Source organism: Lipophrys pholis (assembly GCF_963383615.2).
Source record: "Lipophrys pholis genome assembly, chromosome: 9".
Classification (NCBI taxonomy): domain Eukaryota; kingdom Metazoa; phylum Chordata; class Actinopteri; order Blenniiformes; family Blenniidae; genus Lipophrys; species Lipophrys pholis.
The window spans coordinates 26,858,199-26,977,712 of NC_137639.1; the positions used below are offsets into that span (position 1 = coordinate 26,858,199).

The following is a 119,514-nucleotide window of genomic DNA, read 5'->3' on the forward strand; positions in this document are numbered from 1 at the left end:
GTTGGTGACATATGAGGTTCAGTCGCCCGAGTGAACCCCAGGCTCTTGAACCTGATAATTAGGCTCTTCGGCGGCGAGCGTGGCGATAAGCTGTGTGGGGGGCCCCTTCTTTTAAAACGCACCTCTAATTTCAGCCGTAGAAGTTATTGGGGGTTATTGCCGCTCGCTTCACCTCCGGCTCTCAGTAGTGCGTGGAGTCTGCACGACGTCTTTAGATCCCGAGTCACACGCATAAACGTGCTCCTCCAGGTGGCCCGAGAGCTGTGCGTATACTTCACACCCACTCTGCTACGATCAATTTCACCCCCTACACCCCCACACCCACCACCAAACCCTCGCATGCGTCCAGTTAAGTGTGCAACTTTTACAAGGGAGTGAGAGGGATCAGTTTCAAACTCCCCCAGAAATCCCAGCTTCTTTCCATTGCTATTAAACAGGGATGAAAATGATCGCCGTGCGCATGGAAGATGCGCCAGGCGTATTTCACGAGAGGGTTTCACTTAAACAAGCAAATCGGACAAACTTAACGTAGTCACCTCACAGGTTTGTGGTTGTCCAGTTTGAGCCCGAAAAAAACTCGGGAGTAAAACTGAGAAAGCAGACAGGTGTGATTGAAAAAACATGAAGAAAATTCATTGTGAGAATATAAGCCCCTCCCCCTCACAGGGCTCAAACACATTTTAGTTCAGGGGCCACATGCAGCCCAAAGTCATCTCGAGCAGGCCAGACTAGTAAAATAGTGCCTTAATAACTTTTAAATGTACACTTTAAAGTTTTTCTTTGTTGTGGTGCCGAGTCACAGAACCAAACAATTACAACCAAAACTTTGTACAATCTTAACATAAAGCCGATTGTAATGAAAACTTCTGGTGCAGAATACAGTGAAATGTCCCCAAAACTTTTCCTACAGCTGTTGCATTCTGCACCTTTTTACAAACTTACCTTTACAGCACGGCTTTGAGACTAGTTTGATACCAAGGAGGTCGCTGGCTGTCACGGCAGCATCACTGATATCTCAGCTCGGGTCTCAGTCTTGTGTTGTGCCCGCTACTCTTCAGAAATTTGTTTAAAAGATCAATTTTCTTAGTGGTCTGGACGCGGAGCTTCTTGTGGGTTTTGTGTGGTTTTGGCCACAGGCTTTATGTTTGACACCCCTGGCTTAAAACATATTTTGTCCCCAAGCCCTGCCGACTCTAATCCTTTATGTTTTGTCACACACCAAGTGGTCATTTTTATATAGATGCTGGATTTTTAAAACAGTGGTTGGGATCCAAAGGGGAAAAAAAGCAGAGCTCTTTATGCGCAGGGCAGAAGCAATTAAATAATAAATAAAATATTTCTTTACAGTCCACAGCTGTTGTAACTGTCATACTTATTATTTGGCACTAAAGCTTGTTTTATGTCAGTTCTCAACATGTCTCTTTTAATAGAGCTATGAACCTCCGCCTTTTTTTAATCCTTATTTGTTCTCAAAAATGAAAAAAATAAATAAATAGGGCTTTGATTTGAACTTGTTAATTTACATTAATTAATTACAGATAAACTACAATGTTAATTAGATCATTTGAAATCTGGGAGGTCTTCATGTGTAGTCTGCAATGGTTGTAATTGACAATTCTTTCTCCATTTCTCTTCGTTCATCTATAAAATTCTGCCACTTTACAATTTTTACAAGTCTATTTCAACAATATAAAATCATTTTTCCCAATGTATGACAATGTCTAAACTGAGGTAATTGTAAAGATGCTGTTTAATAGTAATGTAATCCAAAGAACCTTTGAACTTGGAGGTTAAAAGTAAAAAAAAAAAAATAAATCTAAACCGAATTATACGCAGCATGGTCTGCAGGAGTCAAATATTCCTCCTGCTTTATTAGAAAGAAATACAATTTATCTTTTGTAGTTTTTAAAACCTTTTCAACCAAAAAAGCATCAAATTCATTTAAAATCTAAAGCAGCTCTGTCCCCTGCGTTTACATATAAACTCATACTCTCCATTTGATTCCCACCAAGTTGTACATTTTGGTAAACGTATTGGATTTCCTGTTTATACATCACACCCTATAGATATCCAATGTGGTTTTGTAGTCATGTAGTTTACTTTTGTGGTTGGAATAACTATGCCAGAATTCATTTTAATCAGTTAGACAGTTACTTATGTTTGCATGTTCTTTCACAATTTGCACAATTATGCCCACTGTGGAAATACAGGCATACCACTGAAGTGATTAAAGCGATGAACAGGTTTCTCACAACAAATACCAGAGTCACTTTTATTTTCCCTCTCAGTTGATTAAACACAAATCACACTCAGCACTTTGAGTCTATTTGTACTCGTTCAGTAAAATTTGGCCAGTTTGTTATTTACGGAGCAAATTTACTTCATTATAATTTCATTATGCAGATCACAGGGGAAACACTTTTATTTGTGTGTGTGTGTGTGTGTGTGTGTGTGTGTGATCCAATTTCTCACACAACGCCCGCTCTTCCTCTCTGTGTCTCCCTCACACGCCAAACCTCCCATCTCGCCTCCTCTCCATCTCCCCGACGTTGACTGATTGTGCTTTGTTGTGATTAAAGCCACCAGATGCTCAGGAGAGAACTGGCCAAAAAAACCCTGTAAACTCTCAGGCCTTTTTCTCTGGCTGCTCTTTCTTGTGGAGAGCAGCAGGAATGTCAGCCATCTTCCCATCAGCACGGGACGCCGCAGCGCGCCCGCTTTTTAAGAGCGTGTTTACAGTGAAACGTTCCGCTGATGTGGGATAGATTTATTACTTATTTACTCTCCGGCCTGGCCCGGCTTTTTTGTTGGTCTCGTTTCTGATCACTTTCGATGCCTCACGCCAGACCACGAAGTGATGGCGGCGTGTAAACACAACCGGCGAGAGCTGGAGTCCAGGAATGTGTGTGTTAGTGTTTGTGTGGGTGTGAGAAAGAGGCAGCTCTGCCCACACTTAAGCCACGTTTACACGTACCAGGGTTTTTTTTTTTTTAAAAACAACAAGTATTTCCTTCTCTTTTGTTTACAAAAAAAATCTTAATTTACACCTGATCGTTTACAAAAAAAAAAAATAATTTACACGGACCCCATATACATTTGGATCAGGGCTACTGTGAGTGCGCCAAACCTGTAGGGGGCAGTGTAACGAGAAGCATGAAGCCATGCTAGCCAATCAAGAGTCCTGGAAAAGAAATGGAGACCCAGAGTTTTTCTAAATCTCCACTGTGGCCGGAGTTTTCAGAAATCATCGTTGTGGTGAGTCGTAGCTTTGTTTCTGTGTAAATGCGAGGCCCAAACTCAGAGAAATATCACAGTTTTTGTGCACAGTGGAGAATAAGAAAAACTCGGTGTCTCCGCTTGAATCTAAAGGCGGGTAGGCGGGGATTGATGTCACAATTCGTGATGTCATATTTTATTCCAGGACTCTGACTGGCTATCGTGGCTTCATGCTTCCTGTTACACTGCCCCCTACTGGTGTGGCATGTTCACAGTAGCTCTGAACCAGGTGTATACGCGGGTCCGTATCAATGAAGATTTTTTTTATAAAAACCCGGGTACATGTAAATGTGGCATAAAATGTGGCCCCCGAGAAGGCATAAAAAGATAAGTGTGTGTGTGTGTGTGTGCGTGTGTGTGTGTGTGTGTGTGTGTGTGTGTGTACATAAATCATTAAACACACACTCGATTTGAAGACTTGTTTGAGAGGGGAAAGCAAAAATGATTATGTGATTTAAGGTTTGATAAATGTTAGGGTTTAGGTAAAAGAGAGATGAAGCTGAGGCAAATAGAAGTCTTCGGGAGATTCAATATATTTCAATGGAGAGCTCCCACAAGGAAGGCATGACAATTGAGGCTTTTTATCTCCATTTGTCAGCTCTCTGTGTCTGACCTCACGTTTCCAATGATCCTATTGTTTTCTCCCGCTGTGTGCTCAAATCTGTGTTATGAGTTTCACCTGTGTCCTTCACGTTCCCTGTGTATTTAAACCGCTCTCCCTCTATTGTCTGGCTCAGTTCGTTTTGTCCCCGAACCACCAGCCTCATCCATGGTCTCGCTTGTTACCCGTTTCCTGGTTTTTGGAGTCTGCTTTTCTTTTGGGTTTTTAACCTCCTGGACAATTTTGCTTTAAATAAAACCCAAACAAAAATGGGTCCTCAAAACAAGAGTCATTCAAAAAGAGCTAGGTTAAAGGTGTGTTTAGACAAGTACTACCTAAGTTTGAGTACAGTTATCAGAAATAAATGTGCGTCATACGGTGTGAAAACAAAACCATGAGTGTATCACTGTGTGTGTTCAAACAGGATTTTCTTACATTAAAGGTATATTTTGTCTCCTAAACACGTCGTGGTTTGACTAACTCATCTTGATGACTAAAGGTTATATTTTAGTAAAGTTTGATGGTTAAAGTGTGTATGGCCTCCTGATAGCACACTAATCAATAAGAAATAATGCTGGAGGGACAAAAGTTTCATAATCATAAGTAAAATTATAAAATTTCAAATAAAGACAATCTGCGGTGGGATTGAGGTGAAGTTTGAGTTCCGACAAACACAATCCAACGTCTCTAGATGGCATGAAAACTTCTTCTACATCTTCTTTATTTCCATGTTCTCTTATTTTATGATTCCAAATGTGAGCATCCGTGTGTGTGTGTTTGTACACGTTGGTGTTTTCATGTTTCCCTTTGCATTCGCTCGTGTCTCTCGCCTGTGTGTACGTCCTGCCTCCCACTCACAGTTGTGCAATTAGTCGTTTGTAATCAGCCTCTTCTAAAGGATCAATCGGGTGGAAGATAAACACTGTCTGGTTGTGTAACACTTCATTAGGACGGAAAATGGATGGTGTGATTATAGAACATTGTTGCTACACTTTTTTTTTTTTTTAATACACCCAGTCTTCATCATTAGGGTTTAAGGGACTATGTTACCGCCTCCTAACGCTGGAATCTGGAAAATATGAGACGAGACCAGTGATGGATTGTCTCAAGGTGCAACTGCCATTCGCTATGAATTGCAAGTTAACTTTGTTTCTTTTTGTGTCTTGAGTGAAGATTTGTCCTGCAATAAGTGAGGGATCTATTTGTACACACGTAAACACAACAAATGTAAGAAAAACCAGCACAGCAGACACAACAGGCATGTTAGTGGGAAACCAAGACTCCTGTCAGAAGACGACAATTAAGAAAGTAAAAAAATGTTTCAAAACCAGAAATAAAATAAAAAATGAGTCAAAAATTTGTTCACTACACACTTCATGTCTGTCTCCACCAGATATGTCCACTCTGTCTGTGTCCCCCTGCCATGATGACTTCTATTTCCACTAAACTGCCACCTGACAATCAGTTTTTACCATCAACTGAAATAAGTGCTCAAGGGTCATGATGGGCAGCAGGAAAAATTTATATATTTGAAATTGAATTTATTGTAGATCAATGATAATTAGAAGAGGTTTCATGCTCTGAAGGGAGGCTTGTCCTCAATACTTGAAAAATCTCTAAAGCGATAAATTAATGCAACCATCCAGATCTAAAATGTTTGACTCAATACACCATGTAAACATATATAACAGTATGAAGCTATCTCATTGACATCTTTAATTTATGGGGATTTTTCTATATCCCTATCTATATCCAGTGTGTAAAGGGCTGAAGAGTTTTGGTTGATAAAAGAAAAAAAAAAAAAAATGCAGATACATCCAGAGGAATTTATCACATGCAGATGTTGTTTGCATACTTGGGCGGGGGGGGGGGGGGGGGGGGGGGGGGGCTGTGAAGCATGTGGCAGAAAAAAACAAAAACACAAATTGGGATATAAACCAATGTGTTTGTTTATTCAGAGTTTGTTGATTTTACTTACAGACTGCTAATAATAAAGACAAGGCCTCATAAACAGTCATTTACATTTAACATAACGGCACCAAACACAGTTTTTCCATCGGTCTTTTGCACTCGTCGTGGCTCTATTCAGGCTCACAGGAATACTGAACGTGTACCTTCTGATTGGAATGATCCAGGAGCGTCTTTTTAAAAAATAGATGCATTCTTGCCCAGTTGCACGGATCAGCAAAAAAAATGCAGCTATAACTCATTGTTATGGAAAGTTATCTGCAATCCAAGTGGCTGACTTCCCACACTCCTTCCTGAGTGAGTTTGAGGATTCAGAACTGACAGCATCCCCATTGTTTCCTGCTGGAAGGTGAACAACAGCAACGCATCAGTGTTCTGCTGTTTTTCCATCCTTGGTGTCTTGATGTGAACTCTTATTGTGGAGGTTTCTCCTCGGAGCAGCGCAGCCTTTTGTGTAGGAAACAACTTGGATCAGGAGGCTTTTCGCTCACAAAAACAAAACAAAACACTACAATAAAATCTTTAGGGAGCTGATATCCATGTTTATATTCATGACTGAGTCATTAATTACTTTTCGGTGTTGATGTTTCTGGCTCTCACGTTCTAGGTGTGTTCTGTAACAAAACAGGTTTAAGATGCTCCAGCTGCTTCTGATACGATTGTCTGGCTTCTCACAACTGGCTGAACGTTTATGAGGACAGATTTTATATTTAAGGTGCTTAGTAAATTAGCAAGCGCTGATTTTGTGTTGTTAAAATCTTTTCTGTCTCTCAAAATCACCGCTAAAAGTTTCATTTTTGTTCGAAGAAACGTCTGCAGAATATGAAGATTGAATGCCGCATTTTGCACCAATCCATCCTCCTTTATAGACTGGTAACTATCAGACTATCACACACACTCCTAGAATGATTTAAATCATCAACCTCTCTTTTCGCACTCAGTTTCATTCAATATAAATCTGTCAGATCCCAGCCATCTCCCTTCTCCTCCGGTATTCCCCAGGGCTCTGTCCTTGGCCCCATCCTCTTCATTATCTATCTCCTCCCCCTTATATCTCACATATTTTTCATAGCTATATTCAATGTCACTGTTATGTTGATGACTCCCAGACTACCTTCTATAAGGGTCTCTTTATGATTCTCCCAGGCAGCAGTTTATTTAAAAAAATGCATTAACTAATAAATGTAAATTAAAAAAAAAAAAACAAGATGTGCAAACAATAAAGACAAATTAAAAAAAAATCGAGTCATCATGGCTTTTCTTTAAGGACCTTATAATACAGTGACAATTTAACCCTGGTTTGCTTTTCCTCGTAATTCCACTCTGAACCACAAGATGGTGCAGTGAGCCTCATCATCCTTTAACGCCTTGCCGGGCCCAAATTCACTTTTCACCTACTCATACACACTGGCACTGTTTGGAGATAGGTTGAGGACAGATTGGATGACTCAGTGCTGCCACCAAACTGCACAAGGTGGAATTACAGTAAATCTTAAAATTGTACAATTGGGAGACAATAATGCACTGCATGTTTGTGTCAGTCACAAGGTATTGCCGGCCAATGGATGGTGTGATTGGTGTGCTCCAAACAGTCAGACTGATAAATGAATGAAACAAGGTTTTGTGTTCAAATCCAACATGGTGACAGATCCATCCATCCATCTTCTTCACCACGTCATCCTGCGCAGCCTCGCAGGGATCGTGACAGATGTCAACATTTATTTTCAACTCGCCTGCGAAACGTAACAAACCTGATTGTTTTAGCCCGCACCTAACTCAATTTGTTTTTGTGGCAAACCCTAACCAGACTGCTACCATTTGAGAGAAATACCGACGTGTTTATTCTCGTTACCATGACGATCCCACACTGCCGTTTCTGCTGCTCTTTAATTTTCACATTGGCTGTGTCTAAATTCAGGGGCTGCAGCCTTCTCAGTCGTCACAGGACGGGTCCTCTGAAGGCTGGGCGGTCTGCAGGGGAACAGTAACGAAACCAGACCGTCTGTGGGGCATTTCCTGCCTCATGGTTTCATCACGAGGCGGTGCACCAGCCCCTTCGCCGACCGAGCCATCAGTCCTGTAATAGAGAGGAAAACTGAGTATGCAGCAGGACACAGTTTTTGCTTTTCTTTCGGGTTTTTGCACGAGCAGCTCAAGATCCGTTACTCATCTTTGTTTGTAATTTGATTTGAGTGAAAAACTGAGCTAATACTTGTATTTGATGGTGTTTGATTGAGAAGCGCACAGCTCTCCCCACTACCGAGAAGCCAGTTCACCTAAAGCTTCTGACGTGAGCAATGCCTAAATTAATTTACGATCATCTGTAACTATTTCTAATCTAAGGGTCCAAAGTACCTTGATTTACTCAAAGTAAAAATGCCTATCGAGGAAGTTTTTAATATGTAGTCACCCTACAGAATGTGTTGCATCAACACCGCTGTGGTTTCTTGTGTTCATCACTGGCGGTCAAAGCTTCCTGAACTTACTTGGTATGTAGAGTTTGTTTTTCACAATAGACACCACGGGCTGTTGCGTGATGGACGGCGTCTGGAGAGATGGCCTCCATATTATTGCAGCGTGTTCGAAACTGTTCACATTAAAAGCTGCAGTTCCGATGCCGTCATGGTCGGTTTGTTACATTCCTACAGGAAGTCCCTCCTCCTCCTCCCCCTCCCTGTCCACCGCCTCCTCCTTTTGTTTTAATGAAGCCCCCGGGAGGCTCTGGAAAGCCCTGGAACCGAATGCCGTCCATCCCGTCCAAACCGCCGCCTCCTCTTCAGTCCCAGCGAGCTTGGACCAAACCCTGCTCTGCCTCCTGCACACTGCCCTGTTGCTACAGGGTCTTGCTGGAAAACAGAGGACTATGATTTCAACAGATGTCACGACAACACACAGGCAGCGGGGAGATTCTGACTCTGGTCAGTTTATAGCGTGACTCTCCATGGAAATCATCCACAGGCAACACGTTTTATATATTATCAGGGCTCCTTTAATGCAGCGTTGGTCATCCTTTTTTTTTTTTAATAAGCCAAAACATGAGGGGGACCTCAGCTGGCTTAAGGTGTCGCAACATAAAATTCAGGAAATCTACGCGACACTGTATAACAACCTATCGAACCCGGTCTGCGTTCACACCCCTACAGCACGCCTCTGTATCCTCCCATTGTCCCGGCCATGCGTCATGTCCACAGGGCCCGGGCCAGCCGCTCCGGCCTCCTGATTGGGCCTCGACATGGGATTGTTCTGGACCCCTGTCGGGGGAAATGCTTGGGAACTCCACTTCCCAGCGTGAGAGGAGATGGAGAGCAGAACGGCTCCCCGGAGGCCCCTCCAATGACCCCTCGGAGTGCAAACTATGCAGAGGTCACCGGGTTTCTATTGGGCAAGAGCTAAATCTGACTGACACCGAGCGGCAATAACCCTTGACTCCAGACATGCTATTTATTTACAGGCAGATAAATGTCAAGCGAACCGTTTAGGCTTTTTCAACATGCATCGAGTGGAAAACAAACTGTGATGTAAACTAAAGGTTGAGCCAGGAATTTCAGCTCCATCACAACTGTGCTGTGAGGACACGGGGGGAACATTTTGTGGCTCTGCCGGGTCGTATCAGGATAATCTAATTAACGAATACTCTTTTAATTCCACTTTTTGATGATTGGAATTTGCTAAAATAAACAGGACAGGACTTGGGGGGGGTTCCAACAGGGGTGGCATTATTTGAGAAGTCAATACAAAAAGGGAACGAGTGAAGTTTAAAACTGATGTTTATTTCACTGAACCGCACATTTGAGAAGTCGATGGGCAAATTACAAATACAGAAAAGGCTTGAGTACCAATCCATACAGCGGAGCAGTTCCAATGGCAGCAGTGAGGCTACAAATAAAGACATCTGTGACTTTTCACAGCAAAAGCCTGCTGCAGGCTTCCTCTATGCAATTTTAATTCTTCTCCAGACCCCAACAACCATTGAAAGTCATTTCCTCAGCTGGCTCACCACGAGTTTAGTTTGTGGACTTTACTATAAGTTAGTATCATGAGTTGTCGCCATGTTTTCTGAATCACTTCTTTTGCTCTATATTTTCCTACATGCTTTGACTTTATGACAGATCATCTCCCACATAGACTTTCCTTTCATTTTGGCCAAATTTAGATTTATCTGTTGAACGTCCGCCACGAACATGTCCAACTGAAGCATGTTTTATTTCCTCTTTGTGTGTGTGAGGGGATAACTCATGCAATATTGTACACGGAACCCCTCATTTGAACACCCATAGCATTAATTCACGTTGATCACCGGCGAAAAGGCACGCAAACTAAAAGTGTATCTGTCAGCGTGAGCGTGCAATTTAGCACTTTATACAGGATGTTAGTGAATCAGACCCAATCCATCATCCACCTCCTCCACCGTCTGTGCTTATCGAAGCGTGATGCAGTCACCATATGTATACGGACGTCTCAGATTCACATTGTGGACTGAAACATGTCGTACCCATGAATATGACAACCAAGTAATGAATTCACAAGACACACCCACTTAGATTTTGAAAGGTATTTTATCTGACCATGAAAACGTGGTAAAAACAGTTAAGCAGAGGAGTGAGTACGCTGAGTATGTCTTTAGTTTAAGTTCAATGTATATGTGGTAATAATTTAGTACTTTTTATAAGTCAAGTTTTACACACTGTTGTAATGTCTCTTGGGTGTTATCTTGTGTTTTAGTGTGTCTTACTAAATTATACCCAAATTTATATTTATTTTCACATGTACAAGTACAAATGTTTCTACCATAGTTTGTCGGAGTGGAGTTCAGTAATGTGGGACTGATGGATGAATAAATATGATTTGGATAAATTAACAGTCTATTATATAGCACTGTAGATAGATACTTTTTTATTTACATAACATAATGAGTTTGGACATTATCTGCATTAATCGACAGCTATTTATTCTAATTGTATTCTAATTGTATTTCCAGACATCCATTTATCAGTGATGAGAAGAGATTCAGCTAAACTACATTTTAACAAGAGAGTGAATATAATTCAAGGTGAAAATGAAAATAAATGGTCTAAATTATACAGGCAGGATTTTAGATTTCCTTTATTTGTGTTTGCGCATGATAAATTGTGTCATCGGTGTGTGAGATGGAGTTTTATAAATCTACCTGCAGTAACCTGGATGGACGCATCATATGGTCAAAGTTAAAAGGACTGATGATTCAAAACGTCCACCTCATGTTTATGACCCCCTTTTAAGGCTCGTTCATTGTACTTATCACTGTTATACGATGGTTTTATTTCATGATAAGACGACACACCTGTCCTTGCCGTCTGACTCAGTGTTTTATACTGTGAAATACTGTACTTGTTACATCATCATGATAAATGAATAATTAACAGCACTATCTAATGTCTATTTTATTTTTTTTATTTTTTTACAAGAAGACAATCTGGCATGGAGTTGTGATTACCTGTTGTACCAACAACTTTTCTGAATATCTAAATTGAAAGATCAGCCGTTTATTGGGCAATATATGGTTACATCTACAAAAACATGATTAAATTCCATTCAATCAGTCAACTGATGGAAACTCTGACAAGAACACTACGTTTGAGCAAAACACTATTTTTATGAAACAAGTGCAAGTTTTCAAACATATTCCCATTGCTGCTCGTCAGTTCTGTTCTTACACAAGTAATAGGCCAATGGTAACACATCATTTACTTTCAGTCAGTACACTGATTGTCAACAAATTTCTGCCTTTCTTTGACTTGAGTTGAGGTATTTTGATAAATACTTTTTAAAGTTTGAGGCACAATTAACAAGTCACTAATGAACTAAATCTACCATAGGCCGTGAAACGTAATGATAAAAAGACCAGGTTCATTTTGTTGACTTTTTCGAGTCGTGCTTGCTTTAAGCGGTGCGATTAAAAGATTTATTACCATTAGACACGCAGCATAATGTGGGCTTTTGGGAAAACTGGCACGTTAGCGATCCCCTGTTGCATCTTGTTTGAATTGACATCATTTCTTACACCCTGGAGTTCACAAAATCCTCCCCGATCCCGTCGAACAAGCACGCCAGAAAGCGAAAAACAACTGGTTTCTGTCACAGTTAGGTGTGACAAGTTCCTCCATCAAAAAAAAATAAACGGAAATATTGAGCAAAAAAGCTATTTGCTGTATTTATGCTGCAGTGTTAAAAGCCGATAAATACGTATATGTGTAAATACGTTGCTGCACGTAAGTGTTTTGGACATGAAGCCTCACCACAGGTCAGGCACTTACCAGCCTGCACATACACACACACACACACACACACACACACACACACACACACACACACACACACACACACACACACACACACACACACACACATGCACTCACACACCGGCTTTCACCGCCGACCAGACGAGGTCACTGTTCTCTCGCTGCACCTCCGCTCACCTCGGGTCTGGGACGGCACCTTTGGGTCCTCGGGTCACAGCGTGGAGGGACGCCACGCACGAGCTGCAGGGTCAAGAAGCAGATCACACAGCTGGGGTTAAACACGAGCGCGGAAAGTGAGTAAAGAACCGAGTTTCTGCAAGTTCAGGAGATTCCGAGTTGCAAAAGTGTGATTCAATTTTGCTTTTAAGCCCGACGCTAAGATTTAAGCTTCAGTTTCCCGTTCCCAATTGTATTCCAGTCCAGTTGAGAGAGAACAGCTTTTGTCAATGTCAGCTTGAAACTACAGGAAAATGAAGATTACTAATGTGCAGTTTTATGAGTTCAAAGCAGCTTCAAGTGTATTTATTGAAATACCCACATTTAAAGTTGGTGTAAAACATCAATTTCCACATGATGAGGTATCTCAAAAACAATTATAGCGACCAAAAACCATAATTTGTACCGTAAAACTTCTCTAAACTACTCTGAACAAAAATATGGACGCAACACTTTTGTTTTTGCTCCCATTTTTCACGAGCTGGACTCAAAGATCTAAGACTTTTTCTGTGTACACAAAAGGTCTGTGTCGCTCAAACGTTGTTCACCAATTTGTCTAAATCTGTTCGTGAGCGCTTCCATCCATCCACCTCACAGGTGTGGCACGACAACATGCTGATTAGACGGCAGGATTATTGCACGGCGGTGCAATTTTGACAATCTTATCAGTTCACAGCTCGCCGCACTGTACAACGTGTGTGCAGATTGCGCGATAACAACGCAAGTGGATTCGTAGCCATACGACGTACGTGCGGTGACGTGATTGCACAAGAATAAAACGTCTCAAGCGTGCGCTAACCATTCACAAAAAATTTTTATTGTGAAATGTGTGGTATTTACCTATTTGGAGAGAAATCCCCCAAATGTTTTTAGTTACATCCCACATACTTTTTTGGGATCCGTTTAGCCGCAAACACCTACCGTAATTTCCAGACTATTGCGTGCACCTGAATATAAGCCGCACCCATAAAAAAGTTTGGTTAAAAAGAAGAAACGTAAGAGTTACGTGATGCACCTGAACGCATCACCCATCTATTGGCATGAAGCTTGTTAACCCGGAAAAATCCTCAAATTCGCCGCGTCATTGTTTAAGCCACAGGGTTCAAAGTGTGTGAAAAAAATAGCGGCTTCTAGTCCGGAAATTACGGTTTTCGGCTTTAGCTCCAAGTGTTTCATTTCATTCTGCATTTCTATTGGTGAGTTAGTTGACGGTCTGACAGACAGAATTTAATCGCAGCTTGTCTTCGGTTGCAGGACTATGACAATGGCCGTCCTTGGACCTTTGTGCGATTTCGAGCCCAAACCGAAGGCATCACCATGATTCTCTCACGACTCGCACCCTGTGCAGCGGGCATTAGGCTGAGCGCAATGATAGGTCACTCCAAACATGAAGTTTTATCACACAGCACGGCGCCATAGATGTTGACGTTTTGAGGCAGTGTAATTTTCATAAACGTACCGTTACTAGTTTTGAAGAATTGCCAGATAAAGGGTTAAAATAACTTTTAGACCACCAGCAAATTTCTGGCACAGAAATGGAACATTTTATTCCACAAAGTGGAAGTTTTCCAACTAGGTAAAAAAAAAAAACGTCCACCCATTGGGACTTATATTTGATTTTGTTGAAAGGAAATAGGTTTTATAGGAAAAGCAGCTTCATTTGAATCACAGATTTCAGCATCAGGGCAACGCAACGTGCTTTACATTAACATTTAAGAACAAAAGCAACAAGGAAGATGAATGATAACAAAGAAAGATAATAACAGTCAGGCAAAGATAGAAGCAAAAACAATTATAATGACGAAAAGTCAAAATATAAGATTGAAGGTACAACCGTCTGCAGCCTTTATGAAGACTCATTTTTGTCACTTGTAACCTTCATATGTGACACTTTAAGGGCTGTGTTTGCCTCACTCTTGTTTTGATATATGAATATAAACTGTGTCTTATGTTGCACTTATAAAGTTTTGATTACAATTTCGATTGGTAAACATTTCATTACATTTTGAGCAGTTTTTGTATTGAATTGTAGAATTTTCTGCCTTATTTTTCAACACGTTTTTTAACCATTTTAACTCTTTATAAGCTGTTTAGTGTATTTTATTCCCTCCTCGTCATTTTAGTTTTACCCCCCCCCCCCCCCCACATTTTTTAAAAACATTTGAACCATTTTAGATGTGCCTTTTTTAAAAGCCCTTTTTAGCCCAGAGTTAAAATGTTCTTTTGAAAATTACTTTGTGTGCATAAATGAAATTAAAGCAAGATCAAATGTTTATTTTGGTATAATTTAGTGAAACCTTCAGGGAGCCACATGGGGCTCCAGACTCGCAGGTTTTGCAGACTCCTGATCCAGAGTAATAAAACTAAAAGAAATCAAATATGAGGATCAGCACATGGTTAAAACAGTTGAAATCAGCTAGTTAAAAGTGGCAAAATGATAACAGCAGAAATGATGGCAGCATAAAATATTTACGAAAAATGATGAAACATACCTAAAATTAAGTGTTACATTCAGCTTATAACATTATGTATGATGATCATATTCCAGCATATCTGCTGCTATTGCATCAGAGTTTCCACAGTTATTTTAGTTTTTCTTTTTTCTTTTTTTTTAAATCTCCATTATTAGTGGTGACAGTATTACTCAATGTAAAGAGATATAATATAATCCTTGACGCAGGCCTCTATCACATGTGCATCTATTATTATAATCTAAAATAAGCATGAAAGAACTGTTCTTACTATCAGTAATTACAGGCTGGAAACACCACCGGCAAACGCTGGCAGTATCCAAAAGAGGCGACACTGTCATCCTCAATGAAAGTTAATAAAAATTAAATGAAATCTGCTCTGTTGATGCACACAGATGTTCTTACTTATAGCACATCTGGATTAATTGAAACCAGTAAAGTTGAAGAGTTTGTGCGTGCGTGTGTGTGTGTGTGTGTGTGTGTGTGTGTGTGTGTGGTGGTGGTGGTGGTGGGCGGGAAGGATTTGTAATTTGTCCCGCCTTAACAGATGCAACAAAGCTAATGGGAGAATGACAGAGGTGTCAATCAATTATAGCCCCGCCCACAGAAACACTTTCATCAGTTGGCGAAAACACCAGCGCGTGTGTGTGTGTGTTTGTGTGTGTGTGTTTGTGTGTGTGTGTACACACATACTTGTGAATTTCTTCATATATTAGGTGCAATTTGTGTATTTAATTGTTTGATTTAACTGTTTTTAATGATTTATCTTTGCGTTTCTGCGATCCTATATCTGTACAACAGGGCTCTGCAACAGTTTTAATATGGAGTGAAAGTTTTTAATTGTTTTCTCAATGTGTGTCACGATCGCACAAGCTGCCTAAAACTAAAGAAAATTACAAATTGACACAACATCCAGAAATATTTCCAACACACCTGGATCTTCATTGTATAGATAAAAGCCGCATCCCAACACGATTTCAATATGTTTCTCAATCGGTGTAGCACATATTAGACATGAAATGAATATTGAGGAAAGGATTAAACAGCAACACATTCAGACGACCACCACATGTAGGCTGGAAGATTTACATTCTTCAAGTTTTAAGATTAAGTTAGAATAGATTATTAAAGATAGTCAATGTTGTTTGTGTGTCCATGAAGAGCTGCTTCCATACATGACGGCTGATTTTCAACTAAAATCCTTTTCAAGTGTGTTAAATTATTCGACTGAGTTGTGCCATCTGAGGCATTCGTGCCTTATTCTGTCCCTTCCTGGTATATTGTTATTTTTGTCGTTTATTGAATTCTATTCCATTTGTAATTGTTCGTATTTATATGGTGGCACCCTCCTTTCTGTTTCACGGTACTAAAGTAAGTGAGCCGCACAGTGGAGAAGTGGTCGACACTCCTCAGAAATCCTTGAGTCCAAGGTCGAGGCACTTTTTCTCTGTAAAATCTGCATGTTTTCCCTATTTCCTCTCAAAACATAACTCTAAATCCACTGTAGACGTGAGTCTAAGTCTATATTTGTCATATAATACGTCAGATAAATCAGTCCAGACGATGAAACCATGAAGCATCTGTCCGTCTATCTTACCTCTTGTTTTAATTGAAAGACGTATGAAACAAACTGAAACAAGATGAGCCGCCAAACTTGAAAAAACATGTTCTGTTTTGAATCTAAAGCGCACGGTAGTTAAGAGTTTGTGCAAATTTCTGGCTTCCCTTGGAATCAACAACAAAGTTCAACGACACTTGTTGACATTATCAGAAAGTTTATAATGTGATTTACTATTCAGATTTGTTTTAATGAGGCTGATGCAGAAACGGAGCAGCTCACTGTCTCACTACTAAAACAGCAACACTTATTTCACAAATGTAGTGGGTTTGTTTTTTTTGTTTGTTTGTTTGTTTGTTTGCTGAAGGAATAAGGGGTTACGTGTAAAATTTGCCGGGGAGGTGCTGGGTTGTACATGGTTGGCGTGCGGAGTGCAGAAACCGGACGGCACCGAGCAGAGTCAGTGTGATCGGCTCTGTCTGTGGTTCGGTTGAGGCAGTAAAAGAAAATGCTTTGATTAAAGTTCAGAACAGCTCAGAAAGTGTTTTTAGTTAAATGGGAATAAACACATTGTCTTTCATGTCATTGTGGGACTTTTTCTTGACCAAAACATAACCATAAAACCTTGGATAATGATCCAGTGACTGCGTGTGGATTTTTCCCCGCAGAACTCGGGAGGAAAACAAATTAAATGCGCCGTTAAGTCACTATTTTACCGACATATCCAGTATCAAAGTTTGTGCAGCTTAATAAACGTCACTCCCTCATTAGCTCAAGGGGAGATGTTTTCTTCAGTCAGCCGATCCAGATGTGAACGCGTGGCAGTTTGAAATCATTTGCGAAACTCACGGACACGACACTCTGACCCCTGGTGGCCGAAGCGGTTATGACCGGAGCAAAGGAGAAAAGTCGGGTCAGATAGCGGGACGATGCTGTTATCGTGTTGGAAATCGACTGGGACAGAAAGCTGCACATGGACGCTTGCAGGGAAGCTGGATGCAGAGGACTTTTATCTTTGCTTGTGACTGTTTGTGGAGACAGAAGGCAACATTTATTTTTATGTGTCATTTCACATGAAAATGTGCTTGTTTTAACACAAACCACAAGTTGTTTTATTTCTTCTTCTTTTTTCCCCCCCTTGAACCAAACCAAACAGTTTTGATGTCTAAATCTACCAAACTTTTTCACAATGGAAACATTGGGATGTTTATCACGGTTACCGTGGTAACCGAGGTCCGGTATGCCTGGTACTCTCCACTCATTCAGGTCATTCAGCTGGAAAAATGCAGCTTTTTATTCAGGATCTTTTTCTTTTGTTCCTTTATATTTTGCTGTCTCGGATGTCTTCATTAAGCTCTTCTTTACTGTCATTTTACATTCACCTCTATGAACACAGAAAACAGTTACTCGTATTGCAAATCATTATGATGAATGACATTTTGGTACGTAATGTATTTGCTTCTAGTGTATAAGTGGCAATTGCCTAAGGGACCCAATTTACTTGTCACGTATAATGCTATAGTAGTTTAATAGTTTATAGAGGTATTTTGCTGCCATAACAAAGAAATTGAGTGTCGATCACATCACTGTGCACTTCCTCATTAAAAAGTTACACGTGATGTAAATGTAATGCTAAAAAAAGTGTGATGCAATGGTCTGAAAGCCATAAAGAAAGTGGCTTGCTGTACTTTTTCCAGCAGGGAGTGGTATTATTATGTTCTGTCTAAATAAACATTTTGTTTGCTGTTGTTTTTCTTATGTGCATATTAGTTTTTCAAAAATGGTTGAATCTCCTGGCTAAAAACAGCTAAAACAGTCAGAATTACAAAAAATTTGTACAATTTTCTAAAGAAAACTTAAAAAAAAAAAAGTCAGATAAAACAGCTAAAATTATAAAATCACTAATATCTGTAAAAAAAAAAAAAAAAAAAAGGTTAAAATTGCTAATAAAGCTAAAACTGTTCTAACATTAGGAAACAGCTAAAACAGTTCAGAAAATAAAATGGCTAAACTGGCAAAATGAGAAGAAAAAAAAAAAGTATATCTAAATTGTAACTCTTAAATGTCATGAATGCATTTTTCTTTTCTCCGTTTCAGGTCATTAGTTTGTTTTGCGGCTCCAGACAATTTTTATTTGGTGGAAAAATCGCAAAAATTACTCTTTTGGTCATTAAGGTTGCAGAAGTGTCTTAAAGGGTTAAATTTCATCCTGTCATACCCCTGATACTAACTCAGTGCCTGCCATTTTATGGCATCATTTTTATATATTTCATGCTATTATGTATAATTATGAACAGTGAAAATATCTGCCTGCAGCCTTTTATTTTCCCATCATAAACAGCTTGTGACAGCTTCTTTCCAGAGGTCCAAAACAAGACCTCTTATATTGAAATATGTGGATCCAATCGTGGCTGAAGACCTTGTTTTGGGAGTCAACGGTATTGTGTTGCGGAAATTCTGTAAATCTAATTTCTACTGAACGGGAATCACGAGAGAAGCCCCATCAATAAACCACCGTGGATCCGTGCAGATATCAAACTGATGGCACCGAGTCTGAATTAAGTGTTAATGAGATTCACCAGCCCCGACACATCGACTGAACGTAAGTCGAAAAACAGGCCGCCTCTCCTTATAGTCAACTCGACGGAACAAATTCTCTGGGAACCGTCCAGAAAAGCTCCAGGAACCAAAAGAGAGAAGGAAGCCGTTAAATCATAAAAGGTTGACTTCACTCTTCTGAATGATTCGCCTTATTGGAACAGCATGTTGAAGCCGGACCATCAGAGGGGACGCTGGCGGAGTGATGCAATGTGGCCAGAGATTGGAGCGAGCAGGAAGTGCAGTGTGCCGGGTGGTTTTTTTAGCTGGGCGGTGGGTGGGCGGGCAAATCCAATCAAACAAATAATAAAAAATAACAAAAAAAAAACCTCTAATGGCTCCGTTCACAAATCGAGAAGTCTGGAGTTGCCAACCCAACCCAACCCAACCCCCCCCCCCCAGTCTAGCACCCATTCCCACACGCTTGAAGATGGCGAGGAGCGTGAAGGGGGCAAAAAAACCGAAGGAGGGCGTTTACAAATTTAGTCTGGGAGGAAACGAGCTTTGCACTTGCGGCTGGCTGAGGCCGGCGACGCTCGGGGTTTTCTGGCGGTTGTTCCGGGCCCAGATCTAAATGGAGGTTTTGGTGAGGCGACCCCGGGCTGTTTGAGGTGTGGTCTGACTCGGCGCGGGGGCCCTGCACAGCATCACACACGTCTACTCGGGCTCCAATGCCTTCAAGCTGAAGGCGGAGGGGAACCGTCGCACCAGGCAGCCCCCCCCCCCCCCCCCCCCCCCCCCCCCACCACCACCATTATAGAGGATGATCTCACCCTGGCTGTCCGGGGCCATTACAGACAGAAAATGGCCACCTAAGAGCAGCAAGTGTGCTGGAAGAGGCCGTTAGAGGGGGAAACACACTGGAAAGACACTTAATTCTCACACAGGCGTGAGAATACTTATTTCATGTTCATTTAAGTCAACTTTAGGTAACTTTAGTCACATTTTTTTTCTTGTTTCTTCTAAACTCACAATGATAATTTCACGTTAAAATGAGGACCCGAGATAGTAAACATTTCCACGTATTGCAAATGGGACTCACATGCACCATTCATTTAACACATCTGCCTTCATGTACATGAAATACTTGGTAAATATCCCAGATCAATCAAGTCACTGCTACTCAGAATGGTTTGAGTTGTTAATGACTGGGTGAGTTTTAATGTGTTCGTTATCGTGGTGAGATGCATTTTATCAACTGGCTCCCCACGGCTTTTATTTGTGGACTTTAATCAAATATTTTTTCTGTTGTGCCTCTTCTCGCAAAATCTCTTCTAATGTCATTATTAATATATATTATCCAGCAAACATAAAGCATTTGAACATGCAGTTCATGATTTGGTAGATTTATTCTGAAAGAACACCCTATCCCTGGGAATTGTTCAATTTCCAAGTACTTTACCCTTTAAAGGGTTAAAGTAGATGGACAAACCTTCTATTTCTATTTCTAAATAGATGAAATTGCTAAAAAAAAATAATATGTATATATATATATATATATATATATATATATATGGAGGAATTACAATGCATTTCCAAATTTAGTTCAAATTGAAAGCTAAAATTCTAAGCAGCTCAAAGAAGCAACGCGCGCCCCTTTAAATGAACCCAGCTGAAGCTGATCGGCTGAAATTCACTTACAAATCACTGGAGAATTATTTTCTATCTTCCTTTTAAAAGAAACAAATCAAGGCAGGTTGCGGTCATGCGACGCGAGCTGCTGAAGAGTAAATACACATTTTGTTCCGTTTGGAGTCAAAGCGAGCGAGATTAAAAATGACAGATGCTTTCGGAGCTGTCACCATTTTCCCCCTTCTGTGCTTTCCTGCCGTCCGGGGGATTCGCTGTCACTCTGAGCGAGAGAGGGAGAGAGAGAGAGAGAGAGAGAGAGAGAGAGAGAGAGAGAGGAAAGAGAGTGAGAGAGAGAGAGAGAGTGCGGGGCTGCTGTTCTCGTCATGAAACCGAGCTGTAAACGGAGACAACATTTACTGTCTCCCTTTGTCATATATCACTGACATGCCGCTCTCGTCCGTACAGACAATATCCTCTGACAGCGGCAGTAAATCTGCGGCCTGAAGCTTGAAAGGAAATGAGCGGGCGAAGACAGTTTCCACGCCGCGTGCAGATGTTTCGCCTCAATGCCGCAAACATGTCCGCCGTCCCCGCCCTGGTGTCAATCCGAGGGTAGGTGCACGGCCGCCCCCGGATTGAGTCTTTATTGACAAGTCATCACGACGTGTGACGGATTACAGTAAATGAGATCGACGACATGGAAAGAATCTCCTTCTCAGCTGGACTCGATGTGGCGAATACATGAAACCCGATTTATCTCGTATCGCCTGTGGACACACTAGAATTGTTGTCCGCCTTTCTGCCCCACATCAAAAGTTTTAGAACACTGGATAGCACGGAAGGTGTTGCAAGTATAGTTCTCCGTTAGAAAATATGGCTTTTTCTTACGTGTCACTGTAATTCAGGGGTGTCGAACATAAGGCCCAAATCGGCCCAGAAAACCACCAAGCGAATTGAACAAATTTAAAAGAAAATCGAGATTTTTTTTAACACATTTCTCAAGAGAACCGGACAAAACCCGAGCTGAGATGTCGATGATGCTGCCATGACAGATTGCTTGGCATCGGCCTCAATGTCATGCTGTCAGGGTGTGAAAACATCCGTAATGTAACAACGATAGAAGGTTGTTGTGTTTTTTTTGTTTGTTTTTTTTTTGGGCACATTTCACTGTGTTTTGCCCCAAAAGGTTCCAAGGCTTCATGTTCACTCATCATTTTTCATAGCAATTGTTTAGTTTTGTGAAAATGTAAAGATTTTCATCACGTATATATGCCGCGCCGCAACAAAGAAAAAACGTAAACATTTTAATTTAAAGGTTTTCTTGACACTATTTTACCAGTCCGGCTCACTCCAGATGAAATTGAGCTAAAATTTCCTTAATATTTTCTAAATATTATTCATATGACTGTTTAGTGCTTCATTTAAGGCACTCACTATTTGGCGTGAGCATTGGTCATATATTTTGAGCATAAAATCTAATATATTTCTGCACATGTTCACGAAGAATCAGAAACAGAGCTAAAATCTTTTATGCTGAAGACAAACTGAAGCTCCCACACAGCCCTGATAAGCAAAAAACTCCAAGCACTTTGTAATTTTTAACAAATTATCTTGCTGGACAGTTAATTATTAGCTGTTTCATTAGTGTATGATCAATTAAAACTACCCGTTACCTCAACCTTAGTAAGTTTTGTGGTTTCTATAACTTCTCTTAGTTCGTTGTTAAATATTTCGAATATAACTACACCATTTTAGTGCTATTTCATAATTACATTTGCTGCTCTGCATTGGAAAACATTTCCTCTCATATTCAAGAAAAAAAACCAGGAGTTCTTTGAATAAAAGAGCTGACAGGAACTAGCCGGATCTCTAGAAAGGACTTTAGAAAGCTTACATCCCGTCGCTTTCCGTTAATTTACATGGAATCTGATTACTCGGATACTTCGCTTTTACAGCCGCTACCAAACACATCAGCTTCACTCCTCATGTACTTGGCGGCATGTTTTATACACGGAGTGTTAGACGCCATGAAATGTTTCCATATTAGTTTCAGACTTAAGAAGAAGGAAATTCTGTATCTGACACACACACACACACGGTATGTATATATTAATTCAATATTATATTATATTATTGTGTTTTAAAGTCAGTTTTATCAATTTCCCAATGTAATCTTGCTCCATGTTTTCCTGCCGTTTTCACTCCAGTTTGACAGACTTACAATAAGAGACAAAACCAGCATTTCATGGTGGATTATGGACCTTGAATGGAAGAGACGCTGGTTCGAATCCCACCTGCAGCGTGGGGGGAAAAGAAAAATTCACCAATTCTAAAGTCAAAGTTACAAAAGCTTGTTCTTTTAAAAGAAGCAGATGAATCATTTTGCATCATGTGTTGTAAACTTTAGAAACTTTCACATAAGATTTCACATTAATGTTAAACGTTTCGACTCATAAACAAACTTTAATAGATTTTTATTTATGTGTAACATTCTTACTTTTCCATCAAGACGTATTTACACAAATATGATTTGTTCTGAACCAGTTTTACTTAATAAAATCTTGGTTAAAATTCATAATTAAGGGGGTATATATATATATATATATATATTTATTTTTTTAGATATCTAAAGTCATTTTAAGACCACATTTAAACTGAAGTTTTACTGCGATCTTAAGGCAAAAGCAACAGCTCTTGACTTTTAATCACACTTTATTCTAACCCTTCCTATAAAACATGTGAAGGCATTAAACTTGCATAAAACATTATAATGTATGCTGACGTAAAGACATTTTAAATTGTTTAATAAAGACAATTTTTATTAAAAAGATTAGGATTTCTAAATATTCGGTAGATTCCTGTTATAAACAATAGCTTAGACACGTAAATATAATTCATAGATTTTAATATTTGAATTGTGACTTATGCATGTTTAAAGTCATTTTGAGGATACATTTAAGCAAAATCTTCACTTGTTTTTCTATTAAAGCATCTTTTTTCTTCAAACATTCATTCATGCATGTTTCAACTGCTCAAGTAGACCATTTAGAAACAGTAAACACAATGCGACACACTGTAATGTCGATAAAGACTCAAAGATTATTTTACACATTTGCTTGAAATCAATTATTACATCTCTCAATCTGGTGGAATCGAACATTCTTGGACATAACGTGACTTTTATTCAAGGTTCAATTCAACCCTCTTTAATAAACACTCTGTGAACTCACCACAACACAGAGCAACGTTGATGCATGCAGTTATAAATACATTTAAAAATGCTAAATATAGACAATTTTCAATAGGACGTCAAACATTTTTAAAATAATTTCATGTATTTGATGCCCAAATGTGGATATTTTGAATATTGTCACTTCTGATATGTGTTTCAAGTCTTTCTTTCTTCAGTTTTCTAGTAAAAATGAACAAAATAAGTTAAGTTAGTGATTTCTGCACACAATTATGAACTACAAACTGTTTATTAGAAGCCTAGAATTCTGAATCGACAGGATTTCAGTCATTTTTAAACCTCTTAAGTCATTTTAAGGTTAAATTAAAGCTTCTTGTCCAGAACGTCCCACTACTTTGTACCAGGAAGCAATGAAATATAAAATAACTTTGCACCGTCTCAGCTGAGAAAATGTGAAAATGAACAGAAACACTAGACTTTATATATAAATATAGATATATTTCTATACTTTAGGCACAAATCAAGCCTTTCATTACAAATCAAACTTCATCCTGGGGCTAAGTTTGCTTCCTTACACTCAACAAATAATCACGTGAAGTCAAAGTGAATGTGAGAAAAGGAGCGAGGCGTCGCCGGCGTGTTTGCTTTGGTGACTGCAGCTCGGGGCTGTAATCCTTCCTGCCTGAGTGAGTGACAGCCACAGGTTGAGCAGCAGGTCTACCTTCAGTTTCTGTCTACTGAGGAGAAAATGTACCGTCCTCCCCCACCCCCACCCCCGCCCCCTCACCCCCACCCACCCTGACCTCCCACCACCTCGGCCGGTTTCAGGATCATCACAAACACAAGCCCCTGCCAGCCTCTCCTTTTCCTACGTGACGCAGACTCACCTTTACACGCTGCCCTCGTCTTTTTTAGGCTCGGTTTCGGGGTCACGTGCTTTTCGAAAAAGCAAGATAGAAGTTAGTTTAATATTTGTCAGATCACTCGTGCTAATTTTGGACCTTTTTCCTTCAATTCATCCTGGAAAAAGCACCTCCAGGGAGAGAGAATGGATTAAAACGTTGTGAAATATGTGAAGAAAATCAAACGTAATTGATGTTGAAGTGGAAAACTTCACCACCTCTTATATTTCTTTACAATATGAATTCAACGTATCCACTCTTCTGCAAAAGTTTTGCTTCATAAAGCCCACATGGGGCAAAGAGCAGGACTGAAAACACCCACGCCACGGGCCATCAGCACCACCCGGATTGGAAACACGTGTGTATTAATACCTGCCCAGGGCTCCAGAGCAAATATATAGCCTGGAATAACCTGCTAATAGCCCTAATTTGTTAGATAAACAGTGGAAGAGTTTGACACTCACTCACCGAGGGTGCCTTTCCTCCGCCGAGCTGCCTCTGCTGCGTTCAGAGCCGCTGCGAGGGACTAAGTTACAGCCTGCCCCCGCTCCGCTATCTGCTAAAGTCATTTTCTCTCAAAGAGGAATTAATTTCCTTTCTCAGGCGACCCACGCGCTGCCGGTGGCACAGCCCGGATCCCCCGAGTGGGGAGCCATTGTGACCGTCGCTCAGTGAGAGCGCCAAAATCTGGAGGCTTCTATTCATTCTTTACACGCGATATGAGAGACGGTGCGATTCGACTGCTCGCTGATGGCGTCGACGTCGTGGTTCCTGTCATCGTTGTGCTTTGTTTCGTATAATCTCTATGCTGGATGACCTTCCTGATGGAGCTGCGGGTTAGTTAGAGGCCTTTCTCTTGGAGAGGCAGCGGCAGCCGGAATCGAACCGGTGTACTGGTTTAATGGTGGAAACAGGAGGATGGAATGGAAGAGCAGTAAACAAGCCTGAACACATAAACACAACATCACCCGCCGCTGTGAAATATAACATTACTATTATTATAAAATAGAATAAATAAATACTTCTATATACTCACATTCAGATTTCTATTTTTTGTATTTATATTCTTTAGTTATCGTGGGTGGTATTTCAGTACATTAATCTTTGTATTGTTACTGAATTATTCCATTGTGGGAACCAAAAGGTAAAAATGTAGATTTATGAGACTCTGGTCTCATCTCATCTCATCTCATCTCATCTCAATAGTTTACAGAGGTTCATCTAATATAACCTAACCTAAACTAATCTGGTCTTCACATAAATTTATATCAAAACAAATCAAAACAATTTAATTTAATCTAATCTACTGTAATCTGAACTAAATTTGATATGTTGTGTAGTCTTGTCTAAACTACTCAACTTTAATCATGTATAATCCAGTGTAATCTAATCTTGTAATTGAAATGAATAAATAAATAAATAAACTGTTGCAATTGTTCCATTGAAGTTAAAGGTGCAGAAAATATGTGTGTCAGATGATTATTGATCTTATTTCTGTTATACCATAAAGCAGACTCTTCTACTTCATGTATATTTTGTCTCCTCCTCCTCCTTTTCAACAGAAGTAACACAAATGCTCTGAATGTATCTTACCTTCATATGCAACTCCAGAGAGCAATAATTACAAAACGCAGAACACAATCCCAGCTGTTTACCGGATTTTATTCCACTTTACGCCTTGAAAATGACATTTTTATGGCCGGACTGATTTAGTGAGGCTCAGACGACGTGTTGATGTGAGTGTTTGATGCATTTTTAGCTCGTAAGCAGTTCAAATATTTCATCTGTTATACAAACTTTTTCAGGGATTTCTGGGACGTTCTTCTCCGGTCACTGTGGTTTGAACATATAGATTTATAACGGGCTTTATTGTAATAAAGAAAACATTGTGTCACTAATTTGTGGTGGTTTTCTAAAAATTTTTTATTGAAGGCAGCTGTTTGACCTACGTGACCTCAAATCAAACGTGTTTGTGTTTGATGATGTGTTTCATTTCAAATTGATATAAATGACATTAAGGAAAACGAAAGAAAAAAAAAGGCAAAATGTTTGGTCACGTGCCATTAAATTAAGCTCTGGTCATTTCTCATAAAGGTTAGCAGGTAATTGTTGTAAGACGACCAAGAATGAACCCCTGACTTTATATATTCAAAGTAAACGGGAGACGAAACAATGGACGTCGGAAACCATTCATCAAAGCAACAAGCATCCTTCCACAGGAGGAACAGTATTTCAAGGGGTCAAAACTGATAAAAACAGAGTGACAAGCTGAGTTAACCCCTGACACCCCCTCGCCACACTCTCCCACTTCCCCTCATACGACCTCCTCCTCCCCCCTTGGCCCCACCCATCAGCCATTAAGGCTGTTTTCTTGCAAAAAAAAAAAAAAAAAAGAGCGAGAGAAAAGATGGCCACCGGAGGTCAGATCCAAGTCCAAAATAAATTGCCTTCTTTCCTGAGGCTCAGCCATTTTAATAGTACAGATTTATTGAGCTGTGCTTTTTGGAAGGGTGATCGTATGTATGTGGTCAGTAGCGCGTATGCAGTCTGTGACCCAGCCTCCGTCTCACGTTACACCCTATTTATAACATCCCCTCTGCCGGCTCCCCTCGTTCTGCAGTTCCTAGGAACCTCCTCCTGCTCCTGAGGCTCGAGCTCCAGTCCCCTGCTCCTCCTGACATCTGAGAGGCTCCTCTGCAGCCTGTCCTGGGCTAACTGTTTATCCTGTACAGCCTGGCAACTGGCCGCACGCTCCGGATTACCACAGGACACCCCGTTTCCAAACACTTTCTGCTCTGACTATTTTTTTCCAAACTGAGGGGAAAACTTTCGGGATAGCCAAAAAGGAAAAAAAAAAAACAGAGCGAGAAGCATCTCGGATATGCGCTTGTGATTTCTTTTTGTGTGTTTTTTTCGGTAGATACAGCAACTTTATTTTTCTCTTCTCACCTTTTACTGGTGGGCTGGTGTGTGTGTGTGCGCGCGTGTGTGTGTGTGTGTTTGCACACGATGGATCACACACTCTTCGGCTGCCTGCGGAGCCCCCACGCCCCGGCGCAGGCCCTGCATCCCGCCTTCACCCAGTCCCCCCTCACTCTCCACGGACGCTCGGACCACGTCTCCTACCCGGACCTGGCCTCCTCCTCGTCCTCCTCGTCCACCTCCTCGCCGTCGCCCTGCATCATCTCCAGCTACCCGGGCGACGACGGCCTCTTCGCCGGCCAGCACCACCACCACCACCACCATCCCCACCGTGGCCACCTGACCTCCCAGCAGCATCACCACGCGCCGCAGCACCACGCGTCCTGGCATCTCCCGCAGATGCCGTCGCCCGGGAGCGGCGGCGCGCGGCACGGCCTCTGCCACCCGCACTCCCACGCCTCCCACGACAATGGACCCACGGCTCCAGACCTGGGCCACCCGGGCGGGCCCAACATGTGCGCCAGCACCCCGAGTCTGAGCAGCGGCAGCACCCCGACGGGGGCGTCGTGCGTGCCGGCAGACTTTGGCAGGCAGACGCTGTCACCTGCCGAGGCCGAGAAGAGAAACGGCAAGAGGAAAAGTGACAGCTCAGGTAAGCGGAGCCACAGGGAGGGGGTGGGGGTGGGGGACGCGGGGGACGGGGGGGGGGGGGGGGGGGGGACGATTTCTTTAAAAGAAAGCAGATCAATGCTAATGGTGGAGAGTTTAATCTACTGTCCGGCACAAATGAGCTGCTCTCCACGCAGACTGTGGAAATCCTCTGGAGGTCTTTGCACATAAACACGAGCGTTTTTAAAGAAATTCCAGGCTGAACGCAAACACCTGCATCACTCAACAGCGCAAATGTTTGAAAGTCCTGCAGCTCTGACAGAAAAGCAAAGCAAAAATGAAAGAAAGAAAAAAAAAAAAAAAGAGAGAGACCGAAACGCGGCTCGGAGGTGTCGGCTGACACGCAGCGAGCAGACGGGCTGAAGCGAGGAGCAAAAGGCCACATCAGAACCGAGCGGGCTCGTCTGACGGCTGCTATGACTTGTTTTAAAAAAAGACGGAGTGGGACAAAAAAAAAAAGAAAAAAAAAAAAAGAAAAGAAACCTCACATCTGGTTTGTTGCGACACTCTTTAGAGGGCAGAAAAAGAGGCACACAGTAAAGAATTAATGTCGTGGATTGTAAAAGACTGCACCGGCGCCTCGCGGCACACTAAACACCCCGGCAGACGCAGGCTTCCCAGGCTTCGCTCTTCTCCCAATTCTGCAGTAACAAAATAAAAGTTCCAGTGCAGCAAGAAGAGAAACTAAACAAACGTGCCACATGTTTAAGGTGGAAAATCATGTTTGAGTCGTCTGAAAGGCTTGTCATTTTTCATAGTGCCGTTTTTAATGGGCTGTAAATTATTTTGATATTTCATAAATTCTTCCAACGTGTTGCTACTTAAAAGACCAATAAAAAGATTGATTTTTAAAGCCTTAGCGCTGTGAATTTTGAAGCCTCTTCCTCTCGGTTCATTTAAAATTTGTAAAAAATGTTTACTTTGTGGCATAAATCTTAAATTCTAACATTGAAAAAAGCCATTTTCCTCATGAAAGACCTGCTTATCTGTGAAAACGTCAGTGTTGTTCATGAGCAATACTGTCAAATTATTGAAATCTGAACCCACACACATCTAATTCCACATTCCCTCACACATTTTATGACAAAACGCCTCATTCAGGACTACACACACACACACACACACACACACACCTCACAAGATCACACCTCTCTGATGACCTGCAGCACATTTCCAAACCTGCCGTCACCACAATAATCAATCACGGCGTGACAAACAGCCGGGGTCGGGTCGCGGGAGTTCTCGCAGGGAAAGTGATATTAGTGAGAGTTTCCAGGGAAGGCGCGCTCGCGCTCTGAGTCGTCCTTCGGAGTATCGCGGGCCGATCCTGCGCCCGTGTGAAGGCCGCCGTTGGATTTTCTCCCATGATGCCGCCTGTCACTCCAAAGGGGTGTCAGAATCAAACGCTCGGCCGGCTGGAATCAACCACACAGTTAAATGCAACCTAAGGTCATTTATTTCTAAACTTCACTCATATATGCAAATTCCTGCATCGCCAGTGAAGCGAAAACCCGTGAATTTCACAGTAAACGTCGGGTCACATGCAAACCAACGCACAGCTTCTTTCCCTCCAATGTCAAACTGTGGTTAAGTTGCACCTCCGCCTTCCGAATCCCACTCCTCTTGTAACAATAGTTATTGCACACTCATTACATGTGCCCCCCCCCCCCCCCCCCCCCCCCCCCCTCCCCACCCTCCACCCCCCCCTCAACCCCCCAAACACCAATCAGGCTGATTATTGGTGTCTGGGCAGGCTGTTGACTCAATCGGCTGTCTAAATATCAGGCTGCTGCCTGTTGCATGCGATAGAGCTCCGATCCAGTTTCGCCATCTGGACCCCAAACTTGAGTGAAACCTGAATTTAGATACAGAAATAATAACAAAACCTGAGAACTCATTTCCATGCTTGAGTTTTCACCCTCCCCTCCCCACTTTCTTCGTTTCTTTTTCTTTTTTCTTGCTTAAATATGAAGCATCTCGACTTTCTGCGTCTAATACCCAGTTGTGACTGTTTCCTCAAGGACGGCCGCAGGGTAACGAGATGAGTCCGGGGCTCTGCTTTCTTTTCTTTTTTTTCTTTTTTTTTTTTTTAGGTCGTGGGAGTGGTTCTCTTAAAAAAAGACTTAATAGGCTTCGGGACCATAAAAAGGTGCGTGAAGTCTTATTTAGTTGTAAAATAAAAGAGGAGAGAAGAGTCTGATGTCTGGTGCGTTTGATTTTCATTCTTGTGTGCAAGGAACATTTAAAAAAAAAAAAAAAAAATCACAACTTTCACTGAAGGAAAAACAAGCAACACATGTGTTTCCACCTAAAAAAAAAAAAAGAAAAGAAATGACCAGTCGTTTTTGCATTATTTTTCAGCACTCTAAAACGATGTGCCCTGTCTGGTTTGCGTGTATTTTTTCTCGTATTATTCCTCCTTTTTTGTGGAGAGATGAAAGTTACAGCGGGGACCTAATTGCTGTGGTGAAGTGACTGTGTCATAAAAGCCCGCCGCTGGTTTTTTAACTCCAGGCCTGCTGGTTTCTGAGGCAGCTGGCTGTGTTACCCTTTTTTCTTTTTTTTTCTTTTTTATTTCTCTTTTCACAATGTCTGTGTTTACCAGAGAGAGAAAAGGGAGAAAGCCGGGGGGACGGGTACGTCTGAAGGGCCCCGCTTCAATCAGCGACACTCGGGTTGAAATTACAGGGGAAGGGAGAAGGAAGGTCAGAGAGGGGCTGCGGGTCAAGCAATCATCTGTTTCATTGCGTAAAAAAAAAAAAAAAAGAAGAAAATTTAAAGTGGAAAGTTTTTGTGGAGAGTTTGTTTTGTCCTTGCAAGCTAAAACTGTTCTCGAAAAAACAAAACCCTGAATTCGAGAAAGATGAGAGAAAAGCAGAAGCGGCGGAGCTCATCGAAATCTTAAGTTTCTCCTCTCGCGTGGCTCTGCGGCGTTTGTGAGTCTGGCCCCGGCTCTGCGGCGACTATTTACAGTTTGGCTTGATGCAGGACTGCTGGATTAACACGCACTACAGAACAGGACCGCAGATGAATTAGCATGCAACTGGAAGCCGGTGGGGGGAAAAGAAGAAAAAGAAAAAGAAAAACCCCCACAAAGGCTTGCTGACGACGGGAAACTTTCCGAAGGCAAATGATCCATATGTGTTTTCTTCGGAAAGTTTTGTGGGAAGAGGAAAACAAGAAGATAAGTCAGGAGTAAAAGCTTCATCACACAATGAAGGCTGAACTAAAATCACCACTGCTTCCAATCTTATCCCTCTAATTGTCTGATCTACTGTATTTGTTTGAAAAACACAGAAGTGTGTTTCAAATTCTGGTAGCCAACCTTGACTGATTGTTTTGAAAAAAAAAACCTGCCGATTTCTTTAAGACTGAGATAAATTAAACCCATGCCGGCAGTATAAAAGCCAGTCTATTGTAATAGCACAGCTGCCACAGTCAGACCCACATGTGTCGCAGCCCATGAGTCCTTCCAGCCACTTAAAGTATTCATAAACAACGTCTGAACAATAAAGTGTGACTGACAGCTCCCATTGTTTCTCTTACCTTGCCTCTTCTTCCCCCCCCTGCTGACTTGCACCTGCCACATAACATTGAAAAAAAAAAATATATATTTTTTTCAATTTTGCTGGCATATAAATCTGCTCTGAGAGCAACAGAAAAACCGGTGTGGTGTTTGGTTTCAGAGTCCCAGGACGGGAATTACAAGTCAGACGTGAGCAGCAAGCCCAGGAAGGAGCGGACGGCGTTCACCAAGGAGCAAATCCGAGAGCTGGAGGCCGAGTTCGCCCACCACAACTACCTAACCAGACTAAGGCGCTACGAGATCGCAGTCAACCTTGACCTCACTGAAAGACAAGTATGTTCCTGCCCCACCGCTGCATGTTTCCCCCTGGGTTTAGACATTATCGAACCCGCCACCACCATTAGCACATTAATGCCATGTTGTGAAAACAGAGGCGGCCTCGGGACGGCGAGGAGGCTTTTCGGCTCGCTACTGTGTTTTTGTAACTCCGGTGCGAGGGGCTATTGTGCTCCAGATGTGGCTGTGTGACGGGACTATCATATTCCAGATGTTCCTGTCTATTCTTTCAGGCCGGCCACAGCCGAGGCGGGGAGAGGGGTTGAAGGAAATGCTGTCTAGCAAGTCACTTCCTCTCTCCCACTAACCTCTGAAAGCACAAATTGGTCTCCGAGCGTGGGCCGCTCGCTGTAAAACGCAGGCACATGAAATAAATAACAGGAGACAAATGGTTGGTGGAGGGGGGGGGGGGGGACGCAGGAAACGGCGTGGAGTCTGTTCTTCTATGACACCCGTTTGGAAGCTGTAATTCACACTTAGTTGACACCTTGCCAATGATTTCCCGTAGCACGCTACAGTGTGGATCGAATGTAAAGAAAGTGCGAGTGTGAGATATCAGTGTCAGGCGATGCCCCGACGGGAAATTACAACTGAGGATCCTCAAAATGTACATGTTTGGCAAACTTTTATAAATATCAAATGTCATGCCGTATCAGAATAAACTGTAATGAGTGCGTCGGCAAAGTCCTACAAAACCAGCTTGGATCCCCAGGAGGGGAATAACAACTCCCTTCAAACAGCAGGTGTAACCAAAAACAAGAGCAGTGGCTCTATTCCATGGAGGCGCAAGCTGCTTGGACAGAACTGTGAGAAAACTATCATTAATGCTTTTACTTTCAGCTGCTTTGGACTTAAATAGGATCTTTACGCTCATATTTGACCACAGATCAAAAAAAAACCTAAATCCTGTGCAGCCTCACACGTAACACCCTGTCGAAAACAAGTTTTTTTTAAGCCCCCTCCTCACAGAAAACCAGTTTTTCTCTGATGCATATTTCTGCAAACCTGTGAGATGCAACTGGCCTTGCTTGTAATTTGACACCAGAATCAACACCTAAAGGCAGAACATGTGGCGACAAACCTGAATGACTTCAACATACATGCAGTTCATCTTACAAATTTGAAATACAGACATTAATGTCACGATTAAGTAATGCACCCGTATATATGAGAATTCTCTTTTAAACGTTAGACGAGTGTTAATTCAGTAAAAACAACCAAACGCACTCTTTTTAAGCTTCAGACATCAAAATGCTAAAAACCCTTTGCGCAGAAAACTTAAAACTGAAGTTCGCCATAACCGAGGAATAAAAATGTCCACAGGGGTTTGCTTGAAGGGGTTTTCAAAGTATCGCAGTAAAGCTGCACATTTGGCTTCAGACTCCTCGGTCTGAAGGCAAACGTTAACTGCGACAAAAGCACCATAAAGCATGTCGATAGCTTCGTGTTTCAAAAGTGCAAAAAAAAAGAAAGCAAGAAAGAAAGAAAGAAAAAAAAAAAACTCCAAAAAGGCAAAACTCCCGTTAACTCGGCGGGGCCACTGAGCGCAGACTTTGCCACCATAATTCCACTTCAGCCTCCTTCCAGACTGTAACAATTAATCATCCTGCGGCTCCAAGCAGCATAAAATGTGCATGAAATTTCTTTAGCTCATGCCGCATGCGTGTGACCTCAGTTTTTTTGTCAGGGGAAAATATACAGCAGGAGATACTGAGGTAAATATTGGCAATGCAATCAGTCGGCCACGGGGCTCGATTTATGCTGTGTGAGCTGTTTGGAGAAATGTGATGGATGTTATGTCTTTGTAGGCTGTGAAAACTGGAATAGGCTCAAAGGTGGCAGCGGTGGGACTTCAGACCGGGACCCTAGAAAATACTTTTTTCATGCGTGTTTTTAATTTGATTTCAAATAAGTAGTGAAACTGTGATGTGGAGCGCAGCAACGCAATGAGACGGAGTCGATACAGAGCCGTTTTTAGGTCAACTTAGTGCCGCTCAAGCCTCTTTTCCAAATAAATTCAACGAGACCTATATTCAATTAATTGGCCCATACTTTTCTTTATTGGTTTTGCTTGGTGAAAAACTTGGGAGGACATAGTTGCTTCATGCTTACATTTTCATAATGACACTTCTGACGGGATTGAACATGCATGAAATAACTTTCGTCCCATATATTCAATATCAAGAGAGTTTACAGTGACGTTAAGGAGGACTTTTTTAGTGCGACCGTCCTGTTAGAAACCAGACTCATCAGTGTAAAATAAGCTTCTCTGTACTGTAACATTAAAAAAACACAGTAATATGAAATGTTATGTAGTAGAAAGATAGCAGAAACGTCCACTCATTATGCATTTGTACAACTAAATCAATGTTTCTGGGCCATAAAAGGATTAAACGAGCCACTCTGAGTCTCCAGAGAAAGACTTGCCAGTGTAGTTGATATACAAAATATGAGTAATTTGGTGCAAGTGTAAATTTAATCTCTTTTTCCCCTGAGTTACCTGACAAGCGGTGCAGGTAGTCCGGGTTTCATGTGCACGCATGCACCTACAGAGTGAAGTCCCTGAGTTACTGCTGGAGCCATAAATAGAGGAGATATTTTGCTGCCGTTCGGCGGCTCGCAGAAAAAAGGCCCCTCGGCTTGTAAAGAATCCGACGTGATACCCGGCGCAGTGTCCACCCCCGACGTTTAAGACAAACGTTTGTGCTGTCGACTAATGTCCTGGCCCATGTGACCCCCCACCCCCCCACCCTCCCCGGGGACTGACACTCCCCAAAAATAAACCCACCCCACCCTGTGTTCGGCCTTCCAAACTCCCCCCCCCCCCCCATTCTGGCGCATGTGTCGACACTCAGGGAGCCTCTGCTGCTTCTTGACGTGTAAACCGTTTTAAGCAACAGCTTAATCATCAGTCTGGGGGACGTAAATACGGCCGAGGCTGTTGAGTCAGGGAAAAACAGGTAGATGCCAAGTGGCAGATGGAACGGCACAGCGACACATAATTGCTGGCGCTCAGAAAGCTGCCAAACTTTGAGACAAAGTTGCCGCCGAGCGGTAACGCCCCCTAATTTGCGTTTTTAGTTTTTCAACGGCTGTTCGCCCTCTCTTTAGGAGCAGTGAATTTGACGCTTACTGTCTCGCAACCCCTCCCCCCCCTGCAGGTGAAGGTGTGGTTCCAGAACAGGAGGATGAAGTGGAAGCGGGTGAAGGGCGGCCAGCAGGGGGCGGCGGCTCGTGAGAAGGAACTGGTGAACGTGAAAAAGGGGACGCTGCTGCCGTCGGAGTTCTCGGGGATCGCGGCGCTGCACCACTCGACGGACTCCCTAGCCAATGAGGACAGTCACGACAGCGACCAGAGCTCCGAGCACGCTCACTTATGATGCACACGCACACAACCCCCACCCCACCCCACCCCACCCCCCACCCTCACCCCACCCCTTGACTCCCCCTGAAGGGACAGGCCCTGCCCCGGCCTCAGGACCGTCCTTAGAAGGACTGCTGTTTGCTGATTCGCCATCGTCATACAACGATGCTAAATAAGTGTACAAATGTACAGTTAGAAAAAAAAAAAAAGTAAAAAAAAAAAAAATGGAGTCCTCATGCAGGCAAAATGTAAATTTCTCCGCACAAAAGATGATGAAATATTTCAAAGTGCCATTGGTTAAAAGAATGTCCTTAAAAATGGATGTATCACCGTTCGAGATGTGTTTTGGTTGCAGAAATAGTGCAATGCATCTTTTTTTTGGGGGGGGGGAACCACATTTAGGTGAACTGTTGTAACATTCCATGTTATTTGCCCTCGAAGAAAGTCGGATTTGATTTGCACTGTTGAATCACATGCAGTCTGCGCCTCAAACCATCTCCACTGTGTACAATGTAAATTGCGATGTAACTGAATCACTGATCCAATCAAGTGCCAGGAAATCAAATTTGCCGAGCTAATATAAGTGATGTGTAAATATTTCTCAGTACTGCCTTACTTTTAACAATAACTCTATACCCAGACGATTCAGCTCATGCAGTAATAAACACTGACGGTCGTCCAGCTGACACTTTTTCCACCTGGAGATGACATTTTGCAAACAAATCTGAGACCTGAAGTAAGGATTTGATTCACTCTTTTTCAGGGATGGTTGCAAATTGAATAAAAACTTAACCAGTGGTAAATGGAATTTCTTATGAATTAACTTTTTTTTTCCCTCCCCTCTCTCGGTCTATGCAGTCATCCGTTGGTATGAATCCGAAGTGATGAGTGTGTTTGTGTCGCGGCGGGAAGCTGAAACGCATTAAAACTCGGAGTGGAGAAAAGCCGGGGATGTGGGTCACCTTTGCCTTGGGGGCAGGGCCGGTCCGCAGTGCTGCCAAGAGTCGGGAGAAAACCCGCAAAGGATGGGATTCGGTTACGGAATCCAGTTTGAAAATAATTTCTGGACTTGATCTCGTCTTTCACCACACTGTGATTACGCATTTTAATTTGTTTGAGAGACACCTCGCGCTTGAGGTCTGCGCAGCCCGCAGGATGAACGTGATCCAGAAAATAGTGATTCAGTGCAGAATATTCCCAAACATGGTGGACGCTCACCGCAACAAACACGCCCCTTAAATTCTAACATATGGATGACATCAGGTCAGACTGCGGCGGCCTGCAAACACGGTCAAACAAAGCTGCGCCGCTTCATGTCTGCTCGTCCCGCCACCTGCATGACCGGCTCTGATAAATGTGAGTAAACGTTTGCATTTTGAAAGGATTGTCAATGTGCGTAGCAACCAATAACATAATAACTGACAGTTGTGTAATAATTTTGACAATTTTGAATGTTATAAAGCCAATAATGTAAAAAACAAAATTGTAAAATAAAGAGTGTGTATCCTGTATATGTTGACTATCCCACCTGTTATATAGATTTGTGATAGGCAAACTGCAATAAACGTAACAACAGCTTTAATATCCAAGAAATGCAGCCCGATTTATGCATTATCGCAATATTAGTAACAGTTATAACATTTTGGAAAGATTTTTTAATAATGCAAATGTAATAATTTATTAGAATATTGGTTATATGTTATAATAATAATGGCTCACCACCTGCAGGCAGGTTCTTAATCGGTGCATTGTGATCTGGGTGATGGTGCTCAGACTGTCACCCCCGCGACCCGGAAACGGATAAGCGGAAGAAAATGAATGAATGAATGAATGTCGTATTACATTATTGGCTAAAATTACACTTAAAATGGCAAAAATTATTACGTCATTGGTTGTTACAAACATGTTTTACGTAATCTTTCAGCCATTCGCTTGAGCTTTGGCTTCAATACATTGTTCGAGGATACTTCAGCAAGGCGGGGAGTTCAACTCCCAATCTGGTACTGAAAAGTGACCCGCACCAAGCTGATCGGGAAACCGGAAGCAGAATCAGACAAAGCCGTCTCGTGGATCACAGTCATGGCTTTACGTTCACTTAAAGCGTTCATTTCCAAAATGGTGTTTTATCGAATCTTCAGCCTGTTTTCATAATATAACTTGCACACAACTTAAATTAAGAATTTTTGGAATCAAATAACGACTTTTCTTCAAATCCTGAATTGCTCTGAGGCTGGTGTAGGAGGTCATATTTACTGTAAGTTAACAGTAACCAGATCAAAAATGTATTTTAACAATATTATGTAGAACTCATAGAGACCCAAAATCAAATCCATTAAAAAAAAAAAAAAAAAGTTTCTTATACAGCTGTAGCCTTGATGTTAATACATGATATGTTGTAAGTTTTCAAGTCTGCAACAATTACAGGTGATATTTTCAGAAACGAGGTGGAAAATGAGCTTTGCTTTCTACTGAATCAGTTGTAAATATCGAAGCACAAGATTATTATTTTTTTTTTCAAGGTTTTCAAGAACGCAAATGACATTATTCTATGTGAAAAACCAGTTTAAATGTTGGGATTTAAAGAGTTTTGCAGACACTAAAAGTTTCATACATTAATTAACCTTTTTTGGTTCATGTGAAAGTTCTTTTCTTTTTTTAGAATAACTTTTTTAGCTTCCATCTGATCCAAAAATGACCGAATATATAATACGATGTATCATTTGTCCTGTGGGAGGCTTGTCTTGAGTTAAATTTTTGCAGCCCTCCTTGAATAACTGACCTTTAATACAAGTTAAAATGTGTCAAAAGTTGGGTGAGTTTCAGTATTTCAGGCCTTGTCGAACAAGCAGAGCAACAATATCAAGATAAAAATGCAACACAGCTGATAGATAAATATTCTAATCTTGGTTTGTTTTTCTTCAAATCACATTTTTAAGTGACACACGGCAGCTCAGCTCAAACCTTTCGGTCTGATTCAATCCAAATGAGGCAGCCAGAGTTTCCTCTTTGTACAGTTTTCTTTGACCTCGTTCTAATGTGAACAAACGTCAGATCAATTTCTACCTTCCAGACTGGTCACCTAAAAATTGGGTTTTTTTTCTCCTTCAGCCTCAGCAATGCACCACATGATCAGCCCTGATTATTGACACTACTGTTACACTGAGTGAAGTTTACACCCTGACCTGGTCCTCCAGCAGCTGACCTCTTTATCTCACGATCCAAGAAAACACACTTTCCACAAAACTGGGCCTCACAAACAGAGGCTCCTCAAGAGAGGCCCTCATCTGGTTTCACAGGCCGAATTGTCTAGTTACAGAGTTTTTGTCCATAAAAACTAGATAACAAAGAGTCCAAGAGGTTAACCACTACACCTGTGTGAGGATAGATAATGTGGAGTAGTTATGAATCATTTCCTACCCGAACAAGACAAAACTTGTTTTTCGAGATGCAAAACTGCTGCTTAATGACGCCACATTCAACTTTTCATGTCATTTTATAGAAAATGATTGGACTTCACTTATATGGCACATATTTGGTAGTTTCAATGTTCTTCACATTAGGGATGTCCTGGTCACACCTCCTCCTTATAATCAGGAGGAGGTGCAGGTGTGCGTGTGGAAGGAGGAAGGAGTGACAGTTTTTACACCGCAGGCACAGACGCAGACGCAGACGCAGACGCAGGCGCAGACGCAGTATTGGTATTAATTAAGAAAGTCAACCACGGAGAATTTTTTTGTTTGTTTGAATAAATTGTGCATCTTCATCTTGAAACCTGGAAAATCTCTCCGCGAGTGCTTTTTACTCTCTGCGAGTCCAAAATCTCCTCCTCAAAGGGCGACTTAATTCAGACTGACCAATCCGATTGTTCAGATTTCACTATCGGCCGATACCGATATTTTCCTGATCCGATACTTACATTACTATTACGATATTGCAAATATACTTATTGTATATTATAGTAACAACTCCGTTGTCTAAAGATGAAAGCCGTATTGGAACAAACTTTTTTTCTTTGAATTTTTTACCATTGGCTTAGTGGTCAGGTGGGCCGGAATGGAGCCTCTTGCAGGCCGGATTTAGCCCACGGTCCTTATGTTTGAGATTAAAAAATATCTCTAGTGTGCAGAAGTGCAGTTTGTCCTCAACGTGATCAAAAACACTTATGATTACTCTATTAAGTCGAATAAATGTAACCTCATTACTAAAAGTGAATAGCAAATATTGTTGGTTACAACTAAAACTGAACCACTCGGCAGTGTACGGGTCTTTTCTATGTGTAGTTTGCATGTGACTGTCTGTCTCCCTGAGTTTGTCCTGTGACGGACTGGTGACGTGTTCACGCTGTACACCTCCTCCACTGTTTGTTTGCTGGGATCGGCCTCAGCCCGTGACCAATCCAACCCAAATTTTTATTGGATCCTGCTAATGTGATCAGATTGAAGTGTTTATATGGCACAAATTTAATCGGGCCGGCATTCAATTGTATTAATTTGGGAGTTTGAATTTCAAACATTCATTTTATCGTTGTTTGACCAGAATTCCAAAGATTTTCTCGCTCTTTTATCTGACGTCCCTCTTCGTTGCCACAATGAAAATATACCTGGATGCACCATGACAGCAAAGTGATAGTAAATATTGCTGCTTGTCTTGGAGCCACGCTTCACGGCGGTCATCATCAACTCTTCTTTGAGCTGTCCCTCCTCTTCTTCACCAACGTGACAACATCCAGGATGTGCAACCAAACCTGTTTGAAACTCAACCACACCTGATCTCTTCATGTTAAGTTGCACATCCAGGATGTGCAACCAAACCTGTTTGAAACTCAACCACACCTGATCTCTTCATGTTAACACATCCTGGTCACTACCTGAGAAAACTCCTCCGTATTTTGATAAAAATAAATCATGTGCAGTCCTGTGCTTTTGTGCATTTTGTAGATCCTGTTCATGATTTTGCATGGCGGGACGCGAATTTGCACACATACCTGGTAATGTTTTCTATTACTGGAATTCTGCTTCCAAAACAATCCTCACTCAGTTGCTTTTTCCCACTTAAAGTCTTTTCATGAAAAAAAAAAAAAAAAAACCCACACAGAGCGCGTGGCCGTCAGCAGATTAGCCCGTGAAATTCGATTTGTGGGAAAAATAAACTCTCCGCGGGGTCTCGCGAGACGACGTGACGCACGCTGTCCGCTGTGAAACTCACCTGTATGCGCGTGACCAACGAGTCCAACGTCAAGCGGGCAAATGACCGTCAGACCGCCGTAACGCGCTTCACGACTCCCTGCAAGCTTCCACATGCACATTCACGCGCTGCCCCGTTTCATAAGTGACCCAGTTCACTTCCAGGAGGCGAAACGAAAACACGAGCGCTGATAAAAACAAACAAACGGAGGAGTCGCTGCAGGAGCGCGCGTGGAGTCAACGTGCCCGGGACTCTGCGTGTCTACGTGCTCGTTCTCAGCGTGTCTCACCTGCTCAGGTAAGCCGAGCTCAGCGCGACCACAGCGGGGAGGAAGCTGCTGCTGCTGCTGCTGCTGCTGCTGCTGCACCATGGCTGGAGCTTTGGAGCTGCAGTCCGTGTCCAGGGGGTTCCGGTCCATGTTCTTCCTGCTCACCCCGAATGAGACGTACTTCGAGAAAGTGGAAGATGTCCCCCAATATGTGCAACAGGTGAGTCACCCGATAAATATGTTGTTGTTTTGTCTTTACATGTGGAAATCAAATGACTTCACCCCGGCTGACCTCACAGTGTTTACATGCAAGTTAAACGGTACTTAGTACACGCAGGGTGAGATGAACACTTTACCTTCATTTAAGATATAAATTCTTGTGCGTTGCACACTTTCCTGCAGCCCAGGTGTGATGAGCATACAGTGTTCAGTGCTGCAGAGACTAAAATGTAAGTGTTTGTCACAGAAAACCACATGCAGCGGCAGTCCTGCTATATAGGCTATGTTATAATATAATAATATAATATAATAATGTTTGTCCTGTAGGAGATGGTGTGACTCATTCAAGTGTGAGATTCACAGGGACGGATATCATTGGTTTCTTATTCAGGCCTGAACGTTGCAGGCTCATACACATATACGGTGTTGAAATGTGTTTAAAAATAAATAGGAAAAAAGACAAATGTTTGTATATTTACAATAAAACACAACTTTTTTTTTGTTTTGTTTTTTACAGTAAGTTCATAATATTTTATGTTGAATGCAGAGGTACATAGAAACCACTGGAGTGGACGTTTATTAACTTGGTCAACAACAAAAAAACCCTCAACATATGTTTCAGTTTGTTTCATGTCCTGAGAAGAATGAAAACAATTCATGCATCAGAGGGTGACACTGAAAAGGGTTTTCATAGATTTAGTTAATCTGGTCTGACAAACACTGTTGAGTTGGTAACCTTGACCCATTGACTGACCTCAGGGAGCGCCCCCTACGGTTCACCCTGCAGGACTTCACATACCACCCAGTGTTGAGGTTGATGGGCATATTTCTCTCCTTTCCGAATTCTCAGTCTTGCTTTCTGAATGTGTTGAACAACAAACGAACCGCTATCTGCCCTCTTGCGACTCATTCACATATGATAAGAAATGTAAAACACATGAGCTCTGTGAGATCTGGCAAAGTCGACAATGTATATAGAAAGGGAGGGAACTGTCCTCCGCTTTCACTTGAAACAAACAAAGAAAACTGCAAGAAGCAGCCACTCTTCGAGAATCTTTTTATTTAACAAATCTTATTCTCAACTCTTGAAATAATGCTGACACCCCAGAGGAAATCCTGGTGCAAAATTAACGTGAAGTTAATTTCTCTCACGAGTACAAGTCAAGAAAGAAAGGTGATATAATCTCACAAAATGAACTATTTCCATGGAGCAAAGCAAAAATAAATACGATCCATCATGCCCGTGAGAATAAAGTAATCTATTACCCCTTAAAGCATTTTAACGTAACAGAAGACAACCCGTCGCCTCACAATTTAACGAGATGCGGCAGATTTAAACGTTTTAGTGCAACATAAACATTTGAAAATCGGTCAACTTCAAGAAAAGATTAAATAAACTGCTAAATAATGAAGAAAGTGTCCATTTAAATGTGAAATGCTTTGGTTTCATTTGGCAAGCAAACTTTAAACTGCCTTCCTCTTCCTGGAGTTTGAAATGTGCAAAACCGGTGTCTAATATCCTCAAAATGAAGTTTATGTTCAACACAGAAACTCTGAAAGTTTGAGGGATATACTTCAAACTTTCAGTGCTTGCGGTCAGTTTTTGTGGGGTTTTTTTCCCCCTCAGTTTACGCTCACAGGCAGGTCTAAGTACAGCGGCACTGAAGGACGGGTTAATAAAACAATACCCAATCAGATATTTAGCTTTGTGCCCTCCCTGCGGCCCCTCTGAGGCCTCGGGCCAATTGCCCCGGTGCCCCTGTGGTTAATGGGCAGAGTAAAAGTGATGGTCAAGTTCCAACTAGAGAGGTTTAACGGGGGTCAAGCATATCAATAATGATTAATCATGAACTGAATGTCTATTTACAAACTTTAAGAGATGACGAAGAAAACTCTATTGCACTGATTGTTTTAAACACATAAAGCATGAATGTTGTCGTAAATGAGAGATACAACTTTAAATTTTGTGTTCCTTCGCCACTGAAAAGCCAAAGTGGCTTCAAAAATGTACTCAAAGTATTCACACTAGCAATGAATGATTACACTACCTTGTACTCAGCTGCAAGTACACTTTGACTACATTAGCGGTTTAATAATAAACTTTTCATTGAATCAGTGCACCAGTATGAATTCTGCACTTCAAAGTGACAGAAATGAGCAATAAAGTGTTAAAAGAATGAAGTTATTCATAGTTGGACAAAAGTGTTTGGATGTAGTTGTGGTCTGTTTAAAACAGTGAATTTATTGGCCCCAAAGATGCAGATGAAAAGGTTTGAACAGTAATTATGCACTTCCTCAGCTTTTCCCATTGGAATTTGCATGTTTGCCCTGTGCGCACATTCATTTTTTATTTTTTTCCCCAAATTTTTTTTATTTCCAGTCACTTTTCAGCCAAAACACAGACATTCGGGGGTTAATCTAAACTCACATCTTTACAAGTTGGTCATACAGAAGTGTGACTCCACGCACAGACGCCGATTTAAAACCACAAATTGAACCGATAAAGCCGTGAATTCTCCCGGCGGGTTAAGAAGCGAGCGCCGCAGGTCACCCTCCACCAGCAGTCACTGAAAACTGCACTAATTTAGTCGATCTTGCTTAATCCCCCTCCACTTAATACACATTTTAAAACAGTCCCCCCCCCCCACCTCCTTATTGTCCCTTTACAGCGTCTCGATTGACTTTATTTTGCTTTATTGCGGTAGATGTCTGGTGCGGGGTTAAAGCCACATGTTTGTCATGAGGTTTTATGGGAACATCACGGGGAGGAGAACAATTGCCCTCACAGCAGGAGGCCTTTTAATCCACTACCAAGCGTTATTAGGCAAATTTGTTGTTGCCGCGGGGCTTCAGGGTGGTAAAGGGTCGGCGTGGGCGTGCCCGGGCAGCTCAGTGACTCTGCACAGTTTACAGTGTGCGATTGTCATTAACTATCCCTCGCAACTGTTGTTCTTTGATCCCAACAGGCCACATGAATCACCAGAAAGCAAACACAATCTTCTAATTTTGGAGTTGTTTGGAAGTGCGGGCCCGGTGGGTCGCTGCCAGGTCCCGGCGTTTTTTTTTTTTTTTTTTCAGCGACGTGAGCACAAACTTAGATATTTCTCAGCCGGCGGTGATGAAAGTGCATCGTCAGCTTGCGTGTTTTCGGCAGACATCAGCCATCCGTGACCTTATAAATGGGGCTGCTTAGGGAGAATGCACCCATCTGGCCTGCAAATGTCATGTTCCGAGTGAAGCTGGATTCAAAGGAAAATAAAAATTTATATAAAATGCAGTTATTAGACACCACAACAAGCGGTACGCCCAAGCTCCAAGTCGGCTGCGTTGTAAAAAATAATACCGAGGATTTTTAGTTTATTTGCACCAAAGAGAAAAATACAGTTTGAAGTGCCTGAGAGATCTTTACAGTCCCGTTTGGAGAGAATAAGAGGCGGTGTAGCAGTGTTATTTCTCTTTCCCCTTATTTCCATTCAAATATAAATTGTCACCGTTTTGCGCGATGTATGACGCACACCTTGATACTGCGATGATGATAAATGTGCGATACATTGCGCAGCACCTATTGGGATTATTCTATTAGACTATGTTCTATATTGACTATTCTATGAAGAGTTTGCATGTTCTTTCCTGTTTGTGTGTGGATGTTCTCTGGCTTCTTCCCTCAGTCTGAAAACCAGACTAAAGACCCTACTTACACGACAACGTTTCAAGTGAAAACGCAGCGTTTCCTCTTCAGAAAAGTTTTGCGCTTGCAGGGTAACGTTTTGACATGGATGTCTGAGTTTGAGGTTATTTACGGACTTGAAATGCGCCTGTAGTGAGATTGTGTGAGATTGTCTTATGATGGACCGCAGTCGGCTGGGATCGCCTCCAAGCCCCCGCGACATTGTGCCAGATCAAGTGGAGATGGATGGATAGATGGACGGAATAAAGAGAAAGACTTGTCAGGAAAAAAAAGATGTATTCGATTCGGATTTGAAAAAGGCCAAGAAATGCGTGCGTTCGAAAGAAAAGAATAACAAAGACGAGCTTTTTTTCTTCTTCTTTTGCGCAGCAGGAGAATCGGCATGCCCTCCCGGACGATTTTATCCCGGGCTGTCAAGAAGTCGGGGCTGCAGAGGTAAAACTATCTGCGAGGCAGGAGAGGGGTGGAAAAAAAAAAAAAAAAGAAACACAGGAGAGACGGCTTCAGGCTGGAGTCCAGAATGATAATCTCTCTCCCAGCGGGTTCAGAGGAGGTCTGCCTGCGCTGCGAGCCCATTTGTTAGCTGCAGCTCTGCAGTCCGCTGCCAGATGTTGGAGTGTTGCGTGTGATCGCAGGTCCCTGGTGGCCCTCCTGCCTCTGCCTGTACACACACACACACACACACACACACACACACACACACACACACACACACACACACACACACACACACACACACACACACCTGCACGTTAAAGTGGAATCATCCACATGGGGATATGCACACATGCGTGCACACACTCACTCTCACTTCCATCCACTCATGAATATACACACACACTTCCTCCCTCCCCACCTGCAGATGTGCGCTCCTCCGTGGTCTCGTCACGCCCTTCATTCCTCTCTCTTCTCACAGCCATGACACTCACTCACACACACACACACACACACACACACACACACACACACACACACACACACACACACACACACACACACACACACACACACACACACACACACACACACACACACACACACACACACACACCGGCTCCTAGCTGGAGCGACCCGGCGGGGGCCGACACGCTGCCGAAGCTGCAGTTGTGACCTGTTTGCTAACCCCGTCCCTCACTAATTTGTTCCATGTTTGACAGACCCATTAAGAGGTTATTACATGTTTCCAGAACTGTTAGAAATAAAGGCCCGTCACTGACTCCTCAGTTATTGCTCACCATTTGTTTTGTCAGGAGTAGTTACGACGAGTCATTCATTTTTGGCAACTTCTGACTGAGTTTTTTTTTTTCAGCTCAGTTCACTTTCTTTATTCTATTACATGCTCAAGAATGACCTTGTTGTAAGTTTTGCAGCATATATGGGTCATTTTATACTTCTTTATACCAACATCAATCTTCTACACAATCAATAACATGAATGTATTAACAGTTATTATCTCTATGTTTGAGAGGAGTCAGCATCCAATGTAGCTTTTTTTTTTTTTTTTTTTAAATCTCTCCTTGAATTCATATCCCGTCCATTAACTCGGCCTGTCATTAACTGGCCGCCCTGCCAGCATGTCCATGGTGAAATTTCATTTTAAGAACAGTTGAGGAATTTCGAAAGCATCATATTTTGTGGTATAAAAAGCTCGAGTCTCCACACGAAAGAATGACTTTTAATTTCAGATATAAAACATGAAATGTACTACAAATGGCAGCCACTTCTATGTTTTTGACCACTTTTTTAGTAAACTGGCTTGTTTACACGCTATCTACATATTACTGTGAGGAGAGGATCCCCGGTCAAACTATTAAGTTTAAATTCACATTAAATGCATGGATTTCGACAGTTTGGGTTGACTGGCATATTACTGAAATGAAAACATGCTGTTTGTTTTGTCACTTTATTGTCCGCTGTGATCATTTCTGCTTCCAAGTGCTGCTGAAATGTTTGTGTTGTCTGTCCTGCCAAATCATTGTGGCTTGAGACACTGAACGAAGACATGAAAGCCCTGCGAGCTTTCAGCTCGTCTGCCAAAACAAACACTCGTGCTCCGTGCGACTGCTAAAAGCAACAGTGGACTTGAATCCGTCTTGTTTGGACAGTTTTGAAAAAAAGTGCTGAGTCATGCTGTGTGTGTTTGTCTGTGCATGCGTAGGCTTTCCCTTACTTTGTGGGGCTGATGCTGCTGGAGCTGGCGGTGGGGTTGTTGAAGACGGGGGCGACGGTGATCACCGTCAGCGATGGGATCATCTCCATTTCGGCCGGGATGATCTCCAGACTCCCGATGTGAGTGTCCAAGTTTTCCAGTTTCAAGTTTTCAGTAGAATTTCAACAAATGTCTTGTAGCGTTCTGTTGATTTTTACAGTCACGGCCGGGTTAGATAGTCATAACTATAACTTGCAGGCTGTTTATGATCGCTAGAAAATCTCAAAACCTGCGAGGAAGCAGAGAAATTCAACTTTGTGGACTTTGTCAGGACCTTCGAAGTCTGATGGTGAAATCACAGAGTTGACTTGGAACATGGTCTCAACATCTTCAATAAAACACATTATGTTTTTGCACATTTTCTGTCCCCCCACAATCCTACAGTCAAATGGTTAATCTCAGAAATCTCAGATTGTGACGCATTGACTGGTCCTTCAGGCTGCTGATGCGAGGCTGCGAGCTGACGGCCTACATGTACGTGTGGGATCATTTCCGCCTGCTGGAGCTGCCCTGGGACTCTGCCTGGACCTTTTGGTTCACCTTCCTGGGGGTGGATCTGGGCTACTACTGTGTTCATCGCGCCGCTCACGGTACATTCAGGAAACACTGAAGCTGCTTGAGACTCCTATGTACTAATGATGCCTACAAATCTATAATGATGTATATATATATATATATATATATATATAAGCACATTATAGCTTGATTAAGCACATTATTTAAATTTTCAAATAAATGAATGCAATTGGTTACTTATAATTGTGAAAAGCACTAAACATGCGAGTTGGTATTCTACACTATGAAATCATGGTAAACTGGAAAAGTTTCTTCACCATTTTCTAAAAAAACAAAACAAAAAAATATTTTAAAAATTTGTCTAATACCAACGGCTCCTTGTATAGCACAGAAAGCTTGTTTCACGTATATTATAAATAATGATTATATAATAATCCCAGTGGTGAATCAAGGGAAGGCTTCTTCTGGCAGAGTGGATGTTGGTGTGTCTGCACCGTTTAATGCCTGTTGATGAAATTCAGGCTCATCATGACTCGGGTTTTTGCTCACATTGTCCCATTGTGAGAGCGATGAAAATACAATCTTTTTGTGAGAGCAGCTTTCACAGTGTGATCTCAGAACACTCTACATGCCGTGAGACTGGATTTGTGTCGGTTAGTCAGGCGATGAACAGTCACGTGTTGAGCGGCGTGCTTCCAGGAAACGTTTCCTGTGAGCCGAGCACACATGCGCTCTGTGGATTTGGTTTCCTACCTGGGGTCCGGACCCTCAGTCTTTGGCTTCACTGTGATGATCCTGCAAAGAAACGCATCGGAAAAGGGCGTCCACAGCATTTATTCTGGCCTCCGTGGAAATAAAGAGCAGTAAATAAACAAGGCAACGCCATTTATTTAACATATTTCTTACACAAGGGAACAGCTAAATTGGCTTTGCATGATTAAAAAGTGAAATTTAAAAGCATTAATACAAAAATACAGACAAAAATGTGCAGAAAAATATCAGATGATTGTTTTACAAAAGTGTAAAGTGTGTTTTTTTTTGTATATATGAGTATATTGTATAACTTTTATGAGAACTATTAGAAGCCGTTTTATTCATTTATTCAGTTTAAGGATGCAGCGATACCAGTATAGGTATATGTTCAATACTGCACGGAGTACTTGTAAAATATCCCAGATACAAGCCGGCAAATATGTGACGTCATGCATCAGGAAGACGAGGGGATGAGCGACGTCCAATGTCTGGAGATTCTTCAATATTAATGAGAATGACAAATGTAACGCAGACTGTAAATTAGCTTCTGCTAAAACATCAAGAGGAAGTGAGAGATCGTACAACACCAGTAACGGTGAGCTCAGTCTACAGCCCACAGTATTCATAGGGCAGTGCGGAGACGCTTCAAGTGTGAGCTGAGTGAAATTTGAAAGCATCAGATGAAAAGAAAACATTTAGAAATAAAGTGTAATGGCGCATATTTCTAGTATTAATATAACAAACTAAAAGTTAGTACTCATACTTGTTCTTTATATTGGTGCTTCCCATATTCAGTTATTTGAATTGCTGCATTACAATAAAATAAATCTCTCCGGTTCCCTATTGCCTCTGCTCTGTTTATAAAAATTACATTTGCACATGTCTTCATAGAACCAGGAGCAGACCTGTGCAGGCACCTGCTTTCGTATGCACTTGACAGGGTTTATTTATTCACCAGCGTATCACTGTCGTGTTCTTCTGAATCCGTCCGGGGTAAGAAACTGTTTCCCATTGATATACTTGCCTCCAAAATATGGTTAAATCTGACTTCAAAGAGTTTCCAGTGTTCTCTCCTGGACGTTAGATTAATACGCCAATAAAAATCAAGCGCATGCCAGCGTCGGTTTAACTCCCCTCGTCCTTCATGTTGCCATCAGATTGTGCTAACAAAGACTACAAAAGGTGTCTGCTGATGAACGGCTGCAAAATGTTGATTTAGTCGCCGTCCCTGCGGGGAGGAGCAGTGAAGATAGTACACACACACACACACACATACACATCATGCTTTCCTGGACCTCGTAGAGGAAGCAATTATTTCTGAGTTACATCCAGCTGCTCCGGAGCTGTGCAGATGTGAGAGGCCTCAGCCTCCAGAGAGCTGTGGTCTTAACCCGGTGCTGTCACAGCAACAGGCCGTATATAGTCCAGCCTCTGAAGCAGCGACATCCTGCAGCATCACTATAAAAGAAAAACACTCCGATCAAAAAAAAAAAAAAAAAACCCAACTCTTTCCATGTGCTCAGTGATGCACGTGCCAGATGGTGAGCTGCCACTCACTGCACCGGAAGAGAGGTATTTACTTGTGGCCCGCACTCGTGTTTATTTGTGTCAGTGGCACATCAAGCTGCCCGCCGTCCAGTCCGCATAGTTCTGGATGAAAGTGTGTTGATTTTAGGAGCGAGCTCAACAGAAGCCGCGTTTTCCAGGCCGTCCGCCTCGGCTCGGCTCGCCAAAATGCTTCTCATCCACTGAGAACATTTCGTGCCTTTAAGGTCCACTCAAAGGATGTTTTTAACATTTCACCATGGTGGCAGACGGCGTATTCAGCGTGATGGTGTCAGAGTGTGGATGTTGGATCTTTCTTTTGAAATTAAAACATTTTTATAACACATTACTCATAAGAAATTAGTTTGCTTCATATAGGGAAAAAAGGGTTTATCTGGATTTGGGTGGTCTTTACTCGAGATGCGCCAATACCACTTTATTGAAGTAACAGGACAAGTACCAACGTTTAGCTTCTTGCCAATACGGAGTACCGATACAAGTACTTATTAAAAGCCATAAAGTCTAATTGATACTCCATATGCATACGATAGGCTATGTGTTACTGCCAACCACCTCCGCACCTCTGAGCCCTACTTCCACTGCAACAACCTTACAATCTAGAATACGTGTACAGCGGTGCATGGCGTCTATCGACACACCGTGTGTAAGCCCAGAAACTCTAGCATGTAGCTCGGAGTGAAATCGCAGGACGTCACATAGTACCCGCTCTGTGCAGTAACGGACCCGATGATGCTGTCATATCAGAGCATCCTTAGTCTTTGCTGCATTCAATGCACGTTTTTAGGTGGTATTGAAAGTGAGTTTGCATTCAAATTACGCTCGGTGGTATTTTTACCACGTGTCTGATAGAGCAGCTCTTTTACAATACATTCAATTGTTGCACCACTTGCATGGTAGTAATTTTCCTCCTCCAGGAAAGGTCATATGAGTAGACTTGAGTGCTGTTTGTTGTTTTCTTTGCTCGCTGTTAACTATGTCATGCATAACCTGAAACAGTGAGGACGCTCAAGGTCCGAGATCAAGTCGCCGCACCGACTCCCGAGTGTTTAGGGACTTAATTGTGAGTAAATACGACACAAAACCCTCATATGACCGTGGACTCCTGGAGAAATATGGGTCGACATTTGGACGCATGACACATGAAACTCGCCCGACATTCGCCAGATGAAATTACAATTTCCAGACCCTCAATCCCGGATCTGGCAAGTCCACGGCTCAGTTCTTATTTCTGGCACGTTTTGATTTGCAGAAATTTAATTGAAAAGGGTTCAAGACGGTTCCACTATATATGACCATAACGAACCTCCCCCAGCAGAATCTCTTAGAATCACCTTCACACATTCTGTTTGCAAAAGACTGTATCAGTCACTTGCATGTTTCTCTCCTTTTCCCTCTTCTTAACCTCTAAAGTCAACCGGAACAGCAGAAATCCCCAACATCTGAATCAGTTCTGCTTGCTCATGTGGAATAGTTGGACTCTCCTTTTAAAGGTACCCTGAGAATTCAGCTATTTATGTAAATTAACTAGGAATAGGGGAAAAAAAACGTATTTTCTTTTTTAAAGTATGTTTCTGTTGACGAGTCGGTTTGTGGGTTGAGATTCTAATCATGGAGGGCAAGGACACAGAGGTGCAGAGATTTATTTTTTTTTTGATCATGTCCAGAAGAAATAAAATTGTTCAAATTGTAATAAATTTTTTTTAACCATTAAGTTTTGTTAAAGGACCTGTGGAGTTGATGGACTCTAATAAATGGGACTCGTGTGACTCTACAGACGATCATTTCACAAAAACACCACGGCAGTGTCTATGTATTTCTCAGTCGAGGAGCCTGTTGCCTTTTGTAAATAGATTTTAGAGTCGATTTGATGCTTTTATTAGACGTTAATCGGGACATTCTGCGTGAAACAGGAGGGAAGAATAGACGGATTGTATCGGACAGAGGATAGAGCCAGTCGACCTGATTTCCCCCGTCATTTTATGAAGCAACTAAATGATTAGAAACGGATAATCAGTTGTTCTCCTCACAGTCAGATGTGTGGGAGGTTTCTCCCTGTTCTTCAGTCATTCAGTTGCTCATGTGGGAGTCATTGAATTGTGGGATTTCTTAGTTTTTTTGTTTTTCTTTTCTTTTCTCTCTCTAAGGTCTTGACCTCTCAGTGTGAAGTGGCCTGAAATGAATGATGCTATGACTTGGTGCCACATGAAATGAAACTTTATTGAATTCCAGTTAGAGTTTTTTGACTAATGGGAAATGAATCAGAGCAGATTCAGCTCACTGAGCTTACTGGGACATTTCTCTGACTCTACAACTTGATGTGAGCACCATTGGGTGCTTGCGTTTACTGAGAAATTGTCTCAGTTCCTGATGGATGACTAATCCCTGCACAGATTTGTTTTATTGGCCTCTTTTTTTTTTTATATATATATATTTTTTATTCACATTCATGAAGCTCTAGGTGTAATTATATTAACTTGAACTTCTATGTCACCTATCAAAAGACCAATGGATCCTTAACACGTGTGAAAAAAACAAAACATGGAAAGATTAAGAATAAGTTCTATTTGTATATCTGTAATATTATTTTGTTTGACTGCAGACGGAAACGAGCTACGGCTGAAATCTGGTACGAAGCATCTTTTCTTAAAGATGAATGTTTTTGTATATGGTCCCTAAAAAACCCCAAAATAAATTTAAAAAAAAAACAATGACTGTAACAACTGTAAACAACAGCCGTAATGACAAAATCAACAGTAACATTAACAATGTCAACAAACACCATTATTCCAATAACTAAATATATTTCCAACAGTGATATTTGATTTAAGGTTGAATTAAGGTTATTCTTGAGATTTCACACAAAACAGCAGCAATGAGAAAACAGTTATTGTGAGAAAACACAAGAAATCAAACATGTTGGAAGAAAATAATAACTAAATGTAATAAAAAGGATTAAATATTAGTATATAAAATAGCATCTAAATCTATAAAATTGGGTCTTAAGATATGAGAAGCTTTGAATCTCTTTTTCAATAAACAGGCTTGTTTTGATGTCGAGGAGCACTGATGGGAAAAAGCTCAGTAACTTATAGTTTTAGCTTCCCGTCAGGAGAAAGGCCAAAGATTTGCAGGCACGCTCACAAGGGTCAGCATAACTGAAATACATGATGGTACCAAACTCTTCAAATCAGGGAAGCAAATGTAACCCATGGGAATGATCTGAAAACTGGCTTATATCCTCGAGTAAAAACTATGTTTTGTTGGGTTATTCCTTTATGTTTTACGTCATTCTTCTTCTTTTTTTTTTTTAGCTTTGTGCTTCAATAAGATTAATGCAAAAATCAAAAGTCAGTTTAATAATAGGAAAGAAATGTATATCTTGCATTAATGTACAATCTGCAATGAACTGAATCGGATGTAGTGGAATTTGATCGAGTATTAATATCTGTTATTAGTGGCTGGTTGTGGTTTGTGAAGAAAAAAAAAGATGTAAAAAAAGATTTAATAAAAAGTAGGTAGTGGATGGTTCAATTTCAATTTTGCTAAAACTCAAAACTTTACAATTTACACATTGTAGAATTCTTTCTAGGTTGTACTAAACAATGGAAGTGATTAATTACTTATAGATTATTCTGTTTTTTCATTAAGAAAAATTTATAAACTGTGTCAGTTTCGATCTCACTCTGTAAAGAGGTGACGGCTCCAATCCACTTTGATTTTAAAATATATATATATATAATATAATATATTTTATGTTTTTTAGTCTGATCTGCTGTTGTCAACATTCAAATGACGTTTTATCCATCGTTCGGTGAATGTAATGTGGCAGGAAAGGAAATTTGTACATCAGAAAGGAGTGGAGCAGAGTTTATCACACTACTTGTAATATAAGTATCAATTATAAGATTGGGAAGTAATTGAGCAAAATTACTTGACTGTAAACTTGTCATCGTTCTCGTCAGACTGCTCTCAGGTGAGGTTTGTTTGTTTGTTTGTCTTCACGCCTGTCGGTTGTTTTACGACAGAATAAACCAAACCGAAACCTCAGCTGGAGGGAGAGAAAAAAAAACTCGCCGTGTTTCCTTGGCAGCCGTCTGAGTCGGATCTGTTTACCAAGTCTGACAATTATGTCCACAAAACTTCAGACTTCAGACCTGGAAACTCCTTCAAACAACTGGCATTAATGATTCAGTGGTCAATGATGCACGTGTGTGTGACTTATTGGCAGAATTGGCTCATTCACAGTCAATAAAACCTTAAAAAAAAAGAGAGAAAATGGAGAAAAACTCTAATTCTACGTCTGTCCCTTGTCACTGTCTGTGGACTCGGGGCAGAAATGCTTCCTCCAGTGTGCGCTCGGTTTATTCGGTCGGAATTATTTTATTTTTAAACTGCAGAATCATTTTTACCTCCCCCCAAAAAAAGTTTCCACTTACTTTAATTTCCTCTCCCTCCAGCCTGCCGGGGCTGTTATTATGGAACATTGTGGGGTCGCAGATAGTCGTCTGAGCAGCTGAGCGGCCGCAGCGCTCGCTCGGGATATATAAGCTTTTCCTCTTGTTACCAGAGGGAAGTGGCCGTCCCCGACCGCAGGACGGGGCCCGGCACGGTCCTCACTCCTCACTCTGGTCGGCCGAGGTCATCTTGGTCAACCAGACTCTGCTCTCGGGCTCCTTTCAGAGGACGGATCAACCCAAACATCCCGACGTGAGGGACGCATATAAAGAAGCACTGAGGAATGCAGCAAATGTAGGATGCGACTGGTGTTTTTCTGCAGCTTAACGATCGTCAAACTGTCGTGTAACGGCGCTTCGCAAGCTGTTTACTTTCACTGCACTCACTTCTTGGCCACAGCGTTACACTCTTATGCCTCAAAACAAACAGAAACGTCTATAATATTATTAGAAGAAGAGCCATGAACCTTAATATTGCATAAGAAATGAGTGACGTTCACCACTGAGAAGTAAGAACCCGGAGGAGACTCGGCTTGACCAGTCTCATTACCATTTTTCATAGTTTCCATGGCATGACTTCCACTTGAAAGGACAGCTCCAAGATGATTAAGTGGAAAAGTACTTTAAAGAAGGCAGTCGTCTGTCCCGATGCCATCTTCACCGAGGGGACGGGACCGCTCGGCTCAGCTCCTGCCAGACTGTCTGATCTTGTAGATAACAACAGATTGGAAGGAAACTGAACCATCCCCGATCCCCCCCCCCTCCTTTTTTTTTTTCTTTAAATTTAGGCTTGGACCAGACTGTTGATTCTCCATTCAGTATTACTATATGCCTGTGACTAAACGGTATGCATGGCCTCCGTTTGGCACTCGGCCGGTCTCTGCTCAGGCAAACAGCCGTTGTGGTTAAAGTTGAGGCCGATCCCGAATTTAAAACGACCTTTGTGCGCAGACGATATGAGATGAAGTGCTTCTTTATTATAACTGGTGATATCAATATTTGCTTGAACCCATCAATGCTGTACCACAGAATCAGTGCTGCAGCTTCAGTGAGTGCCTCTCCTATATTATTGCTATTTTTTTTATTGTATTTGTCATGGTTAAGCTTTGCCTTTTAAAGCAGCAGTGACGTATGATCTCAGTTGTTGAGAGATTTCCAGACAGATGAACTCCTCTTCCTTCTCAAATGATATGAGCCCTGCTGAGGATTTAACCACGGGTTTATGTATTACCAGCCAACACATCCCTCGTTCTATAAACACGTTGGTTCAATAACCCGAAGACTGACAAGAATCCAGCCATCCATCATCTTCTATACTGCTGTATTTAATTCAGGGCAACAGGTCACATGCACACATACTCTGCTTTTCCAATTACACAACAGCGTTTCAGGTGAAAACGCATTGTTCTTTTGTGTTTTCGTTTCAGAAGCGTTTTCACATTAAACCAGCCAGTCGTGGGTGCTGTGGTTGTTTTTGTATTGAAACCACACAGAGAACAAAATGTCATAAACATCAACAATGGCGAGTGCGTGGACATATGTATGGACAGACGATTAAGTTGGATTGTTATTACGGCGACTGTCAACTCTAAAATGACCAGGAGAATGTGGACTAAGAGTCATGGCGTTCTGGAGGAAAACATTGTTATTGTTCATCTACTGGCACGAAAAACTGTGATGCACATGCGCAATAACAGCATTTCCGCCATTCATATAGAGACTGATCTAACCGTTTTCAAAAAGTAGCATTTTCCCCAAATTGGAGTCGTAGCATTTTCTACAAGTTCCACCTTGGGAGCCGCTTTCAAAAAGTTGCATTTTCAGTGGATCCCTGCAGTATTGTTGCAGAAACAGACACACAAAATGCAACCAGTGTTGTCCATCTTCACTTGTAAACATTGAAATGGGCCCTAAGAGTTACTAAAGTTGCCCATGCAAAGCAACTGGAGGCGCCAAGAAACACAACAGTCAAGCACGCTTCAGGAAAACATGCAAACTCCACAGAGTAAAGTCCTCAACAAGACACTAACCGGGTTGTTTTTCGCTCAAACCGCTAACTCCACCACGCAGCTCTGACGAGAATAAAGAACAAATTTTATCCTACTCCACATTCTTTTAAAAAAAATAATAAAATTCCTGTGCTGCTTTTTCTCAACTGCGTCCGTCCAAAACTCTTCTATTCTGATCCGGACTGAAAGCAGATGACTTTGGGTGAGCAGGAGGCCGGCTCGGTTCGAATGCGGCCATGTTGTTGACAGGCCTGTTGATTCTGTTTATTCTAACCTCATATCGCAGGGGCCACTAATAGCAGCTCAGCACTCGGGCGGCGTCTATATCCAGGCATGGCAGCCAGACTCAGGCTATTAATCAACCAGTCAGCTGTCTGTACTCTGATTATATGTGAGGTAATGGAGTTACACTGGGGTTGTCTCACCACACTAACTGCTCCTGCTCAGTGTTTCACTTATAGCTCAGAAACATGGGAGCATCACTTAAAAGTCGGGCAAATTGGTATCATTACTCCTTCAAAGTGGAGTATTTTCTGTCGAAGCGAAGACGTGAGCTTTGACCTCACGGCCCCTTTTACCGGTTAAAGGCCCGACTCGTCTGCCTGAAGGTTCAGGGGTTCGCATCAGACCGGCAGCAATTAGCACCAATATGCTTGTTTAAAAAGAAGTCCAGCGATCGAATGTTTGCGTTCCAGAGATGTGATAGTCCTGCAGGCCAGAGGGACAGAGAAGCTGAGGGAGGAGGCTGTAGTGGACAGATAGAGCTGAGTGTCGTCTGCATAGCAATGAAGCTGTGTTTATGTACGTTTGGTTAAAAGCGGCCATGTGAAAGGAGATGGATGATGAAGAGGGTGGGACCTAGGACAGATCCTTGGGGGTGACCAGAACAGGCGGGGCATGGCTGAGATGTGATTTTGTCAGTCATTTCTAGGTGCTTGTATTGAAGTTGGTCTCTAAAGTTTGTGTGTGGGATTTCTGAAGCAGTAGGTGAAGAGTTTATCCTCAAAGTAGATGTGTTTGAAGTGGAAAAATGTGCAAAAGATGGTCAATTTGTGAAAGGTTGTAAGGCCGGGTGAAAGCATCTCCGAAGCTGCAGGTTTTGTTGGCGACTTCTCTTTTTCCATCCAAGGAATGAAAAGCAGTGAGTCTGTGAAGGAGTCCTATGGTGGTCCGATCCACTGTGGCTCAAACTGCTGCAGAAGTGAAAATCTGGTTTTGATAGAAAACTGTCAGAACACAGTGATTTGTAGTTTGTTCCTAATATTGTCTAAAACTAAGACAAGGTGGAAAACGCGGACACGGTTTTGAGTTTGAATTATTATTTGGTGCTTGGCACGCTCATCTCACAAGAAGATTTCTGCTGCACGTATTTTTAAAAAAGTTTTTCAGGTACTTTGGTCTCCTCCCACGGTCCCAAAACACGTCTCTTGTCAAGTTATTGTTCAATATGACCAAGCACTGAAAAAAAATCTAAATGTTTCTCTTTTATCTTTATTGAGCCGAAAAAACCCTCATAACTACGGTTCAGCAACCAGCAGTGAAACATTGTCTGGTGAGGGAAGCAAAAAAAAACAAGCGAAGTAAGCGGTACTACCAGAGGGCTTCAAACTTTTTAAAAGTTCATACCACCCGCAAAAACTTCAAGTAGCCCAAATATGACCAACCTGAAATCCCAGTAGGAGGATTATCTGATTATGATGGACATGTTTTCTTCTAATGCAGAGATAAATGGCTTTTTTTCATAGTTTTTTAACCTATTTGTACTAATTTTAAACAGTTAAAATTGAGAGTATTTCATCGTGGGTCGAACAACTTTGTGCTGTTCCAGAAAAATGTTCCCCGTTCACGACTCAGAAGCAACGATGCAAACTGAGCCGGGAGTTCAGCAATGTCCTCCACCATTAAGGAAACTGCAGAGCCTCGGCTGCTGTTAGTTTATGTGTTCAACATGTTGAGGGACCCTCTGCATTTCTGCTTGGCTGGCACCTCGCTACGTCCTCGGTCTGAGCTCTGCTGGTGTGTCCGTCCACGCTCCTCCCTGCACACAGCAGCACATGCGAAGACAAACAGATGTGCTCAGCACTCCGCCGCTGTCCTCCGTCCCCGGGGACGCGCAGGCGATGTGGATGTTATTGTTTAAAGAGGAGCTCCTCCTGGCAGAGGGGCAGGGCGGGGGTTTTGAAATGCCCCCGGGTGGCCGGGTCTCCATAAATCTTCGCTCTGACGGCGAGTTCCTGGCCCGGCGCAGGTTGCAGAGCCGACAAAAGAATCCCCCCCCCACCCCCCCACCCCCACATCCACCCCCCACCCCCGGCGCGGTCTCGCCGGTTCTCCGGGTCTGGTCTGGCCAGGATGTGGGGGTCCTCGCACACGGCAGCAGAGCAGAGAGCAAGTGAAAGGCCTCATGGGAGGTAAAGATAATATCAACAGTGATCTATAGGTCTCTGTGCTCGCACTCGCCGTTTGTGTGTTGAAAGAGGGAGAGAGCGGGAGGATCTGGTCCGATTGAACCTGGACGCCACAGAGCTTGTGTGTGTGTGTGTGTGTGTGTGTGTGTGTGTGTGTGTGTGTGTGTGTGTGTGTGTGTGTGTGTGTGTGTGTGTGTGTGTGTGTGTGTGTGTGTGTGTGTGTGTGTGTGTGTGTGTGTGTGTGTGTGTGTGTGTGTGTGTGTGTGTGTGTGTGTGTGTGTGTGTGTGTGTTGTGAAGGCTGAGAGGGGCGGAGGCCACAGTCCGGCTGTCTGTTGCCCTCGTGCGCTCCGCTCCAGGCACAAACAGACTTCCCTCTGTCAGCTGTGTTGATGGAGGAGGTGACTCGGGCTGCAGATGGAACCGAGGACAAACTCCCAGTGGTTGTCAGGATCAGATGTGGACAGGAAAGTGGATTTTAAGAGGATTTAAGAGAAATTCCTCCCACAGTCTCACTTTTTTTTTTTTTTTTTTCCAACCTTTAGAGTCACAAACAAACCTCAAACACATGTTCTTGGACTTTGTCAGGAAATTGTAGTACAGCCGTTACGTGCAGTAGTTTTTTTCATTTTTGGCCCCACCTGTACATTAGAAATACTCTGTTTTAGAAATTTTAAAGGTGAATGCCAGGATTAAGTGCAGGTTCCTCCATAGATTAAAAAAAACAAAAAAAAACATTTTGACTTAGAGTTTCAGAGATTAGTTCGATTTTAGTTTGTTTTGTTTTTGTCTAACAAATCTGATTTATTTAGTGGGAAAAACTCTTGCATCCACCTTAAAATACACATCCTGCCCAGGATGGATTCCATTTGGTTGCTATATAGAAATCAATATCATAGAGAACGGCATTGTACTCTTCCCGAGCGATAACATTTTGAAATTACAAAAACCAGCGAACTATCTTCAATGATGAGATCTGTGAAAGATATAGAACACATTTGTACTACATATTCATTAAATTGTTAATAATGAAGTTCAAAAGGAAATATTTGCAGTATTGTAAATGTTCTTATTCATTCTTACACAAGCACCATGTCACATTGATCTGGAAACGTCATTTCTCTTATTGAAAAATACACATAATTATTCATTAAGTATGAAAAAACAAGATTTTACAGAGTAGAAACATGTCTGATCTGCTAAGCGTTGTTGAGCTACACTTTAGTCCTTTTCTCTTCAAGTCGTACTGAATTCAACTGACGTCTTTGAATCTTGAATACTTTTTGTAGGCTCCCCGTTTTTGGTCCCATTTTCTCCAAAGCACGAGTTTCAAAATAACTTTATCATCGTTATGATTTATTGTATTTAGTTTTCTTGAGGAACAATATAAATGTCTCAAAATAACAGGCCTAATAAAGGAAACGAATAGAAATATTTCATGTGCTTTTTATGGGTTTTAATTTTATATATCCATTTTTACTGCTTTGTAATAAAAAATTTTGGCAAAGATGTCTCCGTTTTAAAAAAAAAGAAATAAAAGATGCTTACTCATGGGTGGGTTTCAGTTGTCCTCAACTGGAGTAACACTTCAATGCTGCACTGTTTTACACAGTGTCAGTCTCCACAATGAAAATCAACACACAGAAAACTATCAATTCTTAAAAAATAAAGTCCATATGGAAATTGTGTCACATTTGACTAAATTTATTTATCATTTAAAAGATAAATCAAAAGTTTTCCGTGTTGTCCTGTTTTTAAAGCTCAAATACAAAATCTATTATGATCTACAGTATATTAGAATGTATTTGCACTACAATCAGGGTGCAATTTGTAAATCAACTAGAAGTGAGATGATCCTCGAGGGAACTGCTTTAGAAGAAGTAATATTCATAATCATCATTGAGGGGCCACAAACAGCCCAAATACATCCTGAGTGGGCCGCACTGGTAAAATGGTGGCATAATAACCTTTAAATTTAGATTCTAAAATTTTTCTTTGTTGTGGCGCAGATTATACACGATTAAAAAAGGTCAATTTTTATGCACAACCCAACAATTACTGCAGAAAATGAGTACAATCTCATCATGAGGCCAATTTTAATTTCACAAAAAACGTATATAGCTGTTGTTATTTTGTCCAACAGGTTTTGTGTTTAACACGCCTGCTCTCAGCTCTTCTCTGGGCTCAAGTGCAACTAAAAAGTACAAAGCATGCGTCGACTCTCTGATGTGACAGTATATTATTCTGTAACAGAAGCGTTGTGCAACTTCTCATTAAAAAAAAAACATAAAACGCTGACAGTTCGTCTCACTACTGCCACTATTTCATCAAATACGGCATTACACCAAAATATACTGGTATATAATGTTTAGGTCCACTAGATGTACCACTGTGTAATAATGCTACTACAGCACTCCAGAGAACTTTAATTATTTCAGTATTTGACTGTCGAGCAAAAATGTCTCCAAATAAAAAATGCTATGCAGCAAAGTTTACATTTAATAATTATGGTATTTCCTCATCTATAAGTTCCTCGTTACACTTATTTTTATAGTCTGGAAGATACGGTAATACGTTTGATCCCGTGAAGTAGCTTGAATCACTGCAATGAATCACCCACAGCCTCACCCTGCATACAGTGTTTTATAACTAAGATTCAATATATTGAACGATCGGAACTAAAATTAATGCAGTTAATCCAAAGATGACCAAAAATACTTTGAAAAACCACCAGAGGTAACACCAGAGAGTGGTTTTACCTCACCTGTCAGTTTCTATACACAGCTTTCTAGCCGTTTGTGTGAGTCGCAAGTGGGCCTGACCAGCTTTAGTGTGTTTAGTTTTAGAGTGTGTGACTGAGCCGTGTGGACAGCATGAAGTATGGCAGCGCCGGTGGGGAGTTGGCCCACCGTCCCGCTGAGCTCCGCGCTGGCTGTTTGGGTTGGCACCTCATCCAAGAACCCTCCCATCCAAACACTGGAGGGCCGTTCACAGCTCATTACCGCTGTGATTGACAGGGCGACCCACCACTCAGAGGGCCCCCTCGTGCAGGCTGCCAGGAGGGTGACGACTCGGGCAGCTGATTGATGCAACTGTAAAAGTGTTTTATATGGTCTGAGTGGCTGAAAAGTGTCAGTTTGGATCTGATTATTTTCTTTGGTTCAGTCATACTTTCTATTTATAGGAGCATTTAAGGTAGACACTGGCAATCATCGACGCTTACCACATTCGTTTGTGTGACTCCAGGTTACGTAACCGCTGATCCCGACAGGGTGCATGTGGACGTAAACAAGCTAAAGTCAAAGTCAAAATGATTATGACTTATTGGCGTGGATTATGTGTGACTTACCAATTCGGACAAAGTGAAGTATTACATCATCCGGCTGCTCGACGTCATCTGTTGTTCCTCACCAAATCCAGAGACTGGTGGTCACGTACGGCCCAATTTGATCTCTAATGGGCCGGACCAGTATAATGATAGCATAATAATCTGTTAAAAAACAGAAAGTCCAATATATCTTCTCGGTCGTAGCGGGGGGAAAAAGTGCAAGCCGTCATGAAAATGTTGAAGTTTTGTGCACCGAATAGTTTAGGAAATGACATTCAGTGTGATATTCTAACTGCCTCAGTGTTTCTTAATGTTTGCAAATGACCAAGTCGTCTCAATAAGGTCGCTTAAAGGCTGCACAATATATTGCACATTTATCAGCAATATACATATCGCAAAAGACTGAACTGCAATAAATCACATTTCCATGCACTCTGTATTCATTAAAAAGTAAAAAAAAAAGGTCAGGAAATCAAGAGATGTAACGGCACTGTGGACAAGCCACGTGAAGCAGCTGCTGTGTGAAAATCCATCTGTGAATTACACCTCTGAGCATTGTGCTTTTAACATTCAAAAAAAAAAAAAAGAGATCCTTCAGTTAAAGCAAGAGTGGAAAGAAAAGTCTGATACAAACACTAATTTAGAAGCAAATTTCTCTGCCCCTAATTTACATATTTGCTGTGTGTCTCTTTCGTTAAGCTTCCTGACCTCAGTTATGTATACCTGGTGGGTTTGCATCAAGTACCGTAGGGCTCCGACAGATTGGCCACTGTCTCTCTACATTACTGTATTACCACAACTATAAGTTAGTAACTGATTGGTATCATGAAATAAATATTATAATTGATGTTAAACTGGGTTTGTTATCCAATCCATCCAGTTTAACTAAACTCCTGTTTACCAAAGGAAGATTGCATCATTAATCTTAAGCGCCAACATGAAAGATGTCCGATTTCTTGTTTTTAGAATATCAAGCCCTGTTACTTCCTCAGATTTGATGCTTTATAATCTAGATTAACTGTGTTTATCAGGTGAGCTATGGCCATGTGCAGTTCCATATCTCATGTGACTTAATGTAGCGTCAGGGTTAACCACGCTTTTCGGTGCTCTGAACTGAATTGACCTCATGACAAATCACAAACAAGCCCTTTGTTGGCGTGCAGTGAGACGTCATAAATGTCCGTCACCTGATTAGCGTAAACCCGTCCCTCTTATTCCCGAGGAGCGGTGAGTTACGGCTCACTGGAGGCCAGATGGAAGCGCCGTCCTCAGCATTTCTCTGCCTCTTGCTGGGATCGTGGGCTCAGTGGCATTGGTTCTCACCATTAACGGGGCTTCCCTCCTGAATAGGCCCTGCCAAACTATGCAGTGTCCCGCCGAGTCCAGAGATGAGGACATGGGCTTGCAGTGAAGCCTAGCAGTTCCAACTTCCTATCAATGACAACAAGCATCAATCTTAGCCGGCCTTACTCCAGGACCCGGCCAAGCATGACTCCAGTGAGATGAAGAAAAAAAAAAAAAAAAAACAAGCCCCTCAGGCTGCTGGAATTAAACAAAGGCTGGATTATCCTCCCAATATGTCTCTTAGCAGGACAGTCCATCTTTGAAAGCCCCACGGTTCAGACAGGAAGAAACCTCGTAATTTCACTTCTGGCCTGCTGTAGATGCCGTCTGTCCCCTCGCTTCCTCCGCTCTCACACCCTTTCCTTGTCCGCCTACTCATGTCGGCTGCGTTGAGAGGCACAATAAAGCTGGAAATAAAATCCAACCCTTGTTGCTTCTATTTTGACTCCATCCAAAAATACACCATTTAACACCGTGTGTGTGACACTTCCAAAAACATTCCCAGTGACATTTATGCCCTCACACCTGCTGAAATCCTGCAATAACCCCCGTTAAATAAGCGAGGTGTGAGTATTACTTGGAGCAGTAGTTTTCACTCGGGGTTTCCCCAAACACTTGAGGAATTTCTACCTTTAGAAATGTGTCCGGACATCTCGTGGCGCTCTTCTGCTCAGTTCTCAGCCGTGTGTTTGTTCAGGTGCAGGAGACCCTCGACCCCTTCAAGTTTTACTACTGCCCGCCCTGATACCATTCACAACTTTATTAAACAGAGAGAGAGTGAAATAAGTCAGAGATGTGGCTTCTTGATTTTTTTTTTTTTTCTGTAAAGGAAATTGAACGTTCCCACTGCTATTTTTAGTTATATGTTCAACATCATCATCCCCACTTTCGTACTAGAAAGTTAACTTCTGGGAAAAACTAGAATCTCTTCTGGCAACAAAGCCTAAATACAATAAACTACAAAACAAAACTGGATTTTAATACATGTTGAAATCAATCAAAGTCAATGCAAAAGTCCATGGCAGCGAATTTAAGGAAAATGAATAATTGCATCTCTCTGATTTTCATCAACATGCATTCATTCACAATATACCCTATGAAACCAATTTGAACGCGGCCTGCAGGTCAGTAGAAGTCAATGTCTGACAAGCTAGTAGCTTGGAAAAAGCTAGCAAAGATGCTATAATTGGCTAAGTGACACATCATGCGACTCCAGCAACAAACCCAACTTGCAAAAATGTTGGGACGCCGTTATTGTTACCTCCAATACAAAATAAACAGCATTTCAGATGTCGAGATGGAGACATTTCGACAATTCTTGGAAAATATTAGCTGGTTTTCAATTTGATTTCAGCAACACATCCTTAAAAAGTGTGAAACAGATCCATATTTACGATTGTCTAGTATCCTTGCCTTGTTTCCTCGTATTTCCTGTTCCAGCTTTATTGTAATTGAACTATTTCCAACTGTTAATTCAATATGTTTTTCCACTAAAAGCACTAATATTGAGTTTTCAGTCAATGGTGGAGACCAAATACAGAGTTAAAACAGGAATTTTACTCTTTTTTTTAGTTGTTGCTATCCATTGTGTCTATCCATTTTCCATACTGTAGATGTACAGTCTATATTGAGTTATAATGCATGTGGTTGTCTCTATTGTCTTTTGTATGGCGAACGATTCATAGGAAGTGAAAAATTGTTTTTCCAAGACTAACTTAAATTCTTCCTTTCTCGAAGAGTTTGACTATATTAAGGTTTTCGCTCATGTGGCCTCAGCCTGCCTGCAAACTTTAACTGTTTTTTATTATACATGATATTTTATATGCCTTTAATAAAGAAACTAGACATTTCAAGATAAACTTAACCAAACCAAAAGATATTTTTAACAATTACAAAGTTAAAAAATGTGTGTTTTTATTGCGTTTGTGTGTCCTGTGTAATTATAACTGACATCTCAACCAGCCAAACGCATTCACTCGTCATTATTATCATAAAGAACTTAAGTTAACTTGTTCGACAATCATCCCCTAATCTCGGATCTCAACACACATCAACGCTGCCACATAAAAACCTAAAACCTCATTTAATAACTTTGGCTTTTCTTATTATATAGAGTCCATTACTAAACATAGTCTACTGTATATAAGGGCTTTGTGGTTGTGCAATATTTGAAGGTTACTGTTCTCTCTTGTACGGCAGCAGAAGCCAAAGTGGACGGGAGGTGCCAAAAAGCACAGACCAGACGGGGTGGTCCGGAAACTGCCTCGAAATCCAGTGAAACTTAACAAGCATGTTCCCTTTGGATGTTAAAATGAAGTGTAACACAGATATTAATGTAGCAAGTATCACAACACAGCAGAGGAATGTAAACTGGAGCACTGGGACATTGGGCTGGACGCTAACCAGCTGCAGCCGAATACCCTCCGTAGTCTCTGAAATCCACCCTCCCGATGGCCGGCTAGCTTCAAGCCTCGGGTTTTCATCACGGCGGCCCGGGAGCCGGGTTGAAATGGCTCCTTGTGGGGATGAAAGTGTCCAGTTACCCATCTGGGGAAGGAGCAGGATTGATTGGTTGAGATAAATCACTTGTCGCAGTGTTGGGGGTTCAAGGCCTGTGCAGGCAGCTTGTAGCAGGAGGCTACGTAGCCGCCGTTAGCTTCTTAACAATCCTGAGTAGATGAATGGCATGAAAACCTCAAGCCATATTAAGTCTGCTTTGTCTGTGTGTGCGTGTGTTTGTGTGTGTCTTCAGAGGTGGCTGTCCTTTGGGCTGCTCACCAGGTTCACCACAGTTCGGAGTATTACAACCTCAGCACCGCCCTCAGACAGTCCGCCACCCAACAGTTCGCCTCATGGGTAAGATGCAGTTCATCCAAGAGGATAAGTCAACAAACCCACTAACAAGAACTGCTTCTGTCATCAAGGCCTAAAAATTTGTTTTATGTTACTTCTTGCTTTATTTTAAACTCTTGACTTCTCTCTTTTTTCTTTCCAGATTTTTTACCTCCCCTTGGCTCTGGTTGTACCTCCATCCGTCTTTGCCGTTCACATACAGTTAAACCTCCTCTACCAATTCTGGATCCACACTGAGGTAAATATTGAAGCATGCAATCATCAATCTTCTGTAGCCACTTTAACCAACTTGGGAGTCTGGGCCAGTACAGGGCAGAATCAGAAACCACACACACACACATTCATGCCTACAGGCAGGTTAGAGCCGGGGTTGCAGACTTGAGGCCCGTGGGTCAAAACCAGCCAAACCACCAAGTAAATGTCAAAAAATAAATAAATCTAGATTTTCTTAGAAATTTTTACCAAGTTTCTTAATAGTACTGGACAAGACACATTAAATCAAGCAAACGAGGATTAGCCTCAAAGCCATGCTGTCTGGGTGAGTTTGTAAAATGAAGCATAATGCAAGTTATATCGGAGGTTTTTGGACTAGTTCATTGTATATTGCTCCAGAAGGTATCATTAAAATTGGGTTTATGTTGAGATTGTAGTAATTTTTGGTTGAAATTATTTGGTTATGCAAAAATCTAGACATTTTCATCACGTATACTTAATAAAATTTCGTTATTATGGCACTATTTTACCCTTTCAGCCCACTCGAGATGAAATTAGACTGTATTATGCGGCCCCGAGCTAAAATGGAATTGACACCCCGGGGGAGCGTATATATCTGCTCAAGTGTTTCAATGTATTGGCTCGATATCCACACAAATGGATGAAGAAAACAAAAATGCTGACATCATAGCCTTCTCTTCTCCTTTAACTTGCATGCAGTAACCCTGCCAACCAACAAGACAACAATGGAGGACGACAGGTTTGTGTTCTTGCTGCAGAAGCTACTAAACGTATCCATAAACAGCCACATGCTCTTCAGCCATGCCTCCTATCTTCATTTTCTGTTTATTTCCGTGTATTTCTGTATTCACGCAGCGGCCTTCCAGGATCAGTATAAATACTACAGGGCTTTCAGCATTTTTGGTGATTTAGTGTGGTTTCGTGTGTATGGAAAAGATGTTGTAAAGGGAAATGTTTCTTCTTTTTTTTTTTTGTTTCCATGTGGAAGTTGATGTCATAATAAGCACTCCTTCAGACTTTGCGGGGAAGTGAGAAGAAATCGGCAGAAATCCTGCACACACACTAAGGAAAAATGTGCAAAATCTAAACAGACAGGCCTCCGGCCCAGTATCTGACATATTTGCAAATGACTAACATGCACAGACTTTGGATTTGACAGTTTATTGGAGTTGTGCGGGTAAGGTTCAGTAAATAGGTGATTGATCCCTTTAGCAAAGGCACAAGAAGATGAGATACTGAAGCCAGATAGATATCGAAGTGAGCCAAAACCAAACGGATGTGACTCGACAAAACAACGAAAAACAATTGGAAGTGACGAGCAGGAGCTGGACAAGACCTCGGTGGAAACGATGGAGTTGAGAGACACTGGAGAGGCACATTGAAGGCAGGATGACCACACCTGATTGAGCAGAGTGACGATGCATTGACCACAAACACGCACCTGAACTGAGTTTCATGCTGAGCCGGACTCAAACTAAAAGTCATTGTGGGGCATTGGAATACAAATGAATGTCATGGAAAAAAGATGGCACACCCTCTCCAGGCCGAGGAAGAGTATCCACCCTGTTTTGGGAGTGTGTTTACACGACAATGGTGCAAACGACTCTCAAGGTGGAACTTTTTGAAACTCTCCGACTCCATCTCCAGCTGTACTAAATGCTTCTTCTGCACAGTAAATTTCAGTTTTTTTCCCAACATTTGTCCTAAATTGAAAACAAAGCTTTTAAAACGAGTAGTCTTGCAAAAATGAAACAGAACTCATTGTGGAACTATTGTGTGCCGTGCCGCCAGAGCCCCTTTCCTCGCACATCTAAAATAAAAGTGTGCGCTTTAACAGGCCGGGTTTACTGGAGAGACCATGTTGGTCGCCCTGCAATGTTTGCGAGCCCCTCCTACAGGGCGGGACCCCCATTCTAGGAACCACGAGGATAAAATATGACTGACGTGACAAGGTAGACATAAACCAAGTAATAGTCAGATTACAAGAGCTGTAACCACAACACCACAGCTCATATGGAAACAAAAAGATTCTTCAACGACTAGATGAGGAGAAAGGCTTGATATTCATGAGTCAGTCGCGTAGTTTCATTAGACAAATATTACCACCGAGCATGTTTGGATTACCATTGGATTTATTTATATGTACATATATAAGTTGCATGATTATTTCTTCTCAATACAACCAGCTCTCGTGTGGTTTGAGCTCGGTATCCATGTTTTCCTCGGTGTGGCTCTTAGTGGTAAAATGAAAAAAGCCCTGTGAAGTTCTCTGTCTCCCAGTGCCAATACTAATCCCTCTGTTAAGTCTGTACTGCAGCAGAACCTGCGTTCAATAAAAAATAATGAGATTTTATGAAATATTCCAAACAGAAGCAGGACCATTGCGTCTGCCTTTTAAAGTGACTGTTGGTATCACTTTTACAATCCTGCCGATCGTTAGAGGGAATGAATGGATTTGGAACGCCTTCCTTTTTTTTTTTTTAGTGCACTATTAGCGAAAACAGTCGTAATAGTCACAAAACTTTCTGAGGGGATGTAATTTATGCCTCCTTTATAGGCTGCTCTTTTTTTTTTTTTCTTCTTTTTTTGATGTCATGTAATTTACTGGCTCGCCCTTCGCTGCAGCTTCAGAGGTGGAGTGAAGTGGTGGAGACCCCTTTCATTCAAGATAGAAACTCTCACGCTCGGCTGCCAGACGCAGCCATTACATGGAAATAATGAATCACTGAGAGGTTTTTCTTTTTTTTTTTTTTTTACTTTTTTTCACTTTCCTCCATATTGAGAGGTTTGTCTTATTAATGTGAACCATCAAAATATCTGAGCTGCGAGCAAAAAGAAAATCCTGTGAAATATGCCCAGTGTGACTCCTGTAATCTATCACAGCCCAATAATGCATCTGTTTCATATCTTCAAACAAAAGAAAAGATTGTTTTATGTCCAAAAAGCACTCGGCTCTGTTGCTGTTACTACCAGACTCTGTGCAAAACTGGTTTGATGTGTGTGTGTGATATTAGTTGTAGCCATCATCAACAATAATGCTTCTGGCACCTTCTCTCATTTTCAATTCTGCAGTTTTAAACCTTGCTTGTTTCCACTTCGCATTTGGACTTAGAGATTTTTTTTTTTTTAATTATTATTGATTTTCTTGCTCGGTAAGCCAACATGAGGCATTGAGGCAAATTAAAGCAAGTCAATTTGATTTTAAACGAGAGCAGACGATAAAATAAATACTGTACAGTATTTTTTCTTTCAAAAACATGTTAAAAACTTTACAACTAAAGAAAAATTAAGAGAACACAATGCACAAAAATTAAGAGACTGGAGAATAAATATGTAGTACTTTAGTAAATCTCAATCGTGAGCGAGGACATAGAGAAGAGTTGAATAATAATTGTGCTCCGGTTGGAAGCTGCAAGTAACATTTTCTTTGAATTTTAGCAGTCTCATGTTGGTTATTTGCAAATGTTTCAGTGCTCGTATCACTTTTTGTGCGTGTCCGTATCTGCTGCAGCTCCAGTTTATTATTCTCTACTAAAGACAGAAGGAGTGTTTTTGACTCACTGAGCCATCTTGTGGCACTATGTGGTATTACAAGACTAACTGACCTGATCACCTGCTGGTTAACTTGTTTACTCCAGTACAGGGGTGTGACACTCATTCTTGTTCACAGGCCACATAGCCCTGAGTTGACCAGACCAGCAAAATAAAACCTTAACAATCCATAATTAAACGATATGCCAATTTAACTAACCAAAGTGAAAAGTCCCATATATTCCATTTTAATTTATTTGCATCAAAATATGCAAGAATGAACTTTTGAGTTTGACTTTTAGCTGTAAGATGTGAAATCCTCTCGGTGTTTCTCTTCACTCATGTCAGCAGAAGAATCTCTTCTGCTTTGTGCGTGCAAGTTTTCACAAACTCACTCTTGTGTATTACTTAATGCTAATGCTAGTTCACTAGCTTCCACTGACATGCCACTACAAAATACATAACTAATATTTACTGATTATGATTATTGACAAAAGATTCCCTACAAACTTTCCTCAGATGGTCACAGACCTGGGACCTCTGGAGTGGGTCTTCAACACTCCGAAACATCACAGAGTTCATCACGGTGAGCGAAGTCAAACACTCATTAAAGATTGAATCCCTGATGATGAATGTCTGCACTCAGTTTTCATTCATCATTTTTCATTGATAAGATAAACTGTGCGGTTAACTTGCGAATTAACCCCAACAGGAAGAAACGAGTACTGCCTCGATAAGAACTACGGTGGGATTTTGATCATTTGGGACCGATTGTTTGGTAAGAAATAAGTTTGATGGTGGTCGTATTTATTTATTTTTTATTTTCTTTGCCAATGTATCAAGAATTTAGAATAACATGACAAATATGTGAAACTGCACCAAAGTGCACACCGACTTAACCTTGTACTAAACGGGTTTGAGACTCCTGTAGGCCGATGAATTACGGCACATGAGCCACAAGCGTACAATACCTAGTCATTTGCGGGTATCGCCATATGATGAAGATTTATGACAACATATTTTTCTGAAGCTGCAGCCGTTCTTAGTTGTGTGGGGGAGGAGGGAGGAACAAAAAAACGCCTCTTGCATTGAGCAAAACACAAAGTACAGAGCGGATATTTAAAAACTTGTCGTGGTGGTGACCCTGATTCTTGGTATTAATCTTGTGTTTCAGTTTTTTTCAAACTTCTACTCCAGGTAGCCATGGAAACCAGACTGTTCACCGTGTAGTCATGCTCAGTCGTTACGGGAAACTTGGCTGTAACCATGTTGTCAAGCTCGGTCGCCATGGAAACATGACACTTATTAACTCATCGTGCTGAGTCGCCATGGAAATATGAAGCTTCTCACATCATTATGTTCAGTAAAATGAACAAATGACACTGCGAGATGCTCTCGCCACAACGTTAACAAGCTGCAGTGTACAAAATGTATATTTCTTTGGGTCCGCACCGAACGAGCACCCTGGTTTTTGCACCAACAGGCATTAAAGCAGCCTCAGAAGAAGTTAGTCTTTTGCTCTGCTGGTGACTGTCCATCTCCTCCTCAGGTACGTTTGCTCCGGAATCGGATAAAGTGATCTACGGCCTGGTGTTTCCCATCAACACATTCGAGAACCTCTCCGTCCAGGTTGGTCTCATCTGGTGCCATTGATGGTCCAGCCGCTCGCCTCCATCTGAGTGTAAACACTTTCAGCAGAAGAGGTGTGAGCTCGCGTTTCCCTCACTTGCTGAGTGGCCATTTTGTAACCATAACATTATTAGCCTACTCCAAACAAACTGCCCAGCTGGGGGGGGGGGGGAGGCCAGTCGAACAAAATGTTCTGGATGTTTTGATTATTTCTGCTGCCCTCACCATTGGCAGAGCCGCGCACGAGCACTCAGGGGTAATTGTCACACCCATTGCTTTCTTAGCATTTCGAAGTCAAATACAATTTTTGGTGCCACATATGACGTCTGACTTGTTTTTTCCCCCCTCTTTCTGTTTTAGCTACACTATTATTACCATTTGTGCAGAAGGTCCTGGCGGTACAAGAAAGTCAGCAACAAGTTGTTGACTTTCTTGAATGGTCCGAGTTGGAGACCGGGCAAACCTCGGCTGGGCGACCACGACGACAACCCCAAGGTTTGCATCATTCCTGAAGAGAAAACTGCCCTCAGGCTTCATAACCCATCGTTTGGATACAGACACACACACACACACACACACACACACACACACACACACACACACACACACACACACACACACACACACACACACACACACACACACACACACACACACACACACACACACACACACACACACACACACACACACAAAACAGGCCTAAATGAGTCAGAGCATTCCTCGTTGGATTCATATATTCCTCAAGTTTTACGAGGAACTGCCACATCAAATAAAAAACTGCAGAGCCTTTGTAGAGGCAACACAATAAGTTCAGTTTCACTGTCTTTAAACATTCTGCAAGAATGAAACCGCACTCAGTGGTGTGCGCGTTTGCGTGTCCGCCCCCCGGTGGTGAGCTTTGAAATAACGCTGTTGGTGTCACATATTTAGTTCCCTTCATGCTTCACACTTGAAAATAAAACAAAAAAGAACAAGAGAGAAACCCTCTTTTGCCTTTACGGTTGAATTATCCCTTGTAAAATGCAGCGGGGCGATTCTAGACACGGACAGAGCTGGAACTTCACAGGAATATCTTGAAAAGGCTTTACGATGACGGCTGCTTGTTGATATCTGTCTGCGAGGAGACGGAAAGGAAAGAGAGCGAAGTGAAGGAGGGGAAAAGGGTCGAGTGTGTTTCACACAGTAGTATAAAGTAGTATAAGGCCCCGCTGACGGGGCGAAAGTTTCTAAAAATGGCTTCCAAGGTGGATTTTAAATTAAAAAAACAAACAAAAAAAAACGCTCCTTCTCCATCAGGGAAATGCTACTATTTGAAAACTATGACTATATATTCAAAGAGGGGAAGTTGAACTTGTTGGTGGAGGAATTTTAAAATGTCACATAAATAGTGTGTATTGATAAAAGACTCCGAATGACTTCACACCAGCCCAAATGTTTTGTAACGCTAAAATGTAAATAGGCTTCAGTGTGACATCAGTTTTCAACACATTTATACATTATACTTTTAACTCTTCATTCTATTTTTAGTTTATGACTGTAAAAGTCTTTAAAAGGCAGAAGATATACACGGAACACATTAATACAAAATGCATATATTGCTGTGTAATATCTGCTGTGATTTTTAACGACACTGCAAGCAATTTTTTGATGCTATTAAAGATGAATTAATTGTGTAAACTGTTGATTCGCTTGTAAAACACTAAAGAAAATGTGTTATTTGTTTAACCATTTGACAAACAGATATGGTATAAATGTGACTGCGGTCAAAAAGATTTATAGATGCAGCACAACTATGAATAACTAAGAGCCAAACCCAATTTTTGGCAAATAACCCAACAAGAATTCAGTGTTTTCAATGTTCAATGTTTGTCAGAACTTATGTTATACTGCAGCATTAGATGCACGACATTAAAATTCAACAAGGAAAATAAGTTTCCCGAGCTAAATAACTTGAGCAATACAATAGAATTAAAACCAGATACACACATCACAATGCGTTGAACATAATGTGATGGATTTAATTTAATTTAAACAGTTGTATGGAGAGAGAATAAAACCCTCGGGACACATGACATGAAGTGGCAGGAAAAAATTTTATGTTCACTTAAACCAATCTTCTACAGATTTCTTAACTTGGCAGTAATCTTGAAATAATTGCTTGTTGTACATGTACAGGTCCTGTTCACTGAGAATTGTTCCAGAATATTATAGCACCTCCACAAAAAGGTGGAAAAAAAACAAAAAACAAGGGTCTGGGGAGTTGAACATGTTTGTTTTCCATGCGCAGGTTACCGGAAAGGAAGTTCCTCATGATCCCAGTTGGACACTGCCTCTACAAGTTTATGTGGTCATACATTTCCTGCTGGTGCTGAAGACTTACCACGAGGTGTTTGACAACAAACCGGTACGTGTCTGTCGTGATTAACACGCTTTCGCTGAAGAAGCGAAGCCAAGTGTGTTTTGAGGACTCGAACCTTTGACCTTTGACTCCGTCTGACCATCGATATGTTTAGTCGTCTGTAATTCCTCATACGAAGCATGACACTGTGGTTCAGAGCTCTTAATTTAAGACCGCCAGAGACTTGTTTTTTTTTTTTGTTTTGTTTTTTCTGCGCCAACATTATTTTACCCAATTATGCAGTTTGTTGCGGCTGGTCACGGCGGATCAGCGTCCTCTACTTAGCCAGCAGGAAAAGCGCGGGCCGGCCTAACATCATGACAGAATGACGGATGGACGTTCCCCTGGAGTACAACCTCTGTCTATTATTTTCCACTCGACAAGCCAAAAGACCCCCTTGCTCTTTCTTCGGGGGGGAAAAAAAAAGAAGAAGCCGGTCTCCTCAGCAGTTATCTTTGGACGGCCCTTTTCCCCCAGCCATACTTTTGGTTAGCCAGAAAGTGTTGTCACGCCCAGCTTCTTCAAACTGCTAAATAAAATTGCCTGTCTCAGTTTTTTTTTTTTTTTTTTTTTTAAAATTCTCCTCTCCTCCCTCTCTCTGATCACTACCTCCATGGGGCTCGTTCAGTTGTGGTCCCCCGCTCACACACACACACACACACACACACACACACACACACACACACACACACACACACACACACACACACACACACACACACACACACACACTCACCGGTTTGTTCCCCCCCCCCCCCTCCCTCTCGGAGAATGAAACACCAGCTGGTGGTCCTGCAATGAACACAAACGCCTTAATTGTCGAGTCAACCATTTCCCAACCCAAATAGCCTTCAGGATGCAGCAATCAGGACTTGGAGGGAAAATAACAAAGTGCGCTTCCCCCCCCCACCCCAAACCCCCCCACACCCTCGACGATAAATCATGTCACTGTTATGTATTTATACCCAAATGTTCACTAGCTGCTTATTTCGCTTGACACTTGATGATACACTGCCGGACAATTTATGGGCTCAGCGTTAATTCGAAGTCGTGCAAACGTGGCTATTTCAAACCAGTGGCGTTTCACTCTCCGATTGCATCATCGTCAGGCCAACGTATGTTTTATTCTAGGTTTGCTAAACAGTCATTAGGGGCAGCAAGGGAAATTTAGTGTGACAAGGCTTTTTATCTCGCAGCAAACCGCCATTAGAGTTTGAACATCAGTAGCTTCTGGGATGGAAGTCGAACTTTACCACGTTTTCAAGTGAAAGCGGAAAAGTTGTGTTCCGTTTTTTGTGTCCGTTTACATGGCAACGTTGCTCATAGTTATTGAAAATGGCTCCCAAGGTGGAACTTTTTTTGAAAACTCACCATGCGTGCGTAGATGGACAATAACAATCCGTCTTTATCGTCTGTCCATACGAATGTCATTGTTCATGTTTATAGCATATTGTTCTCTGTGTGCATGTGTGTTTGGTTTTATTACAAAAACAATCAACAGCGCCCACTAATGTCCCAACATGTTAACTACATCGTTTCTGCAATTTCCTCGTGAACGGGCATTGTTTTCAAAACGATGCCGTGTGAACGCAAAAAACCTGAAACGTGTGAACGTGTGAACTAAGATTGGAGATATTATTCCATTGTAATCACTTCCGTGTAGAGATTTGTCTGTCTCTCTCTCTCACTATGATCCACGTTGCGAACACATTTACCGCCGCCCACAGAAAATGCTCAGTCAAATATTAATCTGGCTCATGCAGCATTTTAGTGGTTTAAGTTAACAAGAAAACACTGGTAGAACATGCAAACTCCACACAGAATTTGAGTAGTTTTACGCATAACCAATTTTTTTTTTCTGTGATTTATATTTATGGTATTTGTTACTTAGAACTTAACAGTTAATATTACATAAAAGTTTGTCAAAACTTAATTTACTTCAGTGGCCGCTTGAAACCCACTTTTATCAAAGTTGGTCCAGATTATTTATGTAATAGCATATACATTGTTGAATAACAATTTTAGTTGTTTTTATTCAACTATTCTTTTACTATGTTAAACAAAACTTGATATTTCTTTGATTTAAAAAAAGAACGTGACATCTGAAACCATTTTTGACACAATGAAACACAATAGAAATGACTCGTTATCTTCACCGGAGCGTCACACCGCCTGCACATGTTTACTTCTGGACAAATCCATGTCAGTTTCTGGGGATACAATAAACTGAAAAACGATCCCAGAAGAGATTAGTTGAAGCATCCATAGTTACATTTTTGAAGGGGGTTGCACACATTTCTGTTCCCTGTGAATTCTGTCTTTGGAGAGATGAGTTGTGCTGGATGGTTGATTTAAATAAATACTGCAGAATGTCTTCTTCCCGTTTTTAAATCTGCAGGTTGGATTCAACCTCATTTTGGCTCAAATCCTTGTTGTCAATAGTATAAGTATTATTTATATATTCACTTTTATCACATTTTCCTTTTTCTATTAATTAAATAGTGTTTAACAAATGGGTTTGTTCACTGTTTGCACCAAAACGACTGGGATTAATTATAGAGAAATGATGTATGAAAACATCAAGTTGACTTTTAGTTGCGTTTACGTGATTAACTGGCGACTTTCTATTTTTAATCACTTCAAATAACAACTGAAGTTTTTTTACTGTCCCGCCGGCTTTTCATAGGAACGGTTGCTATAATAGTCGGTGTAATGAGTTAATCTGCTCGCTGCCACCAGATGTGAAATTTCTCTCGTGTCCCCGGCTGTTATTGCCGCAGTGTGACACCTGATCTCATTAAAAAATTAGCACGGCGAAGGAGCCGCAACACATTTCCCCCCTCTGGAAATGAAACATGACTCCCATGTGAAGACACACCGAGGGGATCTGTGGAGGATTCAATCTCTCTCTCTCGCTCTCTCTCTCTCGCCCGCGTGCCTCCAGAGTGACAGATACTCCACCAACAACAACGAGCCGGTCTGCTGAGCCTCTCGGCTCATTAAATGCAGATAAGTTCACATAACCTCCGATACCAAAATAAATTCCCTGCTTATTACACCTCTTTACCAGAAATAACTGTGTCTAGCCTCTGAACCCAGTGAGTACTCTGCTCCCGACATAAACTGTGACAGTTCTCGGTGGCTTTTTTTTTTTTTTTTTTTTTTTTTTCCCCTTCCCTTCTTCAGCCTGACAGATGGATCAAGACCAAAATTTCTCCTCATTTGATTCATGGAAAACATAATTGTATCATCCCTCTGTGTTCCCATAAGAGGGCTCGGATAATACCGTTCTTCGGGGGGGCTTATGCCTGGATAAACATGGAGAAATACTGTTTCATTGCATCCTGTTGATGGGTTGATTTTATGTTGACTATATATGGCCTTCTGGGTATGTACAGTATGGGAGCAGTCGGTATGATTTGGCTGTCAGGCTCTGTATTGAGTGTCGGAGAAATATAAACCTAAGCTGACAGCCCGCAGCATCCTCAGGAGACACCGGGTTTCCAGCTGCTGCCCTCAGCCAAGGCCGCAGGTTGGAGAACAGGAACGAGACCGTACATCACGCTCTGTACTTAAGTGTGTTTCTGCGTTTGTGTGCACGTCCCAAATAGCTCAATAAAGGTCAGTGAGAATCTGCACGGGGATTTTCTGTTGGTTGGGTTTGGCTTCCTTCGGGGGATCCAAGCATCCAGTCCCCCCCCCCCCCCCCCCCCCCCCCCCGCCGCTGTGGTCGGGGTCCCCCGTCAAGACCCATCTGGGATGATTAGAGCGTCGGCGTAAACTAAGCATGTCGACGTAAAGTAAGAGGCGGAGTGCGTTCGTCCATGCCAACGCTCTTACTCCGAAGGTCAGGCGTGTTTTGGTTGGCATCGGCAAGTAAACAGTGGAGCAGCACTGCGGTTTATGACCGCTTTCCCTGTAAGGTCTCCCGTGATTGTAACTTGACCAGCCACGATACTGACTTGAGGTTTCAACTGTAATGTATTTTTTCCTGACCACGTTTCTCACGGCATCTCCTTCCTAGATGCTGTCCCAGCTCACCCTTCTGGGTATGTCTGGCTACATCCTGCTCACCCTCACCTCTCTGGGCTATCTCATCGACCAGAGGTATGGCAGGCACGCACTCTCCCGTCTGGGTTATAACATTTCCATATCTGATTGGTTTGTGAATTTGTTGAACGTTCAAAAAATCTAGTCACATGTTGGCAAAGTTCAGCAACTTATACGAGGTCGGCGGTGAAAGTTCTTTGCGAATTCTCTGCAGTTTGTCACAAGGTTGATGCTTAAAGTAGCCACAGTAAAAAACAAATTAAAAAAAATTTGGAATTGAGGTTTTTTATTGAGGGGCAACATTGTTTTTTTTTTATATATTCTTAAGTCGATCATCCTCTGAGTCCTAAACTTTAATTATCTTGCTTATTCTCAGTTAAATACCCCAAGTAATGACGTTATCACGGATCTCAAATCTACAGAGTTGTTTGTACATGTTTAATTTCTCTCAAACTGAAAGGATGATTTCTCCTCGGTGGCGTTTCGTTTGTCTTCGTTTCCATGTGCAGACCGACGGCCGCCGTCCTAGAGATGCTCCGCTGTGTGGTCATGATGACGGTGCAGAGGTACGGCTACATCACGCCCTTCCTGCCTTCGCTCGCCGTGCCCACTGAGGTAAGATCAACTCTTTTGTACTCTTTTCCCCTTGGCACTGGGAATATTCACTGTAAAAAAAAGTGTAGGATTACTTTAAGGGACAAATGTGTTGGTTTTTATGTACTTGCTTGATTGTGAGTTAAGATTTCTGATTGGAAAATAAACGCTCTGACCTTTTAAATGTATGTTTATCAGTGCTGCCTTATGCCAGATTGAATCTACAGGAACGTCAAGAAACGTATTATTACAAACCTCTTGAAGTAAAATCAGTACTTTACGGACATGTTTTACTCCTTAAAAGATGTTTATATAGCTGGCTTGTGCAATACTAGTTAAACATTCGAGTTGTAATAATGTTGAGTATTGTGATGTGACTTCTGATAAATATTTCTTCTCTTCTCGGGCCTGTTTTTTAAAAAAGACCTAAATACACTGCATTTCTTTTTAATTTTAAGTTGATTTAGAAGCTTTTGAGCATCTGACTTCTGGCCTTTGGACCCCTGGTATTCTGTAAGGTTGAAATAATGAGATAATGTGCAATCCATTGTTAATGCAATTGAGTGCAGCAGCTCTCCAACTGATTGCAATGCGTGAATGCTCCCTGCAACAGATTGTTTCAGTTCAGCATTTGTACTTTGAATATGACGATAAGCTGGCCATATATCACGCGGCGCTACTGCATCGCCGCCAATGCAACTGATCTTCTGATAGTTCTGGTGAAGGTTTTTTATGTTGTGTTCAAAGTAGATGAATGTGGCCTTTATCTTTAAAACTGGCATAAGAATCTGAGTTGTCACGGTAAATCTGCCATCAAGTGATGAGGAAGAATGACATGAAAGTTTTTTTTTTTTTTTTTTTTTTTTATTCCCCCATTTGTAACAGAACTCCTGATAAATAGAAATGATGGAGTTCTCCTCTTGGTGTTGATGGATGTGTTGTTTAGCAGTTGGAGCAAATTTAAACTTTGAGATTTGAGTAAGTTTGACTAACTCGTGGCAGATCGTTGACTGTTCCTCCTGCTCAGACGTCATTCCTGACACCAGAGGAATGAAGTCTGGCCCATGTGGTCCGAACCAACTGACGTTCTACTGGAGCGCTAAGTGCTGCAAGAAGTGGACGAGTGGCTGGTTTTGATAGAAAAGTTTCAGAATATGCGGTTTATTCACAAAACAGAAAAAGTTTGGGCAGTTTTGCATGATAATTAAAACACAGACAATAATGAAGAAAATATGTGATGGAAACTACTCATAAGAACATAAGGGAACCCAAAAGGCCATGCCCGAAGCTCTACTTTACCTTTAACAGCTCTCATTGGGATGACAGGACCCATATTCTAAATTCTACTTCTATTTTTATGTTGGTCTGTTTTTTTTCTTGACGCCTCAGTTTCACATTTCCACCTCAAGATCTCAGAGAATCAGTGATCGTCATGTGTGACTTTCAACAGTGATGATAAATACAGACAAATGAACAAAATCAAGGCGATCTATAATAGCGACGACAACAGCCTGATGTAAACAGTCTAGTTTGGTGGCTTGCAAGAGTTCTGTGGATGTAAAGAGGGTTCAGCGTTCTCGGTATTGTATAAATGATGTGCAGGGTTTTGGATGCTGTCAGTTTTTGAAATGATCGGAAAGTAGATTTACCCTTTGAGTTGTGGATATCTTGCCGTTGTATTTCCAATTTAACAACCTCATCTTTCTGGCAATGGTCAGTTTTAGTGCTACAGAAGGTTTTAAATGATGAGGCAGCTGTAATGGCAAAGTGTCACCTCGTAATGCCGTTGATGGGCAGACAAACAAATCCTTCATTTCTGCCACACTGGGTATTTTCTACTTAGTTTGCTGTAAAATGATTGAGAGCCTCTTTTCTATGTGGGAGAAACGAGCAGCGAACATTCTAGATACAATTTAACCCAAAAAATAATAACCAGTATTTTCAAATTACCTTTGACATTTGGGCCCAATGTGTAAGTATTTTTTAAATGGATTTAAAAATGGGAACAATATGATTATCCGTGACTGACTAAATAAACATGGTCGGCTATCACAGAAAACAAAGGCTTTATATTGACTCTACTATTGAGGCAAGGAGCAAATGCGGCTGTACACATTATGAGAAGGTAGGTGGTCTTATTGTTATGGCTGACAAGTGTGTATCACACGTAGTCGGAAAGCAAGCCAATCTTTCAGGTTAGAAGTCCTTCACTTCTGTTTTTATTTTTTTAACGTCGCCGTCCCGTCAGTAACCTTTATCAGCTCACTAACTATCCGCCAAACGCCGCCCTCTTAAAATAATGTGATGTTATTTAGATTTATTTATTTTTTTAGAAATGTTTTTGCTTCGTTCTCGGACTTTGACCGAGCATAAATTCCACAGACGCAGGCCCGGCGAGACCGCGCTCACCAGACAACAGCCAGGAGTTTAATTAATTCTGTAGTTTGGCCAAGTAGCTGGAGCCGGGTTGTTTGTTCAGCTGCAGATACGAGCAGTGGCCAGTTAAAACAAAAAGGCCGGGTTTCTGATGGATGAATGGACTGAACACATGAGCGAAACGACATGGACCTTTTTTCCCTACGAGTGGCGCTGCAGCAACGCAATCATAAAAATGGACACGACACGTTGCGGTCGGAGCCGTAATGGTCACTGGGTGGATTTAAGATCGACCAGAAATATCCAGAAGTTAACTTCAGTTTCATGTTTATGTTGATTTTACTCGTACAAAATAATCTTAATGGAGAAACAGAGTGTGCTCCAAAGTCATGAAACTGTAGATGTTCTGTTTTTTTTTTTGTTGTTTTTTGCTTTCTGCTCTCTGAAGAGTTGAGGTTTAGAGCTCATGGAAAGTGCAGTTGATAAATCAGACGAACAGAGTCTTGTGATTTTATTTGCAAGGTGGATGCTTTATTTTTTCCAGAATCCACTTTGAATCAAAACTGTGTGACAAAACACATAATGAAATACAAGTTCGAGACCCGGGGCCACATGCAGCCTAATTTCATCTTGGATGGCCCGGACCAGAAAAATAATTCACCTTTAAATTTTAAACTCTTAAAGTGTTAATTTGTTGGGGTGCAGATTATTCATGATGAAAATTTCAATATTTTCATAAAACCAAATAATTGCTACTGAAAATGACTACAATCTCCACATAAAGCCAATTTTAATGATACTTTCCGGTGAAACGTACAAAAAAACTGTTGTACTCTGCATGTTTTTACAAATTCACCCCGACAGCATGGCTTTGAGGCTCGTTTGATAGCAGCTCGGTTTCATGGCAGCAACACCGATTCCTCAGCTGGGGTCTCAGTGTTAAAAAAATCTGTGTTTTTTTTTTTTTAAATTGTGGCTATTTGCGAGGTGGTTTGGCCGGATTAGAGTCTCTTGCAGGCTGAGACTCAAGCCTTACATTTGACACCCCTGATCTAAACAGGCGACAAAACCATGAAACATACAGCTTTTTATTTTTAAGACGTATTCATGGGGAGTAAAATTAACTTAAAGCTCCACCCTCCACAGTCGTCCTACGTTTTCATGTGGGAAAATTAATTGCCCACCTTTCGGACTGGGGTATTTAAACACATTAGTCATATCAGACTGTTAAATACCCTCAGACCTCCTGAGACCAACACCTGCCCACAACCTCTTTTATATTCATGAAATATCAGTTTCATGAATTTGAAAAATAAAGTGACTCCTGAATGTCCCAGACATAAAAGTTTCCCAAACTATTAAACATCATATTTCATTACCATGTAATTACACGTCAGCTGATGGAAACTATTGAGTCATTTGGTTTAATCCACAGTGTGGCGTCCTTTGTACACATTAAACTAACAATATTAATGAACGTGTTAAAAGACAGAGTCCAAAGCAAAACACCACCCTATTGGCCTGCAGCTGGGGAATTAACAGGGAAATAGTGCATGTCAATCTCCCAAAATCAAACCATATTTCAACCTTTTACCAATAGAAAAATACTCTGTCGTTGCTGTATTACTAAATATATGTTATGATGAATAATATAATTGGTTAATTTCTAAATTAGTGGATATAATTCTCACTTATTTGAGCCGTTTCATAGAATACAATTTAAGAACATAATAAAAGTATGATGAAGTTTATTTTAAGTGTGGATGAAAATTACATGTGGTCAAACCATCTTTAGTTCTTGCCTGGGAAAACAGTAATTTCAATGCCAGGCGACTTAAATATCAGTTATGCTTGTAAGTGTAGTCCGGCACGAGCCACGAGGATTAGAGACCAGCAGTTGTACCACTGACCAACTTAACGCACATTTTGGGTCAATTTTTGTTTTAATTAAATTTTTAATGATCTGATGGTTTGTACCTTTGCTAGGAGTCTTTATATTGAATACCGGTGGTATGGGGTATCGAACCTGCAACCTTCTAATGAAGAGACGACTCGATCGACCAACTAAACCACAGGATTCCTTAATAGCTTTGTGCTCATTACGTAACCTTGACTGCACGATAAAGGAGTAAAGGCTGCTCTTAAACACACCAAAAGAGTTTAACAAAGTCCAGCAGCCTTTTTTCAAGTGAAAATACACAACTATTGTTGTGTTTTGGGTGTCGGTTTACACGACAACAGTGCTCGGGCCACGGAAAACACAATTTTTGGAAAAAACTCTGTGGAAATGACGGGAAAATGCAACTTTTTGAAGCGCTGCGTGTGCTCACCACCGTCATGATAAATAGCTTTTCTGCACATGTGCGAGTAGATGGACACTAACAACGTTTGCCTCCAGAGTGTCGTGACTCCTCATTCTCCTGCGACTCGGCAGTTTTATAGTTGACTGTCACCCGGTAATAGCAATCCAACTCCTTCGTCTGTCCATACTGTCTGTGCACCTGCCACTGCTAGTGTTTGTTGTTATCTGCACAGTGTCTCTGGTTTCGTTACAAGAAGAACCAACAGCACCTACTTGTGGCCTAACTGGAAAACTGCATCGTTTTCTGTGTAAACGGACATCGGCTGACAGAGTGTGGACCACACGAACCCATTTCCATACTGACCGAATACGATGAAACGTGCATCAATGTGATCCGTTTATTCATCGTTGGAAATGGGACATCCTGATTTCTCAATAAGAAATAATTAAATTGGATAAAAAAGTGACCATGTAAATTCAGCAGAACTCACACACACACACACACACACACACACACACACACACACACACACACACACACACACACACACACATATACAGTATATATAGGAAAGAGAGAAATATAACGTGTTGGATTCATGCTGACACGTCCTCCTGTCGGCACTTTATTGCTAATTGCCTTTTCTATTGTCATAACATGCTCTGTTTTATAGCCACAGCCTTATTGAATATTAGGTTTTATATGATATTTGATCTACTGGATATTGCAATCCCCTTAAAAAAACAACAAAAAAACAACCTAATTCCAGATCTTACAAACTGTGCAAAATGCTGGAAGCAGAAGAAAACGATGAAGAATCATTGTTAATAGAGTGACTGAATGATACCAGTGTAGCCTACAGGAATCCTCAGATCATGAAGTCACGGTGGGGGAAATAAAAACATCAAATCTGCGACAGCCTTCGCTCTGACAGCGTGTGTGTGACTGTGTGTTGTGTGGTCTGCTGTGTGTGTGTGTGTGTGTGTGTGTGTGTGTGTGTGTGTGTGTGTGTGTGTGTGTGTGTGTGTGTGTGTGTGTGTGTGTGTGTGTGTGTGTGTGTGTGTGTGTGTGTGTGTGTGTGTGTGTGTGTGTGTGTGTGTGTGTGTGTGTGTGTGTGTGTGTGTGTGTGTGTGTGTGTGTGTGTGTGTGTGTGTGTGTGTGTGTGTGTGTGTGTGTGTGTGTGTGTGTGTGTGTGTGTGTGTGTGTGTGTGTGAGAGCTGGGTGCTAAGTCCAGGCCCGCAGCCCTGTGATCTACGAGTCCAGATGTGTCGCCCAATTGACCATAAAATTGGCGTGCCTTTCTGGCTCTAGCGAGCCCAACTGTATGGCGGCTGACCTCTCATTACTCGCAATGCCTGTTTCCAACAGCCTCTTTTATTTTTTACCCCCCCCCCCCTACACACACACTTTCTCTCCCTGTCTTTCTCTGCCTGCGTCGTCTCCGTGTGAACGAGAGCAACACTTCTGGAACCAATTAGCGTCGTCTGCCGCTAACTAGCGCCGGCTGATGAGATTTGCAATCGCCGCTTTTATGTCCTCTGACTCCACATCTGCGCGGCTCAGGTGTTCGAAATGACAGCTTTCTCACCTTTCTCACCGTAAAACCGAATAAAAGTGAATGAATTGTAATTTCTGGAGAAAGAAAAAGAAAGAACGAGGCTGATTTATGCCGCACGTGCTGCACGGCTGTGTCACTTTGACGGCGCTGGAAGTTTTATGCAGCCGTTTTCCTGGAGCCAATCATTAGGCCTCATTTCAAGTCGCAGTAGATCAGGTTGACCTGAATAAATGTCTCGCTCGCAGGTGGGGCTCATTGAGGGGGAAAAAAATAAAAAAAATCCTCACGGTTTATTTGGAATGGTTCCTGACATATTTGTGCCCTTTGTTCAGAACTACAGGGGAAAAAAAGAAACCACCCCAAAGCTTAAAGGTACTTTAATGATGTATGGATCTGACGCGTGAGGGGGGGCGGCCAGCTCTTTGTTGCAGTGGGGGGGGTTTGAAGTTGGGCCAATCAATTAACAGGCACTCGAAATGGAGAGTGGGGGAAATTCACATTTAATTGTATTCAGACTCACTGTACGTGCAGGAATAGAGCAACGAAAAAAAAAAAAGTACAAAAACTAGGTCGGTTTGTGGTCCTTGAAAACCAGTGGTGTGATATACTGCACCCTTAAAGCTCACAGTGGTATTTATAGTGGCTCTGGAGATTTCCCTTGTAAAGCTGCAGGCTTGACCTGTAAACCTCCCAGCCGCCCACTCGCCGGCCCCAAAAACCCGCGTCTGCGCCGCTCACGTCAAACACCCCACCCTCACCCCCACCCGCACCGACGACAACCGGGCGGCTGAGCGTGTGTGTGTGAATGAACGGGAGAGTGTGTGTGTGTGTGTGAGGTTATTAATGTTTGAGTGTATTTCTGCGGCTGTGTGATGTCTTAGTTAAGCTTGTTTAGGATTTATGGTCACAGGCAGCATGTAGAAATAAACTAAAGATGGGTAACTGTTGTAATGTTTGTGATCGTTTTAAATCCTCTTTTAATGTACAATGATTTGCTGTTAATGGTCATGTGACTCCGTACGGCCTCAAATCATCCCTTTTCTTTTTGTACTGTGACTGCTTCTGCAAGCTGTAGCTCCTAACAACTATTAAAAATGTAGATTATATAATTTTTTATTGAGAGAGCTAAGTTAAAGTCCAACTCGTGTGTTCGGGGCAGCAGACATGTTCCTCAACGTTAGAAGAGTGTTTCAGGCTTTGATCATGATCGTGACACATGTGCAACGTTTCTCACTGGAATTATGTGAGTCGGGGAATTTTGCTTTTTATCATCCATCTTTCAGATTTTTGATTAAATGATGTTAACTGTGCTAAACATCAAAATAGGGATTCACCCAAAGTGATGAGAAAACTTTATTAGCAAAGGTGAAGTTCGGGTTATATCATGAAAATATATATTATATTAAGGAAATGTGATAAAAATATTAACTTTTATGTTCATTCGAATTGAAAAACTTTTCACATCAGTAACTTCAACCTTTTCATTCACAATGATTCGATATAATTGTGCTTTACTGTGCTGTAGTTTCAAAATGTTCAATCAAAAGCCACTTTGGTTTTAACGGCTTCACCCTTTATTACTCTTTAACCTCAGGGAGAGAATGTAAACAAACTTTGTGGGTCTTTTGCAATGTGAAATGGCTCTTTTAAACTCAAGTTCAAGGCAGAGTTGCCACTTTCTGTTTAGAAGTGCAACCAGACGATGTGACATTGGAGGTTATTCTTTCTTTTCTTCTGGAGGTGGAGCAGTTTTTCTTGTGTTGCGACCCACCAGTTGAGAATCCGACTGCGATCGCCCAATGCTTTTTATTTTACATTCTACATTTGCTGCTCTGCTGTCGGCAGCCCGGCTGACTGGCATCAGCTCGACGATGCACTGAGGAGCTTCCAAAGATAGACCCGATACTTTGCTTCATGCTCAGCTGCCAACTTGGCAGACTTCGTGAACACATTATACAAAGTCCCAGACGTGCGGCCCAATTAAACACATAAAGTCAACACGCAAATGTACCAACACTCGGCAGCTGTTTACGTCCACTGAAAACCAGGCCTGCGTAAAATCCTCTGCTAATGGAAAGACATTTCATGTAAAACCAACTCCACAATAGCCGTCGTTTGTATAGAGACGTGTCAGCTCCTTTAACAAGAGCCTGAAGTGAGGTTTGCATTTTATCCTCAGCCCTCTGGCCTGCTGACTGTGTTAATATGGCCCCTCGACCAAACGTCAACCAGATGTTTTTAGGTAATGAACCTGTTGGTCGGACGGCACTTCGCTGTTCTGCAACGACGGCTCGGACTTCTAAGGGCGTCTGCATTTCCGTGATTGAAGTGATGCTTCTGTTGCCAAACATTCACAAATATTCATTCATGCGTTTGGGAATCCGGCCGGTTTGCGCCGTTTCCCCTTGAGGTCAGTCAGTCAGGCAGGCGAGGCAGCTTTGAGGCTCCGAGGGCTCCATGCAGTTACATGTTGGCTTAAAAACTCTTTTCTAACAGCACATAGAAGTTCTTCGACTATTTATTGACTCGTTGGGACAGCTCTGCCACTATGCTGCATGTGCATATCAAGTGATTTGGTGTAATCTTTAACATGTTCACTCAAAAAAGCACCATATCCCCTATATAGGCAGCTGCCACGCAACGTGCTCAGTCCATCAATTAGGAACAGTTCAGGGTTCAGTGTCTTGCTCAAGGACACTTTGACATGTGGAAGGATGGAGAACCGCACCTGCAACCTTCCCACGGAGAGATGACCGCTCTACCAACTGCCCCATTTTATTTGTTGGTGCTTTTCAGGACCGTGTAAAAACATTATGAAATATAAATACTTGAAAGTGTGCATGAGCACACAGTCCAAAATAGTGCAAATTTCTTTAAATGTTTTTTTTTTTTTTTTTTAAATGGCAGTGCGGTCCAATCTGAAAATGTTAGATGGGAGGGGGTTTCCAGAGGTGGGTGGTAGAGCAACCGAAGGCTACGGATCATCATCGTCACAAAAAAACTGTAGATTCTAAGTTAGTATTATCTAAGCATTGAAGTCTCAACTGTCTCAATGAAACAGCTGATTATGAGAAACTACAATCGGAGAATAATCAACCACATTAAAAATGATCCTATTCTAGTATTTGAGAATCATTTCGGTTCTTAATAGAAGCGTGGCGCCCTTAACCAGATTTGAACTTTTTAACTTGCCACACTGACTGGAGTGCGAGGGATTCATGCGAATTCACAAAACTTAAGAAAACCTTATTAACTAAAACGTTATACGCCGGCCCTTTATTTTTCCAGTGTATGTTTGTGCAGAGGACTGGAGGAACTCGTGCAAAGCAGCAACTTCCGTTTATCTTAACTAGTAACGCATTAACTTCCCTAATAGACATGGTTAAACGTGAGCAGCGTTAAGTAGAATGTGGGGCTTGACTTTTCACAATAGTTTCACTTTTAATGCTCTTTAAAAGTGTATTCCAGCCACCTCGTGTGGGCAAGATTTTTATGAACTTTTCTATTTCTTTAACTTGCACGCCTCAGATAATTTTCTGTGTGTGTGTGTGACTGTCAGAGGGGCGCTGGTGGAGGTACAGTGATGTAACACGTGCCTGCTCACTGTGTGGGGCCCCCTGTTTTTGCCCGGAGGTGCATTGGAAACAAGGTGCAGAGCCGAACGCAGACACTGTATATCCTGGAGTAATTATGCAGCTATTCTCTCGTTTGCCCACAAACTGCTTGTGAAGTAATTTAAGAGGGGAGCTCATAAAAAAAAAAAGTAAAAAATACACCTGTTTGATTCAGCTGCAGTGTGTCTCACAAATTTGTGTTTATTACTGTGAAATCGATTCAGAGTTGAACTTTCAGGGTTAAAAATGTCTTTTTATATTCGGGCTCTTAACATTCAGCTGCCGGTGTTACGCTGAAGGGGCGAATATGTTCTTCATGTAACCTGAACTGACTTGGTGGTGATACCAGGGGGATGAAAAAAAAAAAAGCTCCAGCTGTTGGATGTTGTTAAAAAAAAAAAAAACACTTAAAGGATGACGTGATATTGGAAGAGCGGAGAGCGACAATAGCTGAAGTAAAAGCAGCCATGCTGGTGATCTGAGGACACTGGAGGCTTTATGTGAAACTGTAAAGTTAAAGGTGCAACATGTGTCCGCACTATCACACAACCCATGTCCCATTATTTAAAAAGTCACCAAAAACAGTTTTTATTATTCCTATATCTAAAATCAAATTCATGTCTTTTTCAAAAAAGATAATTGTGCTGGATTCTATCTCGCATTCCCAGACTAATCTACGTTGATACCATTACTTATCACGCTTTCTCCTTATTTTTCCACACGCTAAACCATATATATTCGATACTGCTATCATTTGAAGGTGTGATTGTTTTCTGTATGTTTGATTGAGCTCAGTTCATGTTGTTTTTAATGTTCTGGATGAATAAACTTCAGTTCGGTATAAACCACCAAAAAATTCAAATATCATTTGATAAACGACTTCAAAAGCTGCTCTGTTCAATTCTGTGTTTTCAGTACCTTTATCCCAGAAAATACACTTCAAGTTTCCAATGAAAAACAGGATCTTGAGAAATATGAACCTTGTCAAAGGTCATTTGGCAATCGGGGTCATCTCACATTAAGATCAATTTGGTGTCAAAAGAACGCAACCCAAATAATAAAGAGACGGAGGGTTTTTCATCGTCGCCTGCTTTGCTTATACAACATAACAAATCTTCCCTTGTAATAATACAGTTGAATAAATGGTCTATTAGCTCATGCAATTTTGACACTTGAGAACCAAATCTAAATCTTTGTAATCCTCCTGATTCCAAAATGTAGAAAAACATTGAAATTGTTTTCAAACCCCATTCGGTTTTTCCATCTATTCATCTCTGCGCCGATACTGTTTTCCAATCTCACCGTCCCACTTGTGAGGAAAAGATAAATGCCTGACGGCCAGACGGAGGGGGTCAGAACAATATTATGAAGTTCACGTCGAACACAAAGGCCGGACCGCTGCACTCTGTGGCTTTATCTTCCCACACATCACCTGATGTGTCTGATCTGGTCCCCTCCCCTCCCGGCGGGCGGCGAGAGGTCGCCGTTATCTCACTCCGACGTTTCCACCCACCAAAGCTCAGGTGCAAAGGAGGTTAACGGCCTCTCTCTCTCTCTCTCTCCTTTTTTTATTTTTTATTTTTTTGCTGAGATCCAGGAATGTGTGGTAGCAAAAGGCAGCGCTGAGGTTAACGGGCCTGTTCGGAGCGGTGGAAACTCGGTGAGCATGACATCATGCGAGCGCTCGCAGGAATGGAAAAGGAAAGGAAATCTCCTCCCAGCGAGAAAGTGCAGGGATTTGACAGAGAAACGCTGGGTAGGACTGTTCCGTTGGAGTAAACAAGCGGGGTGGTCGCGCACACACACACACACACACACACACCAGTGTGAAATATTATCACTCAATGTGCAGGGGATCGTGCCCGTCAAAGAGCAACCGCTTGGTTTATGTTGTCAAACCACTTGCCAGGTAAAGCGATGGAAATCCAACGGCAACCGGTCCCCCGGGGAGGGTTCTCGCACTATTTAGTTTGGCCTTTGTGGACTTTAGATTCTTTAGCCAGCACCGACTTTTCTATCAAACTCGTCTTCCTATTTGTGCTTTTAATTCACGGGCGAAACACATCAGTCGTCCAGCATGTGAACCTGATTGAACCTTTTTGGGTTTTTCTTTTTTTTTTTTTTTTTTTACGCACATGGAGCTGATTTCACAGACGTTTCCAACGACGTCTGCTCGCAAATTCAAAACACTGATAAAACTTATAAAGACAAAATCTAAATAAGTCAAAGTTGTTTTTTGTTTTTTTTAATCTGTGCTGAATGAAGCTTTAGCATATTAATTTATCTATCTTTATTGCAGCGCAAGCTTTCATCACTCCCCACGCAGTTTATTAATGCGTCTTTCTCATTGGCTTACTGGCGAACAATCACACATCTGATATTCTAGTAAAATGAAATTCTTCGTGGGGATTTTTATTTAATTTTTTTCACAATGGCTGGAGCTACAGTATCTCGCCTGAAGTGAGCTGGAAAATGTCTCCGACTGCCAGGATTTGTGAGCGGGGTGGGGGTGGGGGGGAGGGTTCGAGTTTGGAAAGGCTTTATATCAAAGGTTGTCAAACTCTCTAGTGGCCACCGCCACACCAAGACGGAACCACAATGAGCACACACACCCGGTTGTATCATCTCAAAGAAATGATTCGGAGAAGCACCGATCAATACCGTCGCCGCTTATTGAAGAAATCTGGAGACGAGCTTTAATGAGAAAATCCAAGATCAATCATATCGGATGTAAGGCTGCACAGTATTGTTAAAGTTAAACGTCACATCCTTCTTGTAGTGGACTTACGTTAAAATGTCCTTTTTTTGTTTTGTTTTATTGATGGCCCAGTGACAGATGTCAGCCATAACATTATGACCACTAGTGTAGGTCAAGGGTGCCAAACATGAGGCGCGTGGGCTAAAACCGCCCCGGAGGAGGCTCTGATCCGGCCAAACCAACAAGTGAATTGTAAAAATTTCAAAGAAAACACTGAATTTCTTAGGAGGAGCACATAATGCGACACTGAGACCTGAGCTGAGGTATCAGTGATGCTGCCATTGAAAGCTAAAACCTGCTGTCAGGGGGAGGTTGTAAAAACATTTCACTCTATTTAGCACCAGAAGGTGTCATTAAAATTGTCTTTATGTTGAGATTGTAGTCATTTTTGTTTGTAATTGGGTTTTTTTTGTTTGTTTTTTGTTTTCCAGCACCAGACTAACATATGTAAGCAGATGGTATGCTACGTACACGTACTTTGCAAAGTTAGTAGTTTGTCTGTGCTGCATTGAATTTGACTCAATTCTTAAATATTTTTATGTGTTGAAATGGTTGATGGCCTCTGAGAATTTAAAATGTCTTGACACTTTTTTGGAACGCTCTTCTGCACCCTTCGGTTATTTAACCCAGATCCTCAAAACATGTGTCAATGTCCACGCCACGGTTTCCATGCTTGGTATTTGGACATTCATTCATGCACCTGCAGCAACAATGGTTTCAGCTCAGTCTTGAGACTTCAAACACACGTGAACACAGCTTTCTTACCAACTGCTCCTGCTCGTAGCATCAATCAAACACTTCTCTGCCTTTCAGTGTGTTGCAGGAAGTAGTGAGCAGACAGTATTAGATATGCTGCATTAAGTTGACACCTAAAGCTCTTCATAAAATGTTCATCTGTATAATAGCAGGGTTATTAAATAGGCATTTCTGGACGTGCAAGCCCGAGTCGCATCGTAGAAAAATAGCCTGTAGTTGATAATTGCATGTTGAAAATAGCAGATGCGGAGATAACAGATGGCGAGGCACAAGGAACATGTTGATCTGTTCAGCCTTTGAATTTATGTGCACAGGCAGCTCGAGATGTTTCTCGCAACTAATTTCTCTGTCAACTATTTAAAAATTTCAATAGAGAGCTGCCAAAAAAAAAATAGCCTCAATTTTTCCTTCCTCAAAATGAAGTTGAAGCATATTTCTGAAGGTCTTTGTCACAGGGTTATCTTCTCAGACTGGATCACAGCGTCTCTGGGTAAATGATATCAAATTGGCCCAAGTGTTATTAGTACTGCTAGTAAATTCCAATTGTTGAATTTAATGAGGTTGTGAATTTCTCCAGTCGAGGGATTATCTGCACACATGATACCTTCTAGTCATTTTGTAAAGAAGTCCCGGTTTACCTGATTTTGCGTTTTCATTTAAAAAAAAGTTTGGCATTTCAACAGTAGCGATTTGAAATGTCTGTTCACACGCTGAAAATGGTGTAGTTTGCATGCCAAGCCATGAGTTGGCACTGTTGGTTGTTTTTGTAATGAAATCACGAACACGACAACTTTAAAACTACCGAGTCCCAGGAGAATATGGGTTGGGAGTCATGACACTCTGGATGAAACATTGTTCTTATTGTCCATCTACTGAGCGTGTATGTGCAGAAGAACTATATACTACAGCCATGGGGCTCATGCACGGAGCAGGATTTCAGAAAAGTTGTTCTCCTCCGACTCCATGGGTTTGGAGTTGGAGCGACTTCAAAAGTTCCACCTTGGGAGCTGTTTTTCAAAACGTGGCGTTTTCAGTGACAGGTACAGGAAATACAACGTTTTCGGTCTTCACTTGAAAGTGTTGTGTAAACGTGGTCCTCAGAAAGCGACTTGCGTTTCAAAATATACTAGTTTATCCCTTGTGGGACCACTAGGTGTCACTGTATGACAAGAGAAAGTTGCTACATTGTCAATGAAAAAACTCCACGATGACTCACAGAAAGTTCTGGAACAGCAGCTGCTGGATGACGGTTATCGATAGTGCAGTCACGCTTGGACATGGGAAAATAAGTGTGACATACGTATGCGTTACATTTTTGACAGATACAACTTCTTATCCAGAAAACAGAGTAGAATATCAGACAGGAAGTCTGCAGCCTTTCTGTAAGAGAGACCACTGGATAATGGAAGTCTACAAACAAGACATAAAGGCCATTTAACATGATATCTTATACATTTTGTATAAGTGGTCTGCACATATAGTATATAACCTCTTGTCCTCTCCACACACTTTTCTTTTCATCTCTTTTTTTTCTCGTGCTTTGGCTGAAGACTTGCTCTCCTCTAACGAGTCTGTGAATACGGCCACCCAGGGACCTGCGGTTAGTGATGAGGTGACGACTCCTCTTATTGAGGCTGACGTGGCGCCAAACTGCTGGGGTCTGAAGTGAATTGAAAAGATGAAAACGGATGTCCCCCGGGTTTTATCGCATGTTCTCAATGAGGCGTGGACGTCTGGATGTGTCGTCTCACATGTGACCCGGTAGAGGACGGCTAATACCAGATGTAGGATGGGACGCCTGTCTGGACAACTCTTATCATTCCTGATTGGCGCATCATCGGACCGCCTTGTGTTTCGCCGCACTTTCACCGCCGCCGCATCTGCTCGTTCACATGTGTTTTGTTTGGCTGCGTCTGCGTGCGTGGGAGTGGAGCGGCGGTATTTCTCATGGCAGCGGGACAGGGTAGGCACTGCAGCGACTCTCTGGTGGGACGTTAACCTGCTCAGCGTGTCCTTCCTGAGTCAGAGACGGCATATCTGCTCATAATGAACAGACAGGAAGTCGTGTGTGTGCATGTGTAAGATCACACATGTTTTTTGTGCAGGTGGACTTGGGGTGGATGTGCAAAAAATAGCTTGTACTTGTGTGTGACGTGTATCTGTGAGGATGTACAGTATGAAGGATGTCTATAACTACTATATTATTACAGAAGCAGATTAAACTGGTCTTCTGATTTTAAAATCAAAAAGACAAAGCTGGATTAGAGGTGTCGAACACATTTTATTTCAGGGTCTAACGTACAACCTATTTTCATCTTGAATCGGCCGGACAGGTAAAATAGTGCCATAATAACCTTTTAATATATACTTTAAATGTTTTCTTTGTTGTTGCGCAGAGTATATGTCATGAAAATGGCTATATTTTTCCAAGACTAAACAATTATTACTGATAATTACTAAGATCACAATTTTCATTTAACCTTCTGGCATAGATGGTGATTTTTTTATTTTTGCCCAGATGATGTGAATTCCCCGCCTTCATACAAAAACCACATATGTCTGACTATATAGGGTTGCTCAACGCTTCTGAACATGTGATTTTACTAATTGTTTCTCAGTTTTTTTTATTGTCCATTATATACTTGAGAGACTAGGATTCCATTCCCGGCCAGTACAAAATGTTTTTAGAATATGTTCAATTTATTTTAAAGACTCAACCTTTTCCAGAGGCTGCTCAAGCGCTGGTGCTTTGGCCGGATTGGCCCCCGAGTCTTATGTTTGACACTCCTGGTGTAGAGCATTTAATAACCAGAACTGTTAAATTAATATGATGTATTCATTGGTACAATAACCCTTTTTTTTCCCAAAAAACATGCAACATGAAGACACATGAAAGAAATAAAAGGAAAACCAAACAGATTAATCTTGTTAAAGAAGATTAAAAAGAAAATATTAATCCACTTAAGGCTTCAATAATGTGTTTGTGTATCAGAACTCATGGGGAAGGGTCAGGGACTATCCATAAATAATCTTTACAGTTTATTTTCACAACACTGCCGACTCCACCCACTCCCGACAAAGCAGAAAAAGCTCTGAATAATTTTTCCGATACAGTTCAGGCCGGGTCTGGTGGACTGTCAGCGGCCATATGGAGCGGGAGCTCTGGAAACATCCCATTACAGGTCATATATCACACGTCTGACAGCAGCCATTCTGCCTGTTTTCCTTTCAATCGCGAGTGCAGCTGCGAGCAGCCGGACGCTGCCAGTGTTAACCCGCTGCAGACCGGACCGGACCAGGACCAGGACTTGGACCCGGGCCAGCAGAAACTGCCCTCTGGGGTGTTTAGTGCTTCTCCTTGAAGTTTCATACCTGTAACCAGCCGCTCAGGATGACTCGTGTTGTAACAGTCTTCTTCTGCGAGGCGATACGGATCTTTTGAGGGGTCAGGACTTCTAGACTTTCCTATAGTCAAGCAATCCCATTAAAATGTATATTTTCACAACCGAATTGTTCCAGTAATACTGACTGTGACCACTAGATGGTGTAGTGAGTCACACAATGACGAACATAAGAAACGGCAGCTGACGCAAATTCCAGTAAAAGCAGAACATTTTACAAACCCTGAAGATTTTTGTAAGAACGAAGTGCTTAAACTACGCCACCTGCTGCACGAATGTTGTACTAGCTAAACGATACTGTGTCTTTTAAAGTTTGCAGTTAAAAAAGTAAATCTTCAGGTATCTGTACTTGAGTGTTTATCATTGAGATGACTTTACTTTGTCTCTCTACGTTAACAGAATAATATATGTACTTTCTCTTCCTTGCATCCATCAAGCTGGTGGTTTCCACACTGAAGCTGCAGAAGGTGACTGATTTAACTTGATTCATCGAGTTATTATGTCAATCACAGCCACTTTGTTTTGGAATATAATTATATTTGTGACTAAATGATGGTGTATGTTCAATTAGTGTCTCCCACCAACTACTCCCAGAAAAAAGAAATGAGGGGGATTGTTTACAAAAGCCTCATTTTTTGGCTTTCAATGAATTAAAGACAGAGAATCTGCATTTTTACGATCATCTTTTTGTTTTTCTACTTAGGATAAAATGTGCGCACTTCTGAAAACTGCTCACTCCGTTATGTTTTATTGATAAATGCAATGTGTTAAGTTGTATATATTTAAAAAGTATTTTCAGAATGAATGTTAATGGAGCTTTAGCTTTCATTCATTTATGTAAAACTTGTATTTCGTGTCTTTTGAGAGGCATGTAGGAATGAATGTTGAAAATATATGAAACTAGAGCTACGCTCGGCAGAGCAATGTCTTTCGCCAACGCCACATTTGTTTGCGGAACAGAGTTAGCATCGCTAGCATGTTAGCAATTAGCTCATATCGATGCTAGCTAGCCTGTCAGGTAGCAATATCACTGTGTGAAACACTGAGTGGGGGAGTGTCTCCATGGCAACAGGCGCTGTTCTCCATGAGGTGCCTCTCTCAACCGCTTTGTATGGAAAATTTGTTCGCAGTTCTTTGGGTTTTACTCGGAAACGGTTAGCCGTTAATGTCTCAAAATCTAATCAATTGGTTCTTGGATGATGTCAAATCATCTCTGAAAATGTTATGCATTTTGGGCGAGCAGTTTTTGCAAAAAGTTTGTAAAGTACATACATGCAAACCAATTAATGAATAGTATTAACATTCTCGGTCACTGAACTTGCGTTGGCGAAATTAACAGTGAATATGTTGCTAGGTTTATAATAGTCACGAATGAATATCAGTGTAACTTCGAGCAGTTTGATAGAGATTTAAAAAAAACTTTTCTCTGGCTTTTTTAAACAAATAATAAACTTTCAAGCTTTATTGAAGTTAATAGTCTCTGCAGTTCTCCTGTTTTGGACTTAATCGTGTTGTAAAGTTGAGCGAACGACTTGAGTTATACTTAATTTCTCGCCTATTATAAGCAGTTTGGTATTGAGGAAGAGCCTCAGCGTCCTCCCCCAAGTAAATAAGGTCAACAAAGAAGCAGGGGAACAAATACAGAAACCACATGCCTGTGTGCTCTTTTCATATTGCTGCCCTTCATAAAGTGCCCTCAGCCCAAAACAAAGTGAGTGTGAGAGGATTTGCTGAGATCTCTCTTTAGTCTGGCCCCCGCGCTTATTTGTAGACGATCCAACCTGCTTCCTTCCACGATGTAATGTGTCCCACATGGATTTCCAACAGAGTCCATTTTAAAAAAAAGAAAAAGGGAGCCGAGAGGAGAAGGTGCCCCGGACGCGCCGCTTTGATAGAAACGTCTTGTCGTGTCCGGGGCCTCGGGTTCGAGTCGGAACGTGATTTGCGAGGTTGTGCCAAAGCCGGCGCTTCGCTCTCGATCCCAATCCGTCACAGAGGAACCTGCACGAAAAACCTTCCATCTGTTACCCCCGTTGGAGAATTTTGACTTTTAACCGCCGTGTTTATCCTGACTTAAGTGGGCTCGCCAGCAGCAGCAGGTCTGTCCAATGGTTGGCAATGGGAGCCATGTGACTGTGACTTCGGGCTCACTCAAAGTTTTCTTTTGTCAGCGACCACACGAGCTCGGCTGAAAACCCGCTGGAATCGTCACCACAACAGAAAATAATCCTCACCCGCTGCCCGTTTTCTTTTCTTTTTTAAGAAATGAGGTTGTCGCTGAAGCCTCACGCGAGGCACACTGTGTACTTTAACATCTTTAACATGCAGGTTTGTTGATGTTTGGATAGAAAGCCTCACAATCCAAGAGCAAGGGAGTCGTGTTGTCCTCGGAACTGCTCGTGGATATTTTTAAAGCCATTTTATAACAGAAACAGGACAAACCACAACAACTTGGAATCGAACAATTGCGGAATTTCCAAATAAATATAAGCAATTTAAAGAAAATCTGGTGAATGAGTGTTTCAATCTCAGTTTGATTTACACTTAAAGGTCCAGAAAACTTCTCTGCCTTCAGCTGGAAGTAAAACAAATCTCTATTTAATCTATAAAAATGTCATTGATCATCTGCTGGTAACTGTCTTCTATGTTATAGGATTATTATTGGATAATATAATAAAAATATTTGGCTATTTCTTCTTGGCATACGTGAAAATGCCACAAAATAGGATTAATTTTAAAAGTATACATTTTTTAAAAATCAGTAAAAAGGAAAATAAATGAATTAAAAAAGTTTTTAATTGATCATGAGTTTATCAAGTATTAAAAAGAATTTAATCCACAGTTGCACAATTTTTTACATTTATTTATTTTTTAATCCTAATCAGTGGTGGAATAAAAACAATATTCGTATTTAATTTATAGTTCTTATACCTCAGTAAATAATCTATATTACTGACATTAAAAACGATGTCTAAATGTTGTATATGTGAAAATAAATCAGTGAGCCCTAAGAAAGTAAACCTGTGCCTTTTAAAATCTGAACTGATGAGATAATAAGCGAGGATCAATAGGGTGCTTCAACGTGCCATTTAATGGGTTTTTTCACAAATTATTTTGCAAATATACATTTACATGCAACTTCACTGCCATAAACTTTGAGCAACTTAATTTTGTGTAATCTACACTTGCAACACAGTCTGTTACGCAGGAACTGAAATTCTTCCATACAACTGAATAAAACACTAAAACCAAGGAATAACTCATTTAGAAGAAAAATAGAGCAATAAAATGGAGTGAGTACCGTGTTATAGTTTGAAAGTTTGTGCAAACATTGGTTATATTGTTTAGAAATTCAAAAGGTGTGTGCATATTTTACTCATTGTTACACACATGTATAGATCTGGATCTGCTGAAACTAATTACTTAATAAAGCATCAATGTTTAGGAATGAAGTTGTACTTCGCAGGGTTGTTGAGCTGGAAGACGCTATCGTCTATAAATCTCAGTCTCATGTTTGTTTCACAAACACTGAATGTCAGTTGTACACAGTTCTCCAAAACACCACCACACACTAGATTACTCTACTAACTACATTATGTGTGTTTTAATATTAAGACATGCTTCTTATAACGGGCTGGTCAGAATATTAGAAACACTTCTACAGCAACAAATAATGTACTGACTGCCAATAATGGAATAAACTACGATAAACTAGGTTCTTTTCAAAAACAATTTTTTTCAACCAAAAATGTGAAAGTGTCGCATTTTATGTATCCCCAGTGAACAAGTATGACAATTATGAAATCCACTATTCTATAAAGAAAACTGCAAAACTGATCTAATACATGTAGATTTAAAGAGTCGTATTCCACCGTAAAGTAACTAAATACAGTTACAGTGAAGTTAAAAATACACGTCCAGTGTAATCCAGTACTAATGGCCATGGGCTTGGATGCAGGTTTTTTTTTTGGTTTGTTTTTTAAACGTTGATGGTTTTAACCTGTGGACACTGTCGCTGTTTGACTTTTATATCTGAAACAACTGAAAGGATTGAAGGAACTTTCTCTCCTTTCTTCTCTTTCATCTTTTGTTTCATATCAGATTCTCAGCAGGTAGAAACCTAGACTGAAAGAAAGGAAATCCCTCTCTCTCTCTCTCTCTCTCCCTCTCTCTCTCACATGTTCCCTCTCTTCCTATCTCACTCTCTCTCTCCCTTTTTCTTGCTTACGCCCCCTCGCTCTGTCTCTCTCTCTCCCTCTCCTCCCCTCTCTGTCTCTCTCTCCCTGTCTCACTCTTTTCCTCTCTTTCTTTCTCTCTGTCTCTCCCTCTCTCTCTCTCTCCCTCTCTCTCTCTCTCCCTGTCTCACTTTTTTCCTATCTCTGTCTTTCTCTCTCTCCCTCTCTCTCTCTCTCTCTCTCTCTCTCTCTCTCTCTCTCTCTCTCTGTCACTCTTTTCCTATCTCTCTCTCCTTCCCTCCTGCTCCCTCTCTCTCTCTCCCTCCCTCTCTCTCTCTCCCTCCCTCTCTCTCTCCCCCTCCCTCCCTCCTTCCCTCTCTCTCTCTCTCCCTCTCCCCCCCTCCCTCTCTCCCTCTCTCTCTATCTCTCTCTCTCCTTCCCTCCCTCCCGCTCCCTCTCTCTCTCCCTCTCTCTCTCTCTCCCTCTCTCCCTCCCTCCCTCTCTCCCTCTCTCTCTCTATCTCTCTGTCTCGGAGGAAAACAGCTGCCTCGTCCTCCACCAGGAATCTTTAGCTTCTTTTCCCATCAGCCTCTTTCTGCTGTGATGGACTCGGCTCTGCTTTTGGCCGGCGCTGCGATGTAGGATGCAGTTTATGGGCCAGAACGCAGCGAGGGGTGGAGACGAGGAGTGTTTCTGCCTGACTCCCCCCCCCAACCCCCTTCTGAAAAGTCCCCCACAGTCGCGACCCCTTTGACCCCTTCGTGAGAGCGACAGGGGAGAAGACCTGGTCCTGAACCCTCCGAGGCCTCGTTCCTTTATCGTCCTGAGAGAAGCATCATCTCGGCAATCTCACTGTTTTCCTTCACGTTATTTGACCACCGACATATTTATGTCCCTTTTATTTAAAAAGAATCTCGATTCAACTGAACCCGTTTCCATTTAGCTTCTTGCCTGATGTTTAACATCAGAAGAGCAAGAGGTGCAGTGGTGTTTTGCTAGAAGAAGCTGAAAGCAAACAAACATTTCAACAATCTGAAGAAATTCAGTAAATATGAAAATTGAGGTGATTAAATCTGCAAAATTATGCCAATAAAAGAAAAAAGGCGTTTTTGAAGCGTCCATAACTAAAAGTCTCCTCTCTGGAAAATGTGCATGTTTTCTTTGAGGGAAGTTTATTTCTTTGCACCGTTCAAATATATTTCCAAGAACGTGGAAAAGCATTAAAATGAATCAGATTGCAGATCACTGCGCGTCAGATGACTTGCATGATTGATACCTGACTGTAACATAAATGTACTTTTAATTCCTAAAATTGGCCAAAATCAAAGATTTATTGTTCAAATAAAAAGAGTTCAGGTTTTGAAAGCTGCTGTGGCGATAAAAACGTGTTGAGGGATCGATTTATGGACTATAAAATGAAATAATGTCAAAGTTTATGAATTAAAGCTGATTTTTTTTTCCCCTCAGGCAAAAAGGCAAAAGTCTACAATGTTATAAAAAAATTGTATTAAGTAGAGTAGGTAACTAATGATAAAATTATTAAATAAAATAATACAAATTAAAAAAAAACATTTGGGACAATTTTCAACTAATACAACAGAAAAACTGTTAGTTTAGTTTAGTTGTTACTGCAGATATCTGATATTGAATGAAAATATTCAAAACATTTTGTCTATTATACAAACTTTTATTAAAATGTCGTCATTTGATCGGCGACAGTCTTTATTGTGAAGGAGACATGGAATTGAATTGTGAGTGGTTATTCCCACAAATCAAACTGAACTGTGATTACAGAGCGTTTCCAGTTAAAAATGTGTGTAAATAATTTGATAACATGACTCCTGTCATGTATATTTTATTTCTGAACCCAAACAGGAGCTGCGGCCAGTTGCACAAATCTAGACCATTTACTATATTTACAAAAACATGATTCCAAAAAAGTAAAACTGTGCATCCTGCTTCTTGAAGCAGTGACGTTTTACACTCATTCTAACGGCAATATGTAATTTTTTATTTTTTTTTGCTGCTGTCGGCAGATGGGTTTCACTACCCTGTGGAATTCATTGCTGACGGGTGTTTAAAGGTGTGACGGGCTTCGTTTTGAATGATGGTGTGACTCTGAGCCTCTGTGTCCTTCTTGTCCAGGCCTTTGTCTCCCTCTCTCTGCTGTACTGGGCTCTGCAGAGCGTCTCTCAGCTGCTCACCATCAAGAGGAAAGGCGACTGAGTCGACGACACGGAGCGACGAGTGGAAAACATTTTTAAAGTTTGGGGTTTTTTTTTTCATCCGTTCATCGTCTATTGTGCCTATCCTTTTTAGGATCAGCTGCTTTAACGCCGCGTGTGACTTGAGGTTGTTTTTTTTTGCGTGAATTAACCTTTAACCATTATGCTGCTGTGCTAATCCTCCACTAAATACTTATATATTTGACTGAAGCTTCTATACAACTGTATATCTTTTATAGAACAAGTGCTCTTCATTTAAATCTGATGCTGCAATATTGCACAATGCTGTACAACACTGTTGTTTTCCACTCCTTAATAAAAACATACAAATGTATTTTAATGGTTTTTCTTTCGTGATTCCTTAAAAAAAAAATAAAAAAAACTTTCAATCAATATGGATGGTTTTCCATCTGTAGCTGCAGAAACAGCTGATTAGTCACATGAACCTCCGGAGCCTCCAGATCTTGTGTGGGAGTGACAAACGGTCCACAGCAGGTGGTGCTGCTCTCGTCGCCTGTTGATCTCCCATCTTTCTCTCGTTTTTTTTCTCCCCTGGAGTTCATCTGCGTTCACATGAAGGAAGCTGTTCGATTGGATGAAGCAGAAGGAACCAAGAAAAAAGAAATGGAAACGAACCATCAGAGGTGGAGGAAGAAAGAAAGGAATCGGGCGCCGTCGTTCTCTTTGGGGGTTTTAACCCAGTTACTCTTCACTACATGTCCTCGGGGCGGCAGTGGGAATCGGACCTGTGAACGTCTGAGCACTCCAAAGAAATAAAGAGGATGAACAAGAAGGAAAAGGAGGGGGGGGGGGGGGGGACTACATTGGAGAAGAATTAAAGGAGCAAAAGTAGGAGGGGAAAAAGTGAGGGATGAGAGAAGCAATAAAAGCAGAAGAAGAATCTCCGGTGCAGCAGTGGTGTCAAAGATATTGTAAAATGCAGCTGCATTTTATTTCTCTGTATGATTCATGCTCTTTTTATTTGTTTTTTTTATACGTTTTCTGCTCTAATTGTTGAGTATTTAATTTCCCTGTTCTTCCATCTCATTAAATTGAATTTGACGCTGCTACAGCATCGAAAATAAAACAATTAGTTCTGAAATTTAATTAAAATTAGCTTCTTTCTTTTTTTTTTTGTCACATAATATTTTATTCTGTTAATTATGAACTTGATTTCAGGAAATCAGAATGAGTTTGGAAAAATCATCATAAAATCAGTCCAGACTTAAACCACAAACAAACTGAAGTAATTGTTTTTGGCCACAGAGAAGAAAGATTAAAGGTCATCCAATGATGGCAGAAACCTGACATTTAACGACAAAAAGAAAAATACTTCAGAGAAATAAAGCTTTGAATGGTCTCCGATTAACGTCTAGAAGATTCAAACCTCCAGACCCCCTGAGGTCTTCAGGAAGAGGTTTACTAAAGTGTCCCCAGAGTCGGAAGAAACAAAGTGAAGCCGTTTTTAGTTCCTACGCTCTTCACCTGTGAAACAAACTTGCTGACACGCGCTCTTCTTCTAAATCAGGCCTTAAAACATTGTTTGCTCAGGCTTATTAATAAACCCACAAAGATTCCTGTATTTTACTAAGTTTTCCTTAATAAAGCATTTACTTCATTCTTAATCGCCTTGTTATGTATTTCCTTTATTTCCTTGAAGAGCACAGTGAATTGCCTCGTGTCTGAACGCAGCTAAAAGAAATAAACGTACCTTTTTTCAATGTTTCCATCTCCCTGCTGCCGACTCCATCGCAGAAGAAGAAGAAAAAAACCACACAGTTTATGGATTATGTAAATTTGGTGAAAAACTGAAGTAGCAGAAGTGGGGGTGTGAATATTCATGATGTGTCATATTAGCAGGTCTGCAGATGGTATCGCGTTAGTGTACATATGTGCATGTAGGACTGCGGGTGTGTTGGCAGTTAACGTGCACATTATCAAATGTGTTGCAGAGCAGGTGTGTGTGGGGGGGGGGGGGGGGGACATTGGCGAGGCACAGTCGTGCAGAAAGAGCTAATTTTTTTAATATGTGTCCCATTAAAGTGCATCTGTGAAGGAAACACGGCGTGTATAGATCAGGTTACGTATGGCGACCTCGGTGGCGTCACGCATAATCAGAAGCTCAATTAGTGCACGATTACAGAGGTGAATATATGGGGCTGTTGTGGGAGTATTAGATGATCCCAAGATACAAACTGATCCCCGTCGAGTCAGGGGAGGCAAATCTGATCGTGTAACTCAAGCCGACTGAGGTGCAACGGGTTCTTGTCGGCGTGAAACCAACACGTGTAGAAATGTATTACATCTGAACGTCCGTGTGCGCGCGGACGTGGGAGTGTCACTACGTACAACATACACTTCGCAAACTGAGAAACACACGACCCATCACACGATGAGTTTTCTGCAGATGTTGCTAAGGCGCCGTGAGAGAATGATGAAGAAGAGGGGTGAAGAAGAGGGGACCCCAGGACAGAACCCTGGGGCACGCCACTGCTGACCAGGGATGGAAGGGGATGACGGTTCTTCAACTGAAAGAACTGGGTTCTACTTTGGAGACCTAACGGCAGTGAGACGGTTCAGGAAGTTGCGACGGCGTGAGATTGTGTTGAGGAACGATGTGTATTTCATGAAGTTTGAAATCGAATTCTGTTTTGGTGCAATGATGGAAACCAAACTGTTACTGCTCAAGAAAAGAGCAAATGATCCCGTTGATAAGAGATATGAAACGAGGTGTGTGGATAATTAAAGGTTTACACTCGTGTCACACACACAGGACACAGTTTACTCTTGACTTTTTCTCTGTGATGCATTTTTTATTTTTTATTTTTTTTGCCTTTTTTCTTTAGAGAGACTGATCCTGTTGAAGCTCATAACAACAGCCTGTCACTCCTTGTGTGTGCTGGATTCAAAGACAGATGAAAAGAAATGTGGAGGCGTGTTGTTGTTTTTTTTTCTCTCTCTGCATAATCACCTTCACAAACGGCACATATCAATAAAAGTTCTTGTGGCCAAAGATGAATGGCAACTCTACACTTTCACGCATTTAAGTAACCGGGCTGACCGAGCTGGACTGACGCTGCCTCTGTGGCTGCATGGAGAAACGAAAAGGATGGATTCACCTGGACCGTGTGAGCTCTCCAGAAACAGCCTTTCTGCTCGGCGTGGTTTCATTTCTTCTGCTCACCTTGTACGTCAGACATTGAGGTCGCAGTTTGGTGACGGTTATGCAGTTTTGACAGGTCGTCTCCCCCGAAAAGCCTCGAGCGGTTTCCTCAATGAGAGGGATCCATTTATCCTCCATGCTCACTTTCTCAAACGCTGGTTCGTGGCGAGCTGGAGCTGATTCCCGCTCAAGCTCTGTGAAATTTAATTTCCATGTCGACGACGCCTTCAGCTTTTTTTCGCACACAAAAAAAACCCAACAAAAAAGGCATTTCCTATCAGTTAATAGGCCAATAACCTGGCTTGTATAAAGCAATAAAAACATAAGATGAAAAATAAATCATTGGGTTGGAGTCTCGCCATAATCCAGATTACCAAGTAACTCCAGACACAGAAGTGATTTGTCGAACTCAATCATGCTTCATCTCTTTCAAAACTCTTTAGGGACTTGGACTTTAGAAGAAATGACTCCAGACTGGACATGAAGCTTTTCGGCTTCAAAATACTTTTGACGTTAAAAGATATAAAAATATAATTAAAATTTTGTTTCTTTCTGGGATCAAAATAATCGTATGAATTCCCAGTAACATTGAATGCACCATTTAACAGGCCTAATCACGGGGCAGGTGAGGAGGACTACACAGAAGAACCTTACTTCATGAGGAGCAGAGCTGCAGGTCAAGGGGAATCACACCAGTTCTAATCTGTTGTTGTTGTTTTTACAAACTGGAGAGTAAAACATGTAGAACCTTTGGGCAGAGAGTGAGTCTAAAGAACTGAGAGGCAACGACTTCGAAATTCAGCAGATATTTAAAGCAGCACAAAGCCTGGTGAGTCTCATGCAACACACACGCACGCACACGCACGCGAGATCATTGGTCTTAGTTCTAAATCGCACATGTGCAGAACTATTTACTGGAGCTTTCGTGCGCATGTGCAAGAAGCTAAGTCACATTTTCCTGCGTTTCAATGGAGACAGTCAAGAGTGTTTTTAAATTTCCAACTTGGGAGGTGTTTTCAAAATGTTGCGTCTTCAATGACTCCGAGCCCCTTTGTTGGCTTTTTGCTGTTGTGGCTTTTTGTTGTTATGTTGTGGCTTTTTGTTGTTGTTTTGGCTTTTTGCTGTTGTGTTGTGGCTTTTTGCTGTTGTGTTGTGGCTTTTTGCTGTTGTGTTGTGGCTTGTTGTTGTGTTGTGGCTTTTTGCTGTTGTGTTGTGGCTTTTTGTTGTTTTGTTGTGGCTTTTTGTTGTTGTGTTGTGGCTTTTAGTTGTGTTGTGGCTTTTTGTTTTTGTTTTGGCTTTCTGCTGTTGTGTTGTGGCTTTTTTTGTTTTGTTTTGGCTTTTTGTTGTTGTGTTGTGGCTTTTAGTTGTGTTGTGGCTTTTAGTTGTGTTGTGGCTTTTTGTTGTTGTTTTGGCTTTCTGCTGTTGTGTTTTGGCTTTTTGCTGTTGTGTTGTGGCTTTTTGTTTTTGTTTTGGCTTTTTGCTGTTGTGTTGTGGCTTTTTGTTGTTGTGTTGTGGCTTTTTGCTGTCGTGTTGTGCTGTTGGCCCTTCTGGGCCACCTTCCAGCTTCCTTGCTCACTCGTCGAAACTAGTTTTATAAAGATAGTCTCAATTTGACGCCTTCAATCTGTTTTAACATATCTACATAAAAATTCTCTCCAGAAGTCACAAGCACAAATTTCACGCATGAATTATTTATTCTAACATTTCCGACTTGATGTCAAACGTTAAAACGTCACACAGCTGCTGTTACCGAGCTTCGCTTGACAGATTAAGTTGCTTATTTCCTCGCAGATATGCTCGTATTCGCTGCTTTTTAATGATCTGTACGGCCATTAAAGCAGCCCGCAGACGGGACGAGAAGCCGATTCATCGATCCCACTGCAGAAGGATGTGGCCTTCACCTCACATGAAATCTTACTAACAGGCCGCGAGGGAATTTCGCCCTCGGCTTCACTTAATGGGACGAGGAAATGTTGCCGGAGATAAGCGATCAATACGAGTCGATGAGAATTAGATCTCACAGGCCTGAGCTCTAATGTAAAAAGGGGACCCAAGCGAGCCGAGCGTCATTTCATCTTGTCTGGTGCGATGAGAGCCGCTTAAGAATGTGAGAATAAATTTGTGTGATGAATCCATTTGGGTACGTTCAGAATTATATAGTCTAATAGTGATCAGTTTGGCATCAATGCTAAACTGATTAAAAATAACCTGTGTACATCTTATCTACAGAAATTTGGTGAGGGTTTTTTTCATGTTCTCCATGAAGCTAAAAGCTTGTAGATGCGTAGCAAACAGAGTAATACTACTGATGACCTTTTTGGGGCAGTGTTGTGCAGATTTACTCGGTTTTTAAATGTCTTCACTGGCAAGCTTAGAAACATGAGGCAACAAATTATATATCATATCTATATATATTATATAAGGGGTATCTTATCTTATACTCATTGAAGAAATTTTAAATACTACTAGGGCCACTAATAATTAAGCAGTTTAAAATGATGTTTTAATGAGAAACATTCCACATAAAACCAACAGTGTGCGGTAAAATGGAAAATATCAAGCTTGGCATCAATCCAGCTGTGAACTGGTGTCCAAACATCTCCAAATAAAATTAAATTTTTTTTTTTAAATCTTTTGAATACATATTTTCATGGTTTCAAAAGGCTAAATAAGTTTTAAAAGAATAGTTTGAGTTCTCCGCAGACTTTCCACAAACAAAAGTAAGGAATGTTTTTGTTGTTTTGGCCCCAAAGGAGCCGTTACTGCAGCCTAACATTTATCATAATGTAGAAACATGTGGTGCTGTGCACATATGGTGCTTACAATGTATGTTAAACTTTGTTTTTCTTCTCTTACATAATGGAATCAGCGGATTTCACTTCATTTATTGAGATTTTTCATCACTAATCGATTTGTGAGATCTCACCAAAACGTTAACCTGAAAGACAAACACAAGATTGGCTGATGAATCTGGATAATACATATTGAACCTGTCATATTGAGCAAAAAGAGGACCAACAATAAGATTTATTGCCTTCTTCAATAATATTGGTCCCACTTCTTTATGCTCAGTTGAAACCTTAAAAAAAATACACCACAGGTAATTTAGAGTTATTTAAATTGTCATCATCCATTCTGGGCTAAATCAGCAGAGCAAAAATAAGTTTTCTCAACCATAAAATAAAATGTATGCGCTCTGTGCAGTGACACCAGTTAACCCACTTCCTCTCATCTCTGCCTCTTTCCTCTGAGGCTGGTTGAACACTCCACTCCAATGGTCAAGAAATAAAATCTCCAAAATGCCTTAACGCTTCAGTCAAGGGCATCATATTCTCAAAAAGTGTATTACACAGTGGACTATACTTAGATTTAAATAAAGATTCTGAAACTCAATGAAAAATGAAATATTTGTTCAAATATTTTCTTGTAAATGAGTTTTGAGGAGAAAAAGGAACAAATAAATAAAATGTTTGTTTGACAGTCTAATAACAGAGGGAGTTACTGTCTTTGAAAGTCTGTTCTCGTACTTCGAACTTCATCGCTTTTGTATTATATTCTTGTGTCTGATCTCAAAATCATATTCAGGTTTGTCAGGAGTCTCGAGGGGCAACATTAATAAAAAGTAATGAGAAAATTTAGGAGAGCAACTTAAAACAATTTTTTTTTAATATGTCTGATTCTGTGTTCAGGTGATGAGTTTTATTATTGTATACACATTCCAGTCCGACTTCATGTATCGGCTCAAACACTGTCGCCTGCCTGCTTTGCTGTTACACAGCAGATGGGAAAAGCCAACAAATGTGATTTGCTGCCTCGAAGCTCCCGAATGTTCCAATGACTCATCCTATGATAATACTGTATAGCTGACTGCACACACACACACACACACACACACACACACACACACACACACACACACACACACACACACACACACACACACACACACACACACATGCAGTGAGGACTCAGACGTTATAGCTGTGTTTCTATATTTGCTCTGAGTTTAGTGGAAGGTAACGCCCTGCAGGCCCAGCTGTGTGAAAGGATGATGAAAGGACACTTTCATCTCTTTTTCTTTTTTTTTCTTTTAATCGCCCAATCATAATAATGGATTTGTTTGTTGTCGTTTTAAAGCACGCCGCGTAACACGACTGCAGCTTGTCACGTTTACAGTCACACAAGAGAAGAGAAGACATAAATCAAACATATGTGACTTGAATGTAATTATATCCATTCATCCAGTAACAGTAACTCACATTCTTAACATTGTGCAAACTCACTCCAAATACTTGCAGTTAATAGCTTCCTAAAATATATTGATGTCAGTGTCTGTTGGTGATTAAAAAAAAAATAGCCTTTGCTTGTGCGTGCCACCAAAAGGTTTTCATTTTAAAAACAGAAGACATTACCAGCCCAAAACACTCATGGTTTATATGGTCGCTTATATTATTGTTTGAATCGGCCTTCCTCATGTTTACACTGCATTCAGTTGAAAAAAGGAGCATTTTCACAAGTTGTGAAATTTTGATCCTCCAGTATTTTTCATCATGATGTCTTCTATAAATAGTTTCCACTTTTAGACTCTTTATAATGTTTCCATTTTCTGTGTGAAACTATAGCAACTATGCTTGTATTCAATTTTAGCTCATTACTGATCATCTGAAGTCCCTTTTGATTTTAAAAAGTATCTCAGTTTAATTTACTCCCTAACAAACTTATTGTGTGTTCAAAATCTATTTACTTTTCAGAGACCTTTTACCTGGTCAGACGCTCATTGTCATAACTATCGGTACTATTTCATGTCAATGCAAGTAACAACAACTGTATGAAGTGCATAATCTTGCATTATCACTGTATTTAAGAAAATGTAAAAAAAAATAAAGAAATGCAGTTGTATTTGACTTCATGAACCTGCTTCCAAACACATTTGAAATGAATTGGTGACTCTAAATTGTCTGTCCTGTGATGGACTGGTGACCTGTACCCTGCTTTTAAACACCTGAAAATGGCTCTACTGTTTTGTGAACCCGAGTTGAAAATACACTGAGGATGGTCACAGCACCATTACAACCAATCACATCCTTTATATGCCTCCGTTATCCATAATTTTTGCTTCATTCACCTTCCCATTGCTCTTTTCTGCCATTTGCCTTGCGTAGTACTTCCAGGTTCTCTTCAGTTTTCAGGATTTCTTCCCGGAGGAGCAAATGTCGGCTCTTTCCAAAGGCTACTAGATGGATGGGTCAGGTCAACAAGAGACCATCTTTTTCTATCTTTCCCTCCGCTGCTGGATGTGAGGATTGGGCGTCACCTAAAGATTATCTCTCCAGAATCTCTCGGTAATCTTTTGATTTCACCTTTACTTTGATTTGCTTAATGTCTCCAGAATGAGAGGCGACAAAGCAGCTTCTTACTAAACCACAGCTTGGTAGAAACTCCACAATGGACCTCATTGTCATCATTTCATCACCTGACTAAATAAAAATCAGGTTATGACATTTCCAAAGAGCTGTAATTCAGTTCTATCTTTGGCTTATCTTGTGCCTTTCGTCTCCAGTGTCCTTCTCCTTGGCCTTTACTCATTCGCTGTACTGTAAAAGCTGAAACTACCACTTAGCTTGAACCTCTTTGAATCACTTTTCAAAGTTCACACCGATATTCACAAGCTTATCAGTGATTTTCTTTTTCTGGGCTTCTCGTGTAGGGTTACTACTTAACAGTTTATAAAATGGGGGCAGTTGTCTCAAAGCCTCAAGAATTCCTACAGACAGAAATAGTATAAACAAGTACAGAATGGCTGGTTTACTCTGGTGATGTTAACACAACATTATCCATCATGTGACCAGGATATGTTGTGTTCTGTTTGGTGGTTTGCAGTTACCAGGTCAATATGAACTAACATCAAATCAGCACCAGACCATAATATTCCAGCAAAAACTAGCACAAGGCTGGTGCAGACCGGCACCAGTCCACCATAGAGGAGAAAAAACTAGCGTTAGACCAACATAGATGAGCAAAGAAATCCCCTCGGACCGGCATTAACCAGCAACAGATCAGCATTAACAGGCAGCAGACCACCATTCACCAGCAAGCACTGGCAGGAGACCAATATAAACCAGTAACAGACCACTGTAGTCCAGCTAAAACAGGCACCATAAACCAGCACAAACTGGAATTAAACCGGAATGCACAGGCACCAGACCAGCATTAAGTAGCATGAGAACAGCGTAAACTATAATCGTCATAGAAAACGAAAACCACTAGATAATCATCATCGACCAGCAAGATGGACAAAAGTAAAGCGTCTATAACCAATGAACAAGTTAAGGGCAGTTGAACCTTTTTATTTATCTTGTCTTTTGTCAGACAAATCACTTCAGTCCCTGTAATTTATTCAGTTCCAATAATAATGTTGGTAACTATAAATGTATTTATTTTTTACCTCAAATAGATTGGCGTAGTTCTCTTTGTTTTTCAGTAACTTTGGTCAAGTCATCAAATATTCCGAGCACACAGATTTGGCTGGTTCGCATGCGTTCTATGAATATTGCATAGTACATCCCTGAAAACGAGGCTCTGCCAGCGGTTCTGGCCGGCCACGCGATGTAATGACGAGCCTGATTAGTCTGGAGTCAACAATCAAATGCCAGATGTCTGTGAGTTTGTGCTCATTCACAGATCTGACAAACGGCTGGAACGCCAGCGCTGCTGCAGAGCCGTGCCAACACGGGTTACCATAGCAACAGTGGACCACAGTGAAACCCTGCTGGTATAACTCTGTAACCAGAGAAGGTACATTAAGGTTAGAGTACTGACATGGAAATCATGCCATATACTATCGCTTTCAATAGAATAGAAACACTTTATTAATCGCAGAGGTAAATTATTTGTCGTGTTGATACACACAAAACAAATAGAAGTTAAAATATCAAGCTCATAGAGAAGTTACTCAAGTAAATGTAACACGATAAATGGATTTAATTATGTCAACTGGACCTGGCTGAGAAAACAGAGCTGCCAATTAAGACAAGTTGAGTTGGCTAAGGCCCCGTTTACACGACAACGTTTCTGCGTTTTCGTTTCTGAAAAGTTCTGCGTTTGTACTGCAACATTAAATAGTAAATAGGACCTTAAGTTGAGGTCAGCTCCACTTTGCACAAAACTTATGAAAATAAGAGTATCAAAGAATAATAAATATTACATTATTATGAATATTTAAAAATAAGGTGCAGACAACAATTTTTAATAAAGAAACACATCAGTATTTACAACGTGAAATAAATAAGTCAACAAATGAACATCTAATAAACTGGAGACGATTAAAATATTAGAATTCAAATATTTACAGTGGATTTATTGGGGAAAGTGGGTAATCAATATTTACATTCCCAGTGTTATTTCTTACATTATGTTTTTTGAAATAATGTATGTCATGACAATGTTCACTCTTTACATTTTTTTTGTAACTGTTGCAGCCTATAAATAAAGACCTACACTTAAATATATCTTCTAGGAGTCTTCTACTGATTCCAATACATTTGAGCAGATTCCTGATTATTTTCACATATTCGTGTGCAAACACACGATTTTAATTGCAAACGAATGCTAATTCTTCTGAGTAAAACGGGTCACTTTGTCTACACGCAAACAGCAGCTACACACGGAAAAACACTGCAGTACTGTGAGTATTAAAAGGTTTAATTTAACATTATCAATACCAAACAGGACTTGGGGACTTTGCATTGACACAAGCTGACCTGCTGGAACATAATGTTTTAATTTCACCGGAGAAAGTCAATGTTGTCACTGAAATATTTAAAGTCGCTGCAGATGCTAAATAATTCACTGATTTGACTTTCTAACCTCACCCAGTGGTTGTTAGTTAATGTGTGGCAAGAGTGAGGATACATTTCTTCTAAGATGTTTTTTAAAAGTGCAAAGCACTGCATGTGCGCACGTATTTACGCAATCTGTGACAAGTTTGAAGCAAAAATCACGTCCAGTCCGACATGAGACGATTGCAAATCTTCGGAAAAAGCAATGTGCAAACGCTTCCCGTAAACAACAGCAGCCCACAGGCTCATAGCGCTTGTACAATAATGTCTGTCTTCTCTCTTCATGCTTTACCTAACCAGTGCCTGTGGGGATGTGTAGTCAGCCAGCGAGACACAGCTGTCTGTTACCTTGAGAGCATCAATCTGGTCTCGGGACCCCCATGGGATGGAAGACCTGAGGCCAGCCTGTGTACACATTCAGGACAAGACCTTACATAATGGTCCCATTATGATCCATGGTGTTCTGCACCAGACGCCACATTCAGCCGGCTATTTATAGCAGTGACGGCCAGAAGTGGGCTAGAATTGATATATGTAACTGTGGGCAGTCAGGGGGAGGCAGCGGTGGTGTAGGGTTGATAAGTGAAGGGAAATGGAGCTGTTTTAGGTGATTGGGTTTTTATGGCTTGGCTCACCAAAAAGAGACGTTCTTGTGGTTCTTTTCACTAAAATAGAGCCAGTTCTTATAGTTTGATTCACTAAAAAGAGTCAGTTCTTGTGACTTGGCTGACTGAAAAGAGCCGGTCTTGTGGTTCTTTTCACTAAAAAGCCCATTCTTATGGCTCAGCTCACCTAAAGGAGCCCGTTCTTATGGCTTTTCCACCAAAAAGAACCAGGTGCTAGTTCAGGGCCGGTGCTATTGCCAGTTCTTAAATGAGCACCGCTAAAAGAACTGGTTGTTTTTCCATTGTCAAGGGAGCCAAGTGAGAGCCACGTCATTGTCTCTCCAAAACGTCGTGCGTCACTGATTTCACCAATGTAGCGCCGGCAGTGCGCTTACAGGAACCAGGAGACGGACTGTATACACCGGGTCGCTCCATGTAGTTTTGCCTGCACCTCGGATGCAGGCAGATTACATTATCTCGTTCCCTCGCATTATTAACTTGAGGGAACGACTTATTATCTCATTCCCACGTATTATTTCTTTTTCTCTATAGCCTCTCCGGGGCTTCGTCCTTTTGCGATTCGCTGTAGATTTCAAAATGCTGGTACAGCGTCTCTTCCGTCTTGTCGGTAGCGATAATCCCGCCCCCAGCTGATGACGTGTCAGATCCCGCTCTGGCCCAGCAACGATTTGGGTCCGGCTTAACACCCGTTTATACCCTGATAGGCCGGGGCTTTGGCGGTGGAAATACAAAGAACTGGTACCATATCCGGCCCTGGCCTCGAACTAGCACTTAGTTCTTTTTGGTGTAAAAGCCCCTAAGTACAGCCGGTTCTTATGGCTCGGCTCACCTAAAGGAGCCCGTTTTTATGGCTTGGTTTAATAAGAAGAGCCGGTCATATCGTTTGGCTCTCTAGAAAGAGTCGGTTCTTATGGTTTGACCCACTAAAGGGAGCCAATTTTTATGGTTTGGCTCACTAACAAGAATCGGTTCATATGGCTTGGCTCATTAAAAAGAGCAGGTACTATGGCTCGACTCACTAAAAAGAACCGACTCTTATGGTTTGACCACTATAAAGAGCCGGTCTTATGGCTTGGCTCACTAAAAAGAGCCAATTCTTATGGTTTGGTTCCTATGGCTTGGCTCACTAAAAAGCCGGTTCTTATAACTTGGCTTACATAAAAGAGTCGGTTCTTTTGGCCCTGTCTGTTCACAACAGATGGTTCAAGATTTTCACTATATCCTGACTGTATAAAGTGCGATGATCAGCAGCATTAGCATTATGTATTCAGGTGATTACGTGCAGTAAGTTAGCCCATACAAAGTTCATGTTCAGAATCATTAACCCCTTCTCTCCTTTTATAATCACTTGTTGCCCCTTGATCTTTAAAGATGCACTAGAGCCACCTGCTCAGACGTAACTTTACATTTTTTATTGCCATTTTCTTGGCAGTTAGCATTATTAGCATTTAAGCACCACAGATAGGCGAGAAAATCCACACTGAGTGCCTGCCCGAAACTGTGCCATATGACAATATGAAAACCTTTAACAATTACAGATATACGAGTAGAATCGGTTGAGTAAAACCAGAATCCATATGGAAACAGGAAACACGTCTTTCAGTTGGCGAAACGGTGGAGCAAACCATGTAAACAGCACAATCTGCTCTCATTTATTTATAGCACTCATGATTCGTGGAGGTTACAAGAGTGGGAGTGCATCTCAGATAATTAGCTGAAATTCATGGAAAGCCAAGTCGCATTACTTATGTTTATGGGACAACGACATGAATTGACAGTTCGGGTTATAAATGGGGGACTGCTGATTGTTTCTCGTTGCACCCAACAGTTAATATTGGTTTCTTTGAGCCATGACAGTTCTTCCATGACCTCACATAAGATATGATCTTCTCCCAAACTGAGATTAAAGGTGTTTTTTTTTAAATGCCAGAACCCTGCAGGAATCCCACAAATTGTTGGAAATGGTGCTGTTGAATCTTTCTGCCCATCAAATCTTCATCAGTGGAATGTTATATAAGCACTAATGCATTTTAAACTCCTCTGATTTGAAACTATTGTGACTGTGTTGAGCTGGAACAGCGACATACAATCATTGACATAATTCTAATACATTCATTTGAATCTAGGTCTCACTGGGAAGTTTGCATGTTTTATGAGTTCTCTTCAGATTCTGGCCACATTGGGCTGCAGCTTTCATATTTGGGGGGCTGTGTTGTGTATCTGTGAATCACCTGTTGATTATCTGGTCTAATCAAAATAATAAAAGGGGTTTCATATAAAATTTTTGATTTCTTCTTTTTCTATTGTTGATGAGACATTCCTTGTTTGGAAACCACCAAACCATATTTTAGTGTTAAATTAGGGATTACACATACACACACACACACACACACTTTCTCTGACGTGTGCTGTGATGCCAAAGAAGCCAATTCAACCTTCCTCCAGTGTGTCTGACCCACATGCCCATGTGACCTCACGGTCTTTTTTAAAAAATTTTATCATCTGCATGTAAAACACTTCAACCTGAGAATCTAAACAACCAAAATAGGTTCTTACTGCTTTGGCAAAGACTTTCTTCAGCTTAGCAACACTCGCAGATACAAACATAGCTTCACTATTCATAGCTCAACAGGGAGAAAACAATGACTTGCTGCTTTAATGTGTAATTTATATACGTGACCAGGCGAGGGTGATGCCAGGCCCTCAGTTCATTATCGATCTCACCGCACCATGGGCGTGAAGTATGCTTATTTATTACCCGTTACCACAGCTATTGTCATGGATTGTGATGAGCCACTGATTTACAAAATATCGCTTCACATTCACACTTTGAAAACCTGTAAAGTTAACAAGAAGAAAACCAAGTATATCTTTTAATAAAGTCTGCAAATAGAATTTGCAAGAGCCAGCTGAGTTAATGCCTCTTACCTGAATACCTTATTAACAGATGCAATAATAAACAATGTAAGTGTTTTTTGGATGTTCTAAGTCACAATGCACTTTGTATGTTAATCTATTGGCATATGCTTTCTGGATGTTGCACAATAGGAGATAGACTGATATTTGATATGTTTTAAAGTACATTTGTTACACGCAATCCTCAATGTGTCCTATTAGACGATCAGGTCAGACGAGCACAACATAATACAAAGAATTGACAATAATGCAGATACAAATACAGACAAAATGAATGCAGTGAAAGAAAAAGAAATAAATGTAATAAGAAGGCTAAAACATCTGGGTTACACTTAATTTTCTGATCATAACTGTAATTGTGGTTACGTATAATCAAAGAATGAATTCAATTTGACAAATTTTTGTCTTTTATTTCTGTGATTTAGGTGCAAATCAGATCACAATTTATTTGCAGTTAACGCAGAAAATAAAGGTTTTTGCTTTTATTTAATGCTCAGTTCGTGCTGTTGTGGCCCAAAAGACATCATCTCTCAAAGCGATACCAGATATAATTTAAATCAACTTGATTAATGAGCTGCAACTGATAATTTGATCAATAATTAAATAAAAACCCCAAAAAACAGTGTTCCTATGTATTGCTGAGTGGCCAGCACTCAGCAGTGGATATAAATGTCAGGAGGCGAGAGGCTGCCAGAGGCCCTGTAGTGACCCACCGCTGGTCACATGTGACGGGCTCGTCGATACTTCTGCGGCCTGAGCCTCTTTGACACACAAGCGCGTACACACACACGCACCACACACACATGACCTACACCGCTGGCCCGGAGGCAGCGCTAAAGCGTTAGCAACGCTATTGGTAAACTGGTCTGGCCGCCAACCCGATGGACGGGCCGCCAATATCTGGGTCTTTGTTCAGCAATCTCTCACCAAACTCGATTCACGCTGAGGCTTGTGGGTCAGACGGAGGCCCGGTGGGAGGCTACATAACAAGTGTTAGCGCTGTAAAGGTTATCCGAAGGGGGCCGCTAAATGAATTGGACATATCGGGTTAGATTCTGTCTTTTTTTTTTTTTTTTCCTCCTTCCTTTTAACAGCCTCATTGGAGGAGCAGAACAGAAGGGCAGGCTGGTATTGAGTAACCTTTCTGTCTCTCGGAGATGAATGTGGATGTGAATATATGCTCTGCAAAGCTCCACGTTAAACTGCAGCGCCGTCATGAGATCCTCCTGCGATCAGTGTTACTGCATGACAACCTTCATTTTTTTTATTAAAAAGGCGAAAAATCAAATGTTTAGAGCCACACACAGTGCAGACTGACTAGTCAACAAGGGAGACGGAATCACACCTCAGATGATCCATAACTTTAGTGTCCTCCTGCTCATATGATGCCGCTGCATTTGTGCGTTATTATAAAATGTGACCAGGGTAATTATGTTCCAGGCAGGAGTAGAGACGGACCCCAGGTGGTGCTGCTGAAGCCCCCCCCCATGGGCTCTTTAGGATAAGTGCCCTCATCCAGAAGTAGAGTGGCATGTTCTCAGTTTGTTGTTAAAACCTGCTGGCTGCTTTGTAATTGTGCCTCAGGACAAACTCCCTGTGGCACGTCGGCTTCGCAAACAAACCACAAAAAAGTCAAGGTGCGCAAATAGACTTTCTCACAAAAACACTCGGAGTTCACCCTCAGTTCACCTGCCTCATTGCCTGAGTCTCTGCTTGATTTATCACTACTGAAGCTTTTTTTTTTTTTTTTTAGATTAGTCAACCAATCAATTAACCCTTTCCTAGTGAAGATAATCCCAAACACACGAGGATTAAATCTAAAAAATCAAGAAGTGATGAAGGCTTATCTCACATCGGTGTGGAAACATTAAAGCGAGAGCATATAATAAATTATAATGGTGAATCAGTTATAAGCCTGGTTAAAATTGGGGAAACGGTCTGTATGGTGACAGAAATGAACATATCTGATGTTGCTCATTGGTCAAATTCAAATGTATTATAACTACACTGTTTTACTAGGACCATCAGACTTGGAGGCGTCACCCACAGATCCACTTGATCTTGAACAGACTGACAAATAAGCAAATAATTTGCAAAATGGTGGCAAATTCACTTGAAATACAAAGTTTTGGACAAGAGGATATATTGTGAAAATGTTTACATTTATTCCAGTCTCTTTTGAAAACCAATCAGAATTGTAGCGTTATTCTCCCCAGTGTGGAAAAAAAGTGTGGTGTCATATCTGCAATTACAAGTAAATTAATTAGAAACAACAGTTACTTTGAAAGTGTCGGCGAAATGCCTAAAACGTCAATGACGGTTCTTTGAATATGAATGATAGACGGTCGCGTGCTGACTCAGGGATTTATTACCGCCATTCTCTTTACCGTGAGGGATAATCATATCTTTTAATGATTATATTAACAACTTAAGTTGGTCAATATTTTCATCAGTTAGATTCTAGTTTGTTTGTTTTTTAATCCTCTTCAGCAGCTTCCTGATGGCAGCAGCATCTGAAGGTATCTCCAACCGAGTCCAATTATCTCCTCGTCTCGTTTACGGGACTCGGGAGGGTTTTCCTGTCGGCTCCAGATCAGCTCACACACTGTAACATAGTCGCGTCATCTCAGGAGCGGTGAGGTCTGGATCGGGTACTGGGGAAAGGCTTCCCCGCACGTTTAATGTGTTCCTGCTAATACTCACCTGATGGAAGAGGGAAAACATTAACATATTAACGACTATTGGCAGCAGAACACTTCCACTTGTTTGTCGTCTGTAGAGTTGATGGTAATTTTTTTTTTAATGTTTTTTCATTTAACACGTTTCTTGACGTTATGTCAAAAACACATTTCCAGTGGAGGCGGTTTACGGTTTACAGGGATTGTTTAGAGGGTCTGAGTCGCTGGCGTCGGCCAGAGAAGACGACCCACATGTAGGAGGTGATCCTGAAACACAAATGAAGCAGTTTGCTGTGACTCTCGCTTGCATGCCTCGCTTCCTTTCTCAATGTGGAACATGCTTCCCTCACTACGCAGCCTTTGGACTGGTTTTCTTTAGTTTTCTTTGTTTTCTATAATTTTCTTCCACCTTTTGAATATCATACAACATTTCTTTTATAACAT

General features: G+C 41.4%; 3 protein-coding genes across 4 annotated transcripts; 2 read left to right on the plus strand and 1 right to left on the minus strand.

Moving 5' to 3' along the window:
* Positions 1-5,804: 5,804 nt before the first annotated feature.
* LOC308114581 (uncharacterized protein) lies at positions 5,805-25,414 on the minus strand. The gene is made up of 3 exons (XM_080471580.1): positions 25,099-25,414; positions 12,301-12,363; positions 5,805-7,922 (listed from the first exon to the last, which is right to left on the minus strand). The coding sequence occupies exons 1-3, from the start codon at positions 25,197-25,199 to the stop codon at positions 7,778-7,780; spliced, it is 309 nt and encodes a 102-aa protein (XP_080327706.1). The 5' UTR covers positions 25,200-25,414; the 3' UTR covers positions 5,805-7,777.
* A 1,608-nt stretch (positions 25,415-27,022) lies between these two features.
* On the plus strand, positions 27,023-36,244 carry meox2a (mesenchyme homeobox 2a). The gene is made up of 3 exons (XM_080471579.1): positions 27,023-28,204; positions 31,908-32,080; positions 35,245-36,244. Exons 1-3 carry the CDS (start codon positions 27,640-27,642, stop codon positions 35,461-35,463), a joined length of 957 nt encoding a protein of 318 aa, XP_080327705.1. The 5' UTR covers positions 27,023-27,639; the 3' UTR covers positions 35,464-36,244.
* A 4,319-nt stretch (positions 36,245-40,563) lies between these two features.
* agmo (alkylglycerol monooxygenase) lies at positions 40,564-102,212 on the plus strand. Of its 2 annotated transcripts, XM_080471577.1 has the most exons (14): positions 40,847-41,119; positions 46,965-47,095; positions 47,454-47,605; positions 66,144-66,247; positions 66,387-66,482; positions 70,529-70,595; positions 70,722-70,787; positions 71,559-71,638; positions 71,999-72,133; positions 73,929-74,045; positions 78,064-78,146; positions 78,599-78,704; positions 95,887-95,916; positions 101,770-102,182. In XM_080471577.1, exons 1-14 carry the CDS (start codon positions 41,000-41,002, stop codon positions 101,848-101,850), a joined length of 1,368 nt encoding a protein of 455 aa, XP_080327703.1. In that variant the 5' UTR covers positions 40,847-40,999; the 3' UTR covers positions 101,851-102,182. The 2 variants fall into 2 exon arrangements, with proteins under 2 accessions (XP_080327704.1, XP_080327703.1); XM_080471578.1 differs by lacking the exon at positions 95,887-95,916 and having other exon boundaries at positions 40,564-41,119; positions 101,770-102,212.
* The last annotated feature ends 17,302 nt before the right edge of the window (positions 102,213-119,514 follow it).

Bases quoted from the DNA above. Each gene is read 5' to 3' on its own strand.
- LOC308114581 (XM_080471580.1), bottom strand. From the start codon at position 25,199: ATGACTTTAGCAGATAGCGGAGCGGGGGCAGGCTGTAACTTAGTCCCT. The intron at 12,364-25,098 runs GTGAGTGAGTGT...TTGACCCTGCAG, and splicing joins GCGGAGGAAAGGCACCCTCG to CTCGTGCGTGGCGTCCCTCC. The intron at 7,923-12,300 runs GTGAGCGGAGGT...TCTCTATTACAG, and splicing joins GGTGCCGTCCCAGACCCGAG to GACTGATGGCTCGGTCGGCG.
- meox2a (XM_080471579.1), top strand. From the start codon at position 27,640: ATGGATCACACACTCTTCGGCTGCCTGCGGAGCCCCCACGCCCCGGCG. The intron at 28,205-31,907 runs GTAAGCGGAGCC...GTTTGGTTTCAG, and splicing joins GAGGAAAAGTGACAGCTCAG to AGTCCCAGGACGGGAATTAC. The intron at 32,081-35,244 runs GTATGTTCCTGC...CCCCCCCTGCAG, and splicing joins TTGACCTCACTGAAAGACAA to GTGAAGGTGTGGTTCCAGAA.
- agmo (XM_080471577.1), top strand. From the start codon at position 41,000: ATGGCTGGAGCTTTGGAGCTGCAGTCCGTGTCCAGGGGGTTCCGGTCC. The intron at 66,483-70,528 runs GTAAATATTGAA...AACTTTCCTCAG, and splicing joins AATTCTGGATCCACACTGAG to ATGGTCACAGACCTGGGACC. The intron at 70,788-71,558 runs GTAAGAAATAAG...TCTCCTCCTCAG, and splicing joins CATTTGGGACCGATTGTTTG to GTACGTTTGCTCCGGAATCG.